At 39.5% G+C, this 121,481-nt stretch overlaps 5 protein-coding genes across 11 annotated transcripts; 1 reads left to right on the forward strand and 4 right to left on the reverse strand.

The window, feature by feature from the left end:
- Positions 1-27,634: 27,634 nt before the first annotated feature.
- map7d1a (MAP7 domain containing 1a) lies at positions 27,635-66,542 on the reverse strand. 6 transcript variants are annotated; one of them, XM_082551121.1, is made up of 19 exons: positions 66,093-66,542; positions 49,846-50,046; positions 47,156-47,224; positions 46,505-46,525; positions 43,872-44,035; positions 43,477-43,588; positions 40,789-40,893; positions 39,610-39,732; positions 39,344-39,465; positions 39,109-39,239; positions 37,494-37,732; positions 36,702-36,978; positions 35,875-36,055; positions 34,925-35,029; positions 32,747-32,797; positions 32,591-32,651; positions 30,737-30,818; positions 30,122-30,357; positions 27,635-28,571 (listed from the first exon to the last, which is right to left on the reverse strand). In XM_082551121.1, the coding sequence occupies exons 1-19, from the start codon at positions 66,160-66,162 to the stop codon at positions 28,561-28,563; spliced, it is 2,361 nt and encodes a 786-aa protein (XP_082407247.1). In that variant the 5' UTR covers positions 66,163-66,542; the 3' UTR covers positions 27,635-28,560. The 6 variants fall into 6 exon arrangements, with proteins under 6 accessions (XP_082407247.1, XP_082407245.1, XP_082407250.1 ...); XM_082551119.1 differs by having other exon boundaries at positions 39,344-39,489; positions 66,093-66,539; XM_082551124.1 differs by lacking the exon at positions 30,122-30,357 and having other exon boundaries at positions 39,344-39,489.
- Positions 66,543-73,398: 6,856 nt separating this feature from the next.
- LOC309717573 (mitogen-activated protein kinase kinase kinase 5) lies at positions 73,399-93,337 on the reverse strand. The gene is made up of 28 exons (XM_082552247.1): positions 92,836-93,337; positions 92,597-92,736; positions 91,900-92,087; positions 91,560-91,728; positions 91,048-91,154; positions 90,694-90,864; positions 90,486-90,598; positions 89,246-89,405; positions 88,954-89,104; positions 88,644-88,748; positions 88,270-88,319; positions 87,745-87,840; positions 85,328-85,412; positions 83,808-83,941; positions 83,280-83,407; positions 81,866-82,002; positions 81,661-81,766; positions 81,394-81,551; positions 80,608-80,794; positions 80,344-80,512; positions 79,222-79,387; positions 77,647-77,832; positions 77,408-77,513; positions 76,930-77,173; positions 76,565-76,677; positions 75,685-75,782; positions 75,475-75,551; positions 73,399-75,352 (listed from the first exon to the last, which is right to left on the reverse strand). Exons 1-28 carry the CDS (start codon positions 93,173-93,175, stop codon positions 75,256-75,258), a joined length of 3,981 nt encoding a protein of 1,326 aa, XP_082408373.1. The 5' UTR covers positions 93,176-93,337; the 3' UTR covers positions 73,399-75,255.
- Positions 93,338-93,508: 171 nt separating this feature from the next.
- Positions 93,509-99,673, forward strand: dnali1 (dynein, axonemal, light intermediate chain 1). 2 transcript variants are annotated; one of them, XM_082552256.1, is made up of 6 exons: positions 93,509-93,585; positions 98,379-98,515; positions 98,584-98,753; positions 98,855-99,033; positions 99,288-99,452; positions 99,539-99,673. In XM_082552256.1, the coding sequence occupies exons 1-6, from the start codon at positions 93,577-93,579 to the stop codon at positions 99,572-99,574; spliced, it is 696 nt and encodes a 231-aa protein (XP_082408382.1). In that variant the 5' UTR covers positions 93,509-93,576; the 3' UTR covers positions 99,575-99,673. The 2 variants fall into 2 exon arrangements, with proteins under 2 accessions (XP_082408382.1, XP_082408381.1); XM_082552255.1 differs by lacking the exon at positions 93,509-93,585 and adding an exon at positions 97,596-98,100.
- snip1 (Smad nuclear interacting protein) lies at positions 94,848-97,504 on the reverse strand. Its single transcript, XM_082552254.1, has 4 exons — positions 97,196-97,504; positions 96,868-96,994; positions 95,972-96,513; positions 94,848-95,780 (listed from the first exon to the last, which is right to left on the reverse strand). Exons 1-4 carry the CDS (start codon positions 97,402-97,404, stop codon positions 95,528-95,530), a joined length of 1,131 nt encoding a protein of 376 aa, XP_082408380.1. The 5' UTR covers positions 97,405-97,504; the 3' UTR covers positions 94,848-95,527.
- Positions 99,672-110,629, reverse strand: gnl2 (G protein nucleolar 2). Its single transcript, XM_082552250.1, has 16 exons — positions 110,379-110,629; positions 109,667-109,751; positions 109,473-109,567; positions 109,129-109,268; positions 106,270-106,454; positions 106,093-106,159; positions 105,854-106,012; positions 105,643-105,756; positions 103,900-104,028; positions 103,148-103,252; positions 102,535-102,693; positions 101,618-101,725; positions 101,043-101,524; positions 100,587-100,669; positions 100,273-100,352; positions 99,672-100,116 (listed from the first exon to the last, which is right to left on the reverse strand). Exons 1-16 carry the CDS (start codon positions 110,440-110,442, stop codon positions 99,979-99,981), a joined length of 2,193 nt encoding a protein of 730 aa, XP_082408376.1. The 5' UTR covers positions 110,443-110,629; the 3' UTR covers positions 99,672-99,978.
- Positions 110,630-121,481: the final 10,852 nt, after the last annotated feature.

Below are 121,481 nucleotides of genomic sequence, written 5' to 3' on the forward strand. Positions count from 1 at the left end.
TTGAAGACCTGCTTCCGTACCAGTAATTGTGTGAATGCCTCACAGCATTCACACAATTGAGATCCTGTTTCTCTTTATTCTTTATCTTTTATTATTCTATTTGCTCCGTTTCTTTGCCGCTTAACTACTCCCTCAGTTTTCAGTCGATTTTCACCGTTCAAACTTTCAAACTGCTATTTCTGCTTTCGACTGCTATATCTTTTGGTGATGGTAACTTTTATACTTTTTGAGATATTCAGCTTTTTATGCCATTTTTTGGCCCATTTTGCTGACAGGGACCACATTATCAGAGTGATCACTAGTTTTGCTTGCCAGGCTGAGCCATGTTTTAGCTCAGTGATATGAGCACCCGTTCTCAGACCAGGAGGCCCGGGTTTGAATCCCGCTTATGGCATCATTTTTTTTCAGTTAACACTTCAACTGTTTAAACTCTTTTCCACAAAAATTTCAGCTTTTTCACCTCTTTTTAGCAAAATTTTCAGTTTTTCACTACTTTTCAGCACAAATTCCAGCTTCTTGAGTTGTTTTTAGCACAAACTTCAGCTTCTTTTCCTCTTTTCAGCAGAAAGTCTGCTGAGTCACCTCTTTTCAGTACAATTTTAAGCTTTTTCACCTCTTCTTAGCACAATTTTCATCCTCTTCTGTTCTTATCAGCACAATCTTCAGCCTTTTCACCTCTTTCCAGCACAATTTAGCTTCTACTGCACAGTGCACGTTTTTTTTCTCTCATCATATCTTTGTTTGAGATTCTAATTGGTTTGGCGCAGTGGCGTGAGATCTGGTAGCAAGGGTTTGAGTACTACATGTGACAGATGCTGCACATCTTCCCTGCTTAGATGTAATCTGCTTTCTTGACACTCTTCAGTGTAGTCTTTCAAATAAAGCAGTTTTCAGCAGAGTTCAGCTTCTACACAGTGTTTTCAACAGATAGCTCTCCTTCTGCTGTTTTCAGATTCCGCTACACAGCATTCACACTGCATTTTCGCAGGAAATGCAGCATTTTCTAGTTTTATTTTATTTTATTTTATATTATTATTAGTCCTTTATTTATCCAGGTAAAAAATCTCATTGAGTTTAAAAATCTAATTTCCAAGAGAGGCTTGGCATCATGGCAACAAAATCAAAATACATGTACTACATAAGCATACAACACTTAAAACAAATACAATATCCTGTGCAGATGTCGAAGAAGTATATCTTTCATACTCATCTGATCTATCCAGGTTAGCTATTTAATAGGAATTCATGAGAAGGTGTATTTGCAATGGAAATTCTTTCAACCATTAATGCGCCACTGTGTGCACATATTGCCTTGCACATCCTGCTCATTTGACTGATTCAAAATACGACTACCAGGAAAATAACACAGCAGAATAGTTGTGGTAGGTCAAGTAAAGTTGGGATCATTAAACATCAGTGTGACTGGATGATGCGAGCAAGATAATACAGGAAGTGGTGTGTTTGCTTGTTTTTGGTTGGTGATGTAAAAGTGACTACTGAGTTTGTCAAAGCCCAGTGCTTATCTTGCAGATAAGACTATCTCTAAAAAAGCTAAGCAAATGACTCAGAGGAGCTAACATTTGTTCAGCAGTGTGTACTCAAAAAAGATGTGCACATATTTGTTAGAAAGTATTTTCCTGTTTTCCAAACATAATATCGGGACTTATTTACACCCAAACTTAGGACAGTTATCCTGCCGTTTAGAATAGAATATAATTCAACTTTATTGTCATTGCACATGTCACAAGTACAAGGCAACGAAATGCAGTTTGCATCCATCCAGAAGGGCTTTAGCCATGATATAGATATATTACAGAAATGGGTCTGTTATACGTATGAGGGTGCAAAAATGGGTTTACTATGGGTATGTTATAATGTACATGGTATGAAGGTATGTTATGAATATGCTATAAGTATGTACAGGCTGTAGTGGGTATACAAGCTATGTACAGGCTATGAACAGAACAGGATATAAATATGAAACTATACAGGAATATGGAAGTTATAAACAGTTGTAAACAGTTGTAGAATTATAATTATTGTATTGTACAGGATGATTGTTTATACAGAAGTGCAGTTAAGATAAGTGAAATATGTGGCTACTTTCTACAGAGGCTATATAAAGTGCTAGTGGTTGTGGGTGTGTGTATGTTCAGTCCATTATTTTAACGTGGGTCAGATGTCGGCAGAGTTCAGGAGTCCGACAGCTGTGGGGAAGAAGCTGTTCCGGTACCTGGTGGTCTTAGTCCGGAGGCTCCTGTAGCGCCTCCCAGAGGGCAGGAGGGTGAAGAGTCCATGTGATGGGTGACTAGGGTCTTTGATGATTTTCCCAGCACTTTTCAGACAACGCTTCCTGTAGATGTCAATTATGGCTGGAAGTGGTGCTCCAGCGATGCGCTAGGTAGTTTTCACGACCCTCTGCAACGCCTTCCAGTCCGAGACAGAGCAGTTCCCGTACCAGACTGTTATACAGTTGGTCAGGATGCTCTTGATGGTGCAGCAATACAAGTTCACCAGGATGTCTGAGGACAGGTGGTTCTTCTTCAGAGTCCTCTGGAAGAAGAGGTGCTGGTGAGCCTTCTTGACCAGCTTGGAGCAGTTGGTCGTCCAGATGAGATCCTCGGAGATGTGGACTCCCAGGAACTTGAAGCTGCTCACACGCTCCACAGCCGTCCCTTTAATGTAGATGGGTGGATGTGGGTCAGCATTCCTCCTGTAGTCCACGATGAGCTCCTTGGTCTTCTCTGTGTTGAGCAGCAAGTTGTTTACGTCGCACCACTCAGCCAGACGATCCACCTCCTCCCTGTAGGCGGCCTCATCGTTGTCATTGATGAGGCCAATCACCGTGGTGTCATCTGCAAACTTAATGATGGTGTTGGAACCATCGGTAGGTCTGCAGTCGTGGGTGAAGAGGGAGGAGAAGAAAGGGCTCATCACACAGCCTTGTGGTACACCGGTGTTCATTGTGATTGTAGATGAGCAGTGGTTATCGACATGTTGGGGCCGGTTGGTTATCAGTCTCTGGGGAAAACTACACATTTTCCTAATTGCAACAGCGAGATCGAAATTAACATATCACTTAACAGCAAATTACACTTTTTATTATACAATAATTTTTGGAAGTTAACTGCTGCACAATTAAAATATTCAGTATGAAATGGTGTCATGGGTATTTCTGCAGTTGGAAAAAGCAACGCACCAACATTCATGATTTAGTATGAACAAGAGATTTGTTTGACTTTGTAGCCAGCAGTATTCATCAGAAACTTTACACAGATGTTTCCCCAAGGATGAAATCATATTTACTTTGGTGGTCTTCTTACTTTTCCTCTAGCACCATAATCAAGATTGCATTTGTGGCTTTGAGTGACAGGATTTCGAGGAACCATTTCGACAACCACTGGAAGGCCTGCCATGAACTATGGACCAAATATTTCCACTTCCACATGCATTTCCGTGAATATAACCAACTGAAAAAACCTCCCAGCTAACCTAAAGCAGGAAACAATATGTTAAAATATGTAAATAAGTACATAGATAATAACCATGAAAATGTATTCCCTGACAGCGTATAACATCGACAACCCGCTGAGATGGCCTTCCTTTAGCACCTACTCAGTGTGCCCTGTGGCCCCTTCTCATCCATCTCTCTCAGCAGCTCTGCATCATATCACCACTGTCCAGACACCAGGCAGGTTATTTTGGGCAATCCCTCTGACACCACCTTCTCGCTCTGCGCCTGGATAAAAGCATTCATACTCCTCCCACTTTAAATCCTTCCCACCTGTTGGAGCTGTCCGTCTCGTTGCTGACATGCCTGAACACATAGAGCTTTAACATTACTCCTAATAACTGCACTTAAAATCCCCCGGAGGTGTACTGTGAACGCTTGCGAAGTCATATGTTACACACAGATGGCACATGTAAAATGACCTGATCTCTCTGTCTATTTGAGCTGCGCTGGAGTGTGTTTGTTTTTTAAAAATACACCAGCTGTTCCACAGTTCAAATATTAATGGGATATAGCATAGATATTTCTTTTTCAAGGTAAATCATGGCGATCGTGGCTCAAGAGTTGGGAGTTTGCCTTGTAATCGGAAGGTTGCTGGTTCGAGCCCCAGCTTGGACAGTCTCGGTCGTTGTGTCCTTGGGCAAGACACTTCCCCCGTTGCCTACTGGTGGTGGTCAGAGGGCCCGGTGGCGCCAGTGTCCGGCAGCCTCGCCTCTGTCAGTGCGCCCCAGGGTGGCTGTGGCTACAATGTAGCTTGCCATCACCAGTGTGTGAATGGGTGGATGACTGGATATGTAAAGCGCTTTGGGGTCCTTAGGGACTAGTAAAGCGCTATATAAATACAGGCCATTTACCATTTTACCATTTAAGGTCTTTAAATCTAACAAAGTAGTTCCAGGTAAACAAATATATTGCCAAGGGACAAAAAAACTGTTAGATGATTCCTTGCTGGCCTTTTTGCATAACGGTATTTTGATATGACCCATCTGGTTGTGGTTACTTCTTGTAAAGAGCCAAACTCCTCTAATAATTCTCTTTCTGGCTGAATCACCACCTAATTCATCTTTAGGGCACCGTGGTAGCAATTTCGTTAAAATAAAGCCTCAATTGTTCGAAAGAGAAAAAAAAACTATTTTGGTCTTTCGCAATACCCATATTCAAATAACCAAATCGTTTACTCCCTGTGCTGATTAAAAACAATTGCAGCTTGTGAAAAGTCAGAAAAAGTGTCAGTATGACACAGTCTGTGCCAGTTCACATATTACTTCCAGGCTCTGAGTCAGCTCAGTTTCTCACAATCCACAACCTGAGCAATTCTGAGATGCAACTGTCAGCTTTTAAAAACAGGGAGAAATGCTTGCTAAGCTTGATGATTTGAGGAAGATTTTTTTTAGCATATAAAAGGAAATTGCATAACATTTAGTCTGTTTTTATGGTTATGAAAGTGTTCAGTTGTAAGAAAAAATACTTAAAATGCTCTACATTTAAGATCCAACATAACTAAAATACAAGTACTCATTTATACCATTAGACTGTTAGTGTAGCTGTATCATTGTTTAAGGCAATAGCTGGTTAAGGTAGGCTGAATTATAACAAGTGAATGTGCTGTTGTTTGATAGCATGATCTACATATGCTCATCATATGAAATCTAAACCTGAAATGTATCTGCAGCTAAAAAATTAATACGCTTGAGTAAAGATATTATAATTGCATCTGTTATACAGTAAAATCACAACACGCTGAAAATTGTGTTGTACATACTGTAAAGCTACTAATATAGTAATTACATTACAATACTTTTTCATAAAAAATATCTTGTGTTAAAAGATTTTATGGACTATAAGGCTGGTTTTCAATAGCTGCAAATCCTTCAACACAAATATGTGTGTTTACAATCTTGTTATTTTTGTGTTTAATGCCCACTTCGGTCCATCGTTTCACGTCCAGCTTTCCCACCTTATAAATGATTACATTTGGCCAGAAAGTGAAAACGCACACACTATGACACCACTATCAGTGCTTACCTTTACCGTCACTGTTAACATCAGGCCATCTGACACCTCTCCTAGATGAATATGTCTCTTGTCCTCTTTGTTGTGAACACAGCCAACCCAACTGAGTCTGAGATGATGAGCACGTAGGCAAGACAGCTGCCCGTGCCACCAGAGGGTTCCATGACCCCCATCCAGAGCCTATTATCACCTTCTAGCCATTTCTGCGTGGCTCGATTCCACACCATTAAACCCTGTGTCAGCATTAGGCAGGCATGAAATGTAGGAACCCAAGATGGGTATTTGGCATGAGGAGTTTAATAGAAACTCTGATTATGAACAAATCAGACGTTTAAAATGAGCCAAAAAGTCATAAAACATTGCACAGCTTTACAAGAGTGAACCAAATGGCAAGATCAGTTTGTTCATAACATTGCTAAGCATGTCAGCTGGGTCGTTTTTTTCTTCTTTCATGGAGAAGAATTGTAATTATTTGAAACCACTATATCATGGGGGCCAAATAACAGATTAGCATGGTGGTTGTGACTGACAAAGAAAAATAGTGTAGAATTTCCCTTTATTTGTTCTTTCTATGGCATTAGATTTGGAAATATATTAGAGAAGATTTGGCAAGTTTTCCATGGGCACAACCCACAATCTCAACTTTGCTTATATTTGTGGCACCAAGTAAGGGGAAATTAACAGGTTTTCCAACAGTATCAGATTTTTTGCCAAAAAATTGTTACAAAGAAATAATCGGCCAAAAACAAATTTTCTTATTTTTTGTGCTAAGTTTGGATATTTTCACAAAGCTGTTCAACATTTAAAGCTTGTGTACCCACTGGCCATTTCATTAGGCACACCTGTTCAGTTGTTTGTGTAAGCAAATATCTAACTGAGCGTTAAATTGAAGAAGAAAGGTGACTTAAGTGATTTTGAATGCAGCATGGCTGTTGTTTGCCAGACAGGCAGTCGTTAAATAAAGCTTCTTATAGCTGAGACAGTTGGCTAAAATTAAGCCAGTTCTTTCACTGCAGCACTTTGAGACAGTTATCCATGCCTGCCTTTGTTACCACTTGGCTGGATTACTGTAATGCACTTTATTTAGGGGTCAGTGCTTCATCCATTACTCATCTCCAGGGTGCAAAATGCTGCAGCTCATCTTTTAACTGGCACTCGAAATTTTGAGCACAATTTCCCTGTTTAACCTTCATTTCACTGGCTGCCCATTCCTTTTAGGACTCATTTTAAAATTCTTTGAATTGCTTTAATAAAAGCCCTCCATGACCGAGCCTCATCTTATCTCTCTGAGCTGCTCCAGCCTTATACACCCACCCGCTCTCTCGGGTCAGCTGATTAGCTGAATGTACTCAGCATAAACTTAGAGGAGACTGTGCTTTTTCTGTAGCAGCTCCCAAACTGTAGAAGGATCTGCCTCTAGAGATTAGGCAGGACTCTTTTCTGCCTGTTTTTAAATCACTTCACCTTCACCCTAGCCTGTTTTTTTTTTTTAGTTTATTTTTATTTTAGTTGTTTTTTAGTTGAATGTATGTTGTTTTATATATTTTTCTTAATATATGGCTGTTTTAATATTTATTTTATTTTTGATTTTATTTTTGCCATTTTGTTTTATCTATTGTTCTTAACTTATTTATTGTACAGCACTTTTGGTCTCGTGTTGGCTGTTGGACTTACTAAAATTGGAGAACAGAATAATTTTTAAAAAATGGTCTGGTTTGCTCAGTCTCAATTTCTGCTGTGATATCGTGATGGCATGAACAGAATTTAATGTAAACAATATATAAATAGCAAAGATATGTTGATTATTTGGAAACATCACATACTAATAAAATCCTGGAAAATGCACTTTAACTGTAGTAGAATCTAAATATTAGGAGTCAGGGGTTAGCTACTAGCTTGAAATGAAAACCAGAACAAAAAAAAGTATGAGTCAGAACAAACTGTGTTTTATAACTTGACATGTCAGGCACAGTATGCAATTTCAAGCTACAAGCACAAGGATTTATTCTTAATATTTTTTAGGTACTGAATATCAATTAAGTATCGTCATTAGCGCCAAATGATGCAATTACAATATCAGCTACAGATGAGATTTATAGGTTTTTCCCAGCTAAGCATCAAATAATATTGAAATCCTCTTTGCAAGAGATCCTATGATCATCTTTTGCATGTTGAAATTCTAATTCTTTTAAGTGAAAACAGCTTACTAACTATTATTGTCTTTGTTCCAAGAGATAGTTCATTTGGTTTCTGGAACCAAAAACCCTTCTGGTCTCAGCTCAGAAGAAGAAACCAAAACATTCTTTCCTTCCTTCTCTGTCTCTGCCCTGCATTCCCAATGTGCAAGAATAATAAAAAGAAGAAGAAGAAAAATAACAATATAAACATGAGTCTAATGTATATATTTTTAGTGTTCAGTTTCCCCAGCGGGGTGGCTTCTTCTACTAAGTTTGGTTCTTAAGCCCCTCTTTACAGGGGCCCTGCCAGTAGCCCAGACCTAAATAGACTACCCATATGATGCAGCAGGGCCTTCTCATAAAAGATGAACTCTCTCCATGCATGTTGCCCGCACCCACAACCCAGCAGCTGGGTCATTTGGAGTTACAACTATGAATGGTCTGCGTCAAGTGGGGGGTTGTTGGTGGGCTCTGGGTTTCCATGTATGAAGTTTTGATGACTCAGCACCTGGGAGATTTGGAAAATCCAGTTCTAAAAATGTAGGCCATCGTGTGAAGTGCCAAAAGTGTTACAGCAAGCGACCAGGCTGGCAAAGCAATTTTACTCCCTAATACAATTCAATCTATCATGGACAACAAGTGGTAAGACCACGAAACAGCCAGTGATGACTAATAAATGATAAGAAAGTGAACTGCATTGGGATCTAATGCCACATGACATCAAATACTTCAGACTTAGTTTCCTCTTTGATGATTCATCTCTTTTTGTTTTGCATCCTAAGAAGTAATATCCTATTCGAGCACAAAAGGTACAGCACAGAGCACAGCTGTCTGATGCTCTTGTGAACTATGGTAACACGTTGGCAAGTCTGAGAACATTTTGCCCCAGCGATACTATAAAGCAGATGTTGTGCTGTGATTCAGCCCTTTCAGAAACTGACACGTGAAATTTCCATCCCTTCTACTGTGAGAAAAAATGTTTCAGCACAGCATCAAAGACTTTTTTTCCACTTTCATATCATCTAATTAAAGACACATACAAATGATCAGACTGAAAGAGGAAGTGTCTTCATCATTTTCATTCGTTTACTTCTGGTAAAGATACGGGGCTTAAAGCTATGACTGTCGTACTGTTCATCTGGGGAGGAAACTATTCCCTCCTGCATTTGTTTATCTGAAATGCACCTGGAGCTTTATGGTGGATAAGAGAAAAACACTCCAACTTCCATCACACCTGCACCTTCTCAAACCCAAAGGAAACATCCCTCAGGGCAGCTAGATGCCCAAAGGATGATCTTTATTTAGGAGAGCAGCTGAGGCCGCCGCTCTCCATCCACAGCTTGGCACAGTCCCTGACAGCCAGAGTTTGTGATGTTGTTAACTCAATAAAAAATATTACAAGCTCTCAAATCCCCAGCTGCAATCAACAGGACTGTTTGTGTTGAGGTAGGAGGACAAAGACTTGACCTGCTTTGACACTCATGCACGCACCGGGTAAAATTAGTACTTGTGCAAAGCCACCCAACCTTTACTGGCTCATCCTCCTGAACTGTCACTCAGTGTTACAGGCTGTCAACGGTTTCAATTACAGTTAGCGTTCCAGTGGAGCACTGGTAACCTGAGAACATAACCGGGAGACAGGCAGCGTAGAGAGCGGCTACATATTCCATCATAAAACGTGCATATATCACATAAATACACCTGAGAAGTTGTTCCGCTTTTTTCCCTCATTGCTTTTCACCCTCCGGTGGTTTAAGAGATATACACAAAACCCATTGGAGATTAGAAACTGCAATATTAAGCAAGAGCTAATGCAACCATGCGTATAACTGAAGTTCAGTGTATCAGTTTTAGTATAGTGCTTTATTTAAAGGCCATTTCTAGAGAAACAAATGCTATCTATGGGTGTATAAGGGCAATTGGCATGATCTGAATTATTTTTATTTGTTGATCTTTTCCTGATGGCATTTAAGGTCATCTTAGTAGCTGTAACTTAATCATAGCAATGAATGTGTGGCGTATTTTATCTTCTGGAGGTAGAACCCTAGGGCTCATGGCCAGACCCTTAAGGTCACTGTGGCAAATGAGTAACATAGAGAGCTGAGGCATCAGAGTTCAAGTGAATGTTTTAGCTATAACAGCTGTCATTTCCTTTAATAATTCTTCAGTATACATCTACTAATGCTTGTTAGTTTCTCTAAACATGAGAAAGACTTAAGATCATATAATTCAAGGCAGGAGTACCTAAAACCTTCTGCTTTTAATATTGCACAATGTTTTGTTTGAAAGCAACAGCCCCACTTGGAGTAAATAAAATTGAATCTGATTCATTAAGTAAAGGCAGATGCCTGCTGCAGGGTTCCCATCAACTTGCACTACTATGAAGAAGCAATAGCAATAGTGCAAGTTGATATGAAACTGTTTGTTCCTGGTTTCCTAAAGGAACAAACTGTGTGAAAATAAAACAAAAACAACGTTTCCCATAATGAAATAATTTAGGCCAAAAAATGGGATTCAGCTGCTTTTAACTTCTCCAAAACTCTTCAAAAAAAAGGAATTCAGGAAATGGAGGGCAACAGAGGAATGCTTTTGGAAGACCACAATGACTCACTTTTGGTGGAAAAAAAAAGAAAGAAAGAAAGAAAGAAAAGAAAAAAAAAACAGAAAAAAAAACTTTGCCATGTCTGCTCTCTTTGAGACAGGGAGAGTCAGTGTGACCGTGTGGCATACATTTCTTTTGGAAGAATTTTATTTTACACTATAAAAATATTTTCAACTTCTGGATCTTTGCTGTGTGTTTTTTATAGTGTTCTGCATGAACAAACCAGGCTCATGCACACTTTATGTTGTTCTAATTTGCTGTTTTCCAGCCTTTTTGGTGTATTTTATCTTTTAAAATTTTTCCAGGATGAATATATGTGTTTATTCTACACTGCCCAGCTTCTCACTGCCTGCTCAGTTATAGAAGTGGTAACCTGGGAAAAGTAAAATGGGACTTTTCACACTCAGTAGAAAATGGACCGATGTAGTAAGGTCAAAGTAAAACCCACAGCATGAACTCTAACAACTGTGTCAACCTCTGTTTTGCCAGTAGACACTGTGTTTATGGACAACACTGCTTACTCTTAAGTAATACATATGTTCTGTTTGTTGTCATTTTTAAAATTTTGTCTTGGGTTTTTGGGCAAATTCATTATGCGGAAATATTAACGGGAGGATTTAACCTTAAACAAAAGTATATTTTCTCACTCATGTTGCATGTCGGCAGCACGGTGGCACGGTGCAACGGTGCAGTACAAAGACATGCAATTAGTGGGGATAGGTTAATTGGAAACTCTAAATTGGCCATAGGTGTGAATGCGGGAGTGACTGTGAGCGCGAATGGTTGTCTATGTCTATGCGTTAGCCCTGTGATGGACTGGCGACCTGTCCAGGGTGTACCCCATCTCTCGCACTAAGACAGCTGGGATAGGCTCCAGCGCCCCCCGCGACCCTGAAAAGGATAAGTGGAAGCGAATGGATGGATGCATGTCACATGTCAACAAGCCATGAAGACAAGGTTTCATGTTCTAAGATTTTAGAACTTTGTTTGGGGCATGGAGTGGAAATGTTCAGTTAAAATTATAAAACTCTTTCACAGTTAAAAGGTGAAAATCTTTCAGCATGGCATTTAAAAACATACCATTACATAAAGCAGGGGAAGTACAATGCTCTTTGGTACAGTCCATAAAACAGCACTCATATGTTGGCTGTGAGATGGGACCATGTGTTATTGTACACAGTTGTCAGGCTTCATGGATGACACTGAATGTAAACATAATTGTTGTTCGTTTAGAAAAGAAAAAGCAGTTTCTAAACGAACATAACATTTCACTGAAATGTTAAAGAAACCATTTCAGTGAAAACTGTTTACAGTGTGTTCTTTGACTCAGTAGGAAAAACCTCACATGCAACACATTGGGCAGATTTTTTTTCTGCCGTGAGCAACACAGCAAACATTTCTATTCCCTCTTCCTTAACGGTAGAGCTGCAGAAATTCTCACAACTTGTGCAGAAAAGTCCAAAACCACCTGCACAGTTCAGTGCCATGTTTTTTCAATTTACATCCAGCAACCGTTCCAACTCTTCTGCTGTCTTCAGACATCCAACTTAAACCTTCTGCACAGTGTGTGCCGAACATTTAAACTCAAGCTCATTTAGATACTTTCCACTCTCATTAGTAGTCTCTGCTGTTGTTGTTCCATTTACTTTGGCTACATTAATGTGTCATGTAGCTGCTGCAGATTATTAGCTGGAGAAATAACTGAGGTTTCTTTCAACGGTGAAAACTCCGACAGCAACTAAAATAAAATAAACATGAAATTCTGCATCAACTGAAGCTTTACGCAGTGTACTCTAATGCAAATATCTGTGCCACAAATTTGAATCATGTGTACCCCCCTTCCGCTTCACATGTTTTACATACATCTGCTACATCCTTTTATGTCCTGTCCTCTTAAAACATCCAGAGCACATTGTCAGTTGACGAGTGTTTAACAGCTACAGACTGTGTGGTTTCTCCTGTCCAGATTAACCAGCGGAGCAAACCTCTCTTCTTAAAGGCATGTCAAGACATTGCACCAGTTGCTGGTGAAGAAACGGAAAATTGCGTTTATTCACTTTGCTTCCAGGACATTTGCAGACTGTTTAAAGGTTGAATGCAGCCACCAGCTGGTCACAAGCCCTCGTTTCTGCTTCTGAGGGACGCTGAGTGATTTGCAGGGTAACTTGCAAATTCAGCAACAGAGTTAAGCTACCTTTACACAACGCTGCTGAAAGATCACCATTACTCACCATATAAAGTAATTCTCTGGAGTCACTGAAAGAAACATGCATAATTCAATAAGTCCTTCTAACAGCTAATTTTAAATCTCTGCAGTTGAAATGAATTGAGCAATGTAGTAGAAATTGCTGACTGTACAAGTCAAATGCTTCTGTTGCTGAAAGCATAGCAACCAAATGTAGATGAAGACTGACACAAGGTAAATAGAGACGAAGAGTGATCCACAAAGAATCCTTTTAGTCAGCAAAGAAAAGAAAATCTGGCCTAAATAATCACCTTGGAGGATGTACACATACAGCAGCGCCTGCTTAAACCTCTATGTTGATATTTGTCAATCAGCTGATATTCAAGTTGATAATTTTCCGTGTTATGCTGGGATTTATTTGTTTCCGCTCCCCTCCAACTCCTGTCCTCATATGACTTTGTATTGGCTGTTGATGAGAGACATTACTAACAAGGGACTGACTGTGGTTTGTTAGGACAGAAGGACACCAGTGACTTTAATTAATGTCACATGTCTCAGTATGATAAACTGAATGAAAAAGAACTGGCAGTGTTGAACTACTGGATGTCTTTCATATGGAGCAAAAAGACTCCCAGATAATGCTAAAAAGCCCAGAGACGCGCTCTTCAGGTGGGCTGGGAGAGTTTAAATGCTGAAAACAGTTTGGTCAGTTAATTTCTGTTATTGGTGTCAAAATCATTTTCAGAGTAGCAACATTTATTAACCACAGCTGTTCCCAGACATCAGATAAGGGGAGTTTCTGAGTGTCAGGGGTGTCGCTGTAATAAGATCAGTCATGTAATTGTTTTTCAGTGTTTTAAAGCCCCTGAGAGGAGACTCACAATGCTCTGGATAAACAGCTAATGAGTAAGCTCTGTGGGGAAATCATTATACTGTATCTTCCATGTGTCTTACACTATCACATGGAGATGCACCAACTTAATGCATGAGGGCTGAAAGGAGTCCCTTTTAATGATTTTTATCACCATGGTGACCTGTGCAAACCTGAGTTGATGTTATTTTAGGTTTAAATATATTTTAGTAGATAACTTGGACCAGTCTTTTAGTTATGTTAATAAACTGTAATTATTATCTCTGTGGTAAATAATTAGGAGAGATATGATTTGTGTTTTACCGACAGTACTGTGCTTTATCAAATTTATTATGCGCAAAGAAATTACATTAAATGAACGATGTAGTTCCCTGGTAAAGCTTACCGAACAAATCATTATCCAAGCATATATCAGTATCAGTAAGATGTGTTTTCCAAAGCGTGCTTTTAAAACATGCCCAGATTCCTTTAACATTACTAAACTTAACCAAAAAGCCAAGAAATGTTCAAATATGGACTTGGAACTTGAAGAGAAGAAAGGGAATATTTAAAAGTAGAGGAGAGGGAGCGCTTTGTAGCGTAACAGGACCTCATGGCCTCAAGTCTGCATTCTACATGTTCAGACGAGTCATTTAACCTGTTCAACAGCACTGATTGGAACTAGTTTTTAATGGGCGCAGGGAAAAAGGCGTCTGGGTGGTGCACAGAAAGAAATCTTCAGTTTGGTCAGGAGTACTTTTCCTGGTTTGTTCCCAAATAGTGTAACGTGCCAAAATCCCATCTGGGTTTGATTCTCTCTCACCCACTGTTACTTAACAGAAGATAATTGTCTCCAGGAGACCTATACCCTTCATGCAAAGTGCATAGGGATGGCAAAAAAGTAGTAATTTGCTTCAGATGTATGATAATTACAAAGCTTTTTGTAATAAATGTCATTTATGGGATGTAATTAAATGTTTTAAGTATTATTAACACCAAATTTGGCATTTGGAGTTACAGTTTTGGAAAATTTCTTGGTTGTTAGGACCAAATAAATAGTTAACATCCATGAAGAATTGTTATATAAATGCTGCTGGTGGTTCTTGTTGTTGTGTGAATATAGGTGTTTTGGCATTTTAAGATGGACGGTGGTGTTTTTAAAAGGGACCTTGGTATATTTGTATACTGCTTTAAAGTGTTTCCTGAGCTTCTCTCCAACTACTCATTCAGTTGTTATATTTAAATAGTTGAATGATTTCTAAAGGAACGACAAACAGTACAATTTGTGTGTTTCGGGTGAGTGCAATCTGGGAACTGAGCAGTTAGTCTCTGGAGGAAATGAAAATTTTTTTCAGGTCTTCTCGTTCTAACTGACTCATGTTCAAGCCAAGGCTTTCTAAGTCACTGTCAGAAAATAGATAAGCTTATCTCATGCAATTTGGTGAATGCACTTCCTTTTTTGCACGGACTTGTAGGCTGCTGATTGGTCTGTCACACTTGAAGGACAGATAGAAACCAGAACACTCAAGTAGTGAAGATATATGTGCCTCAAAACTATTTAAATTTACACTCAACTGAATGAGTGCTCTAACTTAGAGTTTTACTTTTTTCTCCTAGTGGTCATTGATAGTATTGCATCCATTATATTCATGTACTTGCAAAACTAGTTCACCATGGACAGGTAAGTCTCTCCACTGTATAAATCTGCTGTTTGCCACTGAAGAGAGGAGCAGCCAACCTAGAGGCAAAACAAGGATTGCAGTGTAAAAAAGAAAGCGACTGAGAGTGAGGATAAAGAATAATCACCTCTGCAGGTGAAAGAAATCCATCTAGGATTGGCCATGACTCGATGACTATAGTTTTTTATTGAGAAAGGTCACTTCAAAAAAGGGGGGAAAATGTTCTTTCAAGAACTCTAACCAAATTGTTTTTGCTTAAACTCAATTATACTCCGCAGACGTCCCACCCATAGTTTTCCCTCAAACACGTCATTATCTTCACTCATCTCCTTTTTTTTAAGAAGTCATGCAAAAGTAATTATTTTGCAAGAGCAAATTTATATTAAGTTAGATTTTTATGTGTGATCTTGTGCCTTGTAATGTGTTTTTAGCTGCCTAGAGACTTTGAAAATGGCCCATAATGAAAATGTATTCCATCAATAGAGGATTGCAGTGGAGCTGGACCCTATCCCAACAGTAGGGTATACCCTGAACAGGCTGCAAGTCTGCTGCAGGGCTAACAAATAGAAACAGACAGCCATTCACACTCACATTCACACCTACAATCAGTTTATAACTTCCACTTAACCTAACCACATGCATAGACTGCTGCAACACACCCAGACACCTGAATTTTCAAACTCCAAGCAGATTAGAATGTACCAGTAATCGTAAAAAAAACCAAACTTGCAGCAGAAAAATAAATACTAATTAAGGGAAGACACTTAAATTGAGCAGTGCTCATTTTATGAAGAATATAAGCAATAGTGTCTTTCATTTGTCAATAAGTTTATATAGGTTGGAGCCATGCACTTAACATTATAACATGCTTTGATAGACCTCAGATATCTACTGTACAGCACGACGGAATGTGCAGTATGCGCTGTAGATGTGTTTATAGCTCTAATTATATATTTGTATGTGTTCTATGCCATCCCGTCCTCCATGCACTTATCTACGTTTGTTGTTTATTGCAGGCATTTCCAAGCCATATTTATTTTTTCATGAAGAAAATGAAATCATTCGTATTTCAAACAAACTCTGATAAGTCTAAATATCTGAAACTTTTAACTTGTGACTGAAATAATTGAAAATATAAGGATGTGATGAGTCAGAACCCCTGCTTTGTTTTGGTGCTTATTTTTCTTCATGGGGTCAGTTTAATCAGGAAAATGTGCTTTTTTTGGCTCCCTCTGTGGTTGTTTTTTTTTTTTTTGGGGGGGGGGGGGGGGGGGGTCTGATGGGATATATGACTTCAAGATAATATTCTCAGGTAGTCAGTAGTTTTAACTGACAGTCCTCTGTTTGTAGAAGAATGTAAGAGAAGGAGTGACAGAAGACAGGCAGAGTAAAAAGGGTGAATTGATTCTTCCAGTTGAGGGAAATATTTCCAGTCCTCTTGACTTCCGAAAAGAAAACAATCCCACCAGGAAAAAGTGAGGCTCCATCATCTTTAACCCAAACACTTTTTTGTAGCTGTAGAGTAAAATGAAATCTTGTTGCATTCGACTCTAAGACACATATGGTCCGAGGCTACTGTTATAGAAGGAAGAAAAATGCTTTCCTCTCTGTTTTCACATTAATATTTTTTTCTCTGCAAAATCTATGATTGTAAAAAAGAAAAAAAAAAGTGGTCTCATTTTATACCCATTCAAACTTGTGCCAGGGAAAAAATGGTTTGGTTTGAATAGAACCACTGTTCTGTTCAGCTCTGTGCTGTCCTGCTAGACATCTCTACACAGCTCAGAGATGCTGGATTCAGAGCTACTTTTGTGGCTTTTGGTTGCGCTCCAAGGTTCGGTTAAGCGGTATTTCCCCCTTCTCTGTCTGACTTGTGCTGCAGACACATGCACAGCCTGTCGCTACACACTCTCTTACACACAATGCAAAGAGCAGCCACGTTGTCACACATGTTCCATCACTCTGCGTCTCTCATGTTGACACACACAACATCTTCCAGCTCACAAACATTTTTTTTAACACGACAGTGACGTTCAGAGCTTACTTCCTATTTCTGCGTAGAGAGGAATGACTGTTGAGGGGCAGAGGGAGAGAGCAAGCTGTCTGTCAGCGTTACATCCAAGGCTGTAGAGCTTAGAAAGCTTGTGGCGTTCAAGAATAGCAATGGTGACATACTGCACTTTTGTAAACTCGCAAGGCACTCTGAAATTGTTCCTCTCATAAACAGCTTAAAACTCTGAGTGATGAAATCAACAGGTTCATTTGGAAGGACACAAACTTTACCTCCTCTTAAATTGTCTAACCTCTGCACCTATTAAATATTTCTTGCATACGCTGTGCTGCTTTGACTGTTGCTCAGAGTGTTATTGGCACTGCAATAAAACACTTTTGCGCCACTGTATCAAATACATGAAGTCTTGAGCTGTTATATTATAACTGTTAGATTATAGATAGTGTCTGAGAAATAACTTGTAAACAAGAGCAGCCAAATTATGCAATAGCTGTGTGCTGTCCGCAACCTGACCATCAATCCATCACTCAGAGGCTTTGTGGAGCGATCTGGCTTTGCTTAACATTCAGATCAACATGATTCTTATTTTCATCCCGTTGTTAAACTTGTGTATTTTCCCCTGGTCCTTTTGAAATCTAAGATGCTGCATAAGTTTTACATCTTCCGTGTCCACATAAGCAGAAATAGAACTCAGTCTTTGGGAAATATTTGTTTATGATCATTGTGTGCAGAGATAGTTGGCTTTACAGGGCAGGGGGGACTTGGACACTGGACAAGTCCTGGATGCTGGACCTCGAGATTTCCCTTTTTCTCCAGCTTTTTTGCATCCCCTGCAGCTTACTGAGATCATCTTTTTCTTTTTTTTCAGTTTTTACTGAAGGTTGATTTAAGGCCTTTTTCACACCAGATGAAGAACACATGTAGAGTACTTTCAGTTCTGGTGTTCCCCTTTCCATTGCTTTTTCTTTTTTTCTTTTTTGTGGAAAAGGAAAGACAGGACAGTTCTCTTTTGTGCAAAAGGGTGGATTTGTCATGCAGGTTTTTACAGGATACAAATAAACATCAGTTTACTGAGTAACACAGCAGGGGGCGAATAGTATTGACTTGACAAAGAAGTGAATTTGAGTCATGATGACATGCAATTATGTCACTTAGTAGTGGTTGGCCTAGTTCAGAATAAGCAATGTTACTAACGCTACACTCTTATAATTTCACTAAATCCAATCTAGAAAAATTTAATGCTTGAAGTCATTTAATGTGTGTTTAATAAATGTGTGTGTGTGTGTGTGTGTGTGTGTGTGTGTGTGTGTGTGTGTGTGTGTGTGTGTGTGTGTGTGTGTGTGTGTGAGAGAGAGAGAGAGAGAGAGAGAGAGAGAGTGTGAGTGTAGACTACAAAGGCTTGCTCTCTGGCTCACTCCACTCTATCAGGGTTATATTAATTGTTTTTTGGAACATGCATATGTAAGTTTGTGAACTAAACTGAGTCCAGTGCCCTTTTCTTCCAAAGTAACCCACAGCTTTGTTTATGCCAATCATCAGTATTTATTTCCTTGTTTGGAAATATCACAGCAAGGACAAAAATTTTGAAAGACTCTTTAAACCCAAGCAGTATCAAACTACTTGAAATAATTACGCAGCGTGCAACCTGACACTATTTTACAACAAACACTGATGTCTTGGGGTCTTTCTTTTAGGCCCCATAGTCTCAGAAACAAATCCTGTGTCCTTGTTTGAATACTGTATGCAGCTCTTTTAATTATTCCTGATTTGCATAGAGTGAGGAGAAAAAAAAATCAAGAAGTTTTTCCTTAATTTGAGATGAATTCGTCTTTTATTATTTTAAGCACGATAACAGCCAAGGTCAGCCAAGGCACTGTCAGTCTGTCAGTTGGTCTACCTGCTCAATCAGCGGCCATGAAATTCATGGTTCCCAGCTGAATACTGCTAAATTTGGCGATCCATACACCATTTTTTAAGTAAGTCCTAGCATAAGGTTCACATTTGTGCTCTTAAAGTAAAATGTCAATTGAAGGATTTCCAGGAAGCATTAATGCTAAGAATGTAATACCGCTGTTGATTCCTTGACCTTTTATGTACTGCCAGTATCACAGTTAAATGTCAGTTTGTTTAATTTTGTCATACATTTTTATACCAGTGGTCTAAGTGGACAGCAAATGTAGGCAAGATACTGGAAAAATACATCAAGAGAAAATGTTTCTGGTTTGTCAGCACCATGTGGTTATAGTAACTTTATAGATTATATCCATCTGCACTGTATGTTCACAGTGTGTTTAAGACATCAACAGTTTAATATTCAGCCAACAACCAGTATATCTATATACTATATCTGGATTTCCTCTTTTATTTCCTTCACTTGTTTCTAAACCATGTGTGCACTTATTTCTGTCACATTTGAACTCTATTTCTTTTTATCTTAGTGTATGCTTGAAGTCCAAGATCCTAATGCTAATTAATAAACTAAATATCATGTTCTGTCCAGGTGGGAGGAGCCCCTGACAATTTCAAGATAAAGTAAGTCAGTGGATGACACCTCCAAAAGGCAAATTTTCAGCCACGTCACACCCAGCAGCAACAAACTGAAGAACCAGACAGTCAACTATTTTGGCAAAGTGGTTTTCTCTCATGTGTGAAGGAAAGAGCAAGAAACTGAAAAAATAGATGAGTACAAAGATGCACAAAGGGGGACTTTCCAACTCAAAGCGAGAACCAGCTGGGCCTCAAGTCCCCGCAGGGAAAATGGACAGAAAATATTCAATAAATTGGGACTTTGGTTGGTTTCTTCAAGATCAGCAGAATTTAAAAAGATTCTTGTGTTTTGTGGTTTAAGTTAGTCACCATACATGATTAAAATGATCATTCATTCTTACAATGTGGACTTGTTGTGTTATGCAAAAGTCTTGAACACCCTCATAATCTTTATATTTTGCTTACAAGGAGTCTGATTTAGTTTTTTAAAGTGGTTTTGAGCAACAGTTTCCTTTCTGATGGTCTTTTTTCTTTGGACACTGGCACATTTTTAGGCAACCTGACTGTTTACAGAGGATGTTTTTATTGTTTGTTAAACCACTTAATACTGGCCTACAAATCATTTGAGAACAAAAAAGGGATGAACAGTGTTTTGTCTACACATAATAGACAAATTAGCATTTTAAATTGTATCTTTGGCACCTTGTTACTACCATTCTATTATAAAAAACACATAACTTGTTCCCACTTAGTTTAGCTGAATCTGTGAAAATTGCCAACTATAACACAGTCTCACAACATAAAATAAATTTTGCCATTCCCATAGAGCTGTTAGCCAAAAACTTGGCATATCTCAGAATCATTTGCAGTGTGTCCTGAAAGAAGTCGAGGAAACTGGACAAGCAGAGAAGAAAATAATAAGTGGCAGGCATAAAAGCAATCTACAGTGCACAGACAGTATCTGAAAGTCATGTTCTCAGGAAACAGGGGGAAAAACAGCAAAGTCTCCTTTTGTTAAAGTTCCTTCTGAAATGGTCCCAGTGGAAGGCTGGCTATCAAGAAGCCACAATTGGGAAATTGAAAGAAAAGGCAGCCAAATTAAGACACGTAGTGGAGACTATCAGTCATGGACTAGCTATGGATTGAGCAGTGTCGAATATCAGAACAAAGGGCAGCCAACATACATAGAAGCGCTTTTTCAAGCAAGCTCTGTTTCCCATATATACATTAATTCCATGTATGTTTGCACAGTTCATAAAGTCCCTGCACTTTTTTCCATTTTCCCAGCAAAGTATAAAGAAACGAGGGGTGATTCAAGACCTTTGCACGGCATTATATTACCAGGAAGTATAAGGACTACAGCAAATATACTATACATGTAGGCACACACACTCTTTTTTTTATTATTAGTTTTGCAGTATAACAGCTGGTAAAAATGTCCTGTGTTTAGCTTAAAACTTTGCTTGGAGAACAAAGGAAATAAAGCCACCTTTCATTATTCTAAGGTACTTCATCTTCTTTCCTCTCATAGCTAAAGAACAATACATAATCTTTGAAACTAGCTCACTGCAATTTGGTTTCTTTTTGCAGCCTGTTCAAATTTTCCTTATATTACATGTGGTTTGTGAATTCAAGTCAAATGAAAGCTACTATTAAGCTATTGTTATACTAATAATGACCAAGCCAAAAATCTTCAGAAAGCATCCACAGACAAATATCTGTAAAGAAAAGTCAGGAAACTTTTTTAAAAACAGGAATGTTATTAACTCCTTTAAGAATAATTGTATTTATTTCTTTTTAACAGCAAGAGTTGCACCAATGCTGCGAATGACACATCTGTCATTTTCCACATAGTGAGCCACACATTTTTATCATGTGTTTTACTTCTGCGAAAGATGATCAGGTTTTTTTGTACCTTTGTGAGAACAAAGACGAAACCCGTTGCATCACGCTCACAGCGCATCATTAATTCTCGGAAAAAACGTGGTTATAAAGTTCTTCTTAACAGCGGTTTTTTTAGCACAATTGAAAACTCAAACGCAGGTGTTAGTTGTTGTTTTTTTCTTTTCATTCAGTATCTAAGAAGAATGACAGTTTCAGTCTCTTTTTCACTAACACTGCCATCGATGTGACTAAGTGTGGCTGATCTTTGGCCCTGTGTGGTGTGAAACAGAAACATGTCCCTTTGTGTCCCTTTTTCCCCCCGTTTACATGAATCCTTTTACTGTGAGAGCGCTGACAACTCAGGGTCACTGTGGTACCGAGCGGTCACTGGTTTCACCTCCCCCTCTTTCTCTCTACACACTCTTTGCTCTCCAGGGTCCCAACAGCTGTTCTCACGTATCATGCAAATAAACTTTCTTGGAACCTTTTTCACACATTCCTACACTTAAAAAAGCATCTGCGTGTTCACATAAATGCAGGTACAAACAGAATTTGATAGTAAAGCAAAATCAAATTCACAGAGAGAGAGAGAGAGGATGGCTGAAAAATGACTGTCTCAACAACATTAAGTAAACTGACAGAAACCTGATGGAGGGAATTTAGTATTTTCAAACAAAACTCTGTCATTATTATGGAGAATAATAACTTTTATAGAGAAAATAATGTGACAAACCACATTTTAGTTCCAGATGTAATTTCAAATCTGGGAAAGTAGCTCAGTAATATATCAGTCACATGAAAATTCCCAGTGGAAAAAAACTAGTCGGTGTGGCTTCCTCTGATTCCTCCTGTGGCTGTGATGTTCCAGTGTCACAGCAACCAAACACAACACATTAGCAGGGTGAGGATATACTTCACAGTGACATTAGACACTGCAGGTGGTCTATCATGAAGAAGTCATCTATAAGGGTCCTACCTTAGTGAGCCAACACTAACACAGGCCAACAGCAGATCAGTTTTCTGCCTTAAACATATTTACATCCCTATGTTGTGCCTCATGAGCCACCGTATTAGCCTCTTTTTTTTTTCTTTTTTCCAAAATGGAATGAAAAGAAAAGTGCCAAAGGCACATGCTCTGGCTGGTAGGGATTAATTCCCATTTATCAAATGAACTGAAAATAACCAACACTGCAAGCTAGCAGAACTGAAGCTCTGCGCGATGATTAGCAGGGAATGCTGTAAAACTATCAGCTTGAAAATGAAGAGATAACAGATCTTTGAAATCAAACCTGTGTGCCGTCTAAATATGAAATCTCTGGGGTGTAATTTGTTACTGCCTTGTTCTAGCCTCTCACCACAGTAGTTGCCAAGCCCTGTGGATGCAGTGTAGGCTGACACTCTGTAGAGACATTTGTGGCCTCAAGAGGATGACGTTTGCTGGTAATGCTGGTAATCCCCTAAAGTTTCCCATAGTGTCACTGTGAGTTTTGCATTTTTGTGCCGGTTAGTGCAATGTTAAAAAAGTACACCTCATAATCCAGGAGCATGTAGAACCAGAATCGTAGAACCACTTTTAGCAGCAATAGCTTGTGTTCTGTGTGACTTTAAAAGTCTGTTGCATTGTTGTGGAGGAATTTTGATCAGCTCTTCTATAGAGCGTTGCTTCAGTTCATTGCACAGTTCTCTTAAGGTCCGGCAAAGCATTTTAATGAGGTTAAGTTCTGAACTTTCATTGCGCCATTGTAGTACCCTGAGTCATTTCCTTTTTAGCCATTCTGTTATAGATTGCTGCTTTTCTTGGGACCATTATCCTGTTGTATGACCAAATGTCAGCCAAGCTTTAGTTTTCTGATAGATCGTCTCACATTTGACTCTAGAATACTTTGGCCGACTCGGTGACAGCAATGTGCAAAACAAGCCCAAATAATCCCTCCTCGCCATCATTGCTTGACACTTAATATGAGGGGTGTTTGTGCTGATATGTTGTGTTTGCTTTTTGCCAAACATGGCTCTTCATTATGGCCAAACATCTCCATTATGGTATTGTCTGTCATTTGAGGACATTGGCCCTCATTTGTTAACAGTGCATATGCACAAACCTCTGTGTGAATAATCAGAAGTGTCTCTGACTATGTATATTAAGAAATGAAGACCTGGCTAATTAGATTTTATTTGCATAGCACATTTATGACGAAAGTGCAAAAGCTTGAAGGAAGCTTGTATTTTAAGCTTAGATTAGACCAGAGTTCTGGTGCAAGGACACATAAGGCTTTGACTGAAACATTATCAGGAGTAATTGAGAAGCAGGTGTTAATGATCTTGAGGGAGTATATGGGTGCAGCATATCTGCCACATATGCAGATGTGAGACGTAGATGTTGCAGATGTAGACTGCAACTACTACAAGTAGTAATAAAAAGATAAACAAATATATTTTTTCCTTTTTTTTTTTTTGCCTTTCTTCAGTTGAACTTTCTCCTCATTTCTTGCCTTAGGGGTATTTTTAAATCTACACCGCATGTATGAGATCAAAACAAACTCCTCTGAACTCCTATGACGTAACCTACGCTATATTCATCACTTTCTCCGTTTCACCTGCAGGTAAACGAGTAAACGTGGCAGGTAGGATGCAGACTGCACAAGCCTGCTGGTTCAGAATGATTACAGTGTGGTAAGATCAAAATAGGCCGGTGCGTATGTTTCATAAATCCGAGTGTCATGTTGTGTACGCACTTGTGGGGGACAGGTTAAAAGCTTTCCACGCACATTATGGTAAATAAGTGCTTGTGGTTTGCTCACATGCATCTTTGCGAGCTTTAGTCGTGCTGCCATGTTGTTTTATGAGAGAAGAGGCTTTCTCTATGTAGCCCTTCCAGCCACTTCTTCAGTCTTTTTCTAATTGTACTATTGTGAGTTTTAATATTTAACATGCTAACCGCTTCCTGTAAAATCTGAAACGTAGCTCTTGGGGTTTGTATTTTTTAAGTTTCTCTGAGGTTTGACCTTTGGGGTGAATTTGCTGGAGGTCTGTGGAGCACACAGCTGAATGCTCCAGAGCAGCAATCTTCCTTAACCTCTGCGTTTATAGAGGTGCTTACACTTGTTGATGATCAGTTAATCAAGTGTATTTGATTGGCAGCACCTGGCTGCTAGTCGTGACCTCATTTATATTGGAAGTAGTGTAGTTTTTCTTAGGACTGCATAAAGTCCTGTGGAAACTTCCCCTTTCACATAAATTCAAATAGTTAGCATCATCATATGTTCTCCCCTGGGCAATCATCTCAGAAGAAGCAAGCAGTTAGCTTGGTGGCTATTCGTTTTTCAGTTTTTATGTGGAAACTGGATATTCTCTCTGGTCAGTCTGAGAGGGCACGTAGTTGTACGTATACTAGGAGGAATGGAAGGAGTAAGCAACCTCATATTTTTACTGGTCGTAACACGGCAGCGTTTATTTTAAGTATTTGAAGTGCATCTTCACAATATGGGACCTTCATCAAGTCTGCAATTAGCAGAGTTTGCTACTTACAGTCTGCACAGTTTATTGTTAAGCATTTGTTCTGGCACAAATTCTTGACATTAAAAGCCAATAAAAGCCTTCTGTTAGCAAGTCAGTTATTCAAACCTTCATTTTGTTATTAGCTGTTAACAAAAGATTCTCAGTACAAGTTGACCACAAAGCAGATGCTTTCTTAAAGTTAATGCCTACTTGTCCAGTAAATCTGTTCCCACTTTATCGGAGCATGCTTTTATTCAGGGGAAACATTGCATGCCCTCAGCTCAAAATAACACAAATGCAGAGTGCAACACAGAGGCCAGACTCTTTAAATACTTGAGGTTTGATGAAACGTCAGAATCTCATCAAAGAGCTTCCATCCGACAGTTTGTGACAATGATCCAACAGCTGTCCATGTAGGCTCAGCTGCTACTTGTCCTCAAAGTCTACCTCTGATGCGATCCAAGTCCCTGGGTCCTTTCTGCAACCTCAGAAAGTTCCATGTTATCAGTTCTCTAGGGGTGGGGGGAGTAGAAGGTCTAGAGCCTGGTTACCCTTAAAACTTGCCATCTCTAATCAGAATAGCTAAGAGGTTGCTCTGCTCCCACAGTTCTGCCAGGGATTGAGAAGCACGCTTACTGTGAGTGCTGGCCATTCTGTGGCCTTTCATTAATACTGCCTGCCATCTGAGAGCAGCTCAGAGAGAGCTTGTTGCTGAGCAGATAAAGATAGGGGTGAGTATAAACACTAAACAGAGGTTAGGCACATGAGCTTTGATGGTTGCGATTGGTGGTCTTATCTGGAGTGGGACGCCATCGTGTGATCCCCTCCCACCCCCCACATCTTATGCGAAATAGAGGTTGAGCAGGCACACTTGCCATTCAGAAACATTTGCAAGATTCCATACAGTCCTCAAGTGCAGAGATTTATGACAGGAAAACAGTCAATGTATGTCCAGTGTTTGGCTGGTTGCATTCTCTACATGGAGCACCTTTCATTAAACGTTTGACACCATGCTTATAAAGTCCTCAGGCGACTGAAGCTGGTTGTTTCCTTTTTGCCGTTGCTGTTAATATGAGCTTTAACAAGGCGTTATTCACGCAAGAGAGTAAAAATATCGTCAGAATTGTGACACCTCCACCTCCTGAGCACACTTGCAGAGGAGATAATACACCCATCATTCAAACAGGTTTGAACACCATATGTTGGTGGTGGATTTAACATGTAGCCTGGCTATTCCAGGACAATCTGACTACCTCAACTGGCATAAAGTTGCTTTATTCATTTACCACTCTTGGCTTTTGGATGACCCTTCCCATCCACACATTCAACTCCTTCAGTTCCTTTTTTTTTTTTTTTTCACCCCTCATTCTGTGAGAATTTATTTTGAAACTTGGCACTAATCAACCTGTAACTGTCCACTGCTTTGCAACACCTCCCTAAAAATAGTCCCCACTAATCCTCAGGTCCCCTCTGAGAAGTACGGCACATTACCAGGGATTGACTGACAGATCAGCTGCACAAAATGGCAGAAATCTTATCATTATTATTAATGGAAAAAATATAGAGATTTTTAAAATGGGGACATTTCAGTTTGTGTCCTCTTTTGACACACTGCAGTAATAAAGTTTAAAGCCTGAAAACAGAGAAGTCAAATGTGCAGTCCATGCTGCGGTGCTGCACCCTCTTGTGGGGTCGATGAATACAGCTTTTAGCAGCAGACTCATTTGGACAACTTTAGGAACAACAAAGTGAACTAATGAGGAGATGTGGTTGAAGTTAACATCCTGCTCATGCAAGTCAACTGTCTTGCAGATTAAAGCTGTGTCGTATACGAGCTAACGATGTGTGTTATTTAACACGTTTTAAAAAAAGTTTGAAGCAGTGACGCAGCTGTAACTGCAAAAACTGTTGCTTTAAGAAAGTTTGCGAGCATTAGCTTGACTTAAGAGGCAATTTGTAGCAATAATGAAACCGTAAGAAAAGCAGTTCCCAAAAAAACTTCGGTGTTTTATCAAACAGTTTGAAAAAAATAGATATTTTTTTACTTGCATTAAATCTTGATCAGCTACTCCTTAATCATGAATCAGAGAGTTTTCCGTCTTTGGCTTTCGGTTTCATTTTGGTGACAGTTTGGCTGTATTTACCATAGTGATTTCATCTTATGTAGCCCACTGGGGGTCTCTGTTACAGTTTCAAGTTGAAAATCTAATCCCTCATTCTACCAAGGTTAGAACATAGTCACATAATTTATATGATCAGCGTGGCATGTTTTCACGTGTGGTAGAAGGAGGCATAAATTGTGTTTGTGTGCACTTCAGCTGCCTACAGGGCTGCAAACACAGCGTGCCAGATCTCCCACAGGCCTGCAGAATATAGTGAAAGAGGGCCAGCAGATAGAGTGGCATGTACCCCCTGTTGAGATTTTGTAAAAGGAGACCCAAAGAGAAATGGACAGCTGAACCAACTTGCATGCCTAGCACATTAGCTGCACAGCCTGTAAGGCTTGTGGTCCCGCTTAGATGTCGGTTTTCCTTTGCTTAGCATGTGCTCTCTTTTTACTTTCAGTAACAGTGGGCCACTGTTGAGCGTCTGAAGTAAACAAAGCAAATGAAAGTAGAAAACTATTCAACTGATAACAAATGAACTATTTCTTAAGTGTACTAATCTGAATCAGGCTAAGAATAATCTCACAATGCATCAAATCCTTAAACGGTTGGGACATAAGGACGATTAGAACAGAGACTGGACCACTTGTCTTTAATAAGACTTGAGATATTCCCACTGGCCTTACATCGCACATCAAAATATATCTATAGCATATACACGCGCCAGAATTTCAAATGAGAAAAAAAAAAAGTCATGCTTGCACATGTGGGGGAGGGAAACGGCTTCAATTGTTAAATAGTGGAGGAGATCTCCGTTTACAGACATTTGACCTTTGATGACTTACAGTTTCTTAATTGTAAAGGTTGCAGATTTATTATTACATCCAGTTATGCATACAATCAATCATAGCTGAGGTTTAGACATGAACCAACAGTATGTTTACACAAAGTAACAAGCCATTCTTTGTGACGTTTAATTTCAGATCTTCTGATTTCTCAGTCTACCTTTTTCAAAAACCGGTACAGGTAGTTTTGTACAAACCAGGATGTACAGTATCTGGGTTTTATTCATATCTACTCATGATAGAGTAGCATGAAATGACTCCCTTTCAAACAGCTTTAATCCACTGATCCAACCTTCCTTTTCCCGATACGTAAAGTTCATTTACATTATACACAAAGTTGTACCCAGTCTTAATTTTTTTCTTTTAGTTAAATAACTAAAGAGCAAAGAAAACAGTTCTTTTTCCGTATACTGTAATCATTACTCAGCTGTACTATAATGTACAAAGGATGATACTGTTGAGTAGCAAGGTGCATGGAATCGGTGCTGCAAAGAGTTTGATGAACGATAGCAACGGTGCCGTATGCGGCAACACCTTTCATCCTGTTCTGTCAGTTGTTTTGTCGTCATCTTCTTCTGTGACCCACTTTATCTTCGGAGGGAAGTATGCTTGCTTTTTTTTGATTGGCACAGGTCACAGGGCTCGCAATGCGAGCTTTGGCAGGACTAGGAAAGGTCAGTGGCCTAAGGCAACAAGCACTTCAGCGCTGGAATATGTCACAGGACCTCTGTGAATGAGGCAGAGAGAAAAGTGTTAAAGGCCAGATGGAGCAGCAGTCATACAAGCTTAATGAACATGCTAACAGACAAATTAAACTATATATTCAACCTTGTTGAAGTGCGTAATGGCAAGGTCTGCAAACCTCCAACCTGGTGACAATGATAAATGCAAAAGGATGCAAAACATGTTGCAATTGGAATGCCCATAAACCTTTATTGTCGTCTTTACATGCAGCAAACAGAAAGCTCGCATGACTCAAAGAAATGAGATGGGAATGTTACTGTTAACAGCGGCTACCATATAAAAACTCGATCTGACTGACAATGCCACATGTGGGACCGATGAGGGCCATATCCTCAACAAGTATGAACATTCAAATAAACCCTGGAAGCATGCCTCAAAATAAACCGGTCTCCTGAGAAACTGCTGTGTAAAATTAAATCAGTCTGACATACTAAAAGTCATCTCACATATCCAGATTTACAAGAGTGCATATAAGAAGTGAGAATGTTCCCTTTTTAATTACACACTTACCAGAAGTATGCAGTAGTTAAAAAAAAGGTAGTGAAATATTCATTAAAGTAGGGGCAAACAGAGGTAATCGTTCTTTTTGGTTTACATAGTATTTCTGATCGCTGGCTTGCTTTCAGGATAACAGGTGAAAGTTAGGATCTAGCAGCAACGGGGAGGACAGGGTGCTGCTGACGTTGCTGCTGGGAAGAGGATGAATGAGGAGTCATATGAAGCTTAATTACTCCAGAGTCCAGTTTCTAACCCCTGGCAGTGAAGCACTTGTGGATAGGGTCTCATCACCTCTGTCATTCTTGGAATTCCTCACTGGGTCCCGGTCCAAGTCAGTGAGACACTTTGAATAAAAGCTGTCAACAGTATAAAGATACCCTCCTTCTCAGCACCCTTCCCAACACTATTTCTTTTATATCCCGTCTCTACCCCCTTGTGAGTGTAGGTATTCTCTCCATGCCACACCTTCCTCTCCTCAGGGGGGACTCGCTTTCACCGGGGTGATGACTTGCACCTTATATTAAGTACACATTCAGGTTCTCTTGCTCCGTGCCAAGGACAATAACCCCATTTATGGTACCTTGTTCAGCAGTTTTCAAATTGGGTGATGGGAACTAGGTCGATGCAGATGAATCATGCCTGAATCTGCATAATTTTCATTGGAGATATATTTCGATTTAGTTTTTACCTCTGTCAATAAAACCTCATCTTTTATTTTACAATCCTGAACTCTAGCCTGAACGAGGACTTAAAAAGTTAACTAGAAGGAGAGAAGTGGACTCTCATTACAAAGCACAGCCAGACCTTTTCAGCATGGGTCAGCCAGTTGTGGAAAACACTCCATCAATATCTCATTTCAACAGTGGTGGAACGATTGCTATTGTAGCTTTTTCCCCTGCATCATTTCATCTATTCTATTTATATTTTCATGAATCATTTCAGATTGTGTTAAGTAAATTGTCTTTTCCATGTTTGTGTTACAAATGTTTGCGCTGTTGTCACTTGTGTATATTAAAGCAGTTTGTAATTCTGTACCCGCAGCATGCTGAGGCTTCATTGGGCCTGCCTTTTTCATGAATGACTCCTCGCTTTCAAAAGAAAGGATGGGCTCTGTGGGCATGCTGGTCTCAGACTTGTCCAAGGCTCCGTTAGTGGAGTTGCCGTGATTTGTGAGATGGATGATGTCTTCCAAGTGGACAGTGTCTTCTTTTGTCGAAAGACCGTTTTCAAGCTTCGTAGCCTGGACCCCATTAACTGCTTGGATTGAGAGGCTGTTGGAGAGGAAGACATAAATCATGGTATGGTTCTAGTCAGGATGGGTCCGAATGACTCATAAAACAAATGAGTCATCCCACCACAATAGGAGGATTCTTTTTTTTTTTTTAAATGGTCCCAAGAAGCATGATCAAATGCAAAGAGTAAACATTTTTAAATACCAAATCATTCTCCCACTGTTATAACTGTTTACTGTTGGCCAGAATCATGGGGCTTCTTGTGTTTTCTCTTGAGGTTTACAGCAACGTGAACCTCCTGCTGATTTGATTCGTTGTCAACTCCCAGCTTGGTCTCCTGGCACAAGTTTTGTGCTGTTCATGGTGGTCTTGCATCAATGTGCACACAAAGAAGAAACGAAAGAAGCTTTAGTTTTACCTTTCCTTGACATCGGCCTGTCCGTTTTCTGTTTTGTTGTTGGGAATGCCGACCTCAGGCGTTGGCTGGTAGTCAGCAGATGCTAGAGAGAACAAAGCAATACAGTCATTAAGTGTGACCACAGAGATAAAACATCCCACCCCACACCGTGTGTTAACCCTGAGATGTGTCAGGCTAACCTCAACACACACACGTGTGCATCCTCTTTTTACTCTCTTAAGGAGAATCAGCACTTTTGGTGCTTTTCAACTGTTGGTGATAGTACCCACATTTTTTCTGCGTCGCAGTAACAGGAGACTAGTGTATCTGTTAGTAGTTATTTTTTATCGTCTTATTAGCTCCTATTACTGAGCTGGTACTTTCCTGGTATAGGAGGATATTTCAGTTCAGTTCAGTTCAGTTCATTTTTATTTCAAACATTTCAAACATGTGCCTTCACAATCATTACAAAATATCATTCCATTATTTGTTTGAAAAGGAGTAGGCTGAAGTATTTACTTATTTGTCCCTACCCCCTATATTTGATTAACGTAGGTGTACTGCATTTGATTAAACACATGCATGCTGCAGCTGCAACCACCATTAAAATAAATAAACATTAGCACTGTCAAACTAACTGTTAGAACCAAACACAGAAAAAAGAACTAACATTGAAGACCAGGCTTTATCTAGCCTACATGACTCTCTACAGAATAATATATTTGCAAGCAATCCTGATCTTGCTGCTAAATATCCAAAACACTGTAAAGCAACATAGAGAAAATGATCAGGCTGGACCATAATGCTAAGTAAATAAAAGACATTTTTATTTTCTTTTGACATTGCACACCAGCTGCTAACTTCAGAGTCTTAATAGCTGTGGAGAAACACCTCCCGAGTGAGTACTCAACCCCCAAATCTGCATCCTTTTCAAAACGTTCACAATAAAATGCCAAACTCTAGTCATCATTTTCAAATGGTCATTTAAACATTTGGGTTCGAACATTGAGGTGCAGACGTCCAGTTTTCTGACCTCATGTATATCATAAAACGAAGACATTCACACTCACACATGACGAACTAAAAGGCATTTCTGCCAGGTCTCAATCTACTTAATGGCTCGCTAGTGTCTCCTTGCAATGTGAAATTTGTGAAATTTGACACAAACTGCATTTCCATCTTACTCATTTATAACGTGTGATGTTAAAATTTCGCTAGTAAGGATATTGTTAAGTAGGGAGAGAGTAGTTTATGTCTGAAAACTTTGCAGCAACACATGTATCACTGTTTTATTCAGAGTCTCTCTAATGAATGTAGACTGCTGCAGGCTGTTGCCATAAGCTGACTCTTCCACTCAATTCTCCTCAGTCCGAGGGATTGGACAACAAACTAAGGCCACATGGGTCCTATTCTGCAAAGAGCAACTCCAGCTGTACAGGATATGAGGGCAAATGTATAATAGGCCTTTTAAAAGTGCATCCCTCTCTGAATCTTACTCACAGGGGAACTGATAACAAGCATATGACATATCTGTGCTTTGTTTTGTGCAAGCTATGGAAGAGGTAAAAGAGGTAGACTGATATTTATGTGTACATCAGTGGAAAGTATTTTATAGACGCCAGTAGAATCTACCAAAATTGAGTTCTTTTGAGTTTAATCGAAGCAGTAAAAGTCTAAGAGTATTCTGAACACCAGCTGGCCAGAAGACGTCCACTTTGTTTTAAATCCCTTCCTAGATAACACATTAATGGGAGATGAGTTAAGACAATTATCCTTTGTAATTCAAGCAGATTAAAGGCTAGTAGTGGGTAATGATTTCACTCAGGGATGTTTTGTAAAAGGCTGAGGGGAAGTCCAGACTGATGCTTGGCTTACCTTTGCTACTCTCTGCCTGTTTGTCATTGACATGTTCGACTGGGGAGGACTTTGTCTCTTTCTGTGAAAGTGGGAGAGAATTTCAGTCACTTTTACAGCAAAACTAAGTTTTATTTTTTCAATTTGTAAAAGAAGTTTTGGTTTTTTTAAATGTACCTTGTCACTTCCATCTGTCTTCCGTGTCCTCTTCATGATCTCCTCCAGTCGCTACAAAAGGAAGACAAAATGAATAAATAAAGGAATAAAACAGATAATACCCCACAAGGAACCAGATGCTAATAAGCAGACGTACATTTTCTGTGCACTGGTGGACAACAACGCAATGATACTGGCACTTGTGTTATATCATATTACCAGTAAAACATAGGCTTCATGCAACATCTATAAAAAATATTTGGTTTGACTTGATGAAAATTTGGCTACGCTTATTCGGCTGGACTAGACCACACACCTTGCCGAATTGTTTAGATAGAAGCTAAGGGTTCAACTTTCCCTTTTCATTAGTTCTTTAAAGCAGTCAGGTTATTATGCTCAAAATAAACTGAAGCACATCGGGTGGTGGGTTAGACTAATGAGGGTAAAAACGCTGTTGGTGTACTGAGCTGAAACAATAGTGAATACTGAACAACAGGAAACACAGAAAGGGTAAGCGTGTGCTACACTGTGATATAGAGAACGCTGCATGGGTAATTTGTATGCACAGAGGTTTGAACAACATGAAAATTTTATTTGAGGACACAGCTAGCCTGGGACAGCTAGATCATAGCTGCAGCTGCCACTCATAAAAGTGAGACATTTTTAAGATCCAAGATCATATATGGAGCGCTCACACGCTCACAGCTTTGGTATCTAGTTTGGCATCAAAATGTCTGTTTCAGGAGTAAAGAGTTGTTGTGCTGCTCGAGGTACCTATAAACACCTGTGCTGAGGTAATAAGACTGAGTCACTTAGGTTTGGTAGAGGACTGTAAAAGGAGTTTTGTGTAGTGCGACTGCGGTGCAAGTCTTTGGGGCAGAGGACATGCTGTTCTTGTGGGCTAATTCCTGCCAACAGCAAAACTTCAGCTGGCGGAGCTAGGCCTGACACGCCTAGATAACAGCCTTTCACACATGGAGAGAAGATGAGGAGAGGGAAAGAAAGGCTTAGATAGCCTGCAGAGGCACGATCTTATGTGTGTGATATACTTGAATATATGTTCACCAAAGGCCCAGGTATCAGTACACATGAGAAAGGATCCACACACAGATGACTGACACAGCTAGCTCGCTGTTATTAGTTTTATATATAGCTTAATGCTCATTCACATTGTAAGCCCTATTAAATCATGGCATGCAGACAGCCGATCCAGGATAAGCCAAAAAACATCATTCATCTTGTTTCAGGGATTCAACTTTCTGCGTTTGTCATGTAAAAAGGGCCGACCTCAGGATGAATGTATCTTGGAATATACCACCACCGGGGGAGGAGAGCTTTTGTAAACCGACTACAAAATTGATTTTGGCATTACTCTGTATCGTGCAAGAGAACATTTTCCTCTTTTAAATCAGCCACTGTTTGGAGATGCTGTATTTCGAAAGGAAAAGTTCAACTCCAAATCGAATGTACTTGCATGTAATGCTACTGATGCATTCAGATTGTTATGTCTTGTCATCAATATAAAGGAAAACGATGGCACATGCCTTGAGGTTTTCAAAGTGCCAACAAATGCGTTTTAAAAACTCAGTAGCAATGTCTCCTTCCAGAAATAATGACTTTTAAACATTGTTGTGAGCAATTTCAACTTCTTTTCATCGTCTGCATTTGGAAGGAAACCAAACATGCAGCACAGCTGAGTATGGACACCGTTAATGTTTTCATCTGGTCTTGCTGCCACTAGCATGAGACTGTTATCATAGGCACATGGACACTTTCTTCTGCAGAATGATATCTCAGTGGAGCTACGTGAAACTACTCACAAGTTGATTTATTTATTTATTAGCCACTTTGTCATGATTGCTGTAAAGAGACAATAACTTCTGAGTTTCTCACATGTATTGCATATATTGAGCACCAAGCACGAGTGTTATTTAGTTCAGTTATATTCAAAAGAAGACAGACATTTTTACAATCTACTACACAATCCAGCTCCCACCAAAAATAGATAAACGGCACTACAGGACAGTTAGACAAAAAAACAACTTTGGACTTTAAAAAAAAAAATTATTCCAAAAAAATCCAAGCTGGGATATTTTTGCATTTATGATCCTTTACAACCCATAAATATCCATTTCCTTTTTGGAATTCAGTTACTTGGCTGAAAGAAACAACATTGGCAGGACAGATGTATGGCCCTACCTTTTTCCTCTCCAGCCTCTCCTGCTCCTCCTTCTGGAAGTGTTTCTCCCTCTCCAGGCGCTGCTTCTCCGCCTCCTCCCGAGCTCTAGCCTCAGCCTCCTCTTTCTGAAACACACACAAGCAAAAATCCAACCACAACTTTAATGGCAGCAGAAGAGGGAAAAAACATCAGCCAAAATAACATGCCTTTTACGTAACAAGGGTGTGGTTGCTCCCTGCAATTATTGTCTACGACCACAAAAGGGATATTTTTCTGTACCTTTGAGCCAAAAGGATCTATTTTCAACATTTACAGCTTCATGGGGGCGATTCAAAGTGAAAGACAACACTTAAGTCTTTGCATAATTCTACTGAAACGTGTTTGACCACAAATGCCACTTCTATGACAAACCACAAGGGGGAGACAAAGCGCCCTGATCTGATAGCAACGTACATACTGCAGTGACACAATTAATCACGACCCCAGAATAATCGATCACTCTGATGAATGGCCACATTCTGTTTTCTGCTTATCAAGCTTCATTGTCATCTGGTTCTCAACAACCACTTCCGCAAACACAAGAAGAATCAATACTGTTCGGGCGGATTATCTGGCAGACTGAAAGGTTAAAGGGGCCACATTCAGTGTCGCTCCATGTTCACCAGATCAGATTAATATTTACCTTTAAAAGGCAACAACATCCCAAAATAGGTGACTGGGTTTGTAGGATGAACATGATATCAGACAAGGTCAATGTGAGCAGCACCTGAAAGGGTCTCATTGTTTTCCGTGTACGTTTTGGCATGGTGGGAAGAGTGGAATGACGTGGCAATACAGTGAGTTATCAGCTAGTTATGACTGTTGTCCTGTTTTATGCTCGTCTAACTAACCAGACCTGATGAGTGACTACAAGACTCCTTTAAATACACTTGATACTCTTCTGGAAACCAGGGGCAGGTTGACAGCATACCTGTTTCTGCAGCCGTAAATTCTCCTCCTGCTCAGCTTTGGCCCTTTCCTGAGCCTCCTTCTCCTCTTGCAGCCTCTTCGCTTCATCCCTCTTCCTCTGCTCCTCAGCCATGGCCCGTGCCTCCTCCTCCCTGCGTTGTCTCTCCTCTGCTTCCCTCGCTAAGCGTTCCTCTCTCAGGATCCTGAAGTGTTTGAATACAAGGTTGAGATAAGATTTTTTTTTTAGTTAACCATAAAGTCTCTTGAGATTAAAATCTCTTTTTCAAAGACATTTTATCTACAAAGTCGTCTGCCAAATGCTCCGAATGTCATAAACAATTTAAATTGATTTACTCGTAGTGTAAGCAGTGTGAACGAGAAAGGAAACAATTGGAATTAAGAGTGCCGAAAAAAGATCAAATCAGTTTCCAGGGAGTAAATAGTTACTTGCTGTGGTCAAAATCAAAAATGGTTACACATCTGGAGATAATGCAGAGTCATTCATCTTGAATATGCTTGGATAGTCCATCCAGCCCTTCATGATTTGCCTTACATGTAACCATTTACACAGAATTTGCCCAGAAAATAGCTAAATGTCCAGAGTGGGTTTATTCTGCTGCATAAACAACTACTACTCTATATCTACAGCTTCTTCCTCACAATGATATGCAAAATGTTGTTTTTGCCCAAGTATTTTTTAATATTTATTCCCACTTATAACCTTTTGTACAGGTTTTGGCATAGCTGACAAGAAAAGGAGAATATTACATAGTTCAAAAACTTCCCACAGCTTACAGGAGTTGCATAGTCACCGTTTTGTCTTTGCATGCATTTTAAAAACCAGCTGACCTCTCTTTCTCTTCCTGTTCGCGGCGTTCCTGCTCTTCCCTCTCCCTCTGCTCTCGGGCCTGTCGGCGTTTCTCTGCCAGAATACGAGCCGCCTCTTCTGGGTCATTCGTGCCTGCCATGGGCTTAGCGGATGGAGAGGGTGCAGGTGACACTGCACGCACAGAGGGAGAGGAATTGGCTGGCTCGGGCAAGGAGGAAATGGCGCTGGCTGTGACTGGTGTGCCTGATGCATTGGCAGTAGCTGAGGATACAACAATGGCAGGAGCCACAGGGGAACCTAAAAGAAATAACAGTATTGTAAGCGGAGAGTCACAGAAATGTATTTGCTTTCATAAAGAGATGCCTGTTAATTATTATTAAACTGTAAACAACCACAGCCATTCACCCTACAAATGCAGTAATTATATATTTAAGACTGATTAGCACAGCCTCTTAGCTTTGTGCGAGAGAAGACCCCGACCACGATCTCTGTGTGGCTCATTCAGTGTGCGCCCTTTATTTCCATGACTAATTATGCTTGACGGTAATCTTTGACCACTGTTTCAATTTCACTGCATGTGTTTTTCTGTTCAGTCACAGGCAGAGGGAATCTCTTTGGGAAGACAATAAAAATAGAGAGAAGCTGTTCATAATTGAACTATGTCACCAGTCTGCCACAGGGCTAACACAGAGAGACAGAGTCTACCATCCAAACTCACTTTGGACAAATCATTTCACTAACTGCTTGAATTGATTTGAAATTAATTATAGTCCTGTCTGAAGGACATGATTATCACTCCTTTTTGTACTCACTCTTTTTTTCTTCTGGGGTGGCTGGCCTATGGGGCTGTCTCACTCTCTCAAGAGGGGCAGGTGAAGAGGTCCGGTGGTCTATCCTGGCAGGGGTCCTGGCTCTTTTGGGCCGGGCCTTCGGGGTTGACGGGCTTCCGCGTGCTGACGGAGGCTTGGGGGAGGCAGCAGGGCTGGGAGAGGCAGTTCTGCCCTTGGGTGTGGCAGGGGACGCTGGCCGTTGTCTTGATAAAGGACTAGGACTGGAAAAAAGTAAAAACAAAAGCTGAAGGATGGAAAATTGTGTCAACAGTTCTCAGCGTTGTTCTCTCGTACCACATTATATATTTAGACCTGGCCTGAAATGCTTAAAATGGCACATGTCCTTAAGAAACTCTGACATCGGCACAGGATCTCAGCAGTCAAAGCACTCAAACATTGCATCATGCCTTATAGTGCATTATCAGTTAGCATCCCAGCAATGCAGCACTTGGAGGAACAACATCCATTATGCTGAAGATTTTTTCCCCCCTTGAGCCTCTGGCGCTGACTGCTCTGCCAAGCTCTTTGCTGCCTTTTTGTTGAGTCAAAAGAAATTGATTTTTTTTTCTTCTTTTCTATCCCTTCTGCCATGGATGTCATTTATTCTGGGACCAGGGGATTAGAGGGTAAATTCTTGGGTATTCACTCAATGCATATGCTCAAGCAATGCATGAAATGTGAAGTCTTTGCAGCACAGACCCAAACCAACCCAGTCATTGACCAGAAACAGGCTGCAGGTCAGGTGCATCCAAGGCTAATCTGGTTTACAATGCAGTTTTTGTTTCTGCGTATTTAAAAGAGTAAAAAGGGTGCGTTATTATAACTTAGATTTCTTAACTGGTTCTAAGGTTATGGAATAATGTAAACTTTGAACTGAGATGGTAGCTTTGACATTTTGACTTTACATGGGTGTTGGAGCTTTTTGCTAGGTTTCCCAGAGGCCAGACATTTATTGAAAATGTTTAGCATTGAACTCAGGTTTCTGTGATTTATTTTTGTGTATATGTGCCAAATGTGGATGCTTCCACGCATGCACTACATGGTCCAGGGCCTGGATTAACTGGTTAGCAACATCTGAACTTTAGTAGTATATATGGTGAATATTTTAATCCACCGATAAAATAAATAAGAATAAGAATATATGAAATTGGCCACCAAATATGCTTAACTCGAGACTGTTGCTGATATGCTGACTATCCAAGAAAACTCTACTGTAAATAAGTTGCATGCTAGCATGCTATCCCCTCACTGATTTCTATATAGGTATGCTATACAGTCTGTTGAGTCTTTATTGTTAGCTTCATTTTGTCTTTCGTTTTTGTAATTTCACTGGATTATTCTTCATCATAAGTTATTGATAGAACCAGTTAGATGATTAGATGATTTACTAACAGAAGATTGATCTGTGAGCTGATATCTGACTAAAATGTGAAAAGCTTAAATTTCTCTGTTCGACTCAAAACTTGTTGATATTCTTTTGACATTTTGTAACTAAATGGAATAAAAATGTTGCACTGCAGCCATAAAATATATATAACTCACAGTACTGATAGTGGTGAAATATTCAAGCCAATATTAAATCTGTTAAGTGTTTTACCTTGGATCAGGTCTATGTCTCATACTAGGTAGAGACTGTCTCTTCTTCAGCACTTTTTCTTTAGTGATGGCACTTTTTTCCATTTCATTCTCCCTTTCTTTGTCTTTCTTTTCCTTCTTGTTTTTATCCATCTGTATAAAGATGGAAAATATCAACATGCAAAGCAAAAAGAAGCAGATTTGAAACGGCATATAGATTATATAATAATGTCATATAGGTAATTATGCAGACTTACAGGTGTGGAGCTCCGCCTGCGTTGACGCTGGGTGATATCTGGTGAGCTGGACGTCACCCTCCAGCGGTCAGAGCAGCGGTGGTGCGGCTGATGGCCACACAGGGTCAACGGACTTGCTGAGGCTGAACGAGGGCAGAGAGGAGAGTCTAAAGAACAGAGCAACAAATAATTAAGCCTTGCCAACATTTATATACTAATAGTATTCACTAAATTCACACTGACGGCAACAACTCATTTGAGGCTTTTAAAAAAAGAAGAAAACTTACGACCGTCTTTTCCATTTGTGAGGACACTAGCAGCACTGCGGCTCCGGGCGAGGAAAGAAAGAGTTGGTGTCATCAGCCGGTCGACTATGCTGCTCTCCCACGGACTCAACGCAAGGCTGCGCGCTGCAAGAAGGAAAAATAAAATAATTCAATTATCTCCAAAGATACATGATAATGGGATGCCGTGAACCAGAGGAAGCTTTGTTATATCTCAGCTCACATTCGTGGTTAAACGGGAAATGTTACTCCTCACCCAACACCAAATGTAAAGTGTAGAAGTGTAGTGTAGAACTGCATCTGCAATCCAGAAGAACCATACAATAAACCAATAAAACACCAGTACCACTTAAAGAAGAAAAATAGGCCAGTATATGTGTCCACTGTAACCTTGACCTGCATGGGTATGACCGAGGAGAAGAGGGGTTATTGGTAATTCTTTTGTAGACAGCCTTGTGCACAAACGGAGAAGAAGCAGAATCCTGCGTCTCATTTGGGTGTAAGATGTAGAATGAGTAAGGTTTGGGAGTTTTAACTGTGACGGGAAAAAAGACAAGTGAGGAAGTTACCCGTCGATTTTTTTTCTACCAGTACAGAGGAACAGTACCTGCTCCGAGGAGAATACATTAAGAAAATGCTGACTCACTGACTAACTTTCTTCTCTGACTGTGTAGAAGTATGCAGTGGCCTTGTTAACTGTAGAGCTATAAAAAGCTATACTCATCTTAAGCTTGGAGACACAAACTCGATTTAAAGAAATCAACAAAAACCAATTAAATCAATAAAAACATTTAAGACAAAAAGACGGCTGTGATTCAGTACGTTATGGTGACAAATGGACACAAAAGGACTGGGCACATCAGGAATGAAAAGGCCATCACCACACAATTAACCAACCAAAGGACAGTAAAACGCCACTAGGAATACTCCCATATCAAAATATGAGCATGCAGAGCATGTCAAACAAAACCACAACCCAAAGTTTGGAATGAAAAAAAAAAAACTTGTGATTTTTGGAAGATGGAAATGGGTCAAATATCAACCATCAAGCAAGAAGAGGATTGAAATCAAAGGGGAAGAAGTAACTGAAAAAAGACAATGATGGACGGGTTCGGTAGTGCTGGCAGTGTCAGAATGATGGACATTTAAAACAGGAGCGGGGCATTCCAGATGTAGCCTTACTTCTGTTGGGCGAGTTCCAGAGCGTGGCGGAGGACTTGGAGAGTCGCTTGTTTATAACAGAGTCCACGTGTTTGGGCAGGTTGACCGTTGAAACAGAGCATCTGCCTAAGAAGCCAAGAGAGCGCCACACAGATGTTCACACAGGTCACATGGTTTGAGAAGAAGATGTGGAGCTTGTGTGACGTCATGGGCTATGCTGAGGTGATGCCTTTACAAATTTATACCCACTCACTGTAAAGGCAACGACACCAAGTGTAATCCAACCCAATCCAAGGCTATTCTTGTGTGCTGAACGCACAATACCATCCATTGATTACAAACATCCACACAGGAAGAGATCTGTTCACCTCTGCAAGCCTTCAAGTGTACAGACAGACCACCCGTGGCACAAAACATGCATTTAAAGAATGATATTTCTTTGTGGATACTCCTAACAAAGTGTCACATAACCAAACTCTAACTGTACTGTAGCACAGTATTATTACTCTTACAATCAGATATTGTTTCTGCGAGCTCAATGAAGTGGAAGTGAAAGAAATATTATTTTTGTTTTGCTTCTTCTTGTTTCTTTTCCAAATAACTCTGTACCACTTCCTCTGCACAGTTTCTATCAGCACAATTTTGTTGGTGAGCAAGTAACTCCAGTAAAACTACCACCAGTGATGTTTGTGGATTCTTCAACGTAACCTGGACATGACTTCAATTTAAAAAGTTATGTTAATTTTTAGGTGTTAAGAACACATACACTAAATTTGATACAACTTATAAGCACTCAGCCTCAATTTATATAATCTAGTGCAAACAACTCTCATAGCTACATTAACTAACTAAGGAAATATCTGCATTTATCTCCTATTGCAAGTCAAATATAGAAGGAACCTTTAAAAGCCGCCTCTTCAGGCCACTAAAACAAACCCAGTGAAAAGAATGGCACATTAAATACAACCCTGACAAGGAAACATGTGATGGGAAGTGGCTACAGGGAAATGTAAACTAATTTCAAAGCTGCTGACGTAAACTGGCGCTTCAAAAGAGCAACCATCCATGTGCAATACTTGTATCTGTCCCAATTTCATATCCCTTAAACACAGTCCAATCGATGGATAATCTTCTCTTTCTCCAAATGACTTGGACAATTTAGTGGTCACGGAGGTGCAGCATTAAAGTCGGCTGAGCATGACTGTGGGTTTAAACACACAAATCCAGCACATGATGCAGTATGCTCTTTGATTGAGGCTAAGATGTATACATCTGAGCATTTCCAAAGGACAAAAACAAACATCTAGAGCTCTCAAATGTTCCACTGGCGCCTATTTACACTTGTTTACTCCCATCATCTGACCGACAGCAGGCTGGTGAGTGAGGGAGGAAAAGGAGATTGGTTTGAGTGTCCATAATTCCCCTGGCATATGGCTGAAGCGATTACATGGCATAAAATGGAACATGGGACACTTCATGTTCACAGGAGCTCACGGTACAGAAGCATTCATCAAAGCGTACCACCAAGGCTCTGATCTAATTGGCTGTTGGACTGTCAAGACACTTATTAGCCCCAAATTAAGCAACTGCATACAACAAATTGAATCTTGTTGCTAGTCAGCGGTGCCGTGCTACTTACTGCAACACACATACACTTTGTGCAATCAATATAGTCTGGTCACGATCAGTGGCTAAGAGCCGTGTAACAGTGTGTTCAAGAGACAAAACAGTGTGTACTGACAGAAATGCGTTCAAGGAGGAAAAGCGTGACTGATGTAGTAAAGACATATCCAGTTTAAAATATAACGGAGTACTGCTGGCATCATCTGCCTGTCATAACACTGCAAATGTCTAAGCTATTGATTACTGCTGGGAATAAGAAGCAGGCAATAAAATTTGTTTTGGTGTATCATCTGAACAAGGTGATAATGCACCAATTTCATACTGCAGCACATCTAAATGCTTTGGCGGTGTTACCGATATGGTTTCATACTATCAAATATTTGTTTGGTGTTAAATCCATCAAACAAATATTGATGTCTGCTCCATCAAGAGAATGTATGCCAATGTAAAATTGACCACCACACGAATTGGAAAACTATAACAGCTGTAATATTTTACAGGCCAAATGACCAACTTTAGCAGAAAAAAAGAGAAAGCGAAGGAGAATTTGATGTGCAATTATTTTAAACTGCATCATTAAAGCAGGTCTGTTATCTGTTTCTTTATTTTGTCATCTACATAATGTTGGCCAAAGTTTGAAATGGGATCAGCCAACAGCCCAGACTTCAGGCTGCTTTAAACTCTTAATTTCATACAGCTTTTCTGCTACTCTTTGCTATGAATGATGTCATTGACCACAGATATCTTTAATAAGGCCATCTCAGACACACGGTTCTGAGTGTGAGCGTAGATGACAAACACAGCTGCTTTTCCCATCTTCTGTCTATAAGAGGCAGCCAATCAGAACAAAGCTGACTAAAAAGGAAGAGAAAAAGACTTCAAATAGTTTGTTTCAAACAGCAAATGAAACAAACAAAGGTTAATAGGGACCATTTTGAACAATGATCATGCAAAGTTGCTATAGCTGAAACATGAAAGTCCCATTAAAAAAAACAGATCCAAGTATAACTGATATAAGTAATACTGAGGCAAAATAATTTTCTCCTCAGAAAAACTACATTATCTAGGAGGCACCAGTATACTCACCCTCTTTCTGGCTTGAGTTCTGGCTTAGTGCACCAGCCCACGACCATCTCTGCTGTCGGATTTCTGCCCACGTCTTCTTTGTTGACCTGTTGATGGCCGCCTGATACCGTTCCTGAAACAGATACCAGAACAGATATCAGTCTTTAGCATGTGAATTCATTTTAAGTCTATATGGAGGGATGGCATGTATGTCTGTGAACTGAGCAGCCTGAATCCTGTGTAGCTGATGAGTCCCTGACGAAAATCCTAAATCCCTAAATTGAAACTAGCAGCTGACCTAGTTCAGGTGCTCTCCCACAGACAGAGTGCATTGAAATTTCACCTTAAAATCTAGCAGTCATCACTTTCAAAGGTGCTGAAGCATCACATTACATGTATTGCTTTTCCAAACATACTTTGTTTTTCTCTAGTTTCTGTTTTTGTCTCTCCTCCAAGGCCGTTCGCCGCTTTTCCGCCTTGATCCGCTGCTCCTCGAGCTTCCTGCGTCGTTCCTCCAGCTGTTGCTCCCTGAGCTGCCGCGCCTTTTCCTCCTTCTCCAGCCACTGGGTCTTTTTGGCCGCTAAGAGAAGGCAGATAATATAGTCAGGAGAGAAGATATTTTCCAGTTGAGTGCTGAAAAAGTAAAGTCCTGTCTCCCTCCACTGTTCGATCAGAATAATATATAACACCCCAATTCTACTCTCTTTGAGAGTCACTACTTGGCATGTTGGGAGAAAAAAAAACCAATAATCCCAACATTGAAGCAATCCCAAAATCAAGCAACTCTGATGTTTTAAATTACATAAAGCAGTTTTTGAAAAACAAATTTGGTCTTCGCATCAGACCTCTTTTTGAGTTTGGAAAAAATAAATTCAATACTGCATAAAACCAAATTAGATGGATGCAGGACTTCTGAACTGACATTTTTATGTCATCGTAATCACATACAGCTTACACTTCAGCTTCAGTAAACCACACACTTTGATATGGAAATCACCTCTTTGTCACAGAGCCATTCAAAAACAGCATGAAGGAGGCTTTTGCAGCTGCCTCTGTGTACACAACTCTTCGTACTTCTTTAAACTACAAACCTCCACAAACAATCGGCTTTTCAAAGAAGTAAAGCTTTGCGCCCTGAAGCACTTGATGCACCAAAATCAACTGATAGTGGATTTCAGACTAGAGTGATGGATAATTGCAGAGGCACTGGAGGCTAGGGGATCTGAAATTTATAAAAGTTATACTGAGGCCCTGCATGTCAGCATCTTGCAGAAAACACTTCTAACTGCTGCAGTGCATATATCAGAGTTCGATGGCCCCGATTTGAGACGTACCTTAACTCTACCTTCCACGGACTTAAAGCTTTAGGGAACTTTAAGTAGAGCACAGTGGAAACTGTTTTATAATTCACCTATTGTGCAGTGATGAGACGAGTAGGGGGAGGAAATAGATCCCAGCGCCTACAAATGCAGTTTTCCACATCCAGTTTTTCCTCCCTTCTCAGAAGGGAAACCTTTAGGTCACACAAGTGTTTCCACTCTTTCCATGCAAGTCAGGTCTGTGACATTTGATGGTTACGTTTTTAAATTTGATTCTCTCACAGTTGCAATGGTTCTTCAGAATATAGGTGTGGGTTGCAGGAGGAAATGAGCTGGATACTGGCTGGGGTCTTGACGGTTACAGTGTACCAGAGTGACACTGACATTCCTCAACTCTCTCCTGACAGTGATCAGCGCTGACAAGCAGCATCTAGACCTGCTACAGTATGGCCATTAAATAGTCATTGCCAAAGGGCTGCGCTAACCCTGGTACATTAAGTATTTATACCTCCTCACCAAAGATGGACAGGGTATGAGAGTAGCATCTATCTATGCAACTATAACAGAACAAATCCAATAGCAGATGAGCTCGTATATGTAGATTTTTTTTCTACTTATACCTCTGCTACTAGAAATGGTTCTGGCGATATAAGATCCCTTAAGCTGATATTGTAAACACAAGCTTTAGCAGGATCGCATCTTTTATCCCAAGCTGGCTGAGAGTATTAGATCAGACCCCTACCATCTGGCGTACCACGGTGATCACCCAATTAGACTGATCCACAGTATGAAGTCTGCTGACCTCATCTTACTGCAATCCAACACAAATTTGGATTAGACAGCAAAGCTTTACAGAAAGTACGAGTGTGACAACGACTAGCTTTAAAAAAAGAACTGCATTGTGTGACTTTCACGCAAGTATCGCGGTGCGTACAGGCTGGGTGATATACAACTCGGCTCAGTATCTGAACACTAATTTACATATTTTCCCTTTTAAGAACATTTTGAACTTTTTTTGTCCTGTTTGGCAACAAAGTTGTTTATATATAATTTCACAGCCAAGATAAATTCGGCAGCAAACCATCAATTCATCCAGTAAGATGATTATCATGGTGGTTTTGTGGCTTGGTGTTTGTACTTTTTTTTTTTTTTTTAATCCAAAGAGTTTTGTGGTGACTGCTGTTAGAACGTGGATAAACAACAGTCAGTGTAAGGGCGGGCTTCTCGTCACCCACAACTTCCTGTTAAGTAACAGGGTTTTCACACATAAATGATGATTTAGTGAGTACATGATTTTTGTTTAAGTCATATTTATGATGTTCAGAGAAAGGGAGGATGAAATTTTAAATTTTTGTCACAGGAAAAGAGGAGGATTAAAACAAGAAACATGGGGATTAAATAAATGAAAAGGCTCTAGGGCTGGGTTTTATTACCAAAAGTCAATATGCAAGTTTTGTCTTTGCAGCACTTAACTTGATTTTTTTTTTTTTAAAGTGTAATTATGCTTTAAAATTTACAAAAAAGCTTTATTTTTGTTACACTATTACTGAAACAGTAGTCATTATTCTACATGCTGCTTCTCTTTATAGGCAGGATAATTGAGCTTTTGGTGCATTCCCCAGCTCTAGCTTTTACTACTGAACTTTATTAAGCTGAAACTGAATGATCAAAAGGGGTATTCATTGGCACCACTACCACCACCACCACAAAAACACAGGTGAGTGGCTTACCTTGCAACTTGCTGAGCTCTTCTGCAGGAGTAAAGGGTGAGAGAAAAGATAGAGGCAGCTGTCAATCATGCAAAGCAGTGCATGGCAAGTAGGCAAGTGATAATGTGAGAGCCACGTGTTAAACAAAAAGAGAGACAACTCATAGGTGCTGAGAGAGCTGTGACATTTCTTGAAAATGCATCAGTGTAAGTTGGGGCACTTTCTCGGCTTTCACAACTCGTCATAAGTTATAAAAGTTATAAAATATTCAGCCCCATCAACGTGTACGTTTTTGTCATTCGTGCAGCATTTTTGAACAATGTAATGTGTATCAGTTGAGCTAAAGCAATGATTTTGTTCATACAAAAACAATAAATAAGCGTCTTGATAGTGCTCAAGACTGTTTCAGCATGCATGCAGAAAACAGATGCTCACTTGTCTCTGGTAAAATGGTGGCTTGGCTTTTACTGATTTTGGCCCATTTTCTGTAGAAGTCCAAACTACCTTTTTATCCTCTCCAAGTGTCTGTGTGTATAATGTTGAGCATGCCTTTTGCAGCCTAAAGCCAACCCAGTAGCCAATCAACTGCTAACAACCTCCTCCACCCTAACACCAGGTGGAGCTCTCTATCCATTTAAAAGAAATGGCCTCCCACCCCTGGTTTTTACTTACCTAGATATTTCGCTTTCTCCTCTCGCCGCTCTTTTGCAAGCTTCTGCCTGTCTTCTGACTTCATGGCATCTAAGATTAGAATGAAGGCAGAAGAAAGAGGATTAATGATAGGTATCACCTTGCATCATCCAAACTGATTAAATCATCTCCAGACACTTTATATATTGGAAATTGTGGTTATTATATAGCGTTTTTCTACTCTACTTGGGGACTCAAAATGCTTTATCCAGCATGTCTTATTCACCCATTCTCTCTCTCTCCCTCACACACACACACACACACACACACACACACACACACACACACACACACACACACACACACACACCTGCAGATACTGAATCATTCAGTATCTGCAGATTTCTAGCATTGCATCTCCCAGTACTTAAAATGATACCTATTTGAAACACACCTACTAAGATATCAGTTAAAGCCGACTAGTCAAGGGCACCTTTTGAAGATATAGAGAATACATCATTTAATCATAAGTTCTACAATCTTCTAAAAGCCCCACAGAAAACCACTCCATTTCAAACCATCCTCAGCTGCAAACTGACTTGAGGCATCAATGATGCATCTGACCTCATATAAATAGAAATGCAGTAAATGCCTTCTTCACTGCTATAAAGTCATTGCAGCGATGGCTTTTTAATCTCTAAATGGCTCCACAAGAAAATCCATGGCATAATGCATTGACAGGAAACTTACTGACTGACTGACTAATATCACAATTTCAACACTAATGCACAACCTAGGGCTACAGATAATGTGTATTCTATTATCTAGATTAAGATACAACAGGAAAAAATTAAGAAAATTCTGCCAGCAAGCCAATCCCATCAAAATAGAAGCAGTAGCATGTGGCAAATACCAGAAATCTCCTAGTGTGGGTGACTTGAATATGTTATAACTAAATTATATAAACATAGCTTTCTGACACAGTAATTTAAATTTTGGGCATGTCTAGTGAAAAATGCTCAAACAAGCCAAAGGCACACTTTGTCTTGGTATGTGAGCCTAAGAATATATCAATAAAGATCATTTACAACTAACAAAAACAGTCAGTGGAACAGTGTGTTGAGATGTGGTTGGTAACCCATATTAAATTAACACTTATAGTTGATGTTAAAACAGATTTAAATTGGGGAAAGGTTAATTATTTTTTTCTGTAATTGCATGTTTTTTTCTCAACAGTATGTATGCAACTCATTTCTGCAGACTTACTCCAAATGAATTACTGTGAAATACCATTTCTACCACAGCCAACATACCCTAGTACCACCCACTGAGAACAGTGACACGGAAGGCATTCTTGAGCCTTTAGTCTACATCATCCTCCTCGATCTTTACGGTCCAGATGTTCAGCATCAATCACAAAGGAAATCACTCCTCAGCAACATCGAATAGGGGGAGGTGTGAATCATGAAGACGAAAACAATCTGCCATGCAGCCTCCCCTAAGAACAACTCCTGACCTACATTGATATTTATAGTATGTTGGAAATGCCATGTGCGTGGCCTTGGTAAGTGTTACTTGCTGATGTTCGCAACTCACCACCATGTTAATCATAAAGTCAAATGTACAAGGTGTCCAAGAGGAAAACAGACTGGCCTAGAAAATACTACGAGGTGCGGCATCTGAGTTTCAGACTGTTCACGCTTGCTCTTAAAATGTCAGTTCTGTTATTTCTTTGGCTCCGATCTTTACAAATGGAGCAGCACAGGATATACGGATTACTGGGGTAGTAGTCAGGATGCAAGAAAATGAGCATGCTTAAGAGACTTTCACTAAGATAACAATTTGGCCTTTGCCACCATTAACATCTGGCATAATCACAACACTGAAACAAACATTGCAAGAAGCGACGCAACCAGAATCTTTTGGACAGAAGTCAGACTGAACCGTCTAGCAAAACTGTTTAAACAGCAAAGGCAGTTTCCTTAAAGAGTCATTTGCATGATAGCTGTGTGTAAGGTGCACACCTTACATAAAGTTTGGAGACCCAGGACAGGGCAAACTTTGGCAAATAAACCAAGAACTCTCAATGAGGTATCCAGCTGTGCAGTATTTTCTAAGATTGGGAGACACCTGGAACTTGTGGGGGTGTAGTCCTGTCACTTTACTCTAAGAGAATAAAGATCATGACCACAGTAAAATGTTATTAGCTGAAAAATAAAAAGAAATAAGGTTGGGGTTTTTTTTTTTTTAAGAGAAAGGCACTTCTTGTACAGAGTCCTAGTGGAACAACTACAGTGCAAACGGCACGTAAACCTCAATGCCTTCTTGGAAAAACTCTTTGAAATGGAAATTTCAATATAGGTTCCATCTGCAGACCGTTCATTGGAGATTAGTGCATAGCAGTGATCACCAATAGCTATCCACTTACCAAAAGCTAATTTGTTCATATTCTGCAGGCTAAGCTGTTCTCACATAACATAACATCCTGTGCAGCGACTGTTCCAACACATAAAGATAACCTGCAGCAGCACTATTGGATTTTGCTTTGTGTCTGAAAGCCTGTGGTCACTGTGACTCCAATACTGGCCAAAGAGAGCTGAGTTCACTCCAACTTAATGCAAAAGTGTAATTATACCATTACCAGTCAGCCAAATTCAGCCTCCATTAATTTTAAGCAGCTAAATGCTATCTAAGGAACACCTCAAAAGATAAAATCTTTCATTTTTGCTCACCTCGTTTTGACTTGAGGGCTGGTGATGCTGGTGACGCAGGTGATCGAGAGATAATGTCAGATTTTGAAGGGGTCGTCCGTCTTCGGTCTGTATCTTTCTTAGCTGGAGAATCCATCCTCTCGGTGTTGTCCGTCTTCAAAGGACTGCTTTCCCCCTCTGGATCAGGTCTCACAGGGTTTGTGTTTAGAACTGGGCAGGGAGCTGGTGGAACAGAAAAATACAAAATAAATTTAAGTTAGTAAATGAAGAGCCAAAAGGTAACAGGAATCCGTAACTCAACCTGTTTATCTTCATTCCATGTACTACTGAGCCTACGAAGTAGTTCAGTGTGCATGATGTAAATTTCTTGAAGTGTGAGGTGGAGCCGACTGATGGGAGAGGATCTTTAAGAACAACATTCTCACCACCGAAAGAAAATAATCCAACTGAACACTGCAAAAGTAATGAGTGAGATGTCTCTGTTTCTGTACAAAATTCTTCCAAAGACTGAAAAATATTATCAATTGAAGAGATTGCACCATTTGTCAAGAAGCACGAGATGATAAGTCCAAAGCCTCCTTTTCTGTCTCTACACATAATAGCATTTCTACTGTGCTACCGATTTATTGACAGACTGGCCTGTACAAATAGCCTGAGTCTCTGGCAGAGCAAAACACTGTAATTGCTTTTTGGCATCCTGACGATTCTATTGAGTCACTGGAAAACAAAATCAGAGTAATCATCTATCCAAAAATGGTTAAACTTCCTGTTTTTAATGAAAACGACTCAGGAGCACACAGTTTAGGTTCAGCAGTCATCTGTAGATTTTTTTTTTTTTGGGGAAGGGGGCTGGGGTGGCCTTTTAGGGCGGCAGCTTCACTAATAGCACTATGACTCACATTTGGCAGGCTGCTGAACTTGAATCTCTAACTCAAACATTAGTTTGCCCAGGCTTTGACGGTCAAACAAAGATCCTCATGGCAGGGACACTTGGCTTTGTCCACTCAGCACTGTATCCCTGCACTCCCCGTGGAACCATGTTGGGGAACAGTGTTTTCTGTATAGTGTCTGAAGGTACACACTGGGGCAACATGCTGTAAATTATTCAGACTTATCCAAAAACAGCACAGACAGTTGGGGGCTGTCACACAAAGACAGTGAGTGCGCTGAAGATTTACTATAGAAATGCTGTGCTGTTCAACAGTTTGCACAGAAAAGGAACAATCAGCAGCGAGGCCAATTCTGTGCAGCTTCAAAGGGAATTGATCAATTTTTGTGTAAACTGTACAGTGTGCCTCTTAAGCCTTAAACGGACTGTGGAACTCAATGCGCGCACACACACACGTCTGTACGTCTGCTGCCTTGTCCATAAAAACCTGAAAACAGTCTGTATGGATGAGTGTCATCCAAGAGCGTTGGTCAACCTTCAACTACTGCAACTGCAGACACTTGGTAGAATTCAAAAAGTAATAAAGACATGGGGCAGAGGTTGTCTGAACTCTGCTTGGCACATAGGCTATGTAAGCAATCTGGGAAATGAAGCCTGTTGCTGATGAACCTGAACTGCACAAAGGCTGACAGGCAGTAAGAGTCTATGAAAGAGTTCAGCTGGGAGACAAGACAATGCAATTTCATTGTCAGAGCATGCCACTATTAAATAAGCATTCCTCGGGCAGTGATGTGCTGTGACAGAGAGGGGCCATTGTTGTGGTCTCTGCATAGCAACGGGACAGCAGCCAAAACACTGCAATGACAGTGAGAGCGGAAAGGAAGAGGGGGATGGTGGTGAGATAGGCGGAACGTAGACGATGAGCACTAAAATCTGTTCGGTGCAAGCCTGCATAAAAAAGGAAATTACGCAATGTAATACAACAAGAAGGGATATTTTTACTGGATTTGGTCAGGTTAAATCATTCAGATTATGTCTTTGCACAGAAAACTATTCTTGTGATTTAGTAATCAAACCCTGCTACATTTTTTTGCTACACAGAACCTCAGGTGTTGCACCACTGTGAAGTCTCAGGTGATGACGTGAAGTCTCAGGTGATGACTCACACAAACCTTATCTTGGAATTTATCATCTGGCCCTTTTTTCTCACACATCCCAGAGGGCAGATATGACAGCTAGACTACCAAACGTGGCAGGAGCTGGTACAGCTCTAACATTATACTCTGTGAGCACTTTTCCATACACCTGGGAACTGGAACCACAAAGAACTAACTTGTAGGACTGTGTTTAGCTGGTGACAAGGTTACTGTACTGTACATTGGCAATGCTGAAGAGAGTGAGAACATAGAATACTCTGTTGTGTAGGTGGTAGTGACAACGAATAGGAATGAAACCTGAGGTAGAAAAACTGGATGGGAGTTGAGGGAGAGGACTGCTGCTGTGTATCAAGAGACTGAAACAAGGGTTGATTGATACAGCGCTCCTTCTGTACATAGTTTTTGTAGCCCTGCCATTTCTTCTTTGAACCCCATTTGTTCAGTTTTCTCAAATTTAAGGATACTGCACTCTCTGTCAAGATATGTGAAATTTGTGGCTAATAGCTCTTGGGAATCATCTTAATAGTGCAAAAATGCTATTTTATCCCCATCACACCATTTTTTGTACATTCAAATAAAGAAATGGAAACAAATTATGTGTTTTTGTCAAAGGGTGGTAGTTGTAATTGGTGTACACCCAACACTGCTTCATCCCTTGAGTTGGGTGCCTTTTTATGCTTGAATGATTGAGTCAGTAAAGCTAACTCACAAAGTAAAGCTGCATATTTGATTTGGTAGATTTTTATGCTGCATGTCCTCCCTTATGCAACCCCCAAGATATTCATCTCTCCGTCTGGGATCGAACCATGGGGTTTTTTGGGGGTTTTTTTGCAAGGACTGGCCTGAAAATTAGTAAAAATAAATAAATAAATTAAAAAAAAGCAGCCTATGTCCAAAGAAAACTTTAAAGGTTTTTCAGAAAGCTTGAGTAAGTATTGCTCAAGGGCACTGAACAGATAACAAGAAACCTTGGCTTCTTGGAAATAAAATATATAGAAATGAGGGTTAACAGAGTTTTGCACCGTACTGTATATGTCGATGGTTCTGCACTAATTCACTCTGTCAAAACTGCATATAAACACAGGGGACACAAAGCCAGGAACAATGAATTGTGAAGCGGTGCACAGAGTGTCGGCACAAGTTTGTTCACAAGTATCCTCCACTTATCACCTTCAACATAAAAATGTCAAAGACGTCTGCTAAGTTAGTAGTTACGTAATTGCTCTAATTTATGGACTACTGCATGTCTTTAGCTGACAGTAATGGGTGCCGGTGCATTTGGAAAGCTGTCCATGCAGTGACCCCTAAAAGCAAACACGACGGGGACACACTAATGTGGTGCTTTGAACAGGATGCTTGAGTAATATTTGCACAGATGAGCTAAATGCAATGACGAAACGCATGGCACTAATCTAATTCTGCGGTTTACGAATTCGGTGTTGTAAATGTTCTGAAACTGGCTTGAGCGAAGCTAATGAAATTATCTAGCTCTTGCACAATGAAATGTTCTCATTTGGAGCATTTATATGTGAAATCATTGCCAAAAGACAATTATCCACTTAATTCTATTACATTATGACTCACGTCATGGTGTCTTCAGAACTGTTATTTCGAAGAGGCGACATAGGTAAATGTGCCTTTTTTTTTTTACTTTTCAACGGCAAATGTTGAGATAAAGATGTCTTAAAAAGAAAAATAAATAAAATACAAAGTTGTGTTTAATGGCCAAATCATTGCATTTCATATTTACTTCCATTTTAAACATCTTCCCAACTTTTTGGGGGACAATAACAGAGAGACTCTACCACCTAAGGTTGTTCTTAATTAACCTATAACTACACCCTCTCTGTATTTACGTGGCAGTTTCCAACAACCGAAAGCCATTAGACCACCTGCTTGTCACTTACATTATTCATAAATCAATGCACATCAGCTTCCTCTGAGAGGCTGGAGTCTCCACCAAGAACAAACATGGAAAAACACTTTGGTCCATCTTATTATTGGAAGCGCAGAGAAAAAAAATACACAATGCTTGGGTCATTATTTCACAAGCCTGATAAAATCTCACACAGGATGCTGACTGCGGTGTGTACCTCTAGCATCTGTCAATGATTCAGCTTTGTAGTATGAGCATTCAACCCCACATAATATTTATCTTTATTTGTCTGATAATCCAAAATCTCTCATTGATTTTATCTGACAAATCTGGGGCTACAAAGAAAATCATGTTTAAGAGCAACAAAAAGACATAATGTCCTGGTGTGGATGCTTTGTTTTGTTCCCCTGCATATTATATGGGCATGAGAAAACCAAGAGACTAAAGTAAAGTGGGTCAGAGGCCGTTCGGGAATCTGTAGCACGCCATGTATGATTCGGTTGAACATACAGCTCAACCACATCTCTGTTACCCCCATCAGGTCTCCTCTGTGGCCTCTCTAGCTGCAGGTGTTGAAAAAAGCCTACTGCACCAAGCTGAAGCACATTTACATTTAAAAGTGACAGAATGGCACAAAGTATCTATAAGAATTGGCAAAAATGGTAAAGAAATCCCTGCAGAAGTGCGTGTATGCACGGATGCATAAGCACAGTGTGGGAGCAAAATGACAGGTTGAGAATCAGCAGGTAATTAGCAGAAACTCAGTCCCATTTTTCAGTTGGAACCACAGCATGAAACTTCAAATGTTGAGTTGGGAAAGCACAGAGCACAGCATCTAATGACGTCCATTGTACATTCACCCCCAAAGCACAATTACAAAGGAATTTAGCGCTTTACAGTCTGACTGAAGATATTGTGGGTAAAGGGCCAAGTTAAAACTGGGGCAACTGGTTCTACTGCCACACCAAATGTGATTAAGCATAAATCCAATTTCACAGCATATTACTTTGTTAGAGCAGGTGTATAAATACCCACGCCACAGAGCCCTTTTTCCACCTCCTAAACAGCCACATCATAAACTGCAATGCAGAAAAATCCTTCCAGGTTAATTATTTCAGTAACAACAGACTAGAAATAATTTCTTTGTTCAAACAATAAAAAATAACTATTGAGAAATGAAGCAGAGGTGAGAAAGGCTTGTCCTTAGAACAGCCCTTTGCATTTCAATGAAAATTCTTTTTTCTTAGCACAAATATAAAAACCACAGATTCTGACAGGCAGACATGTTTGTACTCTCAAATAATATACCACACAGCTGTTTATTTCTACCTGTTCTAACCTCACAGGGGAACTATGATCCAGGATAACAAAAAATTCTATGTAGCAAAGCAAAACACATGACTCACTATATGACAGAGTCAGCAAACTGCACAAACAACAGCACATTCTTATGGCAGCGACTGCTCAAGGAGGAATACTTTCGGCCAGGAAGAGCTGTAAAACATAAATATGAAACTCTGGCAGGCACTCCTTTGTGAGAAATGCATCAAAGTAGTGGAAAGCTTTAAACATTTTCTTGTCATCCCAGAGCTCTGCCAAAGTTTTTGGCAAGACACAAATCAGAGTAAGAATATAATGGAAAATTTATGAAGCCAAGAGCTTTAATCCTATGTACATCCCTATTGTGCCAAACAGATAAGAAGAAAAAATGGCCAGTGTTAACACCACCTATAAAATGGACTAAAATACAAATAAATAAAACAACCATAGATAAAGAGAGTGGAAATGCAGCACATTCCCAGGAAAATGTAAATGTAAATGGGCCTACCAAGAGCCTTGGAGTATAAAATCAAAAGACTGGAAAGGGAAAGGGGCGGTAACAAAGGGGGGAGGGAGGGTATGGAAACAAGGAGAATGGATCTGCATCTCATTTAGGATGGGCCTGGGGAGTAATGAACTACCTCATTGCTTACTGCCTAACCCATCACCCCTTCACCCCGTTGTGTCCCTCCTGCACCGAATAGGATGATGTAAGAGGGCAAGGGGCCCAGACACACAGGAAGCCTAATGTAAACAAGCACAGGCTCAAAGCCAGACCAGGCCCTGTGTGTGTGAGAACAAAGGTTTAAGTAGATGCGACTGCACCTTAGACTTTACTTATTTATAACTGAGGAAAGGCTCATTAATTAGGGGAAATTCCTTAAACAGCTATAGGCAGAAATCTAGAAAAGTAAAAATATAAATGGGGAAAAAAAATAAAGACCGTAGTCAGCCTTCCCTCAACTCACCATTCAAAGCCTCTGCAACCAGTCGAGCATGTGCATATGTAGGTATTTTACATGCACTAAAAACAGGTCCCTGTTCTTCTAGATGTAGGTCCTTTGCTAAGTATAAGTTTCTATATGGACTCTTTCATTTCCAACATGAATTATGAATTTTGTGATTTTTAACAAGCCCAATGCGTGACTCAGCAACAAAGTGCTGGCAGAAGATAGTTTGGTACATTTTTACTGGCTGATAAAACATGTGAATTTGATGTAATGGACAGACGATATGTCAATCTCTATTTATAAATGTGTGATAATGTGTTTCCATAACAACAGAAGAAAGGAAATGAACGAGGGGGGTGTAAGAATCAACTGTTGTTCTCAAGTTATTAATTGGTTGGTGTATACAGTGTTTTAAAAGTCTGTCGCATTTGAGCTAAAATCTTCAAACATATTTTTGTTTGCCCTACAGTGTAAAATACAAAGACTTTCAATCACATGATAGAAAACATAATATAGTGACATAAGCTGCACACTGACTCATCAGGATTTAGCTAATGTCTGCCTTATAAAAACAAAAAGTGGCCGTGCACACCAAGCAACAAGGCTCAAGACCGTTCAGATCACAGCATTCCTTCCCTGCATAGTAACTGGCCAGTGAATACTAATGTCTCCATCAATGACTGCAGCAGCGTTCATCCCATCACCTGGACTGGACCAACAACAATGCCCGGCATTTAGTTGCTGCTCTCCCCTGCACCAGTGTATGTGCCAAAACTACCGCGCTGATGAAAGGCTCCGCTTATCTGAACCAGCAGCGGATCCCTAGGGATCCCGCATCTGCTGCTGCCACCAACATGCTCCAACATACACACAGGACTAACAAAAACGGTCCAACCAGAGGTGGAACAAAGTGTCAAGCATCTCTACACTAAACTAAACTGCTCTGAAGGACAGCAGAGGACACGGAGGTTGTGCAAAACGCTTTAATAACTGGAAGCAGTAAAGAATGCCAGTCAGGAGTGCCTGACTGGCATTCTTTACCAGCTTTACATCCCATTTGGGAGTTAGGAAATGGTTTCAATGACTGCGTTTTTCCTTGTTCCCCATCACACTCCAGGACCAGGTTTAGTCAGAAGAGGTTAGGAACAATTTGTCACAGTTTTAGCTTGATCTTTGGGGAATTTAATTATTCCTTGACCCCAATTACTCTAATATTATTATGCCAAAGCCTATTAACAAGAAGAACAATGCTTCACTGTGCCTTCAAGGGCAACAGAGTCAAAATTTATAATGGATTCTTATGACTGACTACATGTCGTTGGCATTTTTACTAGATAGAAACATACAGTAGATTTCAATAGCCTGTGGTTAGCCAGGTAGGATGTCATAAAGTTTATTTGACTCCTCAATGCCACCATGGAAGCTTCTGTAATATGCATTTCTCTAATTTTCTATTTCTGTCACAACCTAATTTCAGTTTCTTTGTACAAGACTCCAGAATTAACACTAATTTGGAAATATAATAAAGACCAAACTGGTTCTAGCTGTTTGAAGTAGTACTGGTGCTTTAGAAACATCCCTAGGAACAATAAATAGGTACAGACAATATAATTGGTGACAGCAGTGCTGTGGACATTTCATAATAGCCTTGACTATGTGTCCTTTAAAATGTAGCTCACAGAGCAGTTTGTCATTTTGTTGCAATATGCCTATTTTTGTAAACATTACCTAAAGTAAAAATCATCCCAAGCAGTAATCTTATGACCATCCAACACACAATTACATCCAAAAGTTGTCATTAACTGGATTTTTGTCTCCCCACATAAGACCCGCAACTTCTTTGCTGGCTACAAGGTCCACTCTTGGGTTTCATAATCACAGGTAACTTCTTAAGAAGAGGCAAACATCATTACAATACTTTCATCCCCAGAGGCCTGCATTGATCTTACAGTATTTTAAAATGTTGCATTTATTTAGAAAGTAAGCACTTTTCTTTTAATACAAATACAAAAAAAGTTCTGATTACATGAAATACGGTGAAAATCAGGAAACTGTAGGGAGACCAAGATGTGTTTACACTATACGAGGTATGCCCTTTAGCTGAAGAGAGACTGATCTAATATTAGCAGATAGGTCTGGTGACTGGACGAATAAAGGGCATGGAGCAGTCTTGTCTGGGATATTTTCAGAGCAGTAGAGTGGTATGAACAAGCAATACAATCCAAATCAAGACTTCCCTCTACTCGTCCTTCCTCTAGTGTACCAGAGAGAAGGGTGGTACAGCTCACTAATAATAAATTTAGGCTCCAGCACTGCCGCATCAGCTTCCTTCTAGAATCTTACAGTCAAGGCTAAAAGACAGGAGGTGGTTTGGGAATGCAGATGCATTCCAAGTAGCACTTTTTTGTGTTGCATTTTGTTTCTTAATGCATTGCATGAAGGTGCATTCAGTTTGTTGAATGTGCCTCGTCATTCTTAGGTCCAGTAATTTAAACAGCTTTTGCACATTTTATTTTTAAAAAATATATATATATTGACTATTAACAGTGATGCAGGTAAATCCCTCTAATCAAACTGGAAATGGGGCATCCTACCAACAGATCTAAAAATCTCACCAATATGCTTAACAAAATCCGTTGGACCTGGCTGGGAGAAAGGTTAAGTACAGTTGTCTTCATTTTTGTTCAACATACCTCGTAATCCCCAAATAATAATGAGCTCTGAGACTAGCTTTAACTCCAGCAGCTCAAAGTCATCACAGATGGTCCTGGACAAGTTGTATCTGTCTGGATAATCAGACGTATTACATATCAAAGGGTAGTGTTATATGGAAAAGACCAAAGGACCCAATGAGATAAATACAGGTTTTAGTAAAGCTAGTCTTCAAATTTATTTTCCAGAAGCAAATGGTGTTGGTGTCACAAGCATTTCATTTTAGAGGGAAGGGTATTAAAACTACAGCCTCAGGTCATTTTTATGTGTGACTAACAGCACATGTAATTGGACTGTGGAAATTAATAATAATAATAATAATGGATTGGATTTATATAGCGCTTTTCAAGGCACCCAAAGCGCTTTACAATGCCACTATTCATTCACTCTCGCATTCACACACTGGTGGAGGCAAGCTACGGTTGTAGCCACAGCTGCCCTGGGACAGACTGACAGAAGCGAGGCTGCCATATCGCGCCATCGGCCCCTCTGGCCATTGAGTGAATTGAGTGAATTAGTAGGGAATCAGGAATCAGCAGAGATATTTAAGTGACATTAATCAAAATGTAGGAACTACTATTTGCACACAAACCCTGGCGTTTGACATGCCATGCAATTTAATTTGTTATAGATGGTTCAAAGATAGACTGGTTTAACTCTAATCCTACCTTAATCCATATTTTCATGTTAAAGATACTATTTGTCTGTTTTTATAATTCAACTGTGAATTTCTGAAGCTCCGTCTATAGTTCTGAAGCTCCGTGTATCATGCAGGGTTGTGACACCGTTGACTCAGAAACATTTCCCAAAGTATTCAAAGCCACCTTTGTAGTTGTTGCTGCAACAGTTGGTATCTGCAGAACCACATTTTGCTGTGATGACACATGCAAACACACACAGGGACTCACAACGACAAAATAATCCTAGCTACACTTTGATGGCTGGCCATCACTGTATATATTTAGACAGCATGAAGATGATGATTATGATATATGGGAAGTTACAAATAAAAATAAACAAAAACACAAAAATATTGAACACCACACCCAACTTCTAACTCTTCCAACTCATTTTGATCATGGCTGTACACGTGTAAACTCACCTGACTGCATCTTTCAGGGTTTTAGTGTCATCACATTGACAAAGGCTACGTTCACACTGCAGGTCTTAATGCTCAATTCCGATTTTTTGATCAAATCCGATTTTTTTGTCTGCTCGTTCACACTACAAATAAAATGCGACAGCAAACGCTCTCTAGTGTGAACGCTCAAAGCGGCCCGCATGCGCAAAAGAAGATCTCACACACAACGCGCTCTGTTTAGACCCAGAGCAACAGTATTGTTTGACTGATGGCCCTTAATATAAAGACTTCGGTCTTCACGTTTCCCAATTTTTGCTTTAAGTTATTTTGTTATTTACATAATAATGTAAATAACCTAATAATGATCCTTATTGCCGTTTAAGAGAGGAGCGGTGCTTCAAAGGATAGCTGTAGATTTCTGTCAGAATCTGCAGATTATACAGTACAAATAAAATGTTTACGTTGTCTTCCCAACAGTTTCACTGACATCTACACTGGATGGCCAGGAAGCGTTCGCGATGTCTTCTCGGGCGCTTCTCTGGCGCTGATAATTGGCTTCAGTCTTGTGTCGGTGACGTAAAAGGCGGATTTAATGCGACTTGACCGTTCAAACAGCAGTCGCTTTCTAAAACATCGGATGTGTATCGGATTCAGTACCACATACGAAAGTGACCCAGATCGGATTTGAAAATATCGGATTTGCGCCGTTCACACTGTCATAGCATGATCGGATATGGGTCGCATAGGGTCAAAAAAATCGGATTTGATGCGCTTTCGCCTGCAGTGTGAACGTAGCCAAAGTCTACCCACAGACAGACATAAAAATGCTGGCCCACGTGTCTCCAGAAACACACAGACAAACACACAGTTTCACAAGGTAATAACAACAAGCCAAATTGTTGCAGCTGGTAAATAATGGTGTCTGTATGCACTTACTGATCATTGCTATATCCTGGAAGACTACAACAAAAGTTTAATTCTTACATCTGTGCAGAATCTACGAAGAACCCACACAACCAATATAAGTGGCTGATGCTGTTGACCCTATACCTGTGCATGGTAAACCCCTGCTGGTCTGCAATTTCTCTCTTTAAGTCAATTTGAAAAATAGCAACAGAAGTAGTAGTAGCTGGAAGTGCACAGGAAGAAACACTAGGACCGAATGGCCTAGTTAAAGTCATTGCAAGCTGTGTCGACATGTAGTTACATTACAGATTACCACCCAAGTTACAGCACAGGGTTTGAGGTCATTGTGTACCTATGGCATAGATTTAACGCACAAGCATAAATCCATGCAATGCTTGTTAATGGGGAGGGTTTTCCAGAGACTTCTCCCTTATAAGTTTTTTTTAATATAGATAAACATGTATATACAAAAACTTTTAAACATTAGATAAACCAATAAGGGCTTTTATTCCTAAAATAATTATCTTACTTTGATTGTTAGAAGGGTAAATTATTACAGATTATTCTGTGCACATCTTGAGTATTTGGAGAATTTGTCTCTGGATAAAATATTTGACTTGAAATTAAAGGTTAGCATAAAATGTTCTTTAACTTCTAAAATGAACTTGAGGATATTCGCACAGAGAAATAGCATACGAAATATTTATTGCTCTTGCTGCTTTATGTAAAAGCTATGACACTGATAATACTCAAATCATCTTGGTTTCTACAGTGTCAAACACCCTCAGAGCTGAGGCCCTTGTCACTGTCTCATTGCCAGTCCAGTGAGATTTTTGGCTCTTCTGTACTCAACTACAAATGCATCACTGTCAAAAGACTGCACTGTAGCTTTAAAAGCAGACCTCAGTGCCACAGTGTTGGCATGACTTCAGTCGGTTCTGTGTGACTCAGATGTTTCTGTTTTTCCCCTTTTCTCTCCCAACTTAAAACATGGCACGAGTCCCATTATAAAGTTCACTCAGTGTAGAGTTTGAAAATATCTGAACATGGCCACCCACAGTAGCCTTAGAAGAATAATCAATTAATCTTGATACCAAAAGAAAAGCATCATCTTCTCAAAGTGTGTGGTAAAGTGTTACAGTTCACTCCGTTTGCCAGTTTAATCCTTTCAAGCATGCATGAAGTTTGGCATTTCTTGTTAAAAAGCCAGATTAAGATGCCTGGAAAAATCCATTAAATAGACAATGTAATCAGTGATTGCGGCCACATATGTTGAATTAATTGGATTATGTAATATGGAGCCAGCTCACTGATTGGTCCTTTTGTACGCGCACCAAGTAATACAAAAATGAGATGGAAAAAAACAGTATAAAAAACTGCAGAATATCAGAATCAGGTTTTTAATGACACTACATGAACTGCAGAACATCTTGAGACAGATCACCATTCATTGCTCCCACCAACACCTATCACAGAGAACATTACACACTGATAAAACTGATGAAAATGCGTCATTAATGGAGTTAGAAATGCAAAAAAATGGAAATGACTGCACGACGTGGGCATAAAACGGGAATTCAGAGTCAGCAATCGAATGAATAAATCTGCTACAGCAGTGGAAATATTCTATTCAACTACTGAACATGCCAACATTTTTCACAGTAAATATATTTCTCTATTGATAGAGTGTTTTGGTCTCATCTGATCAGACTATATACTCTCAATAGTTCATTGGCTTGTCCAGATATTATGCATCAGAAGTTTAGATATACGTCTGTAACTGATGCTATCGGTATATTTTGCAACAATAAGCTTGCAACAGTTTTCAAAGAACTGTTTGCTTTTACTCATCATGAGATGTTTCTTGTGTGACACCTTGGAATTGAAACCATCGATTAGGACTGAACTACCTGATATTAATTTGATCGTAACAGAAATAGATTTCAACTTGTTCATTGGCTTCCCATCACTTTTTGCACCTCTGTGTTCAAAACGTATTCCCTGTGTCACTCCACTTTATAAAACGTACATATTTGTTTTATATGTGTGAATTACTTTGACTGTTACCGATATCAAGTGACTAGCGGCTAGTCACTTGATATCGGTAACAGTGACTAGCCCCATCAGAAATATATTTACAGAAAAACATGTTGAGTTGTTCAATACTTATTTGGCCTACTTTATTTGTTCATGGTCAAGACATGTACTAGTTCTGTTTCAGGCAATTTTTCAAATTTTTTTTTTTGATTGTTTCCTTACACCAATTTAGTAATCTGTCTCCTTGAGAATCCAATAAGTAAATACTTAATTTGAAAAGTGCAAATGCTGAATGGCACCATAAGGTGATGTCTTCTTCTTTTTTATTTTACTAAGATAGTATTGGGAGTTCTGCCCATACACTAATGAATACTTCCATCACATGTGACTAGCAAATGTAGTGTCATGAGCACTGGTTACTGCTAAGTTAATAATAAGTACTGGTGAAGGAAGCACCAGTGTGAAAGTTTCCAATCCCGTGTCCCCCAAATTCCAGAGCTAACTAGGTACACTGGAGCCCATAGAGGGTAGGATATAAAGATATGTCTTGGTGGCTCTTGGTACAGGTTGCGCACTCGGAGTATTTAATAGCATCCTGTATCTTTGTATCTTTAGAGACTACAAGCCATTCTCCATCTAATTACTTTACTTAGATCATTTAGATTGTTAATTAGCTCCAGTTCACACTGATAGTTTCACTGGAAAATTTTAACATTGTCCAGCCCTAACAGGAAAATCAATGGGCCACTTGGCCCTTCTACTTCCAGCATCCTTCACTCCTTTCTCACCTGCATTTTTATTCCACCTATGTACGTGTAATGTTTTGTCGCTGAATGACGCAAAGTTGCAACATTAGCACAGACAGACATAGAAACACAGTCAAAGTACTGTAAACCGGCTTTGTGGTAGTTTCTGTACAGTCTGGGACCACATTCCTGATGACATGCACACAGAGTCAACCTGCTAAAACTGATAATGGCAAGTTGTTTTTTAAGTATACTGCCAATAAGCCACTGCTCAACATACAAAGTAAAATCCATATCTTTTTTGATGTATATTCACAAATGTTCTATCACAATCTTTGTTTTTTAACATGGTAACAGATATGAATCTTAATATACTCCCAGTTGCCCACGTTAAACATTAGTGCTTTCACATTTACTCCACATATCCTCAGAAACCCATGAAAACATCACCTTAAGACATCATGACATTGCAAACAACGACTCCCCTCTGATGTTAAAAGAACCCACATTAGTCAGTTAATATAAAGGGGCGCATGTGACTCTGCCCTCTGTTAATTTGCAAACAAACCTAACAACCTAACAACCCCCCCAAATAAAAAAGTGCGGCACAGTTGATTGCATGTATTCCTTTGATTACATAATCACCCGTGCAAATGTGTAGCTGACAGATCTTGTTCACTACACGCTTGACAGGCAAAGCTGGTGGATTCTCCCTTATTACACAATTGACAACACTATGAGCCATCTTCTATTGACTCCGCTTACGCTTTCAGTTGTCACTGTAGTTATAGTCTGCTGTCTGTGTGTTAGTTCAAACCCTCTGAGATGCCAGTAAATGTTCTAGAAATTGCAGGTAGACGTAGAACATAGAGCTTGTTTTTTATCTTAACTGGTCACAACCTTGTTGTTCAAGTTAAGAGGACAACAAAGCCCATCTGTTAAACTGTGAGGGAATGAAGAACTCAAGAAGATGAAAGCCTGAAAATAAAAGGGCCCAGACATCTGACAGCCTATTTTACTGTAATCCATGCTTTCGCTGCCTTCAGTTGTTGTGTCAATTATTTGCTGAGGAGCCAAGAATACGTGTTTTTTGGAGGACATGATGAAGCAAGACATTTTTAGCAACTAGTGTACCCTTTCTTCACTTTCATAACTGAGCTCATAAAGAGGTCAAATGTTTATTAAAGCAACATACTGGATTTAATGTAATATCATGCTTGAGTCGAATGTAGCAATGCACGATTGCGTTGCTCACAAGGAGCATTGGATCTCTGATCATCAATGCATCAAAGAAACCTGGGGAAAGAACTTTTGATCATTTTTAATAAGCGTGGGAGCATAATAGTCTGGCTGACTTCATTACATGAAACATTAGAGTGGCCTGAAATCAGTCTTCTTCTTGTGAGAGTGTGCTAGCCTTCAATGCAAGCTTTATTCAGAACATTTTGAAGGCACCTACAATCAGAGTAAAGCATCTGTCCCCTCCTGCTTGAGACAGAGTCAAATCACACTGACCTCCCCCCACAGAGGAAAAGGAAGGAAGTTTTTTGTTATCAGACACATTGTATGTCCCCTTCTATTTCCAGAAACGGGCAACATGTCAATAATATACAGTAGTTTAACGTGGAAACCAAAATATTAGACCAGACTTGGTCGATCTGTCTTACATGAGAGATTTCACATTGGCAGACTTCCAGCATGGATATTCCATCTTGTCTCAGGCTCAGACATTTGTTACGACCGAATGGGAAAACTGTCTTTGAACTGCATGATTGTGGGATCACACCGTTTGTAACTGCACATATAAATCTGTAACTACGGCAAAGCTGGCCAGAGTGTGTTGCGGACTCTTCATCCTGCACTTTGGTCGGCAGCTGATCTCATTAAAATGTTCTAGATTTTAGGAGTTTGTTGATGCATCGCGGCACCAGCAGGGAGCATGACTGCACCTGTGCATAAACTATTCACTGAATTTGGAAAACATGCTCTGCTGGAGGAGAAGAGACGCAAAGAGGAGACCGCAAATGATACAAGACCGCCTGTGACTCCATCGTGTTAGTAGAGAGCTAAACATAACGTGAGGCGGGGGATGGGATGGGGTGAGACTAGTGAGATTACCTCATCTAGTGCAAATTGTGTTGTTATTATAACCCTTATAACCTGAGCTCTGTGCAAAAAAAATGGCAACAGACATTCTTTTCTTTTTTTTAAGAGACAACAACGGTCAGCTGATCGCACCGGTGTTTGACTTTTTCTCTACATTAAGATCTGCAAATTGATAAATCACCTCACAACACAGATTCAAATCTGCTCTGGGACTGAGGTGTTAAACTAGGCTGCGTTATCTTTACGCTTTATGAACGGTCTGTCTCCCTCTCTGCTCCCATAATAGATCAACATTAATAATTGATCCCACATTCATTATTCTCCATCACACTGTCGAGCCCGCAAACATTGTTTCCTAACCTCTAAATCTGACTCGACAACTATGTTGCGTCTTAAAACATTTCGTTGCAGACTGACAAAGGACGTGGATGACAAAGCACTTGTGCATGCTTTTGAATTCCCAAATTCCTGTCTATACTATGACTTACATGTTGCTGCAGGCAGAATATTTCCCTCCATTCCGGGAGCGATAGCCTCGCTTTCTGTTCTTTTGTTCATTCAAACATGCGAGTTTCGGCTCTTCCTCTCCAGCAGTCCTCTCATTCCTCAGGCAGGGATTCGGAGGTGGGGTGGGGTGAGGGGGGAGTTGGTCGAGTCACTCCAGTTGCATGAACTGGAAAAGGAAATCCTCCGGAGAGCGTCCAGATAGGTCAGAAATAAAAAATAAATAAACAAACGAAACCCTCGCCTGTACAGCCAGCTGCTGTTCACCGGTCACTGCGTCTCTGAAAAGTTAGATGACAAGGTGTCCGAGGGAATATGAGAAGAAAGAGAGGCAACAAGGAGGAGGGAGAGAAGTTTCTCACTCCACGACACGCCACAGCTGATGCTCTGCTGGTGCGAACGATCCCTCGCTGGCCTCCGGATCGGACTGTACCACTATCAACAAGGGGGACACTCTGGTATTATTTGTTAAGTTATCCTTAACGATACAGAAGACACGAATAATTACTGATACATTCGAATGTGCTTAGCGCAAGATTAGCACAGATTTCACTGACATCCCTGTATCTGTTTTCATGTTAAAAATATTTTTTCCCTAACCTCCCCCCGACGTTCTGATTGGTTCTCTCACCCACAAAAACTACAAGACTCGCAGCCGGTTCACAGTTCACATTCAAATAAACCTTTGACTTGTAAAGCGTACCTGTGTGCCTGGATGATATAGTTTAGTCTCTAGCTTGTCTAATTCATGAGTTGGTTAAAGCATTTTCCCCACATAAAAATGTACCTACATACTGAAACCCCACATAGGCGTGATCAGTACAACAGGTTTTCACGTGCTGCTGGGTAAATGCTAGTATATCATTTTTAACCTGCAGAATTCAAATGCCTTTCCGGGATTATAATCCAGCATGCGGCTTTACAGGTTTATCTAGGAATCAGAATAAAAGGAAAGGTGGCTTTTGTGTACTTTTAACCCCAGTTAAGTGCAGAAGGAAAACACCCCAAAGAAAAAAAGCTGAGTAGTCCACGTGATGATTATTGCAGCCTCCCAAATACTTCTTCTCTTCCTATAATCTTTAGAGACACGTTAAAGAAGATTCATCTGAGATTTCAGAGTCTAAACGAAACCAGACATTCCCAAGCACACACTACAGCAGTGAAACAATAGTAGAAGATGAATTTCCATAAGACAGCTCAGTCAAAATACATACATAAGGTTTTATTTTGGAATCTACTTCAGCCTACTGCATTGAGATAATAAAATTGTGCAGACTTTGTGTGCAGCTTGTGTTTTTTAATTGTGGCAAAAACAAGTCCCTAAAAATGGATCTTGATTACACAGCATTTCTAAGAACTCCACTGTGTCTTCTCATCTACCACCTGTGGATCTCCTACAGCATCTGCCAAGGTGGGGGCTGGGCCAGGCGCCCATCGGCACGCTTGAGAGGGGACACCCTGTCAAAAGGACCCCATTGGGATTCTTTTGTGCAGCTGTTGAGTTGTATTCACCCAAACCCCCAAGAGCCACCTGTCACTGCAACTTGAAAGTGGGGGGTGCTCAAGAAAGTGGGGGTTGGGTATGCTGCTGGAGTGTGTTGGTTTTGCCAAATTGAAGCCAAAAAAGTGTGACCACGTGTGTCTTAAAGTCTCCATGTACTTGTAATCATATTATTCTTAATCATCCTTGATAAATTAATCATGACTTAAATAAGTGGATTTCTCCCAGTAACCCTAATGTCATTGAATTATGTTGATTCAAGAGCTATCTATAATTAAATCACAGATTAGCGTCTTTTTTTAATTTTAAGATAAAAGGAGCAGTTAAGAGTTCAGTTCTTATTTCCTTCAAGTCAAGAACACATGGAAAGCAAGCAGAAAACATATTTCTTTGCTTTTAATTAAAGATCAATGGCTCCATTAGTCAGCCAAAAGCTCAAGAATGCTCAAAAATGTCATGTTTGTTTACGGAAGATAGAAGCCATAAGTGTGTACCAGGAACCTTAGAAATGTGTAAGCCCTTATTAAACTCTTTCATGTCATAGGACAAGGAAGAATTCCCGTACTTAGTGTAAACATTAACATCCTTTAACTAAACATATATCTGAAGTCATGAACAATCTCTGATACTGATGTGCTCTCCACATTTTGTTTTGACTAGGACATATTGACGCAAGGAGACTTAAAAAATGTAGATTTCCTGGGGAATAAAATATCTTAATCACTCATTTCATGCGAATGTCATTGAGGTCATTACCTGTTTTTGCAGGAAAGACATAAGAAATAAGAGTGTAATAATGTATTTTATATACAATCTATGCAATAAACAAAAATACTGAATGATATTTTTTTTACTTTTATACCACAACAAAAACAAGGTACAGTAGAGCTAAACCCTACACACAACACACTGCACAAAAGACCTAGTATTGAAGGCAAGCAGTCTGATAGGGAAATTAAAGCATACCTCAGTATCAGGAGCCATGTGTCCATTTATCAAGCATTCTAAGTAATGAGCCATTCAAAGTGACATGGATGCAAATCAGAAACTAAAAAACATCACATTTGGCCACCGTTAAATTTGTATTACATGTGCTGAAATGTTGCACAAATTCAGGAGGTTCAGCAATTAATGGCTCTTAGATCCTTTATTCCGTTTCTGTTGTGAATTCGTACCACTGTTTCAGTAACCCGTGAAGCTGTATATAAGCTAAATGCATATCTCATTAAAACTAACCCTGATCACTGTAAGCAGTTTATGCACTGAAAATAGGCAGAAGAGTGAGAATATGAGATTAAAGGGCATAATTGCATTAGTAAACACACTCCAGAAAAGCAGAAGAACAAAAGCTCAAAGTAATTTAAAGATATGGTTGAGAGCCTTAACATTCAAGGAACAACAGATAGTGCTGGAGAAAACAGGGCTGCTGAGGGGTTTCTGTGGAAACAGTAGTCTGCACTTAGATGTGCAGAATAACCCTAACCCTTTGTACCAGTTTGAATTTGGGTTGTTTGAACATGACCCAACAGGACCCCTGCTCTTGAAAGGGACAAGGTTGTTCAAAAAAATGATCAAAAGACTAATGTAAACCCAAACTGTTCAGGCATGACCGCAACATCCTGGTGAAGCTGATCTCTAATGCTTGCTTTTTTTGTTCCTTTGTATAATGGCTATATCCCTCTCAGGCACGCTATACATGTGTGTGTGTGTATATATATATATATATATATATATATATATGTGTGTATATATATTTATATATATGCAAAGGTCTAGTAGTTCTTTGTAAAATAAGCATCCTAGCATTTTTATATTGAGATTGCGACACGTAGTTGACCAATAAATAGTAACCGTTTCTTACATAGAGTAAAAAGCAAGTAAAATGTGAAAGTGAAAGAGATGCATGAGAACTGAATCATCTAAACAGCTGTCCATCAATCACCTTTGCAAATGGAAGAACTCCAATCTCATATTTTTGATTCTAAGAAATGGGGACTGACGCAAAGTCTAGAGGTCAGCTGCTATGAATGGCAAGGGCAACCCTCATCCTAGTAATGAAATAACAATAGCAGGAATGTTCAGAATGTCCCCAGAGAGCACTGACCCATCTCTATTTTAAGAAAAGGATGCATTTTAAGCAGCAAGGGCAGGTAGAATAAGGAAAGGGTAGATATGATTTATTACTGGAAAATGTTTGTTTGCAAGAACATATACTGTTTTTGCACAACACTGTAGCGATGTCACTAAAGCTGGAGTAGCTGTTTCAGATTGCTTTCAGGTTTCAGAAAGCAACACTGTTGCTTTACTGCACCATTGTCTAGACTCAACAGGGTGAAAGGGCGAAGGCACCTGCAGGGAGCCTGTAGGTTCAAATAATTTACGACTATGTTGTCTTTTGTTTCATGTAGTGTGATTTAATCATGTCCTACATTACATGTCACATTGAAAATGTGTGTGTGAGCCCTTGCAGAGTTACAGGGCGAGACAGAGTGTGGGAGAGTTGCTTCTGTCTTTGTGTGTGTCTCTGGGGCGCTGGAAGAAAGATCACTGTTTGGTCTGAATCATCTGAATGTAGTCTGCCTCTTATTGTGGGCTGGAGTTTTAATTGCCTTGGGAGATCTTGATATATTATTAAGTTACATATCCAAGAATCTTGGAATATGTATGTTTAAGATACAGTGTGTGCAGACATCTATATTAAAATAAGATTAAAATAAACCTAATTTCAGGGTTTAAAACAAAAAAAATGTCCCAGTTGATAACATATAAACATTGTCCTTGGTTTGAGTCTAGGTTGCTAGTCAGGTGGAGGGCTAACACAGAGAAACAGACAACCAGACAACATGTAAGGAGAATAGTTAGTAAGTATTTAGACTAAAATTTGTAGACTGAAGGAAATTCCCAGGAATTCCCCGGGTCTAAGGAATTCATTGTTTCTAAGATCAGCCAATAAATGACAGAGTCAGTCTTTAGATCTTTTTACACGAGTCTGTTGTTCAGTCACATTACTTTCATCTGTTATATGACATATGAGAAAATCAGCAATGCTCACTACTCTTTGAACAGTATCTTCCTACTATCCCAACAACAGGTGGCATTACCAAGAGTTCATTTTGCCATCTTCCATGAGGAATGAGATTCCGCAGCAGTGTGTCTCAAACAGCAGAGCCTCGCAGACCATGACGTAATGGCCTAAAACGTGCAATCAGTTAGAAACAGGGCCAAAACACGTGGAGTTGGCTCGTCTCTCCGCTCACCCCCGGGGCCCCTCTCTATTCTCCTTTTCCTCGCCTCTCTCTCCCTCACCCCACCACCCTTCTGCTCCAGCGCACTCTCTGTTTATGAGTGCATGAATCGCTTCATTTCACTATACCCAACTCCCTGCCCACTACCAAACCCACAACTGCTTCAATAATAGAAGCCCCCCCCCCCCCACCCCAGCTTTGATTTCCATGACAACCCACAGAGGACAGGGAGAGAGAGGAAAATAACAGAGGCAGGAAAAAGAAAAACTTGAATTATAGGGGTGGGAGTGCCTTCCCTCGACCTCTAGTTCCATTTAAAGGGAGGGAGACCATCACTACAACAGCCTGAGTTTCAGTGAGGTTAAAGTGACCAGCCAAGAGAACACCAGCAACATCACCGCAAAGTAATCAGGAAGGAAAGGAAAGGAAATAAATGAAGGGAAAGGAAAGCTAATTAACGTTTTTTTAATAACAGAATAAACAAAAGGGGAGAAAAGGTCAACAAAAGTATAGAACATTCTAAAATTATGCTGCACTGGCCAAAGCACATAATTAAAATCATTTTTATATTCATCACAGAATTATGTAGTAATTTTGAAGATACCTCTGATATATACTCATCAGCCACCACATTAGGCATGCCTGTTAACTTAAACTGAACACTGAAAGTTTCATTCTTTCCCACTGCATATTATACCCAATGATCACAATAATAAATGATATTAAGAGTCACATGAATGATTTGCCTTCACACTGACCCCCTCCCCAAACAACAGACACAAACAAAGAGTGATATGCTCTTCAGGTCAAGCTCCAACTGAGCTCTGTGACACATACATTTACACACATGTTCTTACTCATGCTGATGCTCACAGGATTAGTTTTTTTAATGCAAGTCTCTAGATTAGACAGGATTAATCTATATTGATGAGAGAACATTTCTGTCCAGCTGTAACTATCACAGCTGTCTGTCTTTTGTGTCCATGTTATGTCTTTTCTGTAAATACTATAATAACTTTAAATGCCTTACAGGCTGGCCCCTGAAGCAACAACACTTTGTCTTCCAGTAAAATTGCTTCTAATATTATTTCCTCTTCCTGAGGTTCAAGAAAAAAAAATCCAGAGAAATACAAATACTAATCAACAGTTGCAAGTTTACATGAAAAATATATATCTATGAATCACATTTACTCTATATAAACAAATTAATTATCGACAATTATCAAACCTCCCTAGGATAATATGAAGTAAATCATGCTATTTTTGTGCAGGTAAAAAATACACAGTAAAGTGTCATCATGAGTGTAACAGAAATGCAAAGAATGTGCTCATAACCTGTCCATGTGATCACATTGCACACATCTACTGCTCTTTGAAGGGAACGTGTGTTGAGGAGACGTGATCCTTTCATGCATCTAGTACTGTATACATAAGTGTGCGCGCACCTGCAGGCATGTAAGCAGTTGAGTGCGCACTTTAAACAGACTTCAGGGAAAATAACAGTAGTCAGCTTGTTAGCGAGCTCTGTTGTTAATATGTCATAAAAAAAGTGATGAATTTTTAACTAACCTCCGCTTGAAGTGGTGCTACATTTAGAAACATTATTTATTCTTCAGTGCAAGCGCAAAATGTCTGACTCATGCTGCATTTTTAATCATATCTCACAAGAAATGGTCAAATTTAGCTCTTTACCACGCATGCATGCTGCTGTTCAGGACGGGGGGTGTGTGTGTGAGTGTGTGTGTGTGTGTGGGGGGGGGGGGTGTTACCTGTCCTTTGGGGGATGGCAAACAGGGTGAGCTCAGTAATCCCTGGAGCTTCTGGGCCTCCCAGTGTGTCGTCCTCAATCCCCCCCCCAAGAGCCTGCCAAAATCCCCCTAACAGTCCCTGTTATTTGCATATCAGTAGTTTAGCTCCACCTCCTGACAGAACAGAAATGAAGGGATTAAGAAAAGAGAAGAATGAACAGTGATAAGGCAGCACAAACATGATTCCTTTAGAAATGCAGGAAGCACAGACTAAAGGATATGCAGCAATTTATAAGACTCATTTGAGAAAAACAGAATTAGATTTGCCAAATAGGGGTGTACAGATACAAGGAATTGAGCTTTATTCATTGCTCTTAATATACTTAACAGAATAGATAAACAGACAGTGCAGAAATAACAACACAAATAGTATATTTCAGATTTATATGACTGTCAGTGTGAATAATGAAAAACATAATGTAACCTCGACTTTACTCTCTCCACACACGGCGTACTGGCTGATTAAAGCCAACAGTTTGCATGCTATTAGCTGTACAATCCTAATGCTACTGTGATTTAAAGCTTATTCAAACAAGCGAGACTCAGGGGGATACATTCACATTACATCCAATTATGTGTATCAGGAAATGAATCTAATATGGCCCCTGCTGCCTGTGTTGTTTCTTTAAGGCAATGTGACTCACTGTTAAGAATTCATGTGAGTGTTAGTGTGCCAGACATAACAGCAACCACCTTTTGTCATTTTACCTAAAAGAAATACATTTGAACACTCAAATCTCAAAAACAGATTTATTTAAAAGTCGAGGTGAATACAGAAGTTATAAATACATCTATTTTAAATATCAACTATAAAGAGAATCCTTTGTGTATCTTGCATGCTTTGATAAACAAATAATAGGTAGCAAGGATCTGGAGATAGGAGATGGTCAAATCTGTTAAAACTGGTTGATAATACTCGAGCAGGGCGATTACTTTTCTCTGAGGCAGCATCCAAGGACACAAGAGAAAGATGCCTTACTTGATTTACTGATACACCTTCCGATTTGCTGAGCCCATTAAATTAGTCCAAAGGTAAATCAGAGCTTTTGATCTTTACTGCCAGACAGACGTAATCAGTATTTTGGCCAAGTCTGTGAAGAGCTTTTCAGACCTTATGACAACGAATAAATGAAGCATATCATAAATCTGTGAACACAGGAAAGGGAAATGCCAGTTTTGAATTATAGTACGAGTGATATATGAGCTACAGTGGATTTTAATTAGTATCTCGGTAGTGTTTAATATTGCAAGTATACCATAGAAAATTGTAATTATAGTTAGATGTTCTGATAGTGGATTCATCCATTCATATTTTTTGCATTTTCTTTTTATTCTTTATTAAGGGATTTTCTCTTAAACTCTATGCAGGAGGTATCCACAGATCTCCAGAGAGGACTGCCTTTCCATTCTGACTTTGCAGATTGTAGGTCAAATACCACATTTGTTGTGTATTGCATATTAATGTACATCACTCTGTGGAAAATGCTTTTATGTTTGCTATAGAGGGTTGGACTTAAAAGCAAATACTAGCTATTATTTGGCAACATGTATTTTTGCATATCATTCGAATAGTACTCACAATAGTGAGTACTATGGCTAGCAGGAGCCAGCCCAATGCTTCCACTGAAGTCACATCCCTACTGAAAGAGAATGGAGTTAACAAGCATATGACATTAAACTGCCTTTCTGTCACTCCTATTAAAATAAAGAACATCCTCAGAATCTCCTCATTCTTCTCTAAAGATTGTTTGCCTAACTTATTCTGAAATGTTACACTCCTGATCTTTTTCTTCATTTTTTAAGTCTCGTCATTTTACTCGAGCCCAGTTTCTCATGTCTAGACTTAAAATTTAACTCTTTTTCATAAACTGAAGAACTAAGTACTAGACAGCATGAAACCACCCAGAACAGCAAAAAGTCATACAATAGACCTTCTCAGACACATGCATCACACATATCGACCAACACACACAAAGTTCACGTCACTGTCTCTAAGGAGACGTCAACACAGTGAAAACAGATGAGGAAACGCGTGTGGAATTTAAAGACTGTTCACCACTACATCACTTCTTCCATGCTACATCACACCCTGAAAAAAACCTTCTCCCTGTTAGAAACAAAGGACTGTGTGGAGATAACAAGCCAGTCTGAATGACTGTTAAAAAATGCTTCCCGTTTATTATTTGAATTAATTTATAAGGGCTTATAGTACAAATAACATTTGTTTTCCAAACCAGGAATACAGGTTAGTCTTATACATAGTCTCTAATAACTTCAAATCCTGCTTAGCTTTCTGTGAAACAGGAAAACAGCGTCACTAGATGAAATATCTTCTGAAGATACAATTAAAGCTCTACCTTCTGACACCCAGATAAAATGTAAAAACATAATATAACAAAATAAAATTTTGACATGACTTAGCTTTTCAGTAAAAAGCTTCTGATGCTCCTTTATAGTACATTCACAGTTTAAAAATGTTTTCAAAATTTAATCTGCTTTACATCAGCAACCTGAAATGCCTCTGTTCCTCCAGACCACACACAGGGCCAGCCTGTCTATGAACCTGCCCTTTGATGTGTAACATCAGCAGCCATTAAAGAAGGGTGTCCTCGCTGTCCTCATTGTGCGTGCTGAGCTGGGTCTTCCGGTAAGCCGTTACAGCTGCCCAGATTCGACACAGCATGCCGCCTCTGCAACAGCAACAGTGGACTCACATTCATGTGCAATGTCACTTTGCTTAAACTTATGATGAAACTTAAAACAACGGTGTAGACTTCGTGCTTTGAGGGGGTGATGCGTGGAGGCAGCTCACCTTATTCCACAGTACATCAAGTCATCCTTGGCGGCCATACGGAGGAGACAGTCCAAGGTGAACTCATGAGCGAGCAACTGGAAAACAGGATCACAGAGGTGTGGATTAATACCAGGTGGATGAGTAACACGAAGTAGCCTTAGGGGTGTAAAAAAAAAAAAAAAAAAAAAAAAAAAAAAAAAGGCAAAGTTGAGCTTTTGCTGAATTTACCTTGTTGATAGTGTCTTGATCTACGGGGACAGTCTTTAGCCAGCGCGCTAAGGCTTTCTTCTCTGGTCTGGAGCTTTTCTGTGAAGCCAACTCCACATCTATAATGCACAGAGTTACAACCATTAGGTTTTCTCAGACACTCATAAACACATGGTGTATTTAATGGTGTTAATGTTACACACAACAAAAGCGTCTTCGGCAGCCAGCCCGTATAATCATTATACAAACTAACAAGTCAAGTTTGAGCACATTAGCAGCTGATCTGGCAGCCAACGCCTCTGACAGCAACTAGCCAGGCAGAAATCCGCCATCAGCCTGTAGCTAAGGTGTGGTAGGGATTGCTTGGCGCAGATGTTAAGAAATAGTAATTAGAATCACTGAGTGTACTGATAATCCAAAGAAGGCTTGGTCCCTTCCTATGATACTGCTCATGTCGCAGCTTGTGTTGATGTTTGTCTGATAAAAGGCGAGAGAATAACTTCAGTGCTCCTCAAATAACTATTAAACATCTTTGTTTACTGTCTCATATCTAGTAGAAAATTTTTTTTGCAAAACTTGAATTAATTTTCTAGGGTTAGAGGTTTGATTGTGGTGTACAAACAGAATATTCAAATTTTCAAGAAAATTTCATCATCTAAAGGAATGGTTCAGATTCAAGTCTAATTTAGTTCAGGATATAGCAAATCAGGAGAATACACTTCAGTGATATAGCCTTTTGTAAATATTTCAAATCAGGAAAATAAAGCAGGCTGCCTTTATTTTGCACAACTCATCTTGCAGAAAAGAGTGAAAAGAGGTGAGTGGGGAAAGAAGTGCTTACTGTAACACAGCAGTTACTGTGCTAGTATTGTAACAAGTTTTGGCATTAAAACAACATTACCCTCATTGACTGATTCTTTCCTCAGTGCGTCTATTTGCTGTTGTTTTCTCCAGAGAGAGTTCCTCAGTAGCTCCTGATACTCTGTCTCCTTCTCGCTTAGATGATTCAGCAGTCTGAAACACAACACAAATAGCCTTAACATGCAGCAGAAAGCCCTGCAACCCAAAATTAAATGAATCACTGTGTACACCTAATAGGAATGTTAGTCACGATTATTCTATTTTACAGGAAATATGAGGGGGATATGAAAAGAAAGCTGAGAAAACAAAAAATAAAAATGTATTTTATGTATGTATGTAGTTTGTTCAGAGAATCTAATAAACCTGTAGATTCTCTGAACGATAAAGGTGACAGGCGAAATAAACCTTCTGGTCTCCAGTCGCAGATCTCTCAGGTTCTCGCTGAGTGGCCAGTTGGTGTTAAGGTTGAAGTCTGCAGGTTTAGGGTTGGCTCTAGGCAGCACATCATTTGCTGGATCTGGCTGCTGTGTGTATGCTGGTGCCACCAGCTGGTCAGGGACTAGAGCTACAGGAGTGTCTGGATCGGCAAACAGCTCCTCAGAGGTGTTGTCCTCACTCTCGAATGAGGACTGCAGATGGAGTCTGAGTTCTGAAAGGCAAAGGGTAAATTAGTATCAGAAAAACAGATAAGTAAGAAATATAAATGAATAAATTAAAAAAAATCAACAGGCAAGAAAATAAATAAATTTAAATGTAAATGAAATAAAAATACAATGAAATACAATGTTCCTCTGGCAAACACTCTTACCACTATGTTGTTGTTTCTTTCTACTCAACAAAAAATGTTAAACAGATTATGGAATGAAGCACATGCCTACTTTACCTGGCAGTAATACAGTTATGGCATCCTGTACTGCCTGTCTCAGCAGATTGTCCAGAGCAAACATCCAATGAGGTTTAACCTTTTGTTGCTTCAACACTTTTTTCACCTATGGTCAGAAGGCTTTGTATGAATATAAGGAGGCTTATTCCCAATTGTGATGTAATTGCTAAATAAAAAAAATCTTGAAAGTGAAGTGCAATCACCAGCAAAATCTGGCTTTGGGCTCCGAAGTAACTTACTGCATCTTGGAAGTTAAATAGCACCACCTGTAGGCTGTTCAGAGGTACTGAGGCAGCTACGAGCGTAGCTCGAAGCTCCAGCAAGCCGCTGGTAAGCTGCTTCCTGTCCGGGGAATGGATGTTGTCACGCAAACAAATAACGAGTTTGGTGATGTGGTCTGGAGTGATCGAGGAGCCATCACCATACTTTTAACAGAGAAAGGCAGACTTTAAAATCAGGATACATTCTGCAGTTCTCGTTTTCAAAGTATATAAACCCATCTACTTCATCTCTCTGTAGTTCTTTTCAGCTGGAGAGTAATGGTCTTTTTCACTGTGATCTGTTATTGATAACAATGTTCCTATTAATGGTCATTTCTCCTTTAGTAATGACAAAAATTTCAGGATTATAAGAAAAAAAAATGCTCTGCTCAAAACAAATTCTAACCTAAATGCATAAAACGAGATACACTAACATCTTTTATTAACTCTTATTGTAAAAGTATGGTTAAAAATTGTGATGCAAAGAAAAATCTGAAGGTTTTTATAGAGGAACAGTACATAACTGGAAAGAAGTAGATGGAAAGAAAGGAAAAAGAAACATAGAAACTTTATTTATCCTCAAGAAACATCTTATCAAACATAAGATAATATAAGAGCATTTAAGGACCAAAACCCTTATGAGGGAAACTCCCACAGGTTTTAGCTAAACAGGTAACCTTAGCTTGTACATTCTTTGGCTTTACATTCCTATTTCTCTAGTTTGCAATGTCGGTGGCGCAATACGTGTAAGGCAATATGTTAATAGTAGATTACAAAGGAATCGGTTCATTTGGTATGGCCTATACACTCACCAGGTACTTTACTAAATATGTTTGCTACTGCTCATTTACTCAACTATCTAATCAGCCAAACACATGTCACCAATTCAATGAACTAAGGCACACAGAAATAATCAAGATGACCTGCTGAAGTTCAAACCGTGCACCAGAATGGAGAAGAAAGGTGATTTCATTGACTTTGAATGTTTTTAAATGTTGTTGCCAGACACGCTGGTGTGAGTATTTCAGAAACTGCTGATCTACTGGGATCTACCATTACACTACCATTTCTAGGGTTTCCAGAGAATGGTCAGATAAAAAGAATATATGTGTAACACGAGACAGAAATTGGGCAGAAATTTTTTGGTGATGCCAGAAATTAGAGATTGACCAGATAGCCACAACAGCAAAAGACAGGTACCACTTCTGTCAGCTAAGAACAGGAAACTGAGGCTGCAGTTCACAGTAATTTTTCTGCTTTGATATTTGGATTTTAAGGTCAGAGTTTGATGGAAACAACATGAAAGAATGTGTCAGTGTCGGCCAGATATTAATCAAATAGAGCACCTTCGGAGGGGACTAGTATCACAGAGTCCCACAATCCCGTACTGTCAACGTGTACCTAATAGTTTAAACATGCAGATATTGATAAGCTTTCAAATACTCTATTATAAAGAGCTATTCATTATTAGAGAACTAAAATCCATCTCAGTCTCAGAATTGAAGAGCAATTCTATAACAGAATTTGACAGTGCGGTAACTTTTCTTTACCCACCTGAGGCACAGACTGTTGTATACTAGACACAACATGGCTTATGTAGTCAGTGAGAACTTTGTGCAGCGTGGCTCTCCTCTCACTGTCCTTTCTCAGCATAAAAAGGCCAGTACTCTCCTCTGTTGATGATGTACTGCTCATGTCTGATGTGGAGTCATCTGGTATTCTGGAAAAATTGAATGCAAACAAACATAAATGGCACAGATAAGCCACGAACATGCTGCAATTGTCAGGGTCTGCGGAGGCAGACCGTGCGGAAACGTGTGTGGTGGACCCAGGTGCGAACACAGGCGAGGATGCAGGAGTGGATTTAAACAAAAGCGAGCCGTTTATTATGGCTGATGAAAAGGAACAGAACAGAGTGAAGGCAGCATAAGAGTAACCGTTCAAACGAAAACCTAAACTGGAAATAAACTAAGGAAAAGCTATGGCTTGGAATACGGAACACAGAGGTGGTAACACAGACGACGCGACACAGACTGTATGAAACACAGAGACTAAATACACATGAGGGATGATCAGGGGAAGTGGATGCACACGGGGAACACAGGTGACACTGATAATCATAACAAGACACGGCAGGAGTGAACGTAACACTGATGGGAGATGGGCAAAGTAAAACAGGAAGTACACAGAGGTTCAAACAGGAGGGGAGAGAGCACGGGGAGAACGCAGACATAACGGGCTGGGGAAAACATAGAATAAAACACAAAGAGAGACGAGGGCTCATAAATACACAGAGGGGCACACAGGGGGTGAGAGTCACGAAGGGAAAACACATAAGGAACAACGTAACAGATCAACCCAGGAAGCATGGCCTAAATAAAGAACAAAATACAAAAATACATGAAAACTAAGAATACTGGGCCCACATGGCCCAGGACCATGACAGCAATAACCATTGTATGATAGAAAAATGTAGATATGGCTATCAGTAACACATCAGATGTATTATTTAATAATGGCATGGGGAATTTTGCATTATAGCCTTTTTTCACAAGTTATAGGACTGTGAAGAACGAACCTCAGTGTGGTTTACCAGTAAAGTAAGATTCAATACAATCATAGTTTGCGCACAAATGAAAAGGTTTTGAGTTTCTTTTGAGGAATAATCTTACTCACAACAGGAAGCTGTTGGTGCTCGGTGGGCTCTCTGAGATTTCTTCTGCTCTGAGAGAGGACTGCGACCTCGTCAGGTCCAGAGAACAAGACAGGTCAATCAAGTCAGAGTAAGAATCAGTATCCTCCACAAGGATGGAGATAGGCACAGACATACTGCGCTGATAGTCAGCTGTAAGAAATAGGGTTTAGATACTCTGCATCATTGCTATAGAAAGCAAAAATGGGTAAGAGGTGAAATGTGTGTATTTTAAGTGTATTTCTCACTTATAGACAGGGATTCCTGAACAGCTTTAGCTTTTTTCTTCGTAGACGACTTTAGGAAATGGTCCTTAAGCAGTTCTGCTGCTGTGGCTCTTTCATCTGGATTTGGCACGAAACAGTTCATGATGAAACCCTTGGCCTCATCTGACATGCACTCTGGAACCTTGGGGTGGATCTTAAACATGCCAACCTAGTTGGGAATTTTTAAAGTTTCATTGAAACATTCTGCTTTGAGATTCTTGTGCTGTGCTAGCTCTTACGCTATGCTGATAGCTCTCTTTGTCTGGGTTCATATGTATTAGGAGGATGAGTTTTGAGAAAATTACACAATTTTTGTCATTCTGCTTCTGGACCATGTTATTGTGTGTCACTGACTGCAAATGATTTTCATCCAAGTGTTAAAAAGGAGTTTGTATACTTAAGTTATGTTATTTTGTGTAAGCACTTGGTCTGATAGTGGGGGGACTATATAAAAATGTGCACCACTGTCAGGCTGTACAGAGGCAAAATTACACAGAATTGTGTTGTGCAAATAATTATGCACCTAAAGTGTAACTGAATTTAAAACTTTGTATATCTAATCAATCTAATATCCACCTGGTACTTGTAAAAACGAAATAAACAATGATCATGAAATGTAAAAGTCTTCAAAGGAAAAGTCTCCCGAATGTTCCATGAAATATAATTCCAGGCATTCCACAATGCCGCAATCTGCCAAATTTCCTTATGTGTAAAGTCCACTGTGAGCATTTTTAACTTACGTAGAAAACACAACTCCTTTTTTTTTACCTTGAACATGGCTGCCTGGGGACTTCCCAGCTCATGAAAGGGTGTTTTGCCTGTTGCCATTTCTATGATAGTGCACCCTAGAGACCAGATATCTGCCGGCTTCCCATAACCCCGAAGTCCTTGGTCTATAATCTCAGGGGCCATGTACTGCAGAGTTCCTATTGAAAATCCACCAGAAAAGTGAAAGTTCGACTACTGTGAGGAGTTCACGTGTAAAAATGTTTTAATAATAACAATCTTTTAATAATGTCATAACTGTCAACTTACCAGTAAATGTTTCAGTACAGGGGTTAATCCCTGCTAACCGTTTGGAGGTTCCAAAATCAGATATCTTCAAAACTCCACTATAAGTGTTGATCAGTACATTGTCACCCTGCATAAGGAACAAAACCAGTGAATACCACAAAGCTAAACTTTAAGACACAGTAGACCAGAAAACTATTTGCCATGAAGCCAAAGGTGATCTGCTCACCTTGATGTCTCTGTGGACTATCTGATTCTCATGAAGGTACTTTAGACCCTCAAGTATCTGCTTGGTGTAGAAAATGATGGTGGGCTCGTTGTCTTTCAGAGGACCCCATTTCGAGCGCAAAAGAGAAGACAAGCTACCTGTAAGAGGAAATGCATAATTTCACAAGGTGACCCACGCCACTGATTTCGAGCCACGTCCCACACGGTCACCCGCTCACGCACTGAACTAAACCAGCGCCTGACAAGGTTATTAGTTTTAAAAAAGATGCAATAAAGATGCACAACTAAAATAACTGTTTCTCCATTACATTTGGCACAATCAAACAAAGCAATGGATTAGGACTGTGCACGTTTCTAATCAGAGGTTCAAGATGTTTTTCACACAATCACACCATTTTCTGTAAACATTTTCCTCCACTGAACAGGATGTCTTCAGAACCACCCACTTCTTTAAAACTGGCTTCCAGTAGATGTTACATAATCACACATGCATTACAATTCTGGTCACATGATTTCCCTGAAGCCCACGACAAATAGCACACAGAAAGCAAGGAAACAGACTTATTGGGAACATCAAGGCTTGTGTGTGTTTAAGAATTTCTCAGGAACCTGTGCTTGACGCCATGTCTCTGATTTCCCAAACCACATCGCTCCACCCCGTGACCTAATTTCATTACGTCAGAGGATAATTAGCTTTCTTGGCTGCTGCCTCAAAGCACATTGTGCGCTGTCTATCTTGCGTGCTGCACAATATCGTTTATTATTTAGTATCTACTGATATCTACTGCTAGCTAGTTTATTGTGATGGTGCCATTTTTTTATTATGTTGCTCTTTGTTGTTTGCTTTCTCTTCTGTTTTTTTTTCTCCATACAGGTGACCCAGGTGTTTTGTTTTTTTGTTTGTTTGTTTGTTTGTTTCTTTCTTCTCCCCCTTCTCACAGTCTCTTCTCCCCTTTGGTTTTCTTTCTCTCCCTCTCTTTCTTTCATTCTTTCTCCCTGTCCTATCCCCCAGTCATGTCTGTCCCGTTTGTAGCAACTGAAAATAAAATAAATTCATAATTATAATAAAGGTCAATCAAATGGACCAATATGGCAAGGCCATGATGATCCACTTGGTAAAATAAATCCGCTTGGCATCTTTCTTGGCCTTAAGACAACAATTCTGATGGCTAAAGATCCAAACGGGACACAAAAAAAAAAAGAGGATAATTATTTGCTTGTTGATTACATATGAGCAAACTGATTAATTACACATTTACATTTGTGATAACAGCTCTTTCCACAAACAGATGTGAAATTTAAAAAAATCAAACAAAAACTTTTTTGAAGCTTTGATTTATATTACAGTAACGATTTAGTAATGACAGGCACTCTTATTGCTAGGAGTGTTAGAAGATCAAATGTCATCTTTTTACCCCCAGGTACTTCTTCCATGAAGATCTTGATGAAACCATCCTGACTGACAGAGCCCAGGTACTGGACAATATTCCTGTGTTTAAGCCTCTTGTGCAGAGCAATCTCCTCATGCAGGGGCTGAGAATACCTAATCAACACAAAAGAATAAAGGTGCTGCTGTGAGATTGTTGTGTTTGTACAAGTGATTTGCATTGTCTAATTTAGGCCTCTTTTCATTTCCATCATTAAAAAGGAGTTATAAACAATATACCACAACTAGGTTTGGATTTTGGATGTATAAACAAACTATTTAAAGGGACTTAATCGCTTAAACCTTTGCCTTAAAAGTTTGCAAAAGCAATAAATATTTTGCTACATATAGAAGGTTTTTTTCCACGTCTGTCTAGAGTCGACAGTGTATTTTTCTTTTCATGTGGTTAACACTACCTAAACGCTATCATATTATTACTGTAACTGAGCAGATTTTGTTGACTACAGCGTAATCTGAAAGTGTCAACATCAGAAGGGTAACATATGTGTTTTCTTACGTGCTGTCCTTCTCGGGGATCTCTTTGATGGCGATGCGTACTTGGTTGCTCAGGTCCCTTCCAGCATACACTACACCATAAGTTCCTTTACCAAGTATTACCTTGTCACCATTCTCATTGGTCTCATAGATATACTGTAGAATGAGAATCAGTAAGAATCAGTATAGAGTGAATGGAAACAGAATTTTAGGAACTTAAGGAGACCTTCATTCAGAGGTTTAAATAAGGCAAAATGCGACATCTGCTAAAGGTTTTACTATACTCATGAACTCACAAATACCTGATCAATATTTAATGCAAATATGTCATCTGTCAATAACATGGCAGCAGCTCATTGCATTTTATTACGCAAGCATGGTGAAAACGACATGATGTAGTAGGAAATGAACACCAGAATGTGGAGAAATTTAAGTGACTTTAAAAAGAGCATGGGCGTTGGTGCCAGAAAGGCTGGTCTGAGTTTTCCACAAACTGGTGACGCACTAAGATTTTCCTCTTTAAGGCTTACAAAGAAGGATCTGAAAAAAGAAAATATCCAGTGAGTGTCTGTTCTCTGGATAAAACGCCTTGTTGATGCCAGAGTTCAGCAGAGAATGGCGGGATTTGCAGAGATGGAAATGACTACCTGCTGAAATTCAAACCAAGCATCAGACTGGGGAATATATGTCATATAAGTGATTTTGAAGTCAGTATGATTCATATTTAGACCAGCCTTGTCTGAGTATTTCAGAAACTGCTGATCTATGGGGATTTTCCTGAACAACCATGTCTAGTTTGCACAAAATGGTCCAAAAAAGAGAAAATATTGAGTGAGCAGTAGTTCTCTGGACAGAAATGGCTTGTTAACGCCAGTTGTCAGAGGAGACTGTCCACACTGTTCTGAGCTGATACTAAGGCAACAGTAACTCAAATAAAAACTCACTAAAACAGGAAACTAAGAACCGGAAACTTAGACTACACTTTGCATGGGGTCCCCACCTTAAATGAATCAAAACAGCATTTTGAGCATTTCTTCCCACCAATGTTTTTCTAGTTTACCCAGTTACTCTCTCACTAGTACTACTTACTACAAGAAACATATGAGTTTCTTTTGAATGCAAAAGGCAAGGATGCATCTTGCCTTGCACCAGTGATTCAAGCTGGTGGAAGTGATTTAATTTTTTTTTTTTAACATATCTCAATGCACTAGAGCACCTTTGGGATGTGGTGAAATAGGATGTTTGCATTGTGGATTAGCCATGTGACACTATCATGTCAATATGGAGCAAAATATCAAATATATTTGCTTTGTCATGTAGAGTTAAGGCAGTTCTGACAGACATAGATTTGATATATTCTTTATAAATAACACTGGCTTTTCAAATTTTAACTTTAAACATGGTTTTATGAGAGTGAAACACACGTTAAAACCACGTCTGCAAGAGTAGCTCAGTTCTAACTAAAATGGCATTCACTTTTTTTAGCACAGACCTAAAATAGAACACATATTGCATCCGGATATAGAAGGAACTGTAACTGACCTCTAGTATTTCTCCGAGTGTATGTTCTATATCTTGAACATGGTTTTCAGCCTCCTGGAGAAGGGAGTTTACCAACTCACAGAAACTAGGTAGAGAAGAGACATACATAAAAATATTTCTCACTGCAGCATAAATTTAAATATACTTTCAGTAAACATCAGCTCAAGTGAAGAGGTCCCTGTAGATTTCTGCTGAGGGATTTACTTATAAACAGATTGATAGGTTTTTGGCTGTTAGCCACACTGGTTCACACACACCAAAATACACAACTGCAAGTAGCTACAATAAAATTCATATTTATTTTCAATGGCTGATCAAATTTGAATAGATGTGAATGAGAAGCCTGATATTGTCTCTGGTAATTAAAAAAAACAAGTGATAGAAAAGGTTGATGTGAGACTGAAATTAGAAAATGTGGATATTTTGCTTACAAGTAATCCCTCATTAGTTCTATTTATCACAGTTTGTTTCATTTTAACTTAATTTGTTTAAAAGAAAACATACCAGTGAAAACAGGAAAAGCAGGATGTTATATTTGGCAGTGTGTTAATAGGAAAAAAACAAACAAACTCTATTATATGCAGCTGTGGTCAGAAATTCATTTACACTCATAATGGGCATGGATGTTTGATCATATTGGGCTTTTATCGATTTCATTAAACTATTCTGTTTTCCAGGGTGGAATGATTGCACAGCATGCATAACTTTAAAAAGCAATAAGTGGGTGCAGAAGTTTTGAATTCATTTGGGATTTTTTCTCATCCAAACAGAGTGAAAATTAAACATACAGGCTACACATACTGTACACCCCCCACTGATATTTGGTTTACCAGACACTTTTGGCACAAGCTTCTGGCATAATTCTGGCTGGATATATGACCACTCTTCCTGGCAGGAGTGCTAGAGTTCATTTGAATTGGTTGGTTTCCTGGTATGAACCTGGCTTTTAAGCCATAACTTTTCATTACGGTTAAAGTCAGTACTTTGGGAAGGCCATTCAAAAGTTTTGTCAGCCTGCTTTATCCCTTCTAAAACCAGCTTTGTGTGTTTGGGATAATTGTCTTGCTGGGACACCCAAATATGGTGAAGTTAAGGAAGGATTCCATCCACTTTTTTCAATGTACTGGTACCACTGGTAGCAAAACAGCCTTAGAGCATGATGCTACCACTACCGTGACACTGTACCACGAGAGCTGGTACAGTGTCCCTCTCCTATACTCCTACAAACATACCTCTTGTCATTGTGGCCATCTAAGTGTAAAAATCCTTCTGCAGAAGGCATTTGGCTTGTCCATGTTTGCAGCTGCAAATTTCAGCAAATCTTGAAGGTATTTAGTCTGGGGAAGGGACTTTTTCTTGGTTGGAACCCACTGAGTTCATGGTGATGTAAAACTCCATTTATTTTGGAAAGTGTTTAGTAGTTCCTTAGCTGTTCCTAAACAGCCTAAATAATTTCCTCTCATTTGAGGGTGACAGCTTGAGTCTTCTTCGGGACCATCTAAATAAGCCTATGCAAATAAGCTTTACTTAGATACAATTGTCTGAATCTGCAGTTTTTTTGAAATGGCTCCAGAAGACCTCCTCAAATAGGTTAAATCTAAAACTCTCCTTATTAGGTCGTCACTGAGCTTCTAAGATTTTCCTGTTGTTCTGAGTATTGGTCAATCCAGTGAATGCTGTCAAATAAATTCTTACTACCAAAGAGAAACTACTAGTTATAGTCAATCATGATCACTGACAAGAAGTTAAGACCTTGTTCTTGTCAATTTAAAAGACCTTCGGCACAACGTGATAAAAGATTTAAGTGCGTGAATGTGTATATGAGCCTATATGTATATTTCCCACCTTGTGTGAATTACAGAATATCTAACATAAATTCAAATTTCTTCATTCAATTTGTGATTTTTAAAAGTCATTAGAGATGCATGTTCTACAGTCATTCCACCCTTGGAAAAAGAACAGGAGAAAGAAACCATTAAAAACTCTAAATTAACTTGACATTCATGCCAGTCATGAGTGAATAAAAATTCAAATTCAAATTTTATTTGTCACGTACACAGTCATACACAGTATGATATGTAGTGAAATGCTTGAATATAAGCTTCTGTCAAAAACTATAAAAATATGGCAGTAAACAGAAAACTGAAACTTGTGTGGTAGTGCAGTACTAGATGTTACTTCAGCTGGGATGGGTTTTTTTTTCTAAATTATGTCAAGAGGTTTCTGAAAAGCAAGTAAGGACAGTACAGGAAATATGACTCATACCAAGTAATAACATCCAGTCATTGACTACTTTCATTTGCATGCCGACTGTTTTTCTGCACCCTGTACACGCAACCTGTTAGATCTTATCTAGCAAATCAGTTGATCTGCGAGGATGTCATTCACATGATCTCACACAAGTGTTAATCACTCACCCCTTACAGTGAATCTCAGATGGGAAGCAGAGCTGGAAATCATCCGAGTTGTAGTGGACATACAGAAAGCAGCTCCGCTCATCAATCTTTGAAGCACTGCAATGAGAAAGACGTAAACAGGTTTTAATCATTCAAACAGGCAAACCTTTATGTTTGAATATGTTGAACATAAAACTGGCACAGACGACATCATGGCTGTATCGCTTAATCCTTATTTGTTCTATTGAAGGAGATAGCTATTGTTTCTAATTCAGTGGGAGCTATAGGTAAATAAAAGTAAATCAAATGTATTAAGTATTAGTGATAAAGAGCAAGGCCCCACTAGGCTCTAATAGAAAATGTGTTTTTCATCATCCCCCCTATGATACCACAGCCTGATAAAACGATTTATTGTTAAGTCACCCAGCAGATGACTTTTTCTGGAATATTTGTCTGGTAGACGGGACACAGCTGAAGTACACAGTAACACTGACCTGCAGACACAGAGGAATCAACAAAAAGGTCACATGCTCTGCTCTATTTTACCTCACTCCCCGAATTTCAGATGCTTGGAAAGTCCACTGGTTTAAGCCCTTCTGCAGAATTAAATACAAATTTAGACACAGGTTAAAAGAGTGTTTTACAGCTAATACAGAGTTTGTCACACACAGTAAACCATTTTTACATACTAATAAATACATATGCAAGAATAAAAGGAACAAATATTGATGTTTTAAATGCACAGTGGCTCTAAAAGAACATGCCTACTCACCCAGCCGACTGTACACTCAGACAGAAAACTTGTTTATTACATAATATGATATACATTCATACACACGTATGTATGACTTGTTCAAAGAGTCAAATGTATTCCAATCAGAGAGTGGCTCAAAGAGTGGGGGCCCAGACAGTTTACATACCTTTAAGCGTGTGGCGTGTTTTAGCTGGACAGTGCGACTTTGGTCCTCCTCGTTCACAGACACAATAGCTGGTTGGAAGAGTTTAGTGGGCTCCAGAATGAGCACCTGAAAAACACCAGTTCCAGTACTATCTATTTTAAATATCTACGTGGCTGTTTAATGCATTTCTAATGGCAGGGAATCTCCTGCTTTGTTACATGTTAACTTTACAATCCAAATGAGCAGAACTGAATCCTGATCAATAGTTACTCCGTGAGAAGATGAGTGTCCTGTTTATTATTTACAGCTACAGTAAGGTGTTTGGTCTTACTGGACAACAGTTTGATGAGGCAGTGGGTTTACAGGTCTGCAAAAGCAGCTCCATCCAGAAGTCCACTGTATCTTGTTTAGGAGATCTCACTTCAGGTAACTTGGCAAACCGGCGGTACAGGATGTATGTCTCCATAATAGATGCCACATACCTAACAGAAATTGAACTCGGCGGTTATTTGTTATTTGCTTTTCACACTTTTAATAAAAACAATCATATAAAAATACATGTGGCTTAGTAACTGATTAAACACCTTGATACTGCTCATCAACAATGGATGATTAAGTCTCACCAAACAGGGGCCTTGAGTCTGTAGAGCTTCTCAGAGGCCTCAATGACTTTCCTGTATTCACCTGCAAGAATGTTTGCTCCAAGGTAGAAACCTACATCCCAGTAGTCCTTCATCTTCTCCAGACTACCCTTTCTACCCAGCAGGGTGCTTAAAGTCACACCTAGACATTGACATCATAAAACAAAACAAAAGAGGTTACTAACAAATCAACAGAGGACGACCCTGACCACAGTTACAATCTCATTTATGGACTAAGAACAAAATAAATAATTGAATACAATGTAATATGCCTTTATAATACTATGCACTGTCAAAACATGATTGGCCAACAACTGAAAACAACATGATATGATGTGTACAGCATAATGAAATGCATTTTCTCACAAATGGGTGAGAAATTATGGGAAAAAACAACTTAATTTTTACTCCCTGCAGTGATAGGATCTGGTGGCTCTGTGAGCTGTGGCATTTTACTGGGACAGTTTGGGGTATATTTGACAAGTTGGAGACAAGAATAAAAGCAAACATTTCTATCCTCTCTTCCAGGATGACAATCTCCCCATTCATAAAGGTGCAGTGTTCACTGACTGGGATTAATGAGTATTACAATTACGTGACTCATATCCTGTAGCTCAGTTGAACATTTATCGCACTAATGACATGGTCTACTTTTCAAAGTTTTTGTAACAGGAAATACGTTTTAAAACACAACTAATAACTGTTTAGTATTAATCTAATTTTGACTGAGCTTATGATGAATCCTAATAATATATTTTCTGGCACTGCACATCATCTCAGACATTTAAAACATCAAAAAAATGAATTTCAAGGATCAAATTCAATGCATGACACAATAAATGGTAAATGGCCTGTATTTATATAGCGCTTTACTAGTCCCTAAGGACCCCAAAAGCGCTTTACATATCCAGTCATCCACCCATTCACACACACATTCACACACTGGTGATGGCAAGCTACATTGTAGCCACAGCCACCCTGGGGCACACTGACAGAGGCGAGGCTGCCGGACACTGGCGCCACCGGGCCCTCTGACCACCACCAGTAGGCAATGGGTGAAGTGTCTTGCCCAAGGACACAACGACCGAGACTGTCCAAGCCGGGGCTCGAACCGGCAACCTTCCGATTACAAGGCGAACTCCCAACTCTTGAGCCACGATCGCCCCAATAAATCCACAGACATTAAGTTTTCTCTGATGGAAAGGTAAAAAACAGAAAGCACCTAGTTTGCGCAACTCTATAGACGTCTCAAATTCATGGCCAGCTGCTATTAGGAGGACCACATTGTTGATGCCTGAGTGAAGAGTTGGCTCTGTCTCAAAGGCTTTCCCATACCTGGCAAGTTATATAAAAGAAACAGTCTGGAAAACATGACATAAATGCCACTTTTCTCAAATGTGGAAAACTTTGTATGGCCAAACTTGGCGTACCAATAGCAGGCCTGGTCTCTGCTGGACTCATCAGTGAACGCTGAGCTCATGAACATGTCCTTGTAGATGCGTCCACACAGGCAGTAGACGTCTGATGCCACCTTGTTCCCTGACTCCACAATTGGCAGAATTTCTTTCAAAGCCTTTTCACGATCTCCGGACTGATTCCTCCTAGGATGGGTATATGTCATAACAGACCACTGTGATGATAAAAAACTTCATATCTTGGGTGAATATGAATTTACTAAAAGATCTCTGCAAACTGACAATGACACAAAAGCACCTAGCGTGAACCAAAGATGTCAACAGAACTATACTGACAAGCTCAAGATACAATAGCAGTCAAGTTGGTACCTGTTTAGAGCAAATATATAGTGAAACTTGATATTCTGATGCTTCGCCACCTGACACATAGGCAGGTTGTCCAGAGTCTCCACCAGTTTTATCATGGCATCGTAATCCTGAGAAAAAGTGGAAGAGAGTGAAATATAATGATTATCATGCTTGAATCACACCTGACAATTTTAATAATTTACATTGAAGTTTATTATATAAAAAATATTACTATTTACAAACAATTGTGAATAATTTCACCCCCCATAGCTATTTTTGTTAATGCTCATATGTTCACTAAACACACAATCTGATCTTCTTTGTTGATACAAATACTTGTGAAGGCTCCCAGATTGAACAGTAGCTCTTTTATAATGAAATATGGCTAAACAGATATGCAATCATATGATCATAATAATGTTAAAACTGTTTGAGTTCTGACAACAATACGCTGTTTTGTTTAATTCAATAACATAAAATAATGTGTTAATAAATAATCACTAGTTTAGACACACAGATTTAGAAATGCATACCTGAACGTCCCTGTAGGACAACAATAGGTTCATTACAATATCTGGAGAAAGCAGATCTACACTATCCAGGCGTTGCTGGATGTGGTTTAACTCCTCGCTCAAGGCTCTGCCGCTGAACCGCTCCCGTGCCATGCGAATCTCATGCCTAATTGACTCCCGGAAGTACTCACTGTCAGCAGATAGTCCGGTGTTGGTATTACATTCCACAATTTCACAATCCTTTGTAAACACGCTAAGTGACATTGCATACGTGGGAAGCTCAAGAACATGCATTCACTGTATAATAATGTTTAAATAAGTAATAATGTTTAACCACACCCTGCTAAAGTTTATGTCTGACCTGGACTGAATGTGCACATTGTTCAGCAGGTGCACCAGTTTCTCAACCAGGGGGATGAGCAGCGGCTCCAGCTGGAAACTAGGTTGCATCAGGTCTTTGATACAAGTCATCATGGCAACGTCACAGGCAAACACTTTGCCCTGAGGTGACACTACATATGGGATGAAGGTGTCACTTCCACACTGCTCCTGCAGGACAACAATAGATGCATCAAATATCATGCTGGGACAGCTTGCATGACCACAATGGAACCGCAGCATCATTTGACACTAGACAAAGCAGTCACAAGTGTGTTGCACAAATGACTTCAAGGCTAAAGCTTTGTTATGAATGCACTGAAATTATTTTAACAAGGTAATATGTACACTTATTCAATAATGAAAACATGAATTAATGGCAGCCATAGCTTGCTTTACATTGCATAACAATTGCTATAGCTTTTTAATTTTGGCTCCATCTCTCTCACTCACATTAAGTACAATGCACAAATTAAAGTTTTAACCCTAACTGGTGTTTTGCTGTTAAATAAGCTCCATCTCTAAATCAAATGTAGATACAACAATATTTTAGCCCTTCAGGAAAAGATCCCACCGTAGTTGCAGTAATAAAGCAAAGCCTGTTGAACTATTTTCCATTTCCAGCACATGAGACTGTATACAATAAACAATATGTAACAATAAATGGGAGCATGTGTTACCTTATGAGCTTGCAGATCACTATCTTGCTTAGAACAATACAGAATGATGTTATTAGTCATGCTGAAACTTTCCCTCACTCCAAGATGGTAGAAAAGGGAAGGCTGGCAAAAGGAGTCGCTCATTTCCACCACTGCAACATCTGTAAGGGGGGATTATAAAAGTAAACTTGCGTAATTTGGTATAATTCTGTGCTCATATATCCGCTACATTACCCTACAGTCTGCATGCCGTCACTTGCCTGCATTGTAGAAACTATCCAGAATGTCTGTCGTGCCTTGGGAAATTCTGTCAAATGAAATCGTTTTGAGAAGAGCGTGTGCGTCCGCGCAGGCTTCCTTCAGACACTTTAGTGATAAGTTTTCTTCGGTGTGCGGCACTGACGCGTCCTCGTTGACAATGTATGCCACTGACACTGCTCTGGTTCGACTCCGCGGAGAAACGATCTGTTTACCCGAGCCGTTGCTGGCGCTCAGCTCTAACGCCAAAGAGTCCTGCCACAAACTTCCAGCGGACACCCGTACTGGATCCTTCCTCTTTGAGTCTCGCAGGCTCATTCGCCTGCGCTCTGTCGTGTACATTATTTACTTCGCGTTTGTTCCGCAGCTAAAGCTCAAAGCGTGCCCTTTAGTAGGGACGACTTCCAATAGCAACATAACAGCGCCGCTGATCAAGGTAGATCCGATCTCTTACCACATACATTCCCAGAGCTCGTCTCCATTTGACCCGCCCACGTCGGCTCTGCCCTGCTCCGCCCGCTGGTGTTATGAGGATATTCACCTATACTCTCGCATGACCTCTGCAGTAGGACCCAGCAAGTCCTTCTTGTCCTCTATGAGGAGCACGAGTAAATTCTCGCAGTCCCAATGTAGTGTCAACAGAGCACCCTTGGCGCTCCGGTGATGGCGCAGTTGTGGGTGTTTGACCAACAGACCACATGGACTTACTTTTCAGATGACGGAGTGTGCAGCTTTCAATTTGTATGGCGCACGTGAGTTTAGGTGGTATTTTTTATTATACAGATATTATGTATTATTAGCACAAAAAAGCACAGAACATAACAAAGTGATTCATGAGATTCTTTTATTTATTTTAGAAGGATTTCTGTGTTTTATTTGAAATTAGAAAGTAATTATAAATAAATATTTAAAGATAGGTATAGCAGAATAAGGGAGCAACGAGTAATTTTTCCAGGAAACAAGGAAAAAAAATATACTGTAATCTATGTAGTGCACAAGCACAAGCAGTACAGTGTAATTTCCTGGTTATTTAGCGGAAAAATAAACAACATTTCGACATCTTACATTGTAAGTACGCTGTACTTTTTAAAAAATGAATAGAATTGAATAGAACTCAACTTTATTGTCATTGCACATGTCACAAGTATACTTGTGACACCCCCCCCAAACTCATGGATCGGCCTCCCCAGAGCCAGATCCTCAATGTTGTCAAACAAAAGGCAGGCAACATACAAAGAAAAACTTAGGGAAGTCTTTCAAGAAGCCTAGAAAACTGCTTAAAGAAGTGTCAAGAGATTTTGCTGTGCTGGGGAATAAAGGCGGTTCTATCAAGTATCGACTTTTAATAGTACAGAACTGTACAAACTATTTTTGCCTTACTGTACTTTTTTTTGCATGTCTTTCAGTAAATTGTTGCACCCATTTTCCTAGCACAATATAAAGAAATGAAGGGATACTTCACATTTGGATTATTGCAATTCTCTTTTAATAGGGGTTGGACAGGGACAAGTTTATTTGTCTGATTTGTTGAGGCCTCGTGTCCCTATTCGTTTGCTTCGGTCAGCTGAGCAACTGTTGCTTTCAGTCCCAAAGTCACAGCTAAAGCTTAGAGGAGACCAAGCGTTCTCTGTTGCGGCTCCAATGCTTTGGAATAGCCTTCCTCTCCATATTAGAGAAGCTACATCAGTGCCAGTTTTTAAGTCCAGATTAAAAGCCTATTTTTATTCCCTGGCTTTTAAGTCTGTGGGTGACTGACATTTTTTTTTAATTAATTTTATTGCTATTTCTGGTTTTTGCTATTACTATATTTATATTGTACAACACTTTGGTCTACCAGGTGTGTTTTAAAAGTGCTATATAAATAAATGATGATGACTATTAGAGAGTACTGTAATTAAAAGGCTTAAATTATCATAAACAAATTGTATTACCCACTTGTTAAATAATTATGGTGCCTATTGTCCTCCTTAAAACGGGACATTTTATGAAACAAACGGACACCAGTTTGCTCCAATAAAACTCTTCAAAAATTTATTTACAGTACAAAAATGAAAATTTACTATGAACTTCTATGAATGGGCAAAAATAAGAATGGTGCATACAGATTCCAGTAGTGCGAGGGAACACAACAGCGTTAATAATTTTTCCTGCACTACAAGCAAAGACAAAAAAAGGAAAAGGAAATATCCTTACATCTTATACTGCAATGTTTACTCTGACAATAAAAATGCTTTTTAAACATGAATCTAGAGTTCACATTCCAATAATGTAATGTACACTGACACATATAGCATGGACATAGACAATTAGCTATGCTTTGCACTAAGTGCTGTGGTGCAAAAAAAATATAGAATATATAACTATAGATTGGTGAGATATCTTTATCTGTCACTGAGCACATCTTAATGTAATGCGAGCAATGTGAGATGTAAGATCCGTCACTTATCACATAGACATTATACAACCTGAGAAAAAGTCTTCTTTGAGACAGCTGTGGCAGGTTCAAGCAAGAGATCAGTAATTACACAATATACACCAACAAATCCTGTTCCATTACTTAAATCAGTTCCTGCATTTACCAGTTCAAACTTATTGCTCCATTCCCTGCAGAAACAGTTCTTTTTCTGTTGTTGTTTTTGATGATGATATTATCTAACCTGAATGAACTTCGGCAATCAAGTACTTTGGAACAATTTACTCATCAAGGCCCTCGTCTTCCTCTTCCTGCTTGGCGTCTACCTCGGTTGTGTCTGAGAACTCGTGAAGCAGCACGTATTCACGGCTGCTGAAGCCAAATTTTATGACATCTTTTTCTTTGAGTTCATAGTACCGCTGGGGCTCGATACGCTGGTTGTTCAGATAAGTGCCATTGCCAGAGCCAAGGTCAATAATGTAAGGCTTTACCCTCCGGCCCGTGGTGCCATCTGCCCGCGTAAACTCCACCAGTCTGTAGAAATGAAGACAGAATGGTGGACATGATCTATTTGCAAATGGGGATCACGACTAAAGAGTCATTCAACATATTGGACAACAACAATAGTAAATAGTAATCACCACAGATCGAGCATGCTTTTCAAACAAAAAGAAAACTAGAGTAAAAAAAATAAATAAAAATGTGCTGATGACTGTTCTTCCTACCTGTACTGGAATACTGCATGTTGCTTGGAGCAGGATGGGTGATCAATCGGGATATCAGCAATTCTTCTCTGTCGCCCCAACAAATAGGCACTCTGTCTGTGAATGTACATGACTGGAAGAGCCTCATCATTCTTGAAAGGGTACAGTCGCCATCGGCGCTTCGGAATCCGAGCCTCAGGCGGCTCGTTGTACTTGATCACCACTCCCCGAAATGTGTTTGTGTCTTCTGTGAGTGCCCCTGAAAGTTCAAAGTTTGGCTTCTCTTTCACAGCAGGAGCAGCGCTTGCCTCATCACCCTCTTCTTCTGACCTCCCCAAGTCTCGCTCTTGGTTTTCTTCACGTCGCTGGCGATTTTCCCTGCGTCTCTCATCTTGCTGCTGTCGTTCAGCTTGTTGAGAGGCAAGAGCATTTCGCTCCCTATGCCTCTCCCCACCGCGCTCTCTCTCCCGTGGCCTATCAGATTCCCACCTACTCCGTCTGTCCTCTGGTTGCTCATTTCTTCTTCTTCTCTCGTCGCCGCTAGCTCTATGCTCATCCCGTTCCTGTGACATATATTTACAGAATACTTACACAGTTACATTTTTGAGTAGTTAATTATGTTGTACTGCATTACCCTTCAGTATGGAATAGTGGGCTCTAGTTTGTTTGACACATATTGTCATTACTGCCAGATGCCTCTGAAAAACATTAAAAATGGGACAACTGTAGACCAATGTTGGGTCTCTACACAGAAAACAGACTGCCTCAGACTGTTAGTACTATCTGACTAGCACTTGGGTTACACAAGCTTCTGTGTGGTAAATTCCAGATGAGTACTTTATACCACCTAGATCACTTTATACTCCAGTGGTGCTGCTGAATTGCAAAATGTTTCCCAATAATTTGAAACTAATCACCCGCTTTACTCTGACATCCCCGTGGTGAGGACTACGGCTTCTCCTTTTTCTCGGAGATCTGCTGCTTCTTCTGGCGGGAGAGGTTCCCCTTCTGCCTGGTGAACGGTCCCTCGTCCTTGCAGGTGACCTAAATGAAGAACACAAGAGAGTATTAAGCGACCGTTCACACGACATTTCCCACCGTTGAGATGCAACTAGTGGCTGTAGCTAGCCCAAGTAAGTACTACAGCGATATACTCAAAAAAACTGACTCTGTCACGGTTGTCAAGTTGATCAATATGACACATGTGGCAAAATTAAGGTGGTATGATAACTTTAGTGCACACACCGACTCGTTCCTCCTCTCTGTGGACTGGAGTTGCCGGGGGATCTCGACCTGGAGCGGCGTGATCTCTGTGGCCTAGCAGGGCTCAGTTTCTCCTGCTTTATCTTTACTTCGGCTTCACGCTCCGGACTTTCTCTTCTCCTGTGTCGCTTCTCTTTGGCCATGCTTAAAATAATTCTCTCAAATCGACCGTTGTATAACCTAAAAAGCATACATTTTCAACCACACCACTGTATGTACAAAAAAAACAAAAGCCTCGGCATGTAACAAACTTCGCCCGTTACGCCGAGATCACGCACTTCCGCTTCCCGAGGTTCACCGAGAATTAAGCTCCGCCAGTGTCCATGTCTCACGTTGGTTCCGACATGAGATGCCGGCCAGTTTATTTCCTGTACAGCCTAAATATTTAGTGTATTGAAAAAGCTGGCACATTCTTTCATTATTTACATATTCGTTTAACACACATTACTTTTACTTGATGCAGCCAGTAAACACAAAACAAACAAAAAAGGCATAGTAAAAGTAAAAGATACACAAGGTGGTAAAAGTAAAAAACAAACAAACATCCCACTTGGCTCTTTTAAATAGATTTTTTAAAATACTGATAAAAATGCATTTATCTCAAAAGAATTTTTGAAAAAAAAAGTGTCACTAGCCTGTACTCCTGGAGCTAAGCGCTGATTCCGCTCGCACACATTAAAACGTAACGGACATTGTTGCCAAGACAACCCAAACAATGAGCGTGAACTTTATGTAACTAAACGCTAGACCAAGAAGTTTCAGGTTTTACTGTATAAGTTTATTCTATTCCTCTATTGTAAACGACAATGATTCCTCCAGCTGACACGCTGCTGAAATACGACAATCCAGTTCTGGTCAACAAAAGCACAGACAGAAAATCACCAAAGGTGAGTTTATCGAGCCAGCCGTGTTTATGGCACAAGTCTCAGGGATAGATTTGAGATTAATGTAAAAATTATGCTATCCAAGATCCCGAGAGTCAGATTAAAGCTTAATGCAATTATACTTACATCCACTAATATATTTGCATGCATACACAGTTACAAGGTGGTTCTGTAAGGTGTATTTTATAATAGATTTACAAAAATGTATCAGTCATTTAAAAAAATCAAATCAGGGTAATAATATGTTTGTCTGATAGTTTATGAAACATCTGTCACTACAGGGACGCCCTTTGAAAGTAAGCCCTCAGCAGCCCATTGACTCTACACCTGTTCCACCACCTCCTAAACCAAAATCAGCATCTACTGAGGCTACTAAGCAGGAAAATGAGGAGCTCCTCAATTCAATCCTCCCACCCAGGTAGAGTTTTTTCTATCCATAGCGTGTTCTTCAGCAAGTTCAGAACTTTACAAATTTTCCTCTTACAGGGAGTGGATGGAGGGAAACCAACTGTGGGTGCAGAAAGTATCCAGTACACCTTGTACGAGAGCAGATGTGTTGCACCTAGAAGAACTCCTAAACACAAAACTGCAGCAAAGACAGGCCAAAGAAACAGGAATCTGCCCTGTCCGCAGGGAGCTCTATTCCCAGTGTTTTGGTAAGGAAGAAGCTGAGATGTTGCTGATTATAGAAGGTAGAATCAATACACATAAATACAATAAATCACATAAGTTTTTTTGTCATTCTTTTTCTTTTGAGATGAATTACTCAGACAGGTAACCATCAACTGCGCTGAGAGGGGTATGCTATTGTGGCTGGTCAGAGATGAGATTCAGATGACCATTGCTGCCTACCAGACCGTGTATGAAAGCAGCATAGCTTACGGCATGAGAAAGGCACTGCAGGCTAAGAAGGGCGAAGCTGATATGAAAAACAGAGTAAGGATATCAGGTTCCTTATGAGTTACAAATACAGGGTCACAATATATATTTTTAATACTAAGCAATTTATAGATGCTGGGAAACTTACTTCGCCACTCATGTAGTTCAGCTGTCATTTAGCTAGGAGTCCAGCAGAGAGCACAATTTCTCTATTTTACAGTTACTGTACAATGACAGTGGCTGCAGTGCTTTTTACAGGATTGACCCTGCATCAATAACAAACTCACACGTATGCGTTGTTATACGGGCAGATTTTGGAGCTAGAGAACGAGAAACAAGAACTGAAGAAGGCGCTGAATGAAGAGAAGGCTAAATGTGAAACAGTTGAGAAGATAGAAGCTGAAAAGCGACAGCTAGAGGAAAAGAGGCACGATGACGAGATCCAGTTCCTAAAGAGAACCAACCAACAGCTTAAGGTGACTTTTTCAATTACATATCAGAGAATAATTCTTGTAGATTGTGTTGTCTAAAGATTTCTTAACCACCCCTTTTTTCTTTTCAGGCTCAACTGGAAGAGATAATTGCACCAAAGAAGTAAAAAAACAAAAACAAACAAACACTTAGCTGGCATTTCTCTGTACAAGATTGTGTTCACTTGTAATTCATCTTATTGCTTAATGATACATTAAAGTAAAAACTTAGTGTAATTTACAAATGTTTTATTGTTCTGGCATAACAAGTACACTTCAAACAACTACTGCACATTGCTCTTGAACGTCAAGAGAGCAGTACACTTGTATATGATGAATGAAATGTCATTCAAATACAGTTCTGCACTGAGGGGACAAAGTTACAACAGTCATGAAGATAAGGCATCAAGTTGATTAAGACCACCTTAGTGTTCCACCTTCTGCCAACCTTTTTTTATCCCAATAAAAATAGCTTCAGGCTAATTTAGATACAGATTTCTTACATGTGTGTTTTATTTTATTCAACTCCAGTCTAGTGCTTCGATTTCTTGGTATTTTGACCTTCTGTGCCTGATGCTGGGATTTTTTTGTTCTTGTTCTTCACATTGTGAGTTTCATAATAACGTACGCCAACTTTCTTCGTCCTCTGAGCACGATCCATTGCTCTTCTCTGTAGAGAAAGAAAAGAGAAACAGAAGAGGAAAAAAAGTGAAATCTTCTTCTAAAAAAGACCAGAGCTTTTCATTTCCAATGTTACATCAGTAAGAAGAACATTCACCAGAGAAATCTGGCCTGTTTGACATCAGAGAGAACAAACACCGCATACCTGTTTAGACGTGAGTCTGTTCGGCTGGGCCAGGTCCTCACCCTCCTCAGCTTTCCTCTTTTTACCCCTCTGGTTTGGAGCTGAATTCAAAGAAAGATGAACAGATCTGATGTCACTGCCTGAATGTTAACTTGACGTACCCATTCAAATCTAAAGTTTGTGCAAAATATCAAGTTGATAAATATCAGTAATTGATTATTCTGTTGGAACTGCAGAAGGTTTATTGGACCTTAACCACATCTGATAAAGCCTTTCCCAAATTATTTTTACATCCAGAACCATACAAAGTCATAACAAACAAGCTGACTGACTACCTTTCTTCTGTGCTTGCTTAGTCGCTGCTGACTGTTTAGTCTTGATGTCTGTGAACACTTTGTCAGAAAGCGCCTTAGGTATCCTGTCCAAAGAAATGGAAAAAAGTAAATCATTACAAAACAAGGCAAACAGTTTATCCCTGTTGGGGTCAGCTGAAATGAACAGTAATTAAATTAGGCTCAGATTAACTATACAGCGGTTACTTGACTTTGTTCTTCAGTGTGTGCTGAAATTCAACACAAGCATTAAAGAACACAAAAGACACAAACGTTATGGCATCAAAATGATCACTGCTAGTCATCAGCAGCTTCAAGGCTGGTTAGCACGGACCACCTAAAATGCGTGGCATCTCTATGTCTGACAACTTCACATTACGTTACTGGACGAAACACAATGGTGGCAGTACACAAGACAAAGAAAATATGCGAGTGAGGTTTGGGCTTGAGCAGACTGACCGGATTGCAGAGAAGCGATTGGATTTGGCTCGGTCCAGAAACTGCTTGTACTTGGCGATTTTCACATCCAGCTCACGTATGACCTCCCGTGAACTCTTGCTGCCGTTTGTCTTTTCAGTCTGAGAGGTTGTGGGCTCAGAGATGTCAGTCACTTCATCAGCTGGTTCAACGCTTGTCGCATCTTCCTCTTTGCCTTCGTTTTCCTCTGTGCCCTCATCTTCCTCACCATCAGAGCCAGAAAAATCTGACATGTCCAGATCAGGCATGTCCATGGGAACTAAGTCTTCCTCGCTGAACTCTGGAGCCACACTGATTTTGCCAAAGTTTTGTCTGACATTAGCCAGAATCTTCTGGACCTGTTCCTTCTGTCTCTGCTGTTCTTCCTCACGTTCCTCTGAGATGGCGTCCGGATTGTCTGGTTGTTCCTTCTGCACATGCTCTACTACCTCCGACGGTCCTGCAACTGGCAGTGGCTTCTCATCCTAGCGAAAACACAGCAATAAAAACAGGTTTACACTGAGGGCACAGTTTGGTGCGCTTAAAAAGCCCTAGAGAGAAATTCAGTGTAATCTTACCTCTTGATCTCCTTCAGGTCCAGGGGGTTTCACAAAGAAGGGGATACGTCCTCTCTGCCAGTCATTCAATACCATTTTAGAGACTGTGGCGAGATCTGGCTCACCGCCCTGTACAAAAACAAGAAGAGATTGCTAAGACATCTTAAGACTTAGTGATTTAAAGCTGAAGTAGGCAGCAATAAATAAATACATTTAAAAAATATATATATATCTAGTGTTTCAGAGGCAGCTGTAGCCCTGCAGCTCTTCTGGACTCTATTTTCAGACTTAAACATTTGGCAGTGAAAGGAGAGAGTCCAAGCAGAAAGAAAGTTTGGCGGTACAATCAGTTAAGCAGAGAGTTTCCATCTGGTAAATAAGAGCTCATCGTGTCCTATGTGGAGAATGAAGTGAATGTAACTTTTTTAAATGCATACACAGCACATACATAAGACCCAAGCTCTTCAGGGGGGGAGGGCTGTTTTTGTTTCAGTCCTGCCTTCTCTAGATTTCTGCCTACGCCATATTTCAGAGAAAATGTCAAGACAGTACAGCATTTTTAGAGAGAAATAAGGCTCAAGGAGAGTCCTAAATTCAAATACATGGGAGAAATGTGCAACAATGAAGTTGGTAGGAACACAACTTTAAGGGGAAAAATGTTTGTAAAACCTGCTTTTGCAGCAAAGTCAGCAGTCATTAACTTCCCCACAAAACTACACAGAGGCATTAAAACACTTGTTTCTAGAAAAACAGCACAATAAATACCCAAGCTGAAAAATAAACCTTAACCATTACCTCTTACACATACAATGAGTTAAAATGCTCCATTGTAGCTATAAAATTATATATTTTTTATATCATCAGAACTTATAAAGCAAATGTTTGGAAAAAATATACAAAGCAGTTTTCAAGTATAGCCTCTAAATAAGAAAATGAACCTTCAAAAGTTTCCCTGTGCGAAACGCCAGTTTCTCAAGAAAGTCATCAGCACAGTTCCAAGTAGGGATGCGGTAGGTCTTCTGAATGTATTCTGGTTTGGCCCGCTCCAGTACTGCACCGATGTGCTCCTCTGGGTTCTTGATCTTTTCCACTTGAACCTTTGCAAAAAGGGGAAAGAAAAAGATGAGTACTTTAAGACGTGAACGTGCAACCTTTCAGTTACGCTGACTTTAAGGGTGAAATGCTGAACCTCGGATGCCCCACAAGGATCCCGAGGATCAGAAATAGAGCAGATAAAGACATTTTTAAAAACAGTTGGGTATTAGTATTATGAAGCCCAAACCACTTTAAAGTCTCAGTTCGTTATTCCCCGAATCCTTGAGACTGTTAAAAATACAACATTAACAGTTCGGTGAATTATACTAAGTTACCAGGACACCATTTCTCGGATCTGTGCTTAGATTTTCAGATGTTATTGTTTTTCCTAGTTTTATGGGAAGTCCAAATAAATTCACCCTTCTTATTATACTGCAGTGGCAGACATTAAAAAAACTCAAATTAATTAATAAAAAAAAAAAATCAATTGGAATAAACTTTAAAAAACAGACTTACTACTCCTTTCAAAACAATATCAGATTCACTGTCTTCTGAGGGGTAGACAACACCAGGGCAGTCAATGAGGAAGATGCGCCTCATCAAAGTGATGTACTGCCACACCTTAAACAAAAGAGAGAGAAAGATTAACGCTGTATGTGTGGTCCATGAAATTCTGTTTCACAAACGATGAGAAACACATTTCACCTTGTTGGTATCATTTGATATAAAATCTTAAAACAAGGAAAAACTGCTGAAAGAATTATAAGTGGGAAAGCAAAATGTACGTGATCTATGAAAGTGCTACGGATCATAACCTTGTTTGGCTTTCGTAATTGCTGAGTATGTGCTGAGAATAAAACACAAGGTGGGAAATAAAGCACTGCTGGCCACAGGCCTATGAGAGTCACTGGATAGGTGTGCAGAAAAACTGCTCAGTTACAGTCCAAGCTTACAATTTTGGCTCTAAAGGTAAAGCCATTTTCCCCTGACTTTCCCCTTGACCGGTCTTTGTACGCCAAGGTTTCAACCCTTCATTTGTTTCCAAAAAGGATAAACAGATGAAGAGAGAGGAAATGAAGGATAAAAAATGGTTGTTTTTACTCTTTTACTCTCCACTTAGTTTTTCAGTTATATTTTTAAAAACAGAGGGTAGACTGCTTCTGTTATTGAAGCCATCAACATTAAGCAGCAACGGGACTTTGACTAAACCCAAAATATAATCATGTGAACCTAACTACTGTATAGTTAATACGATACATTGATTTTACCTTCGTTTCTCCAGCGAGGGGTGCAACATTGCAAACCTTCTTTGACCTCAGAGTGTTGATGATCGAGCTTTTTCCAACATTTGGATATCCGATGAAACCCACACTTATTTGTTTTTTGTCTGTGTGGAGCTGCGTGAGGGAAAAATAAAGTCAGGAAGTCTTTGTCTGTCCTCTTTGAAGGGATGTAATTCCTCTGTTGTCTCTTTCAAGCTTTTCTCAAGTATGCTGCCAGGGCAGTCAGGGCAATACATAATCTAATGTTATGGTTGTAACTGTGTGGAACACAGCACAGTTTTGGGACAATGAAGCATTCTTTGTAGTTTAGCCTCTGTAGACCACCACAGTGGATAAAAAAAAAGTGCTTCATTTCAGCTTTAATTCAAGTGGTTTAACAAAAATGCACCGAGTTAAATGTTCAGGAATTACTGCCATTTTTATACACAGTTCCCCATTTTCAGAAGCTGAAAAGTAACCTCAGAAAGACAGCCTGAAGTCTAGAACTAATGGACATCACCAGATGCTGCATGTCCTTCTTTCACATGGTGTACCAGGCCTTTACTGCAGCTGTCTTCAGCTGCTGCCCTCTTTTGAAAAACAGCTTCAGTTTTGTCTTCTGTAACTCAAAAGCATGTTCATGTTGGGTTGAGATCAGGTGACTGTCTTGGCCAGTGAAGAATATTCCATTGATTTGCCTTGAGAATCTCTTGGGTTTCTTTTGCAGTATGTTTTGGATCATTATCCATTTGCGCAGTGAAGTGCAAATTCATTTTGCTACTTATATCAGCAGTCACATCATCAGTAAACACAAGTGGTCCATGTCCACTGGCAGCCATACATGTCTATGTTATGACATTGCTTCTACTATGTTTGAAATATAATGTGGGATTAATCAGCTCATGCGCTGTTTCTCTCCTTCTCTATACTTTTCTCTATCCATTACTCTGATAAAAGTTCATCTCGGTTTTCAGTGATTTGTTTTCCAGAACTGCGGAGACTCTTTCACATGTCCTCTGATATGGTCTAACCTGCCCTTTTAATGTTTGTAACCAGTGGTTTGTACCTTGTTGTAAATGATCCGAATAAGTTATCTGTTTAATTTGTCATGGAATAACAAAGGAACGGGACTCACCTAACCATGAAACTACCCTTCAGTCAATTAGCCAATTACATTTGAGCCTCTGAAAATGGGGGACTGTATATGGATGTGATTTATAAAAAGTTAATGCAATACTTTTGGTAAACCCCTTGATTTAAAGCAGACAGCCTGTCAATCTTCAGTTACAGCTTGATTGAAACTCCACTGTGGTGGTTTACTGCAGCTAAATTAATATATTGTGTCAATGTAAACTACTTAAAGACCTAAAAGCATATTTTACAGTTTAGTAAAGTGTTTAAAAATCGAAAGGAAATATGATGCAAAACAATAATAATGCACAATTGACAAACCAATGTAGCTTGTCATCAAACAGATATGTTTATTCCAATGTTTGTGATTCTAACATTAACACATTAAATACTGCTCATTAAATGCCTACAGTGTCCCAGCTAACCTAATTAAGCATCAGATATTGTGTTCACAGCTATATACACATTAAGTTGTTACAAATTACTACCAGTTGACAAATCTATTATCTTGCACAACAACATGATGATAAATGTATTTTTTAAAACTCTATATAATAAAACAACTCAAATATTTTATTTGTGAAAGTTTTTGCATTTCGAACAAAAAGCATTTCTTACCTTGCCAAACTGCCTGAGCAGCTGGATGAGAGAGCCCTTACCAAATGAGTTTGTGAGGCTGGCGTGGAAAGCCAAAGTGGGATATTCTTGAGACAGAACAGCCACCCAACGTTTCTGGTTTAACAATGAGCAGAGACCAAGTTTAATACTAAGAAAAGCAACTACAACCAGTCATACAGGAAACCAGGGGGGTGTGCTGCAAATATCTTACCGTGACCCAGGTGGGCACAAGGTCACACTTGTTTAGAACAAAGATCAGATGTTTCCAGGATTTCTCTTTCTTTAGATACGTTTCAATGCTCTTAGACCGTGTTCCCATAGGATCTCGGGCATCCAGCACTTGGATGATGACATCAGATGAGTCAATCACCTGTAAAAATAAAAGAGGACTCGAGAATGACCACACAACACTTTACTGCACTAACATACTACACAAGGTGGAGACGATACCTTGTAAAGTTCTCCCCAGATTCTCTTGGACTGACCCTTTTTGAAAATCTCCTCACGTGCTTCCGCCCTTTAGTGAATAAAAAAGTAGCAGGGATTTAACGACACTTTAAATGCATTTAAAAATGCATTTAAAAACAAAAAAAACAAAGAAAGAAGAAACAAAAAGAAAATTCTTACCGGACCCCTGTGTCCTCGGTAACCAGGTCTTTGTCATTTTCTGCATTATAACTTAGGGCTGAGGCCTCAGCTTGCTCTACAAGGTCCTTGACATCGCCCACAACAAGACTGGGCCTCTTCCTTTGAGCCTTAGGTCCAAAAGTGTTCTCAAAACCCTCCGTGTCTAGAATGTGAACCTTAGAGTTCTGCAATTATAGAAAGATAGAACATTTTGTGATAAAAAAAAAAAGTTTTTATATTAACAGTGAATAGCTCTGCCAGCAATATACTTACAGCAGGACCTTATATCATTTATTTACAAAATCAGATAGAATTATGACTGTGGTTTTATTAAGTTTGGACTTTGTTCTTTCCAGCATGAACAACACACTTAAAGGATCCAGATGTTGAAGCTGGACTGCAAAATCCATTTAAATTTAACATTATCATGCTGTATTTAAGCAGAGAGGAAACATAAAGCTCTTTTTTTTCCAATGTTAAAACACAGTTTGTGATACAGTCACAAACAGCTCTCCAACAGTTTCAGTCAGAAACACACAATAAATTAATATATTAAACAGAACACCCAAATATGCGACAAAGCCAGTGAAACAGCAAAGACTATGCCAGTGCTGATTAAGTGTTCCAGCGATCTTAAAACACACGCCATACCTCTATTGCAAAACTGCCACGAGGGGTGGAGGAGCAGGTTAGTCAGAAACAACACTGTTTACAGCCTCAGGTCACCTCAACTATCTGCCAAGAGGTCCTACAAAGCACTCTGGTTGTTTGAAAACACATTTTTCTGACTGAACCACTGGCTCTTGCTTAATTTGTCTGCCTTTTGGAGCAATATCATTCCACTGGTCATTCAGTGATCATACATTAAGATTACAGAGCACTTTCATACTTTACTAGCACTTCTGTGCCATTTAGTTACATAATTGTAATATTAATAAAAATAATAAAAGGTCATCTTCTGGTAACCCGGTGATGAATTAAGAGATTATTTTGAACTCTTTCACACTCTAAGAAATGCCTCAACTTCATGAGGGACTATAGCACATGGCACAAGAACAAGAACTGGATTTTATTTAGAACTGTGTTGGTTATGTTGAAGGGAAAAAAAATCCAAGTCTGGATGAAGGCAGCTCTCTCATGCCTAGCGTAAGCCAGTACATTCAGGTTCACAGTAGGGCAGAGGAAAAATTGTATGAGGATTAAAGTGAGTCCTCTTATTCGTCTCACCTCATGAAGCCTCAAGAAAGAGTTTACTCACACAGACGAAAATAGCTATGATCTTTATCTGCATTACTTACTTTAGTCATTATTAAACGCATTCCACTTACTGGTTATTTCCTACTCAAATTTTAAACATGCCACTTGTTAACCCCTTTAAAAGAATCACTCTCTTAATCCCACTGTCGTAAGCAAGTTTAGACCCATGTGCAAAGAGCTATTTATATTTAAGCTTACAGAACACTTTAAATCACATACTTTATTTATTAATAACATAATCTTTGATTTTATTTTTATTTATTTATTTCTTCTTGGGGGGGGGGGGGTTAAATCCCGTTTTTACTATGCATCACTACGACTGCCCCAGTCAGCTACTGTATCAGAAGATACACCAGACCACAACATCTTATAAAGTAACGTGAAGAAGTGTGTTTGCTAGAGCAGTTTCGGTTGATTTCCCCCCCCCCACATGTAGCCCTTTACCTTTGATGTCTGCCTGCTTCGCTGAAATAAAAATAGGATACCCCAAAATACCCTGCAGCTGATTTACTTCAAATCCATGGAAACTTATCCTTTTAGCCTCAGCACGAACCACATTATTAGTTTCTCTTTTATTGAGGGTGCGTTGCTTATTAATGTTTGAAATAATGCAATGTCTAAGTTATTTTTAGACTCCTTACATTCTCAGCTGACCAAACAGCCTTACTTGCAAAGACAGCTATCTAATATTAAGTTATTCCTTTCTTCTGCGGCCTTGTTCTTTAAACATTAATTTTGTCACAGGCTCTGTGCCGACTTTCAGGTACACTCCATCCACACGGAAATAGAAAGCAGTGTCAGATGAAGTACACTCCCTGGCATCTGCAGTTTCAGAATCAGAATCAGAAGACTTTATTCACCCCCAAGAGGCAATTAAGAAGTTGCCTGTAAAACTCTGAGAAAGCAAGCTTAATAAATGCTGCCATTATACTGTTATCAATGCAATGCACTTTATTTTGCCAGGCTATTAACACATACTTGGAAAAGTGATATATTACATCCATCCTTGCTGACCTTTATTAAAATTCTGAGGTAGCCGATAAAGACTCGCCTCCACACCACAGCTGGAACCACCTAACTCCCCATGTGCTGCTGTTAGAGATCCTGGAAGGCTTACTTGTGTTTTCTTACTGCAGTAGTTGGCCTTTGTTGTCTGGGTCCCTACGCCCAGTAATGCCATGGTTAGACATCTCAGGCAAGCAAACTGTGTGTCCTCTTTTAAATCTCTTGTTTTTGTTTTTTACCCTTGTTGGCACAATTTGTTGTTTTGCTATTATTTTGTTATCATATTTAGATCCCAAGGTTTGCATTTTAATTATACAGTTAGGTCTATACCTGACAGCGTTTCACATCCAGTTATTATTATTTATTTTTTCTGAGCCTCTGAAAATGGAAGACTATGGATAAAAATACATGTAATTCCTAAACAACAAATTCAATATTTTTTGTTAAACTCCTTGAATTAAGATGTCACCTCTGCAATTCAAACACATCTCAACTGCTTCATTTTAATTTCAGTGTGTTGGTGGTGACTGTTCATAACAATACATACATATATAATAAAAATCTTACAAGAATAAGCTTTAAAGCCTTTATACTCACATGGGCTTTGACTCTATCGTGCAAAAGGGACATAGGCAATTTGCTTTGTCTCATCACCACACGATATGGATCCTTCTTTACTGCCTCCATCTCCTCCTGGAATTTCTGGAGGGATGACTGCTTGATCACACGGGTATTTGCTTAAATACAGAGTATAGAAATATGGGATAGTCATATAATAAGAATAAAAATGATATGGTATTATTGTAGTGAACATTTTATTTTTACAAATTCAACTGACAATATTTCAAACAAGAGCAACATATGAGCAAATGGTATTACCTCCAATTTAATTAATTTACAGTATACACTATAACATACACAACAGTAAAGACATTTCTCACCAAACCATTTGATGTTAGGTTCAACTCTGGCAACAGTTCCCGGAGCTACTGTGGACTGGTACTGTAAAGGTTTGACGACTTTTCCACGGCTATCACTGTGGACAAAAGATCTCTTTAATTCTTGACACATCACTTACCTTACATTGTAACAGTAAACTATATCAATAAAAAAGAAAAGAAAAATATTTGCTTACCATCTTTGTTTTTGTCTGTACATATTCAGGCGCTTGATAGTGGCTCGGTCCCTCATGTTGTTTCCACCAGCACCTTTGGCTCGATCTGTCGAATAAATTTATGTTTACTTTAACGGCTCATTAACGAAACCCACATGTTATTACAATGCACTTACTTGTTAGTCAATTTATTGCAAGGGAAATACCATATTTATAATCAACTAAGGCCTCTGATTTTTTTTTAAGGACCGTGCAACAACATTCATGTTTTATTACCTTAAACAGTTTTAAATGTGCTGAACAAATGACTGGGTTTCAGTGTAAGGTGCCGGTATAGTGCTGTTAACAGCTTATACAAACACGTAACTTTATAATTCCTATCAAGATATACTGCATTGCTAGTTATGACTACTAACCAGACACACCGTACACGTTCATTTTTAAAGGAGCATCATTTTCCACCCCAAGATTGCAGCTCAGATTTTACCGTAAATATGTTTAACTTTCATAAAACAGGTGTTTGACACGACAAAACTTAAAAGGCTATATCTTCCTACAGTACGCAACAGTGTAAGTTAAGTTTTAGATTCATCACACCGCTGTGAAGTCTTATTTTGATACGCAACGCTATTATTATCTAAAATAACGCAAATATGACTTTCTCTGACAATGACTAGCAACAATTAGCATTAGCTGTAAACAAGCAGTTTGGCTAATGGGAGAGTTAGCTCACCGGGGTTGCTGCTGGATGTTGAGGGGTTTATTGAGCTTTTCCCCTTGTACCGTGTCTTCACCATGTTGCCCTCTTACTCGGTAAAGCCTTCCACAGAAAAAAAAATACGAAGGTGTCTGAACGGCGATGTTTTGTTGCCGTTATTCCCCTCAGCTCGAAAATGTACACCCTACACGTGTTCTTAGGGTGAACAGGAAGGACATCATCAATAGAGCGACGGAGGTGAGAACCAATCAGAAAGCTCCTGCGTGCGTACTTAGGCTGTGTCCCAATTCAGGGTCTGCACGCTTGAAGTACGCGCACTACGCGTACTACGTACGGTGCGTACTATAAGTACGAGAAGTGCGGAAGTGAGAGTCTTGTGAAATGGGACGGTCTGGCCTTCGTCGCGCTGTTCAGGTTGCCTAGCAACCATGATACTAACCGCGAGAAACGCGAGATAGTATGACATAAATGAAGGAGAAAAATGTTTTGTTGGTCATTTGGTCATTCATTTTTGTCATGACATAACTTTGATTAGTTGAGTATCTGAGGCTGAGACTACGGGACTGTAAAACATGATTGTTGGGCTTCATTTCTGTACTGAACAGTCAGTTCAAGAGTAGTTAGTAAATAACAATTAGCTCTTGTTGTTCATGAGACTAAAGTCATCTCACTGTGGTAATGTAAATATAATATGGCCAATATTATAGTATTGTCAGATATATATATATATATTTTATATATATATATATAGATATATATAGATATATAAAACAAATTTCCCACGTGTGGGACTAATAAAGGTTATCTTATCTTATCTTATATATATATATTTAAATATATATATATATATATATATATATATATATATATATATATATATATATATATATATATATATATATATATATATATATATATAAGCTAGGCGAGTGGCTCCAGCAGATCCCGGGAATAACATCGGAGATCTCTGTCCAGAAGAGCGCAGTCCTGGGAACAGCTAAGATACTGCGCAGGACCCTCAAGCTCCCAGGCCTCTGGTAGAGGACCCGAGCTTGAAGGATAAACCGCCCGCAGGGGCGTGCTGGGTGTTTTATTTATATATATATATATATATATATATATATATATATATATATATATATATATATATATATATATATATATATATGTGTGTGTGTGTGTGTAGAGGCTGAAAGTACAAACATCACTAATGTCACATAACTTTGCCGACATGTGGCCAACAGCAATGTTTTAATGTTCTTCATTATTAAACATTCGCACATAAATAAGTGACGTCATATTGAGTACTTACAGTTCACTCTTCGGCCGCTCCCTTCTGCCGTATTTTGCGGCAAAATTATCCACACCCACCGCCGCGCTGTGAATTGTGGGATATATGGGACCACGAAGCGTGCACGGACCACGCTTGATATTTGGGGAAATCGACGGCGCATTTGGAGTATGCATTTGAAGTACACTTCGAATTGGGACAGCCGTCGTCGCGTGGCGGTGACGTAATCACACTTAAAATGCGTACTTGAAGCGTGCAGACCCTGAATTGGGACACAGCCATTGGCTGTAAGTAAAGCCTGGAGGGAAATTATGGTTCTGCGGTGGTAACGCGTTGTCAGTCCGTGGACAGCTACTAACTGTCTACCTGCAGAGGGCGTCTGTTGAAGTACAGGGTGGGCCATTTATATGGATACAGCGTAATAACATGGGAATGGTTGGTGATATTAAAGTCCTGTTTGTGGCTCATTAGTATATGTGAGGGGGCAAACTCCTCAAGATGGGTGGTGACCATGGTGGCCATTTAGAAGTCGGCCATCTTGGATACAACTTTTGTTTTTTCAATAGGAAGAGGGCCATGTGACACATCAAACTTATTGGTAATGTCACAAGAAAAACAATGGTGTGCTTGGTTTCAACGTAACTTTATTCTTTCATGAGTTATTTACAAGTTTCTCTTTGTTCACAGCCATTGACATGTCGAAGAGGTTAACACGTGAGGAGCGGATCGAAATTGTGTTGATATCTGGTGAACGCAGTAACCGGGTCATTGCAGCAGATTTCAATGCAAGACACCCTACGAGACCACCCATCTCCAATGCTACAGTTAGCAAACTGCTTGCTAAGTTTCGTGAAACTGGTTCAGTGTTGGATTTGCCAAAATGTGGACGCAAGAAAACTGTCACTAATGAAGAAACATCAGTGGCTGTCCTAGCTTCATTCAGCAAGAGCCCACAGCGTAGCACTCGCCTCATGTCACTGGAGAGTGGCATTAAGTCGAACATGCCTTCAGCGGATATTAGCTACTCACAAATGGCACCCATACAAACTCCAGCTACTGCAGCATCTCAACGAGGATGACCCAGATCGGCACACAGAATTTGCAGAATGGGCAAAACAAAAACTGGAACAGGACCCTCAGTTCACGCAGAAGATTTTGTTCAGTGATGAGGCAAACTTTTATGTGAATGATGAAGTTAACAAACAAAACCACCGCTATTGGTCTGACACTAACCCACATTGGATGGATCCCTCCAAGACTGTTGGAACAACAAAAGTGATTGTTTGGTGTGGTATATGGGGTACAATGATAGTGGGTCCATTCTTCATCAATGGAAACCTCAAGGCCACTGGATATTTGAAATTGCTATATGATGATGTGTTTCCCTCTTTATGCACTGAAGCTGGCACGTTCCCTGAGTTTTTCCAGCAAGATGGTGCGCCACCACATTATGGGTGCCAGGTCCGAGCATTCCTAGATGAACAGTTTCCTGGAAAGTGGATTGGTCATCGTGGGCCAGTTGAATGGCCCCCAAGGTCTCCCGATCTGACCCCCTTAGACTTTTATCTTTGGGGTCATCTGAAGGCAATTGTCTATGGTGTGAAGATACGAGATGTGCAGCACCTGAAACTACGGATACTGGATGCCTGTGCTGGCATTTCTCCTGCGGTGTTGCGATTAGTGTGTGAAGAGTGGGAGAAGAGGGTTGCATTGACAATCCAACACAATGGGCAGCACATTGAACACATTTTATAAGTGGTGAGAAACTTGTAAATAACTCATGAAAGAATAAAGTTACGTTGAAACTAGAGCTGGGCGATAGAACGATAACGATATGTATCGCGATATAACTTTTTCTCGATAGAAAAATTCAACTATCGCGATAGACCTTGCCGCTCTTGTCCTCTTAAAAAACAAAAAAACAAACAAAAAAAAAACCAGCCAATCCAAATTAAGTAGCGCAGAGCCGAACCAATCACAGCCGCAGCGTCACGTCACGTGACTTGTTACGTACAGCACAAGTGCCAAGCCGTTTGGGAAGCAGCCAGCCACCGTACCGCCCGGGTAATGGAGGAAATGAGTGTGCCGACTAGAAAAATCAACCGAGCGTGACCGAAGGTTACCGAAGAGAAAACAGATGATGGTTCCAATGCCGGAGAGATTGTCGAACGGAAGAGCCATAGAAGTTCCGTAGTGTGAAGGTATTTCGGCTATTTCAAGTCTGACAAAAAACAGAGTAGCGTGCACTGTAAATTGTGCCGAAAGCAAGTCTGGAAATACAATAAACTGGTGCATGCTCAGGCTACGTCCACACGTACCCGGGTATTTTTGAAAACGCAGATCTTTCTATGCGTTTGCACCTTTCGTCCACACGTAAACGGCGTTTTTGGTCACTGAAAACGAAGATTTTTAAAAACTCAGTTTTTGCATTTACGTGTGGACTAGAACAATGGAGAAAACGCAGCGTCAAAGGTGTGCGCATTTTTTGACGTCTACAACACTGTTACTGTTAATTCTACTCTCTGCAGTGTTTAAATGCTTACATATACACACAGTTACTGTCCCTCCACACATACGACTCGGTTCTGCTTCTATGCCTCAGCTTTGTTTACTTTTTCCCACCGAGGCTTCTAGACTTCTGATTGGCCAACATTTCTGCACGGTTAGGAATCTAGCTCCACCTGCTGCTTTGGCATGTTCATAGCAGCGTAGCTGCCTTTATGTGTGGACGGGATTATTTTTAAAAACGAAAACGGAAAATCTCCGTTTTCAAAAATACCCGTGTACGTGTGGACGTAGCCTCAGTCTCTGACTGGAAGCGCTAATTCGTCATTCGGCTTTTGTCAGACTAAAGTAACTGTTAAAACTGTTTGAAAAGCTAAGCTATACAACAAGGAGAGATTGAGAATTTCCTTTTAGTTCTCAGTTTATTTGATATTGACAAAAGTTAGTCAGTTTTGTCTGTTCTGTAAAACAAACTAAGATTTATTTTTAGAATTAATATTTTGTTTCTAAGTGGAATTGACAATTTAGTAGTCTGTTCTATTTTGAAACTTAAATGCTTTAAGATAAGATAAGAGATAAGATAGAACTTTATTAATCCCTCGGGTGGGTCCTCTGGGAAATTCGATTTCCAAAAAAGCACAGCACCGACAGAAGTTACAGTTACAGAATGTTATATATATATATATATATACACACACACACACACATATATATATAAATACAGAGACAAATATAAATAAAATATACAAAGGGGATAAATAGAATAAATAGGAATAAAAAATAAAAATACAAGTGAATTGCACTTTAGCGGCTGCCTTTTGTGTAGTTTGCAATATTTGCATTTATTTATCTGAAAAAGTCTCATGTTCCTTAAGTACATCTACCCTGTTGAACTTATTATGGGAAATAAATATTTAAATAAAAACAAGCTGCTGATTATTTCACATTTTACTTGTGAGCAACGGCACATTTAAATCTTACAAATATAGTTATTTGGCTTATATCGTGATTGATATCGTTATCGCCTGAAATGAAAAAAACATATCGTGATATGAAAAAATCTTATATCGCCCAGCTCTAGTTGAAACCAAGCACACCATTGTTTTTCTTGTGACATTACCAATAAGTTTGATGTGTCACATGGCCCTCTTCCTATTGAAAAAACGAAAGTTGTATCCAAGATGGCCGACTTCTAATTGGCCACCATGGTCACCACCCATCTTGAGGAGTTTGCCCCCTCACATATACTAATGTGCCACAAACAGGACTTTAATATCACCAACCATTCCCATGTTATTACGCTGTATCCATATAAATGGCCCACCCTGTACATTGAAGTTTCTTAAGTTATCTACAGGCTGGGTGGATAGAAAGAAAAAAGCCCCACATCAAACAAATGTGCTTTTTTTTTTTTTTCTTTTTGCGCTCCTGTGCTACAATCAACTGATTTCAGTTCCTAGAGGAGGAAAAAAGGTTGAGAGATCTGCAGAGAGACATTTTGATATTACTTTTATTTTTACTGCACAAAATGACAAGAGCGCAATGGCAAAGCGCAAACTGCATCCAGGGCAGAAGCAGCCGCATTAAGCGGGATTTATTGTAGTTTGTTGGGAGAGTGCAGGTGTTCGACTGCCCAATGTTGATTGGTTGAGAACGATACACACACACACACACACACACACACACACACACACACAAAAGAAAAAAAATCTTCAAAGATCAAAAATTAAATAATGAAAAACACAGACAGTGGTCGCAGGGACACTTTTCAGTGTTTTCAATGCTCATGGACCAGTAGTAACACCAGCAAGATTGGCCCAAAGACTGGTCACATACTTTGTACACTGTCTCCATCTGACAACAGAGCTCACTGCATGTATACGGAAAGCGGACAGCGAATGCACTCTCTCTGCTCTACCATAAATTCTGCTTTTTATTGCTAGAAAAACTTCAGCTCTTTGCAAGCATCTGCACAGACAGGATGCTACAAAAAGCTACCACGGATCCCAGAGTAATGACAAAGCTCATTAATGGAGACCACAGTAGCCAGACCTTTAACTTCCAACAGGTAACGTAGGTTTTCTGTAGGGCAGGACATGCAAATGGGCATAATCCTGAGATGATTAACTAAGCATTTCAGTGTCCGCGAGCTTGCTAAGGTCCACTCTTTACAGATGTCCATTCGCCTTGTTCATGATAATACAAGCACTGACTATTAATGTTAAGCTAGCCAAAAACCCAGAGTGATAATAAAGCTTGAGTGAATGCCGACCTCAGCCCAGCAGCCAGACCCTGAACTTCAACAGGTAACAAATGGATAAACAGTCAGGCTGCGGCCTCTGTTCATCCATCCACCTGTTCATGTTTCTAAAGTAGAATCACTTTAAGGTTTTTAAGATCTCTTTGTGCTGGTTTTCATCTTTGCTTTGTGCTTTCAGCATTGGGTTCATACCTTAATACTAAGAGAAGCACCGTATGTGGGTCCTCATTGGAATCGGGATTTTCATTGGTGTGTGGGACTTTAGCCTATAGGTTAATATTGTTCAATGGTAATTATGAGACAATGAGTTCCAGGTCATTTTATGGAGAAAGTGATGTAACAAGTAGTGTACTATGTGTAACAATTACTTTTTTGAGTAATGGCTCCAACACCAATCACAACAAAAAGGGGAAATACCTCCAACGTGTGCAAACATTTGATCACACAACACATAATTAATTTGCACGAATGTGATGTCTTTTATATGCTGGTTAGCATTGGTGAAGACTCTCAAAATGGAACCAATGAGAACCAAATAAGAATCGATAAGATGATCGATAAGGAATCACATTGATAATGTCATCCAAATCGCTAAATCCTTATCAATTCGCATCCCTCCTGAGGTGTTATGTAAACACTTCATTAGCAGTTTTTGTGGCTTGAAAGTGCTAAACCTATTACAATAAAAATAAAATTTGTTGTTAAAATTATTCATGGATAGTAATGAAGTAATGAAGAAGTGAAAACTATATGCCTCATGTCTATTCGTGTTAATGCTATGTTGCTATACCCGATTTAATCCAGAAGAGGGTGCAATGCAATTTGCATTAGGACATTGTCACCTGCCCTATCTATGGCCACATGCCAACTAGCCCTTTAAGTGACTACTGTCTGCAACATAAAATGACTAATAAAGCTCAAACCATGTATCAGTAGTCTGGTCCAACTTTACACAAGTCTTTTTGTTTTTAATTTTTATTACATCCATATCTTATTAGTTCAATTAAACGTGAAATCAGGTATTTTCTGAATTTTTTTTCATAAAGATCAAAATGTTGATTCAAAGCTTTCTTTACACTTCAAGAAATTCGATTCTAGTAGGCTAAAGTTTTCATACTTTGTGACCAGAGAAACTTATCTCAGTGGTGGCTGTGGACCTACTTGTTAAGTGCAAATATAGTCAGATTTCAAATACACACACATGCACACTCACACACCACACAAATTTTAATAATGTTCTATATCAATTTCAAATAGATCTGAAAGCAATGTGCATAAGAAAAAAAAAAATACCACAACGCTGGACTTTTTTTTACCAGCAGCAAACAGAACTGATGCCAGCTTTCGCAAGAACTATTTGATACTAGCATGTATGAAGGGCAAGTTTTACGTGGTTGTGATGATGGTGCCTTCACAGTGTTTATGGTACATTACACAAGTGTGGCTCAGTTCCAAGGTAGGGTATTTCATAGAGACTTTGGTCTGGAGAGGCGCCATTCAGTATTCAGTTTATACAGCCGGGAGACTGAGGAATGTTCTCTGTTCATTTTCATACACATGAAATTGGAACTGACTGAATGCTATAAATGATTTTTGGAAATTGGAATTTTCTTTCTTCTTTAAGTTTAAAATCTAAGCCAAAAATCGAAGGACAAAATAATCTTCTCCGTTTTACATAGTTTCTTCAAACTGGGAAGAACAGATATAGCTAAACTCTTCATTTAATTTAAATTCCAGCTGTTGCAGTTACAGACAGATATTTTGTCTGTAACTACAGATGTCTTAAACATTTTGGTCTTTTGACTAAATATAACCTTTTTATTTTGCAAACCTTTCAAAGCATTAAAGTGGTATTAACATTTGCTGTGCCTTGAAAGGCACTGTGTTAAAATATAAGACCATTTCTGGATGTATGGCAACAGTCTCTTTGCCTTTCTCTGCACCTTGTGCTCCTTTTCAATGATTGTGGGATATATTCTGTCTTTCTGTCCTCAGAATGACTGTAGGATATATTCAGTATGTCCTCACATTTGTCTACAGTGGCTGAAAACTTTATTGCTACATTTTATTGCTGCTAAACTAAGCTGAACTTGCTAACTTCTTTGTGTTATTTGCATGAAAAGTTTTGGTCAGACACAACCAGCACAAAGAATTGATTGGAAAAACATTATTCAGACTTTGCATTCAACCAGAAAAGCACTGATCATCCATTTACCATATATGATAGATGGACCACAATTTATGAGCAGCAGGAAAATCCACAGGCTTGGAAGGCTTACAAGCAATTTTAAACCAATAAACCCCCTGACAGGATACATGTGTAGCTTAAAACAGAAAAAAAATTGCTTACGAGAAAGTAGAACATCCAGTAATTTTATTAACGTTATATCAACCACTTATTACTTCTTTACCACCTATGTTTGTTACGTTAACAGTTACTTCCTTTGTTCTTTTCTCATGCAGGCACAAAATACATAAAAGTAGCTCTAAACGTTTTACTTAAGGGATTCTGATTCAGAGAGATGTTTATATTACAGCACACACACATTTTTATAGACCCATAAAAAATAAGAAATGTTGAAATGATGACGTGAGTATCTGGAGTGAGAACACTTGACACATGATTTGAAAATTTCTCTTATGTGACGCAACTTGTTGATCTTCTTGCTGTGTTTCGTGGCAGAGACGGTTTGCCTATTACATTGTAAAGATATTGAGAGCCAACCGTTAAAGTAACAGCATTTGTCTTTAAGGCAGATATTTAATCAGCTCATCCATCTCTGTAGTTTATAACCAAGAACAATGGAGTCGTGGGGAGATGGGCATCAGCGGATAGCATTAGAGCACCTGTGTTTAATAAGGTTAGCACCAAACTTTGCACAGAATGATATCTCAGTCCCAGCATGTGTTTTACAGATTTGATATTTTCATCAAAGTAAATGATGAGATGTCCACTGAAAAAAATGACCTATCCTTTCAAAGTGATTAATTGTGCAAAAAGCATCAAAAGAAGAGGAGATGATTTAAGTCCAAAACAGAGAATAGACCTGAGTAACAGCTGCCTGAATCTTTTTTGATTTATCAAATGATCTTCCTTAAGAGGGCACACATATTAAGAGGGCACACACATTACTCCTAAAAATATGTTGCGTTGATCATGTGCAGTTTAAATAAAAGCATACTAGTGAAAAAAGTTACATAAGAATCGGGAGCAGAGAATAAAATGCAAAAAACACCCCTCAGTAAGCAGTAAACTTTGTTTTAAAGCGATGTTTTTGTTGGAAAACTGTGAAAAACTAACAAGCTCACAACAGTAACAAATTTACAGGTACTCGTAAATCAGTGCCACCCAAAAACTACCAGGTTGTTTTATCATAAACAGTACAATTAAGCTATTATTTCTTCAGTGTTTCTCACTGAGGCTGTAATGTGCGGTAACTTCCTTTAAATCCCTTTGCATCCCCACACCACTTGCTGAGAAACACCAGATGTACAAGATTCATAGTGGAGAAAGTCACTCAGGTTACTCTTTTTTTAAAGTAAAAATCTACACAGTAAGACAGGAATCAGTAAAATAGTGTTAGTGTGACAGATGCTGTTTCACAAATCAGCAGCAGTGCACTGAAGCGCTCCATAACTGTTCATGTGAATGCGTGCATTTGTGGATAATATTTCAGCCTGGCTCACTTTCTGAGTCCCTGCTCTGAGTCAAAATTTGGAACAGCAGTTAGATGACAGAGTACAGACTTTAGTGGGCCTAACTAAACAAAAAAGTGAAAAGGGAAGGCCTAAAGGGCACTTCTTCTTATAGTTTTGACGTTGAGAGTGTTTGGTATAGAAAGCTACCATATCTATTACTAAAGTTCGCTTGTGTATTGAACACAGGACCATTTAGTTGATGTTATTCCAGAATAATTTCCCGAATATTAATCTCTATCAAAATAGGGTAGATAAGACATTTTGAAATTTTGAGATTCAGGTAACCATTTCTGACTCTTATCAGCAATTTACTTTTGTTTTTAGATAATACTACTGAAGACTTACAAAGTCGCCAGTTTAAAAAGATTTCAATCAGAAACGAAACGTGAGAACCATGAATTAAAAGACAAATGAAAAGCTAGTGTTGGAAAATCCCAGCTGGTGATGAAGTGATGGAATATGCTGCTTTATAAAAGAATATGCTTCACTAATGCATAATAATCTCTCTCTGTTTATTTGCACCAAATCTAAATCTTCCACTTATTTTGTTAACAGCTTGTCATGGCCACATTTTCACAGTTGTTTCACACCAAATAAATCATCGCATAATCTGTTGGCAAAAGTCTTTGGGAGTCTCTTGCGGAGCCCTCTAATGAATAGTGTTTATGAGTGCTAATCTGTGGCATGTAAACTACCATTTTTGCTAGAGATAAGCCACAATAAGGTGAATACATTTTTTCAGTGTATTCCACGCAGGCTGTACGCTGTCAGTCTGACCTTCAGTTTGAGTTATAGTATAAATACAAGGAAATTTTTCTTTTTTGTTTGCTACAAGTTTAGTTTTTTTATGTTGAAGAAAATCCACATAATTAGAAAACATTTACAGGTTTTAACTGGCAGTTCATACATAATCACTTCATCATTGACACTCAACCCTGAATCATTTCTGATGCCTGTGAAAAAGGAAAAAGACCTTGACTACTTTACTGCCAGGCCTCCAGGTGAAGTTAGTAACTGAATGTGGTTTATGGAAAAATGAAGTTTTACAAGAAGTCATTTTGTTATTTAAAACTGCTTCTTAATCACTTTTGGTTAGCATTTTGCCCTATGAGATTGATATCTCTTGCAACACATGTGGCAACTATTACAGGGAAAATGGCCTAAGAGGTCTAAATAACCACAATTTGAAAGGATTTTAATGGAACAAAACTAAGGGTAAACCATATCACATGACTGATCTAACAGAGACAGGATTGTGTCTTAACATATTACATGGAAACTGAGGATTAGAGAGGAGCTCTTGAAACAGTCTTAAGAAAGAAAAGATCAATCAAGCCTATCTGTCTTCCCTGGTGGCTAAATA

This window comes from Aulonocara stuartgranti (assembly GCF_965226115.1).
Source record: "Aulonocara stuartgranti genome assembly, chromosome: 11".
In the NCBI taxonomy this organism is placed as follows: Eukaryota; Metazoa; Chordata; class Actinopteri; order Cichliformes; family Cichlidae; genus Aulonocara; species Aulonocara stuartgranti.

What these genes read in the sequence shown, in the direction of transcription:
- LOC309717573 (XM_082552247.1), bottom strand. Translation starts at nt 93,175, where the DNA reads ATGTACACGACAGAGCGCAGGCGAATGAGCCTGCGAGACTCAAAGAGG. An exon ending in CACTCGGAGAAATACTAGAG is followed by an intron (nt 83,942 to 85,327) that starts GTCAGTTACAGT and finishes CTCATTCTACAG; the next exon opens with TATATCTATGAGACCAATGA. An exon ending in TAGTCCACAGAGACATCAAG is followed by an intron (nt 81,767 to 81,865) that starts GTGAGCAGATCA and finishes TTCCTTATGCAG; the next exon opens with GGTGACAATGTACTGATCAA.
- map7d1a (XM_082551119.1), bottom strand. Translation starts at nt 66,162, where the DNA reads ATGAACAAAAGAACAGAAAGCGAGGCTATCGCTCCCGGAATGGAGGGA. An exon ending in CTGGAACTCGCCCAACAGAA is followed by an intron (nt 39,733 to 40,788) that starts GTAAGGCTACAT and finishes TCCTTCTTGCAG; the next exon opens with CGCGCAGCCTTGCGTTGAGT. An exon ending in GAACAGGAAGAGAAAGAGAG is followed by an intron (nt 36,056 to 36,701) that starts GTCAGCTGGTTT and finishes CAAACACTTCAG; the next exon opens with GATCCTGAGAGAGGAACGCT.
- gnl2 (XM_082552250.1), bottom strand. Translation starts at nt 110,442, where the DNA reads ATGGTGAAGACACGGTACAAGGGGAAAAGCTCAATAAACCCCTCAACA. An exon ending in ACCGAGGACACAGGGGTCCG is followed by an intron (nt 106,160 to 106,269) that starts GTAAGAATTTTC and finishes TATTCACTAAAG; the next exon opens with GGCGGAAGCACGTGAGGAGA. An exon ending in GACCTGAAGGAGATCAAGAG is followed by an intron (nt 101,525 to 101,617) that starts GTAAGATTACAC and finishes TGTTTTCGCTAG; the next exon opens with GATGAGAAGCCACTGCCAGT.
- dnali1 (XM_082552255.1), top strand. Translation starts at nt 98,020, where the DNA reads ATGATTCCTCCAGCTGACACGCTGCTGAAATACGACAATCCAGTTCTG. An exon ending in CAGACAGAAAATCACCAAAG is followed by an intron (nt 98,101 to 98,378) that starts GTGAGTTTATCG and finishes CTGTCACTACAG; the next exon opens with GGACGCCCTTTGAAAGTAAG. An exon ending in AATTCAATCCTCCCACCCAG is followed by an intron (nt 98,516 to 98,583) that starts GTAGAGTTTTTT and finishes TTCCTCTTACAG; the next exon opens with GGAGTGGATGGAGGGAAACC.
- snip1 (XM_082552254.1), bottom strand. Translation starts at nt 97,404, where the DNA reads ATGCTTTTTAGGTTATACAACGGTCGATTTGAGAGAATTATTTTAAGC. An exon ending in CAGAGAGGAGGAACGAGTCG is followed by an intron (nt 96,995 to 97,195) that starts GTGTGTGCACTA and finishes TTCTTCATTTAG; the next exon opens with GTCACCTGCAAGGACGAGGG. An exon ending in GGGATGTCAGAGTAAAGCGG is followed by an intron (nt 96,514 to 96,867) that starts GTGATTAGTTTC and finishes TATATGTCACAG; the next exon opens with GAACGGGATGAGCATAGAGC.